Source organism: Haliotis cracherodii, unplaced genomic scaffold (genome assembly GCF_022045235.1).
Source record: "Haliotis cracherodii isolate W230 unplaced genomic scaffold, xgHalCrac1.p SCAF_3, whole genome shotgun sequence".
Classification (NCBI taxonomy): domain Eukaryota; kingdom Metazoa; phylum Mollusca; class Gastropoda; order Lepetellida; family Haliotidae; genus Haliotis; species Haliotis cracherodii.
In genome coordinates, this window is record NW_027266286.1 from 46,664,139 (window position 1) to 46,787,048 (window position 122,910).

The following is a 122,910-nucleotide window of genomic DNA, read 5'->3' on the forward strand; positions in this document are numbered from 1 at the left end:
GAGGGCCATTCAATATATAACCAGCCTAACCTATTTGCTACTGCTCCTCACTTCTTTTTTTTCCACATAACCACCATTGAGGTCTATGCACTTTGTCCAGCGATGTGTGAGAGCTAAAAGCCCGTTGTGATAGAAACCATGGGGTTGTTCGTGTAACCACCCCTCCACTGCTGTCGTGAGTTCATCATCGGACCGGAAATGACGTCCACGCAGTTCTTTCTTCAAGTTTGGGAAGAGAAAGTAGTCGCTTGGTGCCAGGTCTGGTGAGTAAGGTGGATGAGGCAATACTTTGAACCCGTTCCGCTTCACTGCGACAACCGCAAGTCGACAGGTGTGCACTCTGGCATTATCATGTTGGAGCAGCACACCTTTTGTGATCTTTCCACGACGTTTGGCAAGAATAGCAGTCCGCAAACGGTCGAGGAGATCGGAGTAGTACTCTCCAGTAATAGCCTGGCCACGTAGCAAGTAGTCAATGAGCAAGACCCCTTTGGTATCCCAAAACATGGTTGCCATGACTTTGCCAGCCGATGGTTGAGTCTTAAACTTTTTGGGACGGGGTGAAGCAAAGCCAGTCCACTGCTTATTCTGCTCTTTGGTTTCTGGGTCATAGTGGTGTACCCAGGTTTCATCACCAGTAACAATTCTCTCCAAAAAGTTGTCTGCATCCCGACTGCATTGCGTCAAAAGTGCCTGACACATTGACGCACGTACAGCCTTCTGATCATCACTCAGACAATTCGGGACCCATCGGGCAGACAGCTTCCTCATACCCAGACGATCATGCTAAATCCTCTGAAATGTCAATGGCCTTGGCCATTTCTGACACTTTCATTCGCCTGTCTTTGACAACCAGTTGTCTCACAGCTTCACTGGTTTGGTCATTGGTCACCTCTACAGGCCTGCCAGTGCGTGGCTCATCTTCCAGGTTCACCCGATCCCTCTTAAATTCTGCAACCCAGAATATGACCTGTGCATACGAAGGTGCACTGTCACCTTAAACATCTGACAATTCATCATGTATCTCCTTTCCGGGTTTCCCTTTTAAGTAGAGGTACCTAATAACAGCCCTATATTCAACCTTTGACGAACATTTGGCAGAATCTACCCTTGTCATCTTTATAGATCACGTGTGTGACTTCAAATACAATTTCCTTAGTGAAATTTTGTCTATGCACGTGACATACATTGGTGCACAGCACGTGACAAACATGCAACCGTTAAGATCTGATAAATAGCTTAGGCTGGTTATATATTGAATGGCCCTCGTATCGTATATGCCAAGACACATATTTATGGTACAGGACACATACCAAATGACCAATGACACCTACCACTGAGCACATAATGCACCTCACATATCACATGACACATAACACATATCATACACCACATGAAACATAATACATATCACATGTCGCATCCATATTACATATCGAACCATTTATTCATATCACACATACACAATATCTCTCACACACATACACAATATCTCTCTCACACACTGGCGCATGACACGTGACACATATCACACGTTGAAAATGCTGTTTTCATTACTACGTACAATGTACAAAAGAAGGAAGAAGGCAACATTTTTTCTTTGTTTCAAACTGATAATTGTACATTCATGACACATCATTTAACCAATGTCTGACATAAATCAATGAATGTAAAGCATTTTTGAAACATTTGACTCATGGGTCAACAATTGTTTCTATACTCAAAACTCTTTTCTTGATTTGACACAAAGTTGTAACTACAAATTGCATCAAACGTAATTTAATTTTCCAAATTAAAATGTAATTGGAACTTAATAACAGTTACAAGACACGTTTATTAGTTAACCATAAACTGTTATGCAAGCGTGTGATCCTACAAACCTTCTGTTGGATATTTATAGCCAGTCAGACGTGTGACTGGAGGTGAAGCAGTCAAGGAGGGAAGGCCACTTCATCTATTATTATAGGAGTGAGTCTCGGGCACTGCTGCAACATCGGATGTACTTTACATGCGCATAAGCCGCCATCTTACAAGTCTGCGTTTTCTAAAATATGATCCCTCCACAATTATTAATTAGTATTGATAAAAGAAGACACAACAGGCCATTTACGTGTCAGAAACCCTGAAATTTGATTTCTATGTATCTGCAACAGTTTTTTACTCACTTCACCGTCACTTATTTAAATTTCACAATGATGTATCTTTGTCGGCGTTCATCCTTACCCTTGTTTTAATAAATGCCATTTTTCACACATCAATACAATTCTCAAATTAGATTATTTCAACGTGTAAATATGAATAAATAACATGGACTATTCTTCTTAAATGATGTGATGTTGTTGTGTTTACTGTGTTGTAAAATGTTAATGAATGTATTCCTAAATCCTCTATAAATCCACACATCTGTAAACCATGCATAGCTTAACAATGACTGCAAACATACTGTGAAGGCACGGAACACGGCTGGAAACTATTTCCGTCGCCATCCTATGGAACATAATTTGAATAAATGAAAACAAAAACTAAATCCCGGAGTACATTGAACAAAATGCATTTAATACTAAAACATCTTGATGCATCTTGATTGAAATACTTTGTTAAAAGATACATGACCTTTCAACATTGGACAAATATATTAGAAACTCCGATTGTTATAGTCTGTGTACGTACCTTAAGGGGTTAAGTAAGTATGAATTTATTATTCCCCTTCGAGGGTATACGACCACGTCATTCAAAATACCACTGTTTTAACAGTAGAATATAATCTGTAGCTCATCTTGTCAACAAGCGCCATCGACTAAAGGGATGGTGTGAATCCTGAAGGGGAGACATGAAAACAGCAGAAAACTCTCATTGAACGGCAGTTTCCATCGATAACATCAATGTAAAACCTGTTTAATAACGATATGGCTGAACTACCGGCGATGTGAATCTAAATATTTATTCAATCACTCACATGGTAATATTACATGGTACATATCACATGCCCCATTAAATGACGTATCACATGACACATGACACATGACACAAATCACATATGACATCATACATATAAGCACATTACATGACACATGACACATGCTATTCCACATAGTACATATCACATAACATACATTACACAGAACATATTACATATATCATGACACATATGACTGACGAATTACATAAATATATTAATATATTAATATATTAATGACTCAAAAACATATCTTCTTCCTGCTTCAGTTTCAGATTTACAAACCACGGTCACACCCTGAAGGCATAAGAAATTCAAAAGACCTCCAGAGGCAAAGATTGCCAAGAACAAATTCGTTGGAAAGTAACTGCCCGAAGATTCCCCGAAAGCACCACGGACCACCAAGAGACTCCCCAGGACCGCTCGTCTCCCCCTTGAATACCACTGGAGGCAAATGACTACCAAGCAAGAAGAGGCCCAAGAAGACGTCTCGAGGTAATGATGTTCAAAATGACATTTGGTGGCAAGTGACTGCCAGGATTAACACCCGGAGGCACAAGGTGGATCCAGATGACTCCCAAGTACCAGCGATTCCCACTAGGACGTTCCTTTTGAAAACGATACTTCTATTTTTGTAGAATTATTGGTAATTCTTAGTCCTAGGGAGTCCCTTGTGAATGTGGGTGGTATAGTTGCCAGTCCCTTTACAGCAAATGTCCTTTTTCCAAGAAGAAATTAAGTGGCAAATGTCAAGAAGACACCCTCGAGCTGAAGACAGCTAAAAAGATCCCGGGTGGCTACAAATACTCAAGAGATATTCAGTGGCAAATAGCTGTCACGTGGACTCACTTGAGGCAGAAGAGAACAAGAAGACCTGTGTAAGTTTCCAATTGCAAGACGATATTCAGTGGCAATGTACTTTTCACGAGGGAAACCTGGGGGCAGAAGAGTGCCAAGAAATCTCTAGCTGCTTCCAATGCCAAGAAGATATTCAGTAGCAATTGACTGTCACGAAGACACCAATGGAGGCAGAACAATGTCAAGAAGACATCTAAAATATTCAAATGCCAAGAAAATGATCAGTGGCAAGTGATTGTCAGAAGAAATTCTGAGAGCGCCTTAAACGACTGGACCACCCGTGCCCCATGAAGAGTGCTAAGAAGTTATTCAATGGCAATTCTATGTAAGAATCACGAAGGCACACTAGAGGCAAGAAGAGCCTCGGAGGCCTTCAATGCTAAGACGATATTCATTGCTAACAAGGCAGGCAGAAGAGGGCCAAAAACACCCATGGGAGCTTCCAATGCCAAGACGATTTTCAGTGGCAATTCACGAAGAATACACCCTGGATGTAAAAGTGAGTGAGTTGTGTTTAACGCCACTTTCTAGATGTAGAAGAGTGCCAAGAAGACCTCTGGCGGCTTCCAATGCCAAGAAGATATTCATGGGCAAATGACTGTCTCGAAAACATCCTGGAGTCAGGGGAGCGCCAAGAAGACATCCAATTTCCCAGAAGAAATTCAGTAGCAATTCATTGTCACTAAGACACCCTCGAAGCTGAAGAGTGCCAAGACGACCTCTGGACGATTCAAATGCGAAAAGGATATTCAGTTGCTCTTGACTGTCACGAAGATACCCTGGAGGAAGAAATGTCCAAAACTGAGGTCTGAAAGCTTTTTAATATCAAGAACACTTTCAGTGGCATTTCATTGACACCATGGGGGCAGAAGAGTACCAAGAAGACCTCTTCTGGCTTTCAATGCCAAGAAGATATCCTAAAGGCAGAAGACCCATGGAAGATTCAAGGAGATATTCACTCATAATTCATTGTCATAATGGCACACTGGAACCAGAAGAGTGCTAGACTTCTGTTAGCTTCCAATGCAAAGAAAATAGTCAGTGTCAAATCACCGCTAGAATGGCAACTCGTGTGCAGAGGGTATCGCCAGGACACTTCCTAGGACGACGAATTCCCCATAAAGACCTCCGGAGTCCTCAGGCAAGGGTGATAGTGTATGCTTCGAAGGTCATGTTAGGTTTAGTGACTTAACAACGCACTAACCTGTATTAACCCGCAATAACAACCTGCACGTAGGCACGTTCATTTTAAACATGACACTTTTAAATTCTGTAGAGTTTAGACTAAACTCTGGGTATTTAGTTTGGATGGGCAAGTGTCAGCCCCTTTCAATCTCCCTTGAAGCATATCAAACCACACTTGGTCGAATACTCCAGAGTTCTTCATTGAGAATTCGTCGTCGTTCGAAGGCTCCTGACAGATCACTTGTGATCCCTGGTGGTCTTCTAGCTAATCACTTTGCTGCGAATATCTCCTTCAAAGAATTCCAAGAAGTCATTCAGTGGCAAATTAATGTCACGAAGAAGAGTGCCAAGAAGACCTCTGGTGGCTTTCAATACCAGGAAGATGTTCAGTAGCAGACTTGTGCCAAGAATACACCTGTGGTGGTTTCAAATGATTGTCACGAATAATACCTTGAAGTCAGAAAGCTTCAAGAAGACATCTGGAGGCTTCAAATGCAAAGATGATATTCAGTGGCATTTCAGTCAAGAAGACACAAGTTAAGGCAGTATAGGGCCAAAAAGAACTCTGGAGGTTTCCAATGCCAAGTAAATGTTCAAATGACTATTCACTGTCACGAAGACACCATAGAGGCAAGAGAGTGCCAAGAAGACCCCTTGAGGCTTCAAATGCCAAGAAGATATATAATGGTATGTCACGGTCACGAAGACACCAATTAGGGCAGTAGAGGGGCAAAAAGAACTCTGAAGGCTTCAAAAGCCAAGAAGATATTCAGTGGCATTTCACAGTCACGAAGACACCAATTAAGGCAGGAGAGGGCCAAGAAGACATCTGGAGTTTTCCAATGCCAAGGAAATATTCAATAACAATACACTTCCATGAAGCCACCCTGGCAGCAAGAAGACTTCTGGAGGCTTCAAATGCCAGAAAGATATTCAATAATAATTCATTGTCACGAACACTCCCTGGAGCCAAAAAGAACTCGGGAAGCTTCAAATGCCAAGAAGATATTCAATAACAATTCAATGTCATTGTGACGAAGATAACCTAGAGCCAAGAAGACAGTAGAGGGTCAAAAATAACTCTGGAGGTTTTCAATGCCAAGTAAATTTTTAAAGGGCAATTCACTGTCACGAAGACACAATGGAGCCAAGTAGACGTCTGGACGATTCATAGGCCAAGAAGATATTCGATAACAATTCATTGTCACAAGGACACCAATTAAGGCAGTAGAGGGCGGAGAAGACCTTTGGATGTTTCAAATGCCAAGAAGATATTCAACGAGAATTCACTGTCACGAGGACCCCCTGGAGACAAGAGACCGCCAAGATGACTTCTGGAGCCTTCAAATTCAAAGAATATATTCAGTGGCAATTCACAGTCACGAAGACAGGGTGGAGGCAGAGTGCCAAAAAGACCTCTAGAGACTTCAAGTACAAAGAAGATATTCAATGACAATTCACGGTCACGAAGACACCATCTTAGGCAGTAGAGAGCCAAGAAGACTACTGTAGGCTTCAAATGCCAAGAAGATAATCTGTGGCATTTCAGGATCACGAAGACACCATATAAGGCAGTAGAGTGCCAAGGCGACCTCTGGAGAATGCATATGCCAAGAAGATATTCAATAACAATTCACTGTCACGAAAACACAATGGAGACAAGAAGATTTCTGGAGGATTCAAGAAGATATTCCTTACCAATTCATGGTCATGAGGACACACATCAAGGCAGTAGAGGGCCAAGAAGACCTCTGGCGTTTTCCAATGCCAAGAAGATATTCAATGACAATTCATTGTCACGAAGACACACTAGAGGTAAGAAGACTTCTGGAGGCTTCAAATGCCAAGAAGATATTCAATAACAGTTCATTGTCCAAAGGACACAAATAGAGGCAATAGATGGCCCAGCAGACCTCTCAAGGATTCACATGCCAAGATGATATTCTGTGGCATTTCAGAATAACGAAGACACCATATAAGGCAGTAGAGTGCCAAGGCGACTTCTGGAGAATATGCCATAAAAGGCAGTAAAGTGTCAAGAAGACTTCTGGAGGAGTCATATGCCAAGAAGATATTCAATAACAATTCACTGTCACGAGGACACCAATTGAGACAGTAGAAGGCCAAAAAGAACTCTAAAGGTTTTCAATGTCAAGTAAATTTTCAAATGACAATTCACTTTCACGAAGACACGATGGAGCCAAGGAAATCTGGATGATTCATATGCCAAGAAGATATTCCATAACAATTCACTGTCACGAGGACACCATTTAAAGCAGCAGAGAGCCAAGAAGACCTCTTGCGTTTTCTAATGCCAAGAAGGTATTCAATGACAATTCATTGTCACGAAGGCACACTGGAGGCAAGACGACTTCTGGAGGCTTCAATTGCCAAGAAGATATTCAATAACAGTTCATTGACACAAGGACACCAATTGAGGCAGTAGATGACCAAGCACACTCCTGAAGGCTTCAAATGCTAAGAAGATATTCTGTTGTATTTCAGGATCATGAAGACACCATATAAGGCAGTAGAGTGCCAAGAACACCTCTGAAGGATTCAAGTACAAAGAAGATATTCAGTAACATTTCACGGTCACTAAGACACCAGCTCAGGCAGTAGAGTGCCAAAAAGACTTCTGGAAAGACTTCAAATATCACGAAGATATTCAATAATAATTCATTGTCAGAAGGACACCAATTAAGGCAGTAGAGGGCCAAGCTGACTTCTGGAGGTTTCAAATGCCAAGAAGGTATTCAGTGACAATTAATTGTCTCGAAGACACACTGGAGGCAAGAAGGCTTCTGGAGGCTTCAATTGCCAAGAAGATATTCAATAACGGTTCATCGTCACAAGGACACCAATTGAGGCAGTCGAGGGCCAAGCAGACTTCTGAACTCTTCAAAATGCTACGAAGATAATCTGATGCTTTTCAGGATCAGAAAAACATCATATAGCGCAGTAGCGTGTCAAGAAGAATTCTTGAGACTTCAAATTCAAAGAATATATTCAATGACAATTCACGGTCACGAAGACACCAGCTCAGGCAGTAGAGTACCAAAAAGACTTCTGGAAGCTTCAAATGCAAAGAGAATATTCGAAAAATAAGTCATTGTTACAAGGACACCAGTAAAAGGCAGTAGAGGGCCAAGCAGATTTCTGAAGGCTCCAAATGCTAGGAAGATATTCTGTGGCATTTCATGATCAGGATCACGAATACACCATATCAGGCAGTAGAGTGTCAAGGAAATTTCTAGAGGATTCATATGCCAAGAAGATATTCCATAACAATTCATTGTCATAAGGACACAGATTAAGACAGTAGAGGGTCAAGAAGACCTCTCGCGTTTTCCAATGCCAAGAAGAAATTCAATGACAATTCATTGTCACGAAGACACACTGGAGGTAAGAAGACTTCTGGAGGCTTCAAATGCCAAGAAGATATTCAATAACAGTTCATTGTCACAAGGACACAAAAAGAGTCAATATATGGCCAAGCAGACTTCTGAAGGCTTTAAATGCCAAGAAGATATTCAATGACAATTCACGGTCACGAAGACACCAGCTCAGGCAGTAGAGCGCCAGAAAGACTTCTGGAAGCTTCAAATGCCAAGAAGATATTCAATAATAATTCATTCTCACAAGGACACCAGTAAAAGGCAGTAGAGGGAAAAGCAGACTTCTGAAGGCTTTAAATGCCAAGAAGATATTCATGGGGATTTCAGGATCACGAAGACACCATATAAGGCAGTAGAATGTCAAGGCGACTTCTGTAGGATTCATATGCCAAGAAGATATTCAATAACAATTCACTGTTACGAGGACACCCTGGATACAAGAGAGCGTCAAGAAGACTTCTTGAGACTTCAAATTCAAAGAAGATATTCAATGACAATTCACGATCACGAAGACACCAGCTCAGGCAGTAGAGTACCAAAAAGACTTCTGGAAGCTTCAAATACAAAGACAATATTGAAAAATAAGTCATTGTTACGAGGACACCAATTAAGGCAGTAGAGGGCCGAGCAGGTTTCTGAAGGCTTCAAATGCTAGGAAGATATTCTGTGGCATTTCAGGATCAAGAAGACACCATATAAGGCAGTAGAGGGGCAAGAAGACTTCTGGAGGATTCAAATGGAAAGAAGATATTCAATAACAATTCACTGTCACGACGACACCAATTAAGACAGTAGAAGGCCAAAAAAGAACTCTGAAGTTTTTCAATGCCAATTAGATTTTCGTATGACAATTCACTGTCAGGAAGACATTATGGAGCCAAGAAAACTTCTGGAGTATTCATATGCCAAGAATATATTCCACAGCAATTCATTGTCAGGAGGACACACTGGAGGTAAGACGACTTCTGGGGGCTTCAAATGCCAAGAAGATATTCAATAACAGTTCATTGTCACAAGGACACCAATTGAGGCAGTAGAGGGCCAAGCATACTCCTGAAGGCTTCAAATGCCAAGACTATATTCAGTGGCATTTCAGGGACACGAAGACACCAAATAAGACAGTAGAAGGCCAAAAAGAACTCTGAAGGTTTTCAATGCCAAGGGCCAAGAAGACCTCTGGAGGTTTCAAATGCCAAGAAGATATTCATTGATATTTCACTGTCATGAGGACTCCCTGGAGAGAAGAGCGCGTCAAGAAGACTTCTTGAGACTTCAAATTCAAAGAATATATTCAGTGGCAATTCACAGTCACGAAGACAGGGTGGAGGCTGTGTGCCAAGAAGACTTCTAGAGGCTTCAAGTACAAAGAAGATATTCAGTGACATTTCACGGTCACGAAGACACCAGCTCAGGCAGTAGAGTGCCAAAAAGACTTCCGGAAGCTTCAAATGCCAAGAAGATATTCAATGATAATTCATTGTCACAAAGACACCAATTAAGGCAGGAGAGGGCCAAGCTGACTTCTGGACGCTTCAAATTCCAAGAAGATATTCAGTGGCATTTCAGGATCACGAAGACACCATATAAGGCAGTAGAGTACCAAGACGACTTCTGGAGGATTCATATGCCAAGAAGATATTCAATAACAGTTCACTGTCACGAGGACACCAATTATGACAGTAGAGGGCCAAGAACACCTCTGGCGTTTTCTCATGCCAAAAAGACATTCAATGACAATTCATTGTCACGAAGACACATTGGAGGTAAGACGACTTCTGGAGGATTCATATGCCAAGAAGATATTCCATAACAATTCATTGTCATGAGGACACAGATTAAGACAGTAGAGGGCCAAGAAGACCTCTCGTGTTTTCCAATGCCAAGAAGATATTCAATGACAATTCATTGTCACGAAGACACACTGGAGGTAAGAAGACTTCTGGAGGCTTCAAATGCCAAAAAGATATTCAATAACAGTTCATTGTCACAAGGACACCAATTGAGGCAGTAGATGGCCAAGCATACTCCTGAAGGCTTCAAATGCCAAGACTATATTCAGTGGCATTTCAGGGTCACGAAGACACCATATAAGGCAGCAGAGTGCGAAACAGACTTCTGGAGGATTCATATGTCAAGAAGATATTCAATAACTAGTCACTGTCACGACGACACCAATTAAGGCAGTAGAGGGCCAAGAAGACCTCTGGAGGTTTCAAAGACATTCAATGACAATTCACTGTCACGAGTACTCCATGGATACAAGAGAGCGTCGAGAAGAATTTTTGAGACTTCAAATTCAAGGAATATATCCAGTGGCAATTCACGGTCACGAAGACAGGGTGGATCCGGATTGCCGAGAAGACCTCTAGAGGTTTCGAGTACAAAGAAGATATTCAATGACAATTCACGGTCACGAAGACACCAGTTCAGGCAGTAGAGTGCCAAAAAGACTTCTGGAGGATTCAAATGAGACGAAGATATTCGATCACAATTGATTGTCATGAGGACACAGATTAAGGCAGTAGAGGGCCAATACCTCTTGGGTTTTCCAATGCCAATAAATATTCAATGACAATTCACTTCCACGAAGACATCATTGAGGCAAGGAGACTCCAGGAGACTTCAAATGCGAAGAAGATTTTCAATAACATTTCAGTGTCACGAAGACACCCTGGAGCCAAGAACACTTCTTGACGCTTGAGGCAAAAAATATTCAGCGACGACCTTCACGAGAACCCTTTGGGAAAAGAGTGTCAAGAAGCCCTATTGAGACTTCAAATTCAAAGAATACACTCAATGGCAATTCACAGTCACGAAGACAGGGTGGAGACAGCGTGCGAAGAAGACTTCTAGAGTTTTTAAATGCCAAGAAGATATTCAATGACAATTCACAGTCACGAAGACAGCAATTTAATCAGTACAGGGCCAAAAGGAATCCTGGATGTTTCCAAAACCAAGTAAATGTTCAAACGACTATTCACTATCACAAGTACACCATGGAGACAAGAGAGTGCCATGAAGACCTCTTGATGCTTCAAATGCCAAGAACATATTCAGAGGCATTTCACGGTCACAAAGACACCAATTAAGGCAGCAGAGGGTCAAGAAGACCTCTGAAAGCTTCAAATGCCAAGAAGATATTAAATGGCTCTTCAGGGTCACGACGACACCATATAAGACAGAAAGAGAACCAAGAAGACACCTGCAGGCTTCAAATGCCAAGAAGATGTTCAGTAACATTCCACTGTCACGAAGACACCCTGGAAGCAAGAAGACTTCATTGTCACGAGGACACCAATTAAGGCAAAAGAGGGCCAAGACCTTTTCAGGCTTCAAATGCCAAGAAGATATTCATTGGCATTTCACGGTCATGAAGACATCAATTAAGACAGTCGAGGGCAAAAAAGAACTCTGGGGGCTTCCAATGCCAGTAAATTTTCAATTGTGAATTCACTGTCACAGATACACCCTGGGGGCAGAAGACTGTCAAGAAGTCCCCTGGAGGCATCCAATGGTATTCAGTGGCAATCGTTTGTTACTGAGACACTTTGGAGGCGGAGGAGTGTAAAGAAGACATGTAGAAGATTCAGATGAGAAGACAATATTTAGTAGGAATTCACTATCACTAAAACACCCCGTAGTCAGAGGAGTGCCACGAAGACCTCTTGTGTCTATCATTGCCAAGAAGATATTCAGTTGCAATTCATTGTCACGAAGACACTCTAAAGGCAGAAGAGTGCCAAAAAGTGCGAGAAAGATTCAAATGCCAAGAAAATATTCACCCATAATTCATTGTCATGATGGCCCGCTGGAAGCAGAAGAGTGCTAGACTTCTGGTAGCTTCCAATGCAAAGAAGATGTTCAGTGTCAAATGATTGCTAAAAAGACAACTCGGGTGCAGAGGGTATCGCCAGGACACTTCCTAGGGCGACGAATTCCCCATAAAGACCTCCGGAGTCCTCAGTCAAGGAGGGTAGTGTATGCTTCTAAGGTCATGTTAGGTTTAGTGACTTAACACCGCACTAACCTGTATTAACCCGCAATAACAACCCGCACATAGGCACGTTCATTTTAAACATGACACTTTGAAATTCTGTAGAGTTTAGACCAAACACTGGGAATTGAGGTTGGATGGGTAAGTGTCAGCCCATTTCCATCTCCCTTGAAGCATATTAAACCACACTTGGTCGAATACTCCGGAGTTCTTCATGGGGAATTCGTCGTCGTTCGAAGCCTCCTGACAGATCACTTGTGAACACTGGCTGTCTTCTAGCTTATCACTTTGCTGCGAATATCTACTTCAAAGAATTTCAAGAAGTTATTCAGTGGCAAATTAGTGTCATGAAGAAGAGTGCCAAGAAGACCTCTGGTGGCTTTCAATACCAGGAAGATGTTCAGTAGCAGAAGTGTGCCAAGAATACACCTGTGGTGGTTTCAAATGTAAAGAAGGTATCAAGTTTCAAATGATTATCACGAAGTCACCCTGAAGTCAGAAAGCGTCAAGAAGACATCTGGAGGCTTCAAATGCAAAGAAGATATTCATTGGGATCTCACAGTCACAAAGACGCTAGTAAAGGTGGTAGAGGGCCAAAAAGAACCCTGGAGGTTTCCAATGCCAGGTAAATGTTCAAATGCCTATTCATTGTCACGAAGAAATCAGGGAGGCAAGAGAGAGCAAAGAAGAGCAAAGAAGACTTCTTGAAAATATTCAATGGCATTTCACGGTCACGAAGACACCAATTAAGGAAGTAGAGGATCAAGAAGACACCTGGAGGCTTCAAATGCCTAGAAGATGAAAATGACAATTCAGTCATTGTGACGAAGACAACCTCGAGCCAAGAAGACTTCTGGAGGATTTATATTCCAAGAAGATATTCAATAACAATTCACTGTCACAAGGACACCAATTAAGACAGTAGAGGGTCAAAAATAACTCTGGAGGTTTTCAATGCCAAGTAATGTTTCAAATGACAATTCACTGTCAAGAAAACACAATGGAGCCAAGTGGACTTCTGGAGGATTCATATGCCAAGAAGATATTCCATAACAATTCATTGTCACGAGTACACCAATTAAGGCAGTAGAGGGCCAAGAAGACCTATGGATGTTTCAAATGCCAAGAAGATATTCAACGATAATTCACTGTCATGAGGGCACCCTGGAGACAAGAGAGCATCAAGAAGACTTATTGAGACTTCAAATTCAAAGAATATATTCATTGGCAATTCACAGTAACGAAGACAGGGTGATGGCAGAGTGCCAGGAAGACCTCTGGAAGCCTCAAGTACAAAGAAGATATTCAATGACAATTCACGGTCACGAAAACACCAGCTCAGGCAGTAGAGTGCCAAAAAGACTTGTGTCAAGAAGACCTCTAGAGGCTTCAAGTACAAAGAAGATATTCAATGACATTTCACAGTAACGAAGACACCAGCTCAGGCAGTAAAGTGCCAAAAAGACTTCTGGAGACTTCAAATGCCAAGAAGTTATTCAATAATAATTCATTGTTACGAGGACAACAATTAAGGCAGTAGAGGGCAAAGCAGATTTCTGAAGGCTTCAAATGCCAAGTGGATATTCAGTGGCATTTTAGGGTAAGGATGACACCATATCAGGCAGTAGAGTGCTAAGAAGACTTCTGGAAGATTCATATGCCAAGAAGATATTCAATAACAATTCACTGTCACGGGTATACCAATTAAGGCAGTAGATGGCGAAGAAGACTTCTGGAGGTTTCAAATGCCAAGAAGATATTCAATGAGAATTCACTGTCACGAAGCAAGAGACAAGAGAGCGTCAAGAAGACGTCTTGTGACTTAAAATTCAAAGAATATATTCAGTGGCAATTCACAGTCACGAAGACAGGGTGGAGGCAGAGTGTCAAGAAGACCTCTAGAGGCTTCAAGTACAAAGAAGATATTCAATGACAATTCACGGTCACGAAGACACCAATTAAGGCAGTAGAGGGACAAGCAAAGTTCTGAAGGCTTCAAATCCCAAGAAGATATTATGTGGCATTTCAGGATCACGAAGACGCCATATAGGGCAGAAGAGTGTCAAGAAGACGTATGTAGGCTTCATATGCCAAGAAAATATTCAATAACAATTCACTGTTACGAGGACACCCTGGATACAAGAGAGCGTCAAGAAGACTTCTTGAGACTTCAAATTCAAAGAATATATTCAGTGGCGATTCACAGTCACAAAGACAGGGTGGATGCTGACTGCCAAGAAGACCTCTAGAGGTTTCAAGTACAAAGAAGATATTCAATGACATTTCACGGTCACGAAGACAGCAGCTCAGGCAGTAGAGCGCCAGAAAGACTTCTGGAAGCTTCAAATGCCAAGAAGATATTCAATAATAATTCATTCTCACAAGGACACCAATAAAAGAAAATAGAGAGACAAGAAAACTTCTAAAGGCTTTAAATGCCAAGAAGATATTCATTGGCATTTCAGGATCACGAAGGCACCATATAAGGCAGTAGAGTGTCAAGAAGACTTCTGGAGGATTCAAATGCCAAGAAGATATTCAATAACAATTAACTGTTACGACGACACCAATTAAGGCAGTAGAGGGCCAAGCAGACTTCTGAAGGCTTCAAATGCCAAGAAGATATTCTGTGGCATTTCAGGATCACAAAGACGCCATATAAGACAGAAGAGTGTCAAGAAGACTTCTGGAGGCTTCAAATGCCATGAGGATATTCAATAACAGTTCATTGACACAAGGACACTAATTAAGGCAGTAGAGGGCCAGGGAGACTCCTGAAGGCTTCAAATGCCAAGAAGATATTCTGTGGCATTTCAGGATCACGAAGGCACCATATAAGGCAGTAGAGTGTCAAGAAGACTTCTGGAGGAGTCATTTGCCAAGAAGATATTCAATAGAAATTCACTCTCACGAGAACACTAATTGAGACAGTAGAAAGCCAAAAAGAACTCTGGAGGATTCAAATGCCAAGAAGATATTCAATAACAATTCACTGTCACGAGGACACCCTGGAAAGAAAAGAGCGTCAAGAAGACTTCGTGAGACTTCAAATTCAAAGTATATATTCAGTGGCAATTCACAGTAACGAAGACAGGGTGGAGGCTGAGTGTCAAGAAGACCTCTAGATGCTTCAAGTACAAAGAAGATATTCAATGACATTTCACGGTCACGAAGACACCAACTCAGGCAGTAGAGTGCCAAAAAAACTTCTGGAAGCTTCAATTGCCACGATGATATTCAATAATAATTCATTGTCACAAGAACACCAATTAAGGCAGTAGAGGGCCAAGGAAACTCTGAAGACCATGATGTTTCAAATGCCAAGAAGATATTCAACGATAATTCACTGTCATGAGGGCACCCCGGATACAAGAGAGCATCAAGAAGATTTATTGAGACCTCTGAAGGCTTCAAATGCCAAGAAGATATTTAACGACAATTCACTGTCACGAGGACACCCTGGATACAAGAGAGCTTCAAGAAGATTTCTTGAGACTTCAATTTCAAAGAATATATTCAGTTGCAATTCATTATTACGGTGACAGGGTGGAGGCAGAGTGTCAAGTAGACCTCTAGAGGCTTCAAGTACAAAGAAGATATTCAATGACATTTCACAGTCACGAAGACACCAGCTCAGGCAGTAGAGTGCCAAAAAGACTTCTAGAGACTTCAAATGCCAAGAAGATATTCAATAATAATTCATTGTTACGAGGACAACAATTAAGGCAGTAGAGGGCAAAGCAGACTTCTGAAGGCTTCAAATGCCAAGTGGATATTCAGTGGCATTTCAGGGTAAGGAAGACACCATATCAGGCAGTAGAGTGCTAAGAAGACTTCTGGAAGATTCATATGCCAAGAAGATATTCAATAACAATTCACTGTCACGGGTATACCAATTAAGGAGTAGATGGCGAAAAATACTTCTAGAGGTTTCAAATGCCAAGAAGATATTTAACGACAATTCACTCTCACGAGGACTCCCTGGAGACAAGAGAGCATCAAGAAGACCTCTTGAGACTTCAAGTACAAAGAAGATATTCAACGACAATTCTCTGTCACGAGGACACCCTGGATACAAGAGAGCTTCAAGAAGATTTCTTGAGACTTCAATTTCAAAGAATATATTCAGTTGCAATTCATTATTACGAAGACAGGGTGGAGGCAGAGTGTCAAGTAGACCTCTAGAGGCTTCAAGTACAAAGAAGATATTCAATGACATTTCACAGTCACGAAGACACCAGCTCAGGCAGTAGAGTGCCAAAAAGACTTCTGGAGACTTCAAATGCCAAGAAGATATTCAATAATAATTCATTGTTACGAGGACAACAATTAAGGCAGTAGAGGGCAAAGCAGACTTCTGAAGGCTTCAAATGCCAAGTGGATATTCAGTGGCATTTCAGGGTAAGGAAGACACCATATCAGGCAGTAGAGTGCTAAGAAGACTTCTGGAAGATTCATATGCCAAGAAGATATTCAATAACAATTCACTGTCACGGGTATACCAATTAAGGCAGTAGATGGCGAAGAATACTTCTAGAGGTTTCAAATGCCAAGAAGATATTCAACGAGAATTCACCATCACGAGGACACCCTGGATACAAAAGAGGGTCAAGAAGACTTCTTGAGACTTCAAATTCAAAGAATATATTCAGTGGCAATTCATAGTCACGAAGACAGTGTGGAGGGAGAGTGCCAAGAAGACCTCTAGATGCTTCAAGTACAAAGAAGATATTCAATGACAAATCACGGTCACGAAGACACCAATTAAGACAGTAGAGAGCCAAGAATACTACTGTAGGCTTCAAATACCAAGAAGATATTCAATAACAATTTATTGTCACGAAGACACACTCGAGGCAAGAAGACTTCTAGAGGCTTCAAATGCCAACTAGATATTCAATAACACTTCACTGTTACGAGGACACCAATTAAGACAGTAAAAGGCCAAAAAGAACTCTGAAGGTTTTCAATGCCACGTAAATTTTCAAATAACGATTCACTGTCACGAGGACACGATGGAGCCAAAAAGATTTCTTGAGGATTCATATGCCAAGAAGATATTCAATAACAATTCACTGTCACGAGGACACCCTGGATACAAGAGAGATTCAAAAAGACTTCTTGAGACTTCAAATTCAAAGAATATATTCAGTTGCAATTCATTATTACGAAGACAGGGTGGAGGCAGAGTGTCAAGTAGACCTCTAGAGGCTTCAAGTACAAAGAAGATATTCAATGACAATTCACGGTCACAAAGACACCTGCTCAGGCAGTAGAGTGCCAAATTTAAAAGACTCCTGGAAGATTCAAATGCCAAGAAGATATTCAATAATAATTCATTGTCACAAGGACACCAATTAAGGCAGAAGAGTGCCAAGAAGACTTCTGGAGGATTCATATTCCAAGAAGAAATTCAATAACACTTCACTGTTACGAGGACACCAATTAAGACAGTAGAAGGCCAAAAGAACTTTGAAAGTTTTCAATGCCAAGTAAATTCTCAAATAACAAATCACTGTCACGAAGACACGATGGAGCCAAGAAGATTTCTGGAGGATTCATATGCCGAGAAGGTATTCAATTACAATTCACTGTCATATTGACACCCTGGAAGCAATAAGACTTCATTGTCACGAGGACACTAATTTAGGCAGAAGAGGGCAAAACAGATCTCTGGGGGCTTCAAATGCCAAGTAAATTTTCAAATGTGAATTCACTGTCACAGAGACATACTGGGGGCAGAAGACTGCCAAGAAGTCCCCTGGAGGCATCCAATGGTATTCAGTGGCAATCGTTTGTTACTAAGACACTCTGGAGGGAGAGGAGTGTAAAGAAGACATGTAGAAGATTCAGATGAGAAGACAATATTTAGTAGGAATTCACTATCACTAAAACACTCTGTAGTCAGATGAGTGCCATGCAGGCTTACTGTGTCTTTCAATGCCAAGAAGATATTCAGTTGCAATTCATTGTCACGAAGACACCCTAAAGGCAGAAGAGTGCCAAAAAGATGTGGAAGATTCAAATGCCAAGAAGATATTCACTCATAATTCATTGGCATGATGGCCCGCTGGAAGCAGAAGAGTGCTAGACTTCTGGTAGCTTCCAATGCAAAGAAAATAGTCAGTGCCAAATGATTGCTAAAAAGACAACTCGGGTGCAGAGGGTATCGCCAGGACACTTCCTAGGGCGACGAATTCCCCATAAAGATCTCCGGAGTCCTCAATCAAGGGTGGTAGTGTATGCTTCGAAGGTCATGTTAGGTTTAGTGACTTAACACCGCACTAACCTGTATTAACCCGCAATAACAACCCGCACGTAGGCACGCTCATTTTAAACATGACACTTTCTAATTCTGTAGAGTTTAGACCAAACACTGGGAATTGAGGTTGGATGGGTAAGTGTCAGCCCATTTCCATCTCCCTTGAAGCATATCAAACCACACTTGGTCGAATACTCCGGAGTTCTTCATGGGGAATTCGTCGTCGTTCGAAGCCTCCTGACAGATCACTTGTGAACACTGGCTGTCTTCTAGCTTATCACTTTGCTGCGAATATCTCCTTCAAAGAATGTCAAGAAGTTATTCAGTGGCAGATTAGTGTCATGAAGAAGTGTGCCAAGAAGACCTCTGGTGTCTTTCAATACCAGGAAGATGTTCTGTAGCAGAAGTGTGCCAAGAATACACCTGTGGTGGTTTCAAATGTAAAGAATTTGTTCAATGACAATTCAGTCATTGTGATGAAGACAGCCTCGAGCCAAGAAGACTTCTGGAGGATTCATATGCTAAGAAGATATTCGATAACAATTCACTGTCACGAGGACACCAATTAAGGCAGTAGAGGGCCAAGCAGACTTCTGAAGGCTTCATATGCCAAGAAGATATTCAATAACAATTCACTGTCACGAGGACACCAATTAAGGCAGCAGAGGGCCAAGAAGACCTCTGGCTGTTTCAAATGCCAAGATGATATTCAACAACAATTCATTGTCACGAAGACACACTGGATACAAGACAGCGTCGAGAATACTTCTTGAGAGACTTCAAATTCAAAAAAATATATTCAGTGGCAATTCACAGTCACGAAGACAGGCTGGAGGCAGAAAGGCAAGAAGGCAGTAGAGGGCGAAGCAGACTTCTGAAAGCTTCATATGCCAAGAAGATATTTAATCACAATTCACTGTCACGAAGACACCAATTAAGACAATAGAAGGCCAAAACGAATTCAGAAGGTTTTCAATGCCAAGTAAATTTTCAGATGACAATTCACTGTCAGGAAGACACGATTGAGCGAAGATGACTTCTGTAGGATTCATATGCCAAGAACATATTCGATAACAATTTATTGTCATGAGGACTCAGAGTAATGCAGTAGAGGGCCAAGAAGACATCAGGAGTTTTCCAATGCCAAGAAAGTATTCAATGACAATTCACTGTCACGAAGACACACTGGAGGCAAGAAGACTTTTGGATGATTCAAATGCCAAGAAGATATGCAAAAACAGTTCATTGTCACAAAGACACCAATTAAGGCAGTAGAGGTGAGGTGAAATGGAGTTTAACGTCGCGTTCACGATTATTGCACTTATATAGCGACGTGCATGTACGTGTGTGTGTTTGTGTTGCTGCTTGTACTAGTCCGGACTGATGCCGATTTATAGTGCTAGCCCACTGAGATACCACGCCGCAGTTTAACATGAATACCCCACTCAGACACAGAATACTGACTCCGAATCCACCAGTCCTTGTTTTAGCCCCTTAATGCCGAGCGCCGTAACAACAAGTACCATATTTTAACGTCTTTTGGTATGACGCGGGCGGACGCTCTACCACTAGACCACGGAGTCGGTCCTTAGGCAGTAGAGGGCCAAGAAGACCTCTGAAAACTTCAAATGCCAAGAAAGTATTCAATAACAATTCATTGTCACGAAGACACACTCGAGGCAAGAAGACTTCTAGAGGCTTCAAATACCAAGAAGATATTCAATAACAGTTCATTGTCACAAGGACACCAATTGAAGCAGTAGAGGGCCAAGCATACCCCTGAAGGCTTCAAATGCCAAGAAGATATTTAGTGGCATTTCAGGGTCACGAAGACACCATATATGGAAGTAGAGTGCCAAGAAGACTTCTAGAGGCTTGAAATGCCAAGAAGATTTTCAATAACAATTCACTGTCACGGGGACATCAATTAAGGCAGAAGGACGCCAAGAAGGCCTCTGGAGGTTTTAAATGCCAAGAAGATATTCAACGACAATTCACCATCACGAGGACTCCCTGGAGACAAGAGAGCGTCAAGAAGACCTCTTCAGACTTCAGGTATAAAGAAGATATTCAACGACAATTCACTGTCACGAGGACACCCTGGATACAAGAGACCTTTAAGAGACTTTTTAAGTCTTCAAATTCAAAGAATATCTTCAGTGCCAATTCACTGTCACGAGGACACCCTGGATACAAGAGAGCGTCAAGAAGACTTCTTGAGACTTCAAATTCAAAGACTATATTCAGTGGCAATTCACAGTCACGAAGACAGGGTGGAGACATAGTGCCAAGAAGACATCTAGAGGGTTCAAGTACAAAGAAGATATTCAATGACAAATCACGGTCACGAAGACACCAATTAAGGCAGTAGAGGGCCAAGAAGACCTCTGGAGGTTTCAAATGCCAAGAAGATATTCAACGACAATTCACCATCACGAGGACTACCTGGAGACAAGAGAGCGTCAAGAAGACCTCTTCAGACTTCAGGTATAAAGAAGATATTCAACGACAATTCACTGTCACGAGGACACCCTGGATACAAGAGAGCTTCAAGAAGACTTCTTGAGACTTCAAATTCAAAGAATATCTTCAGTGCCAATTCACTGTCACGAGGACACCCTGGATACAAGAGAGCGTCAAGAAGACTTCTTGAGACTTCAAATTCAAAGAATATATTCTGTGGCAATTCACAGTCACGAAGACGGGGTGGAGGCAGAGTGCCAAGAAGACATCTAGAAGGTTCAAGTACAAAGAAGATATTCAATGACAATTCACGGTCAAAAAGACACCTGCTCAGGCAGTAGAGTGCTAAGAAGACTTCTCGAGGATTCATATGCCAAAAAGATATTCAATAACAATTCACTGTCACGACGACACCAATTAAGGCAGTAGAGGGCCAAGAAGACATCTGGAGGTTTCCAAAGCCTAAGAGGATATTCAACGACAATTCACCATCACGAGGACTCCCTGGAGACAAGAGAGCGTCAAGAAGACCTCTTGAGACTTCAGGTATAAAGAAGATATTCAACGACAATTCACTGTCACGAGGACAACCTGGATACAAGAGAGCTTCAAGAAGACTTCTTGAGACTTCAAATTCAAAGAATATATTCAGTGGCAATTCACCATCACGAAGACGGGGTGGAGGCAGAGTGCCAAGAAGACATCTAGAAGGTTCAAGTACAAAGAAGATATTCAACGACAATTCACTGTCACGAGGACACCCTGGATACAAGAGACCTTTAAGAGACTTTTTAAGTCTTCAAATTCAAAGAATATCTTCAGTGCCAATTCACTGTCACGAGGACACCCTGGATACAAGAGAGCGTCAAGAAGACTTCTTGAGACTTCAAATTCAAAGACTATATTCAGTGGCAATTCATAGTCACGAAGACAGGGTGGAGGCATAGTGCCAAGAAGACCTCTAGAAGGTTCAAGTACAAAGAAGATATTCAATGACAAATCACGATCACGAAGACACCAGCTCAGGCAGTAGAGTGCCAAAAAGACTACTGTAGGCTTCAAATGCCAAGAATATATTCAATAACAATTCATTGTCACAAGACACGCTGGAGGCAAGAAGACTTCTAGAGGCTTCAAATGCCAAGAAGATATTCAATAACAGTTCATTGTCATAATGACACCAATTGAGGCAGTAGATGGCCAAGCATACTCCTGAAGGCTTCAAATCCCAAGAAGATATTTAGTGGCATTTCAGGGTCACGAAGACACCATATATGGCAGTAGAGTGCTAAGAAGACTTCTGGAGGATTCATATGCCAAAAAGATATTCAATAACAATTCACTGTCACGACGACACCAGTTAAGGCAGTAGAGGGCCAAGAAGACCTCTGGAGGTTTCCAAAGCTTAAGAAGATATTCAACGACAGTTCACCATCACGAGGACTCTCTGGAGACAAGAGAGCGTCAAGAAGACCTCTTGAGACTTCAGGTATAAAGAAGATATTCAACGACAATTCACTGTCACGAGGACACCCTGGATACAAGAGAGCTTCAAGAAGACTTCTTGAGACTTCAAATTCAAAGAATATCTTCAGTGCCAATTCACTGTCACGAGGACACCCTGGATACAAGAGAGCGTCAAGAAGACTTCTTGAGACTTCAAATTCAAAGAATATATTCTGTGGCAATTCACAGTCACGAAGACGGGGTGGAGGCAGAGTGCCAAGAAGACATCTAGAAGGTTCAAGTACAAAGAAGATATTCAATGACAATTCACGGTCAAAAAGACACCTGCTCAGGCAGTAGAGTGCTAAGAAGACTTCTCGAGGATTCATATGCCAAAAAGATATTCAATAACAATTCACTGTCACGACGACACCAATTAAGGCAGTAGAGGGCCAAGAAGACATCTGGAGGTTTCCAAAGCCTAAGAGGATATTCAACGACAATTCACCATCACGAGGACTCCCTGGAGACAAGAGAGCGTCAAGAAGACCTCTTGAGACTTCAGGTATAAAGAAGATATTCAACGACAATTCACTGTCACGAGGACAACCTGGATACAAGAGAGCTTCAAGAAGACTTCTTGAGACTTCAAATTCAAAGAATATATTCAGTGGCAATTCACAGTCACGAAGACGGGGTGGAGGCAGAGTGCCAAGAAGACATCTAGAAGGTTCAAGTACAAAGAAGATATTCAATGACAATTCACGGTCACAAAGACACCTGCTCAGGCAGTAGAGTACCAAATTTAAAAGACTCCTGGAAGATTCAAATGCCAAGAAGATATTCAATAATAATTCATTGTCACAAGGACACCAATTGAGGCAGAAGAGTGCCAAGAAGTCTTCTGGAGGATTCATATTCCAAGAAGAAATTCAATAACACTTCACTGTTACGAGGACACCAATTAAGACAGTAGAAGGCCAAAATGAACTTTTAAGGTTTTCAATGCCAAGTTGATTTTCAAATAACAATTCACTGTCACGAAGACACGATGGTAAGTGTCAGCCCATTTCCATCTCCCTTGAAGCATATCAAACCACACTTGGTCGAATACTCCGGAGTTCTTCATGGGGAATTCGTCGTCGTTCGAAGCCTCCTGACAGATCACTTGTGAACACTGGCTGTCTTCTAGCTTATCACTTTGCTGCGAATATCTACTTCAAAGAATGTCAAGAAGTTATTCAGTGGCAGATTAGTGTCATGAAGAAGAGTGCCAAGAAGACCTCTGGTGTCTTTCAATACCAGGAAGATGTTCAGTAGCAGAAGTGTGCCAAGAATACACCTGTGGTGGTTTCAAATGTAAAGAATTTGTTCAATGACAATTCAGTCATTGTGATGAAGACAGCCTCGAGCCAAGAAGACTTCTGGAGGATTCATATGCTAAGAAGATATTCGATAACAATTCACTGTCACGAGGACACCAATTAAGGCAGTAGAGGGCCAAGCAGACTTCTGAAGGCTTCATATGCCAAGAAGATATTCAATAACAATTCACTGTCACGAGGACAACAATTAAGGCAGCAGAGGGCCAAGAAGACCTCTGGCTGTTTCAAATGCCAAGAAGATATTCAACAACAATTCATTGTCACGAAGACACACTGGATACAAGACAGCGTCGAGAAGACTTCTTGAGAGACTTCAAATTCAAAAACATATTTTCAGTGGCAATTCACAGTCACGAAGACAGTCTGGAGGCAGAAAGGCAAGAAGGCAGTAGAGGGAGAAGCAGACTTCTGAAAGCTTCATATGCCAAGAAGATATTCAATCACAATTCACTGTCACGAAGACACCAATTAAGACAATAGAAGGCCAAAACGAATTCAGAAGGTTTCCAATGCCAAGTAAATTTTCAGATGACAATTCACTGTCAGGAAGACACGATTGAGCGAAGATGACTTCTGTAGGATTCATATGCCAAGAACATATTCGATAACAATTTATTGTCATGAGGACTCAGAGTAATGCAGTAGAGGGCCAAGAAGACATCAGGAGTTTTCCAATGCCAAGAAAGTATTCAATGACAATTCACTGTCACGAAGACACACTGGAGGCAAGAAGACTTTTGGATGATTCAAATGCCAAGAAGATATGCAAAAACAGTTCATTGTCACAAAGACACCAATTAAGGCAGTAGAGGTGAGGTGAAATGGGGTTTAACGTCGCGTTCACGATTATTGCACTTATATAGCGACGTGCATGTACGTGTGTGTGTTTGTGTTGCTGCTTGTACTAGTCCGGACTGATGCCGATTTATAGTGCTAGCCCACTGAGATACCACGCCGCAGTTTAACATGAATACCCCACTCAGACACAGAATACTGACTCCGAATCCACCAGTCCTTGTTTTAGCCCCTTAATGCCGAGCGCCGTAACAACAAGTACCATATTTTAACGTCTTTTGGTATGACGCGGGCGGACGCTCTACCACTAGACCACGGAGTTGGTTGGCAGTAGAGGGCCAAGAAGACCTCTGAAAACTTCAAATGCCGAGAAAGTATTCAATAACAATTCACTGCCATGGAGACACCCTGGAGGCAAGAACTCTGAAGGATTCAAGTGCCAAGAAAATATTCAATCACAATTCATTGTCAGGAAGACAACCTGGATGTAAGAAGACTTTTGGAGGATTTAAATGCCAAGAAGATAGTCAATAACAATTCACTGTCACGAGGACACCCTGGAGGCAAGAAGAATTCTGGAGACTTTAAATGCCAAGAAGATATTCAGTGGCAATTCAGGGTCATGAAGACACCATAAAAGGCAGTAGAGGGCCAAGAAGACACCTGGTGGCTTCAAATGCAAAGAAGATTGTCAATAACAGTTCACTGTCATGAAGACACTTTGGAAGCAAGAAGACTTCGGGAGGCTTCACATGCCAATAAGATAGTCAATATCAGTTCATTCATTGTCACGAAGACACCAATTAAGGCAGTAGAGGGCCAAGCAGACTTCTGAAGGCTTCAAATGGCAAGAAAATATTCAAAAACAATTCACTACCACGAAGACACCCTGGAGGCAAGAACTCTGGAGGATTCAAATGCCAGTAAAATATTCAATAACAATTCATTGTCAGGAAAACAGCCTTGAGATAAGAAGACTTTTGGAGGATTCAAATGCCAAGACAATAGTCAATGACATTTGACAGCCACGAAGACACCATGGATGCAAGAAGACTTTTGGAGGCTTCAAATGTCAAGAAGATCTTCAATAACAATTCATTGTCACGAAGACGCCCTGGAGCCAAGAACACTTCTTGAGGCTGGAGGCGGCCAAGAAGATATTCAGTGCCATTGCACGGTCACAAAGACACCAATTCGCGCAGTAGAGGGCCAAAAAAGGCTTCAAATGCCAAGAAGATGTTCAAATGACAATTCACTGTCAGGATGACACGATGGAGGCAAGAGTGTGCCAAGAAGACCTTCAATGACAGTTCACGGTCACGAAGACACCAAATAGGGCAGTAGAGTGCAAAGAAGACCCCTGGAGTTTTCAAATGCCAAGAAAATATTCAATAATAGTTCACTGCAACGAAGACACCGTGGAGGCTAGCAGACTTCTTGAATCTTCAAATGCCAAGAAGATCTTTAATGACAATTCATTGTCACAAAGACATCCTGGAACCAGGAAGGCCTCTGGAGGCTTCAAATGCCAAGAACATATTCAATAACAATTCACTGCCACGAAGACACCCTGGAGGCAAGAAGACTTCTGGAGGATTCAAATGCCAAGAAGATATTCAGTGTCAAATGATTGCTAAAAAGACAACTCGGGTGCAGAGGGTATCGCCAGGACACTTCCTAGGGCGACGAATTCCCCATAAAGACCTCCGGAGTCCTCAATCAAGGGTGGTAGTGTATGCTTCTAAGGTCATGTTAGGTTTAGTGACTTAACACTGCACTAACATGTATTAACCCTGCAATAACAACCCGCTGGTAGGCAAGTTCATTTTAAACATGACACTTCCAAATTCTGTAGAGTGTTGACCACAATCTGTCAATTCAGGTTGTCTGGGCAAGTGTCAGCCGCTTTCTATCTGCCTGAAGCATACCCAAGCACACTTTGTCGAAGACTCTGGGATTCTTCTTGGGGAATTCCTCGTCCTCGGAAGTCTCCTGGCGATCACTTGTGAACCCGAAGGATTACCAAGAACATATTCAGTGGCAAATGAGTGTCACAAAAACGTCTTGAGTGCCAAGAAGATTTCTTGACGCTTCCAATGCCTAAAGATATGCAATGACAATTCATTGTCACGAAGACTCAGAAGAGGCAGAAGAGGGCCCCAAAAAACTCTGGTTTCTTCCAATGCTAAATAAATATTCAGTGGCAATTCACTGTCACAAAAACACCCATGGGGCTAGAAGACTGCCGAGAGATACATTACTTTAAAAAAAACAAAACACTTTCAAATTATGTTCAGTTAGGTCCAAAATCTAGGAATGTTTGGTTCTATGTGGCAATGTCAACCTATTTATTCCGCCCCAAGCATACCTGACCAATGTATCATCACGAGGCAATCCCATCGACTATTCTTCACCTGCAGAAGTAGGAGTACTGTCTATGGTTTTGACATACACTGCCAACACAACACAACGTCATCCTGTTGTTGCAATATTGTGATCTTAAAACGTCAACTACTTGTACAGCAGAAATAAGAATGGATGCTAAATTAGCCACAAGCATCAAGCAATTTTAAGAACAAAAACTTAACACCACATGCACAAACACCCAGTGACAAGACACAATCACGCTTAATCAGGCACGTAAGTCTGGCAAGAAGACATGGTTAAAAGTAACAATCATACTACACCTGTACAAGATCTCTAAAACAGACACATACATATACATATACAATACCGCTTATCACATTCATAATATATCCGACATAGACGCTAAGAGAGATGACACAATAAGGCCAAATCAGGCCAATATGTCTGTCAAGTCGTACGAGACACAATCACACGAAATTAAGCACAGGCGTGTAGTAAACAATCACGATCTTGCCAAATCAGGTACAGATGTCTCGTCAGAGGACACGCCAAATCGGGTATACACGTCTGGTAATATTCAGAAGACCGGGACACGACGTCTAGTGGGAATTTCGAAGCCACATTTACGATAGTACAGCCACATACGTCAAGTAATGTTTTGAAAACATAATCACGCTAAATCAGGCACAGACCTGTAGTAAGAAGACGCAATCACGATAAATCAGACACAGATTTCTAATTAGAAGACACAATCATGCTAAATCAGATACAAATCTCAAGAACAGTTAGGAAGACAAAATCAGACTAAATCAGGCAAACAAGTCTATTTGACACATGACATATTTCACATAATAAATAACCCATATCACATGGTGAACGACACATATCGCATTACAAATATTACAAATATGACATGTCATCTGACATATGGCACATATTATATACAACTTGATCCATCACACGTCCCATGACACATATCACATGTCAAATATCACATAAAACATGGCACATCTATTACCCGTCGCCTATCACATGACACATATGCCATGACGCATATTAGATCGTAACATATCACATATATATCACATATTGCAGGGCACCTATCGCATGTGACATATACCATGATGCATATCACATTATAAATTACACATGAGGAACGGCACAAAAAGCACATAATACTTGACACATGGCAAAATATCACATCACGTATCACGCAATCACAAATAAGAATTCGCAATCACACATTACATATCACATGACACATGAAACATAACACATCACATACATGTAGATACATGTATATCACATATTGCCCGTCACCTATCACATGCCACATATACCATGACGCATGACATATATTACACTACACATGACAAAATAGCATGTCACATGCATCACCCATCACATGATACATTAAACATGACAAATGTCATGACACATGACAAATAGCAGATGACATGACACATGAAACAAATCACATGACACGTGACACGTGACAAGTTACACGGGACAAATAACACATGAGATTTATCCCTTATTTCATATCAACCCACGAAATATTTCAGATGACACATATCACAGGACATACCATATGGTACATTGAACGCGACACACGTCACATATATCATATATCACCTATCACATGACAGATGACAAAAGAGGAAGACTCTTCACATATTACATGACACATAACAAACACCACTCGCAACTCACACCTATCACATCATTTATATCACATATTAGATAACAAATACCACATGATGCACATCTCATGTCACATGGCATATCAAATACCACATATCCCATGACACAGGACACACTGACATCTATCACATGATGTTCGCCACATGTTGCATAACACATCACATATCATATCATACATGAGTGAGTGAGTGAGTGGGTGAGTATGGTTTTACGCCGCTTTTAGCAATATTCAAGCAATATCACGGCGGGGGACACCAGAAATTGGCTTCACACATTGTACCCATATCGGGAATCGAACCCGGGTCTTCGGCGTGACGAGCGAACGCTTTAACAACTAGGCTACCCGATCGCCCCTATCATACATGACATCAAATGACACATGACATAAATAACATATCGCTTGAAACCAATAACACATCACATGACACACATCACATGATAATGTAACATTTCATATATCACAAGACACATTTAACAGTGTACATATCACATATCACAAGACAAATGACACATCATATTTCAGATGACAATGACGAACAACCACTCTGTGTTTATACTGATGGATAAAGAAATATGCTACGTCTACTTACTCAGCAATTGATTTATCAGTTACAGTAATCAATATACTTTAATGGTCGGTCCATGCAGACCTCTGAGGTTGTAAATAATGTTCTACCATTTTAGAACCCGTGACTCCTTCAGATACTCACTCTTCAATAACATGGACCTCCACTAATGCCAGCCCGCCAATGCCCAAATAAAATCCAACAAATGGACACTTGATCTGTTTATTAACGTTACTGACCCTATACAGTTATTTTGTTTGTGAACTGAACAAAACATAGGATAAGTGTCTTCCTAAATCCTCTTCAAAACACCATAACCGTAACGAATGGTTCAATAAAGATTGCAAGCAAGCTAGGAAGGCAAGGGAACAGGTTTTAAACTATCTTAAATAATTTGAATAAATAAAAAAAACAATAAACATTCTAAAGCCGGCGTGATTTAAATTTTGGCAAAATTATGTTTCCAAAATACACTAACCTACGCCCATGTCCAAAGTATGGAACATGATCCAGAATATTAAACGTAAGGGTCTTACTCTCGCTTCTTAAGAATGCGATTGAACTATTCACGTGTAAATTGGATATTGAAAAAAAAAACTTACCTAAACATTGGTAAAACTTTCTTCCTCATAAGAGGAGGACCACGAAATAACTGCTAAGAAGATAAACAGTGGCAGTTTGACTGTTACACAGAGACCCTGGATTCAGAAGAGGGCAAAGAGGACCAGAGGAGGCAATGATTGCCAAGAAGGTATTCAATTGACTCTCACAAGTTGTTATTTAACGCTGCACTCAGCAATACTTCAGCTATGTGACGGCGGTCGGTAAATAATTGGGTCTGAACCAAACAATCCAGTGATTGACGTAATGAGTCGCGATCCACGCAATTGGAATACGATGACTTGCATCAACCAAGTTAGCGAGCCCGACCACCCGATCCCGTTAGTCGCCTTTTACGACAAGCATGGTCGCTTTTTTAATGCTGAAGACCTCTTCTCCCCCTGATCGACAGTCACAAAGACACAAAGAAGTAAAAAAAAGTGCTAAGAAAGCCTTTGGATGAAATGATTGCCACGTGGATCACATTCGCGCAACCGACAGTAGTTTCTTTTACTGGGACATTGAATATATTTTCGTGGTGTTTTGAGGTTTCATGATCAGTTTTGGTCAGATAAGCTCAGTTTGACGGGAGATCTGACTGAGTCACATGTTATTCGTTGGCATTGTCTCGAACAGGAAGACTGACTTTTGTTCATTTAACGTGTTCCCATGCAATGATGTCTTTGGCTATGTCCACAAATGCACACACGTTGACGTAATAATAATAATAATAATAATAATAATAATAGTAGTAGTAGTAGTATGAAGTGCTGATCCTTAGCAAAGTTTGAGTAGGATAAACATTTAAATACAACACTGTGACAAACTACTTGTTTTAGTGTCCTTCATCGATAGATTCAATATTTCTAAATATATATTTCATCATTGTATCATCCCTAAATCGTTGCAATATTGCTGATGCGATGTAAAATTATTACTCACTCACTATCATCCATATTATGCATTTTTCATTGTCTTAAAATAATTGTATATGTCTTAAATAAATTAAAAATATGTCGCAGTCAGTTCAGCCATTTACTGAATGTAAACAAACTCACGTGTGTGGATGTAAATATCTTCCTGTGGGTGTAGAGTATACACCGGACAATGGCGGACATGTAGATACATTGGTCTTTGTTTATGGCTGTTTTGTTTCATCTATTGTATGTATTCTTGAAATTTTTACTTTTTCCAGTCATATATATTATGGAGATTTGTGATTAGTCGCCATGCAATATCGTTGCTAAGATTCTTAATGAGGTGTTTAGAGAGGTAAGATTTCACATCAAATTTGGCAACGCAGGCCCTGTGGTCTTGGGGCGTGATTTATTTGTCTCCACGTGCGAACTCAAACACACATACAACATAGAGTTTTGGGCAGCACACACTGGGTGGGACATTTACCATTGGCATGTAGGAGGTTACTACATGTCTTCTCTGAGGTGCAGGTCACTTCTATGATGACTGTTTGCGTGAGGAGTCTGCTGATCTGAAGACTGGTGGGTACAGAAACGTAGATGACAATTATGACATTTACAATGAACAAATGGACCTGAGCAAATTTTCCCCACTAGTAAAATCTTATGACGGAATACAAGTCGAGTGAGTGAGTGAGTGAGTGAGTTGGGTTTAACACCGATTTTAACAGTATTCCAGTTATATCACAGCGTGTCAGCTTAATGTGTGAGGGAAGCCCGAAGTGATGCAAATCTGAGACGTTTACCACTTCGGTGAAACCCACGAGCACGGGTATGGTGCCGACGACAAATACAAGTGGAAGTCTTTTTCTTACATATACTATAATTTCTATATGTTAAGGGTGGGAAAGATCCCGATAATGTGGTCAAAAGGCCTCATGAATCCCGTACCGAAAAGCTCCATTGAAGACCCAAGGGATCCCATGTCACATAGAGAGGCTTCACTGTGGCAAGTTCCTGTTATGCTTTGTGCTGTGGTGTATTGAATAATCGATAAGGTAACCATGCTGAACCTTCTGTCAAACTGAAAGTATTATGTTTTGTTTGTTTGTTTGTTTGTTTGTTTGTTTGTTTGTTTGTTATTTAACGCCTTCTTGAAAAAGTGAAGTTAATGTCTCACATGCTTGGTTGGCATTACAATGATCATTGGGATAATTATTTAACTAGTTCTCCAAAAGATGCATATTTGAACGAGGTAACCAGGCATTTCATGAGGAAACCTTCACAGAAAAGTTTATTTGTCAGCAGAATGTGTCTTTCAATGAATGCTCTAAAGTATTTGTTTGTTTGCTTGTTTGTTGTTTAACGTCGCACTGATCAGCAATATTCCAGCTATATGACGGGGGTCTGTAAATATTAGAGTCTGAACCAGACAACCCAGTGATTGACATCATGCTTATCGATCCACGTAATTGGGATACGATGACATGCTTCACCAAGTCAGCGAGTCAGACCGCCCGATTCCGTTAATCGCCTCTTACGACAAGCACAGTCGCCTTTTACGACAGACATGGGTTACTGAAGAACGTTTCTACCCCGGATCTTTACGGGTCCAAAGAAAATGTACAAACGATAAAGCAAATATATGGGTTAACCTTACATGACTATCTACGACATGTCTGTCAAAGTGCCTGCTTAGGTTGATGTCAATGTTGACCCTGTCAAGAAAAATAATGTAATTTAACATTTAGAATGAAAGATGTGACTTCATTGTCTTCGTTTCTACAAATAGTTGTGTTACGTGTTTTCTATCTAAAAATGATACAACGATGTTCCTTATGATAGTAATAAATATAATATTATAAATAAGAAATTACACGTACACTGTATTATGCTAAGCGTTATCTTTATTATGGGATTGGGTAAATTCAACCAAAGATGCTTTCATCTGTTATCCTGAAACAACAAATATATTTTGTCAATAGCAATGGAAAATGAAATATAAGTGAAGTTAAACTGATTGGCTTTAGATAGTATACACTTGGAAATTGTATTTGCCCACACATTTACAAACGTCATCATAACGTTACGAGGCTGACAACAGTCGTCGAAACACTGCAAACCAAAGGTCCAAACCACACCTATGACACCCGTACCAGCGAATATCCATTTTTTGTTTGTACGAAGTTTTGTCACTATCAAACATGAGCGTTATAATTAACTTCTTTTGCCGAGTAAATTTAGTTGAGTGAGCGAGTTAGGTTTAAAGCCGCTTTGAACGATATTCCAGTTATATCACGGCAGTTTGCTTAATGTGAAAGGCAAGCCCGAATTGATGCAGGTCTCAGACGTTTACAACTTCGGTGAAACCCACGAGCACGGGTCATATGGTACCAAACCTATCACTGGTTTCCAGCATGGCCAAGGGACGCCACAGCGATTTCCGGCACCATAGATGACTGGACAACCCGTGCTCCCCAATTTAGTTGAGAATTATGATTATACAGAGTACTGTTGTGAGATGAATTGTTCATTCTCAGTTTAACATGAAGAACATGACACTGTTTCGTCCCTGACTGTATTAATATCTTAATGAAATACAGTCTTACTGTTTTTCGCAGAGGAAACTGCGTTGCAAGTGACAAGGAACATCTCCCCATCGATAGTTGTGATTTGGCCACGACCATATCTCAAGACAGTCTCCAGAATTGGGCCCTGTACCATCTGGTTCTCCCGGTCCCCAATCGGTGAAGTCCACGGTTTGTCAACTCGGGGACCACTTCCATATGCCTTCTACATCCATATCATTACCACCGATCCACGTCGTAAGATCTGCACCGAGTTCTATATATATGCATACAGAGAGTGAAGTAAGCGGAAGATACATTTCACCAAAATGCAACAAAAGAAGAGATTTTTTTATCTCGCACTCGGCCATTCAATACCTTGAGATCATCTTGAACAAAATAATTTGTGCCCAACATAATGCTAAAAAATAAGTTTGTCCTTTGGTTTTACCAAACATAATCCCATCATCGTACATGCTTTGGAAAAGAAATGTGTGATGAAGAAGAATTGGATCATAGACTGTATCTGTATCCGATCAAAGTGAAACAGATGTAGCTCAGCCGCCTGAGACGCAGTCATTCAATGTGCAGAATTGCGTCCATTTGAAACCTACACCCAATGCGATATTCATAGTATAAGGTTTCGTTCTGGTAGGTTTCACAAACGTGGCAATTATCGGCATCACGACAAGCATACATTCTGTAATATAACTGAAGTACTATTGAGGGAGGTGTTAAATCATAATCACTCACTAACACGACGTTTGATATGCTACAGTGTTGATACATACTATGTTCTGTATGATGAAATGAAATGATGCTTTACCTGTTGTTTGTGAATATACATGTAAACATTAAATTGTACTTACCGCCAAACACCTGCATGTAGCCACGTATGAATGCATTTTCCTGGGCAGTTTCCAGAGCTGCAAGTGCAGCACCATGCGCTGCACATAATTGCTAAAATGCAGTGCAAATGTATATTTCAAGATTGGATGATTACATTTTTGGGGTTTGGTTTGGTTTGTTGTTTAACGCCGCAGATATGCATACCTCGTCATAGTGATTGTTGTGAATTCCTCAAAGTTTTGTTTGTTTGTTAGTTGTATAACGCCGCACTTAGCAATATTCCAGCTATATGACGGCGGTCTGTAAATAATCGAGTGTGGACCAGACAATCCAGTGATTAACATCATGAGCATCGGTCCACGCAATTGGGATCGATGACATGCATCAACCAAGTCAGCAAGCCTGACCACCCGATCCCGTTTGTCGCCTTTTACGAGAATCATAGTCACCTTTTACGGCAAGCATGGGTTGCTGAAGACCTATTCTACCCCGGAATCTTCACGGGTCGAATGATTACTTATCTACCCAGTGTTGTGTCAAAAAACTGTCTCCTGAAGTATGTGAAAGCTGGAGTTAAATATTAAATAATGGAACAAATACCCCAAATCAACTCTCGCAATTGGGAAAGCCTTCATATATTTGCATCGATATCACTGTCGTCTTCAAGAAAAGATACTTCAACAGTTGGAATGTATACTATTCAAAACAAAAAACGCAACAATGCTATTTTGGCCATAAAAGCAGACTTAGCGGACCAAGAGGTGCAAAATGAAGAGGATTAATGTTATAGTGTCAGTGACAAATGTTCCGGATCAAAATAAACACAACAAGGACATGCAAACCATTACGAATAACAAATAGCATCAGTGGCAAAAATTATGTCCGACGCAGTTCCCTATGTTGACTTCTAGTTTACAATTGCCTTTGCATGTGTTTGTGAGGGGGACCATTGATTGGACAGGATACGCTCACCTTTTCGCTAACACCTGGTATTATCACTAGTTGACAGTGACTCATAACCACATTTTCCTTAACATTGTGGTGTACAAAGTTGAATATCAAATGTTTTGATGTAATGGAACTTGGTTCTTTCTGAGATGGCACAAAACATTTTGAGAATCCACATGGTATTAATACCACTTAATTCCAACCCCACTCAAATGATTTCTGTGAATATGAAGATTATCCCTCCTTCATTGCATTAAGGATTATGGCTATTAAATCTTTGAGACAAGGATTAGACGGAACATTTGATGGACTCGGCAATATATCACTTCGTGCAAATATCTATGGAACTTTGGAATCCAGTACAAAGGCGGAATGGACTTCTGATTGTATCGTTAAGCGCACAGTTTATAGTACTGTTGCGTTGTGTTTGACAGATTTGTTCCTCAGTTAACATACTGGCCAGATATGTCACACTTATACCAATTTATTTAATCAAACGATTAACGTCGTGATGCTTAAATTATCTAAAATGGTTAAGTTATGTTTATTATCATAGTCGAACAAGTTTTGTAATTTTGTTTTGCCACATACAAATAATGCACGGACATCGGTCCGAAAGTAAACGTTCTCCAACTTTACTGAACATTTTTAGTGATGTAAGTAAATGGACTTTTGTTGTTGAAATACATGTTGCCTTCGAACATATTGTACATAGGTTGTACATAGGAGTTCATGATATCCCGCAAGACCACCTTAGGACGGCAGTCTACATACTGGGGAAATTTTACTGTCTTGCTCCAAACACTTTCTCTTTTTTTCTGTTTAACATTTTCAGTAAAATGCTGCAAAACTAGTGCTATGTCTTGGGATCCAGATGATCACCAGCAGACAAAACAACTTAATCCATGTAAATATAAGCAATCCATAATCATACGACATTTCTGCCTAATGCAGATTCTAGGCTAAATGATTGTTTTCAATCATATAAATAATATGATATAACGTGTTACACGACATTCATAGTATGCATAGGAACATTAAACAGCGTCATCACCGGATTTGGGGCATTGCTGTTTATGTCCAATGAATCTAGTACCAGGTCTAATATATGTTTTGTCTGGTCCAGAGTCAATATATTATTAAGAGACGGCCGAATATAGCTGGAATATTGCGGTAAAAAGCATCAAAGCATTAAAAGAAATGTATTCTCCTATTTCTAAAGTTTATTCAGTTAGCTAGGCCAGCAACAGTACGTCTAGGCAGATGTGATAAAATATCTTTTCTTGACCTTTTTGACCTTCACTTATGCTTGTCACACTATTTTGTGTCAGTTTAACTAGGACAAATATCTAAAAGTATTCATTCCATTATTATTCTTTTTAGAACTAAAAGCATCTCATCAATGATACGATTGGAGAAATCCATACAAAGGATTTCTAATTTTAAGTTTAGGACATCCGGGTGTATATGTTAATAACACTTAAATAAATCTGTGTTGTTTTTTTTAATACTGTGGTCATATGCATGTACTCACGTGCATAACTATTGTAATACCGATACTCACAGATGCCTCCATCCATGTCGCCTTTGTACCAACAAACAAGTAGCAGGAATTACTGAACCGGATCCATGCATCTGGGCAGCAGTTGCCTAGAAACCAAGCATATAAAATATGAATAGACTTATGCTATCCACCTCTCGTTACTCTGAAAAGAACAGGAGGCACGCCAGAAACCTATGACTGTGGGTTCGAAACCGGTTCGCCCCGATAACGTTTCTAGGTTTGTCAGCACCATACCCGTGATCGTGGGTTTCACCGAAGTGATAAACGTCTATGACCTGCATCACTTCGGGCTTTCCTCCCATATTAAGCCGACACGCCGTGATATAACTGGAATAATGTTAAAAGCGGTGTTAAACCCAACTCACTCACTCATTCTTAAAAGAACATGGAATTTGTCATCAGGTGGGGTGAGTATTTAATCTGAAGCATACCACACAGTGGATTATAGCATGAGCAACGTTCCACCACCTCGGCGTGTGCTTGCACTCAGAAAGGCGTGTCATATAATCATACACAGTGCATAACCTCGTTTCAAACTGTACAAACAAATTGCTATCCACTGCTCCATACATATCAAACAGAAATGTGCCTTAGACAAAACTAGAATCAATAAGCTATACTGAAATAATCTGTTTTTTAATTTATTTTCAACTTTCACTGAGGAAAATGAAACCCTCATTCCTAATTTGGCCAAAAGTACCCAGGTCATAATCCAATACTTATCCATTGCGACTTGAAAATAAATATGTAGAGATGTAAGGAACAATGATGAAAATATATAGTTTGAATCATGGACGTCCTAGACATATTATATTGTGTAAATGTTACACAATAGCCCCATGCCTGTCTTGAAAGGTGACTGACTGGAATTGGATTGGGTGGTCTGGGTCTGTGATTTAGCTTATGGCGTCACAAGTCACAAGTCTCAAACACTGGTTTGTTTGATCCTGACTCGACCTTCGACAGACCACCGAGGTATTGGTGGGCTATTGCAAACTGTGACATAAAGCACAATTGTCTCACCCATTCGCTAGGAGACCCCCTTACAACCGAACGACCGCACACAACTCTACGTTACTGCGAACATCATAATGTGAACTGCAATTTCAGCTACCTCATGTCATCCCTTAAACACACTTATCTTTAACATCTTTGCATTAGCACAATATAAGTTTGCAATATGTGGTACAGCAAGTAAAATAAATTGATGTTTCAATGTAATGGCCGACCACAATCACATTAAAGCATATACATTCAAATACGCATTCCAAGAATACTTCTAGATTATATAACCCGGTACATTATCTCACACTAACTTTCGAAAGGCATAAAAATGTATGTAACGTAACACATGGCATGACCGCCAAATGAACACACATTTATGACCAGTACACTTCATGCTTCGTGGGTTTTTGGTGGTGCATGACCTTTTTAAATGACCGCCTCCGTAGTCTCGTGAATAGAGCGTCTGCACAGAGAGTGAAATGTCAGTGGTTCAATGCCCAAGAGACGTTAAATGATGGCATGTGTTCCTGTCCTAACTGGTGTTCGGCAAATCAATGTATGGTTATGACATTCGGATGATTAGTGTTGATATCATACATATGTACCTTCGATATCAACTGTCTGCAGTAAGAACAGGAGAACAAGCAGCAACATCTCGTTACGTCGGCAAACACCAGTGAAATAAGGTCCCTATCTTGCTTCAGTATGACGTCGTTTTATATGTAGGTTATCGCAGCTGCATGTATATCTTATATGATTTGTCTATTGTACAGGTTAATTGTATCCTGTGTGTCGTAACGTGTAATACGTAGTTCGTCGCTTTGTCATATCTGATCTTATTAATAACTGTGGTAAAAATGACCATTATCATATGATAATGAAATAAGAATAAAACTGCCTTGCTGGTAAAGTACACATGAAAACATGTTATTTGGATCTTGAAAGCATAAATTATACAGATGTTTACGCAAACAACAGATGACAAGATATAACGCTCCACCTATCTTACTGTGACGTTTGAGTACATCACATAGTACCATACGAGAGGTCAAGCAGGTGTTGACATACACATTTAGGGTAATAATAGCATGACGTTGTTGTTTTCCTAAATATTCTATAAACTATATTATGTCTTCGAATGGTAAGTGACGAAGTAGCAGCAGCAAAAAAAACATATCGTTCATGGGACGATGCCCCTGTCTTGCCAGTATGACATCTCATTGTAAGTCACAGACATGTACATATGTATGTGTGATATTTGGTCAATCCTGTGTCTTGTGGCAGACATAATGTGTGTCCACACTGATGTTACCATCCTTTCGTCTTTATCACACACGTGTATGCTCTTTTATCAGATAGTCGAACGGACTGGTGATTCGAAAACAATGTGTCGCTAAAATACATCACCATGAATCCACGCAGCAGATTTTTAAAGTAGTATGGAGGTGCTTTCCTTCGAATCTCACATTCTGACTCCAGATATGTTATAACAATATCTGACTGACACAATTATGTTAATGCTGGTGGACAGAGTTTAACACTCTTCAGTGCGAATGCGCTGGACCGAAAGCAGCTTTGAATAATATTTCCATTACATTAGGGCGTGTCAGTCTAAAAATGGGAGAAGGTGTTACTGGCCCTTTGTTCAAATGATCCTGTCACTTCGGAAATTTGCCTCAGACAACAGTGCCACCCTGCAAACTGTCTGCAAACATTTCACTATTTCAAGGACAGCATTGTCATTTATCAGCAACTAAGTGTTACTTGTATGTAGTTATATTGGTTATGAAACGAACAGCAGCATGGATTTGGATTTGTGTACTGCAGTCAGCGTGATCTAATACGCTAGATCAAGTGTATATTTAAAACAGCATTGTCATGTATATTGTATTATGTTTAAAGAATGTATTTTGAACAAACAAGATTTGATCTGTGTTGTAATTTGAATTTGCAATCAGTCCCCCGTCTAAGAAATATTAAGTGTGACAGCAACGTGAAATATACAGTTTGCGTTCATAAATGTTTGGGACGATTTGTGTTCATGTAAAAATATTTCAGGTCAATTAAGAATGAATTGTCTCAATGGTAGCTAGTACTATTTTCAGAGCTGGGTGTAACTGCTTAATTGGCATGCATTAATAATTTAAATTAATATATTTTATCATAATTGTAGTGTTGGCATTGAATATACACACACATATCTTGATATTACCTTACAATAATCTGCGCATCTACATTGTATATGTGGAACTTGCAAAGCCCCGTTGCGCGAATTTTTCCCTGTACACGTACATGTTATTCATGAATCTCAAGCATTTAGCTGTGCTCTGAGACATTCGCGAGGATAATAGGTTGTCTAATCTATATTTATCACTGCAATTTGATGCTAATTAATTGAAGGAAGATTGCAAGTAGCGAATCGCAAAGCATTTTCTATAGAATATAACACGTTACATTAGTGAGACGGGATTAACAACATCCCTGAAGACACCTGTCACGTGTATGCACAAAGCATCATCATCAAATGGCGCACTAACGTATCTCAATGTCCCCGCGTTGATCTGACTGATCAACAATGGCGTGTGGCAGCTTGGGATATTGAGTGATTTCTGAAGGATAAATGCCACACTCATCTGAATAGCATCATCATATGTTCCGCACCATACGACTGTGTGTCAGTAGTGTCACCATTAATTATTCATAGTGACTGATTGCTGTACACATATTCTCCGAGATGGTGATAATGACTCACTAATATGTGTCAAGGGGCAACAATTATAACCTAACAGATCAAGAATGTAATTCTTCTTCAAAACTGGATAACATAACTTTTATGAGGATGGTACTTTACGCTGCTACTATACTTATCATCTAATGAAATATTCAATAATAATATTAACATAGGCTGCGTGTAGAGGGGACAAGCGCGCTGAGCTGATGAGCCTTACCATCCTGGCTGTGCCAGGATCCCCCAAACCTTCTTTGCTGCATTTATTCATTTTAATCCGCACTACTACTACTACTACTACTACTACTACTACTGCTGCTACTACTACTACTACAACTACTTCTAATAATAATAATAATAATAATGAAAATTGTTCTCGTTGCCTTAGGTTTGGTACCACCCAATCTGTTGATAGACATTGGGAGAGCACAAGGAATACAGCCCTTCTGACAATCTGCGTAATTAATGCAGAACGCTGCAGTGTTGGAGAGTCTAGATCTTCACTTTCTCCGAAAAGTTCTGGCTGGATTTAACAAGGTGGCGCTTCCTGGGAGAAGTCCCATTCGCTGTCTTGGCTGAGTATAGAGGGGGCAAGAGGACCTGAGCTGATGATATGAGCCTTACCAGCCTGACTGTGCCAGGATCACCCAAACCCTCTTTGCTGCATTTTTTATTTTAATCTGTACATAATAATAATAATATTAATAATAATAATAATAATAATGATGATGATGATGATGATGATGATGAAGATTGGGCTTCTGATACTGTTGCACAATATCGTGACATCACTGGTAAAACATGGTGGATGCATCTGCATATATCTGTACACAGTTTCTTATATGTTGCGCTGAAATTCATTTGAACATTCACACGGAACGCCTAGGGTAGAATAGCATCTTTCAAGTCATAATGGTTTCTCTATTAGCCAGTAGTTGCATATATTGCTGGGAAATTTATGATAACGAGGAATCAATAAAGTTTATACTTGCGATAATTGTAAGTCGATACTGTGCAATTCTTAGGACGCTTTATCGTGTAAATAACAATAAAGTTGATCCAAGTTGATATTGTTATATGTGATATAACAATGTCAGAATGTAACTGTGTCTGTCTCCGACAACAACAGAAAAGATGTCACACGTGGGTTTCATGGAGGCGATTGGCATACACCGCAATAGTAAATTTGAAGCTTACCATAGGAAAGTCTACTCGGAAGTCACATGTTATCCCCACTAGCATCATCTAAATTAAGTGGATTTTAAAACAGGATTAATTTTCGCACGTACACGTTTTAAGGAGTTCCTACACACACGACTCATCCGGGATGGATACAGGGCTTAAGACTGCGCTTTTGTTGTGTTTATTGTTGTCACACTGCTTCGTCATACAAGGTAAGGAAATTGTATGTTGAAATGAGAAAAGAAAACCATTAACTTGAGACACAAAACTGTAGCACGTATGCACTATGACCTTAACATGAATATATTCATCCAAATATCAAGTTTGAGAGAATACACGGTAAACGTTTTTTCACGTTAGTGGGACATGTACCCCTGCCTTCAGCAGTGTTGATTTATATATCTATAATATGATATCATATAAGTGTGTCTTCACCCTGTTTTCAGCAGTGTTGATTTATATATCTATAATATGATATCATATAAGTGTGGCTTCACCCTGTTTTCAGCAGTGTTGATTCATATATTTATGATATGATATCATATAAGTGTGTCTTCACCCTGTCAACGGCAGTGTTGATTCATATATTTATGATTTGATATAATGTGAGTGGGACTTAACGCTGTTTTCAGCAGTGTTGATTCCTATATCTATAATATGATATCATATAAGTGTGTCTTAACCCTGTCTTCAGTGTTGATTCATATATTTCTAATGTGATATCATGTGAGTGGGACTGAACCCTGTGTTCAGCACTGTTGATTCATATATTTCTAATATGATATCATATAAGTGTGACTAAACCTGTCTTCAGCAGTGTTGATTCATATATTTATGGTATGATATAACTTGAGTGGGACTAAACCCTGTCTTCAGCAGTGTTCATTCAAATATTTCTAATATGATATCATGTGATGTGATGCAGGTTTCGGACCTTTATCTCTTTGGTGATACCCGCGAGCATGGGTATGATGCTACACAAAAGAATTTAGATAATAATCAGGGCCACGCCTAAAAGTGTTGTTTTCGTGCATATTCCGTTTGACGATTAATCCCAAGTCTACGGAGCAAAGCGATTCACATTGTTATTGTCATCACATTTAAAGCATGTATGTAAAATTGGTATTCATTTGTAGTAGACAAGTACTGGTAGCGTTAATTCGTTATGATGGAATATTATCCTCTTCTGTTTGTGTAGGACAGGTTTGCCGATCTGACCCGGGTGATAAAGGTAATTTTTTATCAATACGTGACCTTGCCTTTAAAAAATGGTATATTGTGTTTAATGTATCACACAGTCTAGCCGGAATAACGGCTGCTCTAAATCATATTGTCTTTCCTTTTTTTTGCTGAAAAAATATATATAATGGACCAGACAATTACAATTAACTGCTACAACTCTCTTTAAGACAGTGTACAAATAGTATTATCGATCGATGCAGGAAGACACTAACTTCATTTGGACGGGTAATTAACTAGGACTTGTATTGTGTCATGTCCTAGTTAACAATCGGTGCTGTTGGTTTGTTGCTCTGTTATAAATGCTACAATCGGCAATATGTCAGCTATATGATGACCGTCTTAACGTAATCCAGATACTGACAGTAAGAATATTAAAACACGCAGTTGGGATAAGATGGCATACAATCAATCACGTCACCGAGCCTTGCCACCCTATCCATTTAGTCGCCTCCTACGAACCACATATATTGCACCGCTAATATCAATTCCACGTTATTCTTATCCCGAATCCCTACTGGGGATATTGGAACATATAGGACATTCCATGATTTACCGTTTTGCAAACACCTCATTATCATGTACTATAATTCGTGAGTATTAGACGTTTTGATTTCCTCCCTTAAAGACATCCGAACATAACTACTCCTACAGCATTCAATTTTGTCAATTTGAATATTAATACATATCCAAAGTAGAAAAACGTGTCAAAGAATGTGTTTTTTCTAATTCTTTATGTATTTCTTTTTACAGTTATCAACATGTGCGAGAACTCCTTCAGTAACGGTAACTCCCTCTATCTGGACACGGCAAGAGCTGTCAATTATCAAGGCAGCTGTACATGTGGACTCAAGGCGCAAGGTGGCTCTGTTGAACTCCTGTTATCCGTGCGGGGAAATGAAACTGACTGTGATTCTACCCTGTTGATATCACCGCACATTGAGTACTCGTTTAGATGTGTCGGTAAAGAGCCGATAACTGCCACAGGGAAAATAGAGCCTGGCCAGGTCGTCTACATTACTCTCACAAAATCATCCACTGACGCTAAAGCGGCGTTGTGCGTGCACATAGGGCAACTATCGTTTGGAGGTGAGTGAGAGAGTAAATGTTTATGACGCCGAAAACATACATATTCCAGGTATGTCAGGGCGGTATGTAAACAATCCAGTTCGGGAAGGCGCACCAGTGACTGAAAAAAGAATGTATGAATACCTATTTGCGTCTGTGTATGAACAAAAATATGCGTTAGTTCATGAACAACTATATGCGTCAGTGTATGAACGACTACATGCGGTAATATTTGGACATCTATATGCTAAATTGTTTGATAAGCATTACTTAGAAGTTGACGGATGACAAGGTAGACACAATTTTTATGGATAACAACGTCTTAGAAGTTGACGGATGACCATTCTTGTATCTATGCCCAATAGAGTGTGGACATCTATACACCGTAGAGTGTAGACATCTATACCCAGTAGTGTGTAGACATCTATACCCAGTGTTGTGTGGACATCTATACCCAGTAGAGTATAGACATCTATACCAAATAGTGTGTAGACATATATACCCAGTGTTGTGTGGACATCTATACCCTGTAGAGTATAGACATCTATACCCAATAGTGTGTGGACATTTATACCGAGTAGAGTGCAAACGTCTATACCTAATAGAGCGTGGACATCTATACCCTAGTAGTGTGTAGACATCTATACCCAGTAGTGTGTAGACATCTATACCCAGTAGAGTATAGACATCTATACCCAATAGAGTGTGGACATCTATACCCAGTGTTGTATGGATATCTATACTCAGTAGTGTGTAGACATCTATACCCAGTGTTGTGTGGACATCTATACCCAGTGTTGTATGGACATCTATACCCAGTAGTGTGTAGACATCTATACCCAGTGTTGTGTGGACATCTATACCCAGTGTTGTATTGACATCTATACCCAGTAGTGTGTAGACATCTATACCCAGTGTTGTGTGTGTATCTATACCCAGTAGAGTATAAACATCTACATTGTATACCCAATAGAGTGTGGACATCTATACCAAGTAGAGCGTGGACATCTGTACCCATTGTTGTATGGGCATTCTTTCTCAGTAGAGTGTAGACATCTATACCCAGCGTTGTATGGACATCCATATCCATGCAGTGTGTGGACATCTACACCAAGTAGTGTGTGGAGCATCCATTTCTGAGCATGTCTCTTGTGATGATATACAGAGGTTAATTGATAACATGATTACAGAGATGGTGTAACGTGACATATCCTTCCCCGGTGAAACAAATATAGTATGTGTACAAGTAATTTATAATATAGGTACTGTTTTTTTTCTGGAAATTCAAATAGGAACTGTAAGTTCCCATGATCCCCAGTATGGTAGCCTAGCTTTGTTTGCTGGTGCCCTTTATCAACAGATATTTCACAATAAGTACATCGTTTTCATCGCTATGTGGCTGCAATATTGTGGATGCGGATTTTACTAGCTCACTCTGGAAACTTCTGAATGACCATCAAAATGTACGTCTATTTATTATTTCATCTTTGGTCTGTTTGCAGGATCTCTCAGTTTGAACTGCTATGCGGGGACCTTGAAACCATCAACAACCACTTCTGTGCCAGTAACTACGCCGACGCCGACGCCGACGCCGACGCCGACTCCGCCTCCAACTACAAGGCCTAGTACACAAACTGTCAGCAAGGGTCTGGTGCCTCCTAATACAGGTATGCATCTTCAAGTCCATTGCCATATTATCACAAAGACTCGTTGCCTCTTTAATAACGTTAACCCCCTCGTATTCATAACCATTTGGTTTGAAACAGGGATTGAACACTTTCCAATCCAAACCATTAAGCTTTACCGAAACATAAAAGACAGCCGTTGATCTTCCTTCTCATGACTGATAAGCATTTTGTTATAACGATATGTACAATTACATGCATAATTGTGATTTCAACAGCATATGTGAAGCACCACTTTATGGTCCGAAACACAACAGAAATCGACAAACTGAGTGACTGTATGAAACGTTAAGGGACAACAGATTATTTGTTTGTTTGTTTGTTGTTTAACGCCGCACTCAGCAATATTCCAGCTATATGACGGCGGTCTGTAAATGATCGAGTCTGGACCAGACAATTCACTGATTGACAACATGAGCATCCATCCATGCAATTTGGATCGATGACATGTATCAACCAAGTCAGCGAGCCTGACCACCCGATCCCGTTATTTGCCTTTTACGACAAGCATAGTCGCCTTTTACGGCAAGTATGGGTTGCTGAAGACCTATTCTACCCCGGAATCTTTACGGGTCAGAGTATTTGTAATTTGTCGCTTTCTATATCCGACAGGGACATCGTGCAATGCAGAACTTAACTTTGCTTCAGGCGCTGTCAGTGCCTGTCATATATGTGTGTAAAGTATGATGAAGCGCCACATTTTGCTTAAAACATAGTTTCCCGGTTCCATGTTCAATTCAGCGCGTATGCGTCTTCAGGTCACCTACATGTTGAGATCTACATTGAAAATAAATTTTCATCACCTGAGCAGACGCACGAAAATGACTGAAATAAAGCTTTGAAACATAAAATAGAACATTACAGCCTGTCAGCAAATCGGCCAGTTCTGAACCAGTGTGAATGTTAAATAATGTTGTATACAGGAAACATCTGTTTCAGCCAACATCTGCTCAGAGGACCCCAATGACAAAGGTATGTAGATGCAACCTCCTCATCCAGACGTTTTGTTTGTTAGTGTGTTGTAAAACGACAAAAATAGCAATATTCCCGCGATATAACGGCGGACTGTAGATAATTTGATCAGTACCAAACAATCCATTGATTGACGTCATGAGTATCGAACTATGCATTTGAGATACGATGACATGCATCAACCAAGTTAGCGAGTCTGATCACCCGATTCCGTTAGACGCCTCTAACGACAAGCATAGCCGCCTCTTAAGGCAATCATGGGTTGCTGAAGACATATTCTATGTCGGATTATTATGTAAGTTCAGAAGCACTCCGGTGTATATACGTACATCATTGTCCTATCATGTTATTCCAGACCTCGTGTGATATACTGGTGATAATCTTTTCATAATGTTGGTCATGGGCGACTGAGTGGTTTAGGGCACCGCATTTCCACGTGATCCCTTATCTGCAACGTTGTTTTAACGTTGTGAAATAACGTTGCACGTTCACGTGATAATAACGTTGTGACAATGTTATATCACGACGTTACCAATCCACAACCTTTCCCCAAAGCTGTGACAACGTCGTGTGTTAGCTGGGTTACATGCACCATTTCGATTCCGTTGTTGGAATGACTTGTATCATTTCATTTTCACAACGGGACAGCCCAACTCATTGGTTGGGTAAAACTCTGTAACCAGGCCACATTGGGTAATGATCGAATGCTGGTGTGATGGTAATGAAACGTATGCCTTCTAGATATCAGACAGTTAGCACTGAGAATGTTGAGTGCCTAAAGAGGTTTAAGATTACCATTTTGTGTCATGGTAGCAGTAATACAAACATATGTAATCTATGCAACGTAGATACAATGGCTTGCATCAAATTTATATTTCAGTCATCAACATGTGTGAGCGCGACTTTGGCAGCGGTAATTCTATCTATATGGATACGACAAAAGCTGTGAACTACCAAGGCAACTGCGTGTGTCAACTCAGGGCGCAAGGTGGAGCTGTTAATCTCGAGTTATCAGTGAAGGGTGTCCACGCCGATTGCAACGCCACCCTGTATCTAGCTCCTTTCATTGACTATACCTTTAATTGTGTACAACTGGAATCTGCTTCGACCACAGGGAAGATCGAAGTGGGCCAAACCGTTTTCGTTACCCTGTCCAAGGCATCTCCTGACGCTGTAGCCGATTTGTGTGTGCACATAGTGCAAACATCGTCTGGAGGTATGTCAGCAGGAAATGATGAATGAGTGCATTACATTTTACGCTGCTTTGAACAGTATTTAGGTAATACAACGGCATTTAAACGTAAACTTTACGTAACGAAAACTGATATTTCCATGTGACACAGGTCTTTTACGCTTGCCACTTTGGTAAAATGAATTTGCTGTGCACGGTGCCAGGAACTAAGAATCATTATCCGTGAGATTTTGGCTTCTAAGCTCCAATCAGCGGGTCCTGGTACGGGAACACCGTATACCAATTTAACTCCCATATCCCAGAAGACAAAATGATGCTCGTGGTGTGTGGTTGATGTAGATGAATAGATAGATATTATTAAGTAGCAATACAAATTGGAATTAAAAACGTGATGAATAATGAAGCCATCATCATAAGCTAAATTATCGATATGGCTTCAAGAGTAACGATATAAGGCTCCGATATCAATATCCTTATAAAGCTTCAAAAACTCTTATGAAAGGAAGGGGCGGTCGGGTAGCCTAGTGGTTAAAGCGTTCGCTCGTCACGCCGAAGGCTCGGGTTCGATTCCCGACATGGGTACAATGTGTGAAGCCCATTACTGGTGTCCCCCGCTGTGATATTGCTGGAATATTGCTAAAAGCGGCGTAAAACCATACTCACTCACTCACTCACTTATGAAAGGACGCAATTCCATTGGTGACTTGTACTGTTTTATGCGTTTCTGTGTTTGTTCAGGTGAACATTTAACATGCCTTTGCATGTGTTTGTGACGGGTGCCACCGGTGGCACATGATACTCTCACCTTTTCGTAAACACCGAAATTCATTCACAATGTACTACATTTCAAAAGTCACTTCCCCTGTATTTTGCTATACGTTCGCGATAGTGCCGTGAAAGTATTGCGAAAGTTACTCGAAAGTCGCGCGATAATACCGCGTAGTGGCTAGAAAATGCCGCGAAAGTTGCGCGCCAATGCCGCGAAGTTTCGCGTAAGTGGCGCAAAAGTGCCGTGATAGTGCCGCGATAGTGCTGTGAAAGTGGTGCGATTGTGCCGCGATATTGCCGTGAAAGTTGCGCGATAGTGCCGCAAAAGTCGGTAATAGTGCCGAGAAAGTGGCGCCATATTGGTACACTGCATGCACACTTCAGAAATGCTGTCGTGCGTTACTTCCACATGTATTACGGATGTATGTTCAATCTAACCTGGAGCTACATGTATATAAGCCTGTTGCTCGTGTTATGTTTCAAGAGGTGTAGGTGTATGTTAACAGTATAAAGCTTTACATGGATATGTTCTTAAACTGTCAGTGTATTTTTGTCCTCAGTTCATCTGATTCATACACAATAAGGACTTGCGTTCGTCCGTAAATGCCTGAAATGCTGAGTGTTGACAGCGGCCATCACAGTCTCTGTTTAGCATTTAGCATTCAGGATTAAATATATGAAAATACATTTCGGTTTTGATGTGCTCATGAAAACGGAATAACTTTCCTCAAAACGAAGTAGAAACCAGGTTATACACGGATGATACATACATGTAAGGAAGAGAATTTATGGATGGTAACTTTATTATGAGGAACACGATGTTTTGAAGTAATATTTACTCCTTCATCAGGTGAAGGAGTAAGAATTCACTCCGAAACATTGTGTTCCCCAAATCAAAGATGTCTTCCTTATGTGTTGAACTTGTAAATGATTTTCAAAGACATGATACATAGACGGTTTTAAAATGATAGGTCAAATACTGTGTTGTTTATCTGTTCCACATAGTGGTAAGTTGTAAGATGAGTTTCTGCTTGTTAATCAGACAAACTACTGCTACACTTGGTTTGTGCAAAAGTTGGTGCACGTATACACATGTCGAGTGTCTCAGATACGTGGGGTCTGCTTACTTACTTAAATTGGGACTTTAACGTGCGCTTTCTGACACATGCGTAATTCGCGCACGGGCCCGCCAGGCCATTTAGTGTTTGGTCGAAAAGGGTATGTCCGAGAAGGCGGGGCAACCTGGGGGCTTTTAGGGTTGTTTACTTAATTTGAATAACAAATTTGGAATTTTGAAATATGCCATGCAAAAGGTTGAGGGGGGACTAAATGTAGTTTTAGCAGTTGTAGTTCTAAGTATGTTTTTGTAAGTTTCGAATTTTAAGGTTTATTGGCAGCTTTTTGTTGTACTTTGTTAGATGCGGCTGAGTAGGCCTGTTTTGATTAGATATATGCTTAGTGCTTTAATGGTTTGTAAGTCATATAGGGTGTTTAGTACCGTTGCTAGTGTCATTTGATTGTTGCAGTTTAGTGTGGATTGGAGTTTTGTTCTTTGTTGCTGGTACTGAGTGCAATATAGGATTTTCTATGGGGTTTCTATAAGTTGCAGTGGGGACATTTCCAGGATTGGTGTTTTTCTAATTTGGTGTAGGTGGGAGTTTAACTTAGTGTGGCCTGTTACTTTGCCACTTTTGTATTACTTTTAATTTAATTTTTTTACATTGGTAGGTTGTTGCTTACTTCTTCTAATTTTAATGCTGATTTTGCTGCTTTGTCTGCGTGTTCGTTGCCAAACACTCAAACGTGGGCAGGGATCCGTACTATGTCTATGTCTTTACCTAGTTTACGTAGATTGTTGGCGCTTTTAATTTTCGGTTGTTTTAGTTTTGGGCGTTTTTTTTTGTGTTTTAGATTTTTTAAAGCCTGGAGCCCACTTAATGAATCTGAAAGGAATAGGGTTTTTGGTGGCGGGGTCTGCAGATATAGTTGTGATTTGATGAATTCTTTATTATCTAGACATTTGAGAGCGAACCAGACTGCAGCATTATTCACAATGAATATACTCAGAATATCTACTCCAATAAAAAAAGCACCCCACAGTTTATTATGTAACTTATAGCGAGACAACTCGGATAGTTAATTACATTGTCTACTCACAATGCTAAGCAGGTGCACGAAATAACAGGAAGAGTCATGCGTTATATAACATCATAAACGTGGAGGGTGAAATCCACCTTCCAGCAAATTGTATTCATTAGGAGTAGGGTAGATTCAGCTGTGCAGACAATTGAATAGTAGCGTTAACCAGTGGCATTTAAGACGTTTTTACATTTATAACATATGTAATACTCATGGTCATTAGGACGGAAGCGCAACAGATATGAACGATGTCGATAGATTTGTGCGAGGATCAAGGATGACCATCTATTTGCGACACAAGATCTATACTGTATTTTTCCGTGAGTGTTTGTACGTGGGCCTATGGCCTTTATACTGAAAAATAAAGAATTGAATTGAAATAAAGAATTGAATTGACACAAGATCATATTTCTTCGTCAGCAACATCTCACATATCCTGTGGTATCGTGTTTGCTTAGAATATAGAACAGTGACTTCAAACACATTACACTATGCAGTCATTTTGTCGTCTTGTTCTTAACATTCCTTCGCTGAAATAGGATTGCTACGCAGTATTTAATGAACTTGTTACGTTGGATTCGAGACCAGAAAACATGTTATGTATCGATACCGGTTGTTTATTAAAGTTCACTAAAGGAGGGAGGGCTACAATTGACAAGGACCTCTTGGCTACAGGTCATGTAAATATGTTTCTCATGTCGTTGTGTTTAGTTATACGTGTGCGCCTTCACCAATGAAGTAAGTGAATGTTAAGAAGACAAGATAACATGTACCTGTATCATCCATCACTCAAAACAATGTAGGTATGGTTTGACACTGTTTTATAACGTTTGTAGAACGGATAGGACAGCACAAGCCAGTGCTGGCTTCTGTTGCTGCCTCTCCGAAGATCTGAATAAAAAGGTTATCATACACATTGCCACATATTACTTTCTAGATAGGAACATTTACAACGCGGGATTGTTGGCTCATTTTTTATGTACCACACCATATATTTAAGGAGTGTAGGACATTTCCCCCAAAATGACAGTCCCCTACTCGGACAATATCCCGTTCTGACATTTCCTCACATTGAATATATTAATAATTTATATTACAGTTTCATTTACAGTTTGACAAACTATTGTAATATAAACATGAAAAGTCATCATCACATGTTAAGTTCACTACATGTCACTAGCTGGAAGTGACATGGGAAATAGATTTTACTCTTTGTTCAGTTGTCCTTCATTTACAGACACATTTGACAAAAAAATGCACGAACTGGTCGAGTGACCTCCTTTCATCAGGTTGAAAGGATTACCCACAGAGAAAGAAAGGATTAGAAATCGATATGCTACTATGTATTTACTACCAACTTCCTCTAATATTAAACTGATACCCTTGGTATCCCCTAATGAGATCATGTATACTTGTCACACCCGGTAATTGTTAAGATCACAAATCCTATCTACAGCCAGGCAGTCCATACATGTTTCCAATATCCTGTTATAATTAGTGATGAATGCTAGAAAACACATCCTGAAAGATATCCTGAGACGCCTCCAAATGTCCACTTCATAATTCTTACAAAAAGTGATATTCTACAGTAATAACAGTTGAAGGCTAATCCACAAATACCATCGCATCAATTGTTACGGAGTGGTGACCATCATTCGTAAATGCAAAAAATTGCAAAAATCAAACTGCTGGGGATAGAATGCACTTTAAAGCGAGCTGCAATCTTCTTTCGGATATTAGATATTCGTTATGGAGATATTCATAATAATAAAACTTATAATCGAAATAAATCAACTAAATTATCATTTTTAAACTCATAAATATTCTAGATTATGTCCCTACCTTACGTTTAGCATCCGACAGTAATAGTTATAATTCACCCAATACGCTGCTGATAAAACAATAATATTTGAATGAGTCTCGGATTTAATCGGAGCATATGTTAACGTTGTATAGAGGTCTGACGTAAATTGACTATCGCCTGTCTGTAAAGTGTGACCCTCATGACGCCCTTATTTATTGTCACTGTCTTACTTAAAACATTCGAGTGACTCCGTTTTTCATTTCGTGTGACGGTGAGGCATTAAAACATTCTTACACCCCTCACGTACTTTGATTCGTCTCGATAAACGCATCAATACAAAGCTTATGTAATCGGTAACGATGTAGTCTCACTAACAGAACTAACAGACGGGCGCGAAGCTTTAGTGACAATACCCTAATTACTTCATGATATACATGACGATGAATGAGCGGCGACAGTCGGTTCAAATGTGTGCATTTGTTGTCTATGCCTACGCTTATAGTACCTGGTCGTGTTTAAAGAAAGTTAACATTTTAGATATAATGGAGGGTTTACTACCGCTACGCCCGAACGTAACGGTTGTCACAAGCATGATGATCATGTCAAGGATACATAACCTATTATTCAAATACGAATGTACATGTGTTCTAAATAAGCACATTTACATTTACAAGCAAACATAATTTGACACAGTGTCATGATATTGCTGAATGGTTGCGTGGCCACCCATAGTAGGTGTTGTGTGGTCTGCAGGGCGTTATCAGGCGCCCTATTTTTTCTTCTACAGTGTCAGGCGACCCCCGGCATTCAGCTGCATGACCAGGGTTTCTGTAGCTTTTTGTTCCGTCTATAAATGCGTGTCTGGTCTGACTGACTGACTGACTGATATATAAGATTTAACGTGCGCTTTCCGACTACAGCGTATTTCGCACACGGGCCTGGCCGGACCATTTAGTGTATTCCGAGAAGGGTGAAAGTGGTGTGTGCAACCCAAGAGGGGGCTTTTAGGGGTTGCTTATATTGATTTTTTGAAATTTTTAAATTTTGAATAAATGCCGAGGTGGGTGGAGGAGGGAACTAAGGGAGCCGGGTGAGGTGGGTGTTTGTATGTTTATTGGATTTTGGATTGGTAGATTAATTAATTTTTAGATGCGCTTAATTAGGTCTGTTTTGATTAGGAATACGTCTAGGGCCTTGAAGTTTTCTAGTTTATTTTGAGGGTTTAGTATTTCATCTAGAGTAGGAACCTTATTTATATTGAGGGTGGTTTGTAGTGTGGTTCTGTGTGTTTGATAGTGGGTGCAGTGAATGAGTGCGTGTTCTTTGGTTTCGGGTTGTTTGCAGTGGGGGCAGTTGCCTGTGGTGTGTCTTTTAAGTTGTTTTAGGTGGTTATTTAGGTTAGTGTGTCCTGTTTGGAGTTTTGTAATTAATCTGTCAATTTTTTTAGAGGGGTGTAGGATTTTAGGTTTGGCTAGTGGTTTTCTGAGCACTTTTTTGATTTGGCTATTTGAGTTTTGATATTGATTATGCCATTTTTTGGTTATTTTTTGTTTGTTTACACTTTTAATTTCTGATTTTGAGATGGGTAGGTTTAGGCTTATTTCTGGTATTTTGAGAGATAATTTAGCTGCTTTATCGGCGCTTTCGTTGCCGTAAATTCCTACGTGGGCGGGGATCCACAAGAAGGTTATTTGTTTGCCTGCTTTTGTTAGGTCGTTGGAGCTTTTAAGTATTTGGTTTATTAATTTAGGTCGTTTTTTTGTATTTTTGTTTTGGAGGGCTTGTAGTCCACTAAGGGAGTCAGTGAGAATTAGGATTTTTTTGTTATTTTTAGATTGTTGGTTATGCAGGGCTGAGGCCATGCCCATAAGTTCGGCCGTGAATATAGATTGGTTGTTAGGGAGTCGGTAAGATTGTGTGGATATAACTGGTTGTGTGGTATGGACTCCGAAGCCTGTGTGGTTGGAGATCGGGTCTGAAGATCCGTCAGTGTATATGTGACACCAATTTGGCCAATTTTCGTGTATGTATGCAAGTGTGGTGGTTTTAGCTATGTTTGGGTCGGTTTGTTTATTTATTTGGTTAGCTAGCGTTGTGTCTATTTGGGGTATTTTGAGTTTAGGGGTGAAGATATTTGATTTTTTGCAGTTTTGTTTAAGATTTTGAGTTTGGTGTTCATTGAGGTAGTTGGTTATTCTTTGGGATATTGGGGTGAGTAAGGGGTGTTTGCGAGCTAGAGCTTGGTTTCTTGGGCTAATGTTTTGGTTAATTAGGTTTTGGATGAGAGGGTTTGTTTGGGACGCGGCCCAGAAATTAAGGCTTAGATGTTCCCTGCGTAGATTTAGTGGCATTTCTCCTGTAAGGGCCTGAAGTGAGGTGTAGGAGGTGCCATGTTGGGTGCGTGTAATTAGTTTGAGAGCCTGATATTGTATTGAGTCAAGTTTTTTAGAAAGAGAGTTGTTTAGGGTATTGTATATGGCACAGCCGTAGTCTAGTTTTGATCTAATTAGTGTTGTATATAGTGAGAGGAGGGTATCTTTGGAGGCTCCCCAGTTAGAGCCGGTGAGACATCTTAATGTGTTAAGGTCTTTGCTACATCTAGTTTTTAGGTTTTGGACGTGAGCCTCCCAGGTGAGGTGTTGATAGAAAATAAGTCCTAAGAATTTTGTTTGTTTTTGGAATTTGATTGTTTGGTTGTTTAGCTGGAGGATTGGGTAGGCAGGTTTCATGTTTTTATGTTTGAATACTACTCCTGTTGTTTTATCTGAGTTAAGGGAGAAGCCCCATTTGTCTGCCCATTGTTGTATTTTATTTAGAGATTTTTGGATTAAGTTTTCTGCCATTTTAATGCTTTTAGTGCGGATCCATAGGGCTCCGTCATCCGCGAATTTTGAAGTGTTTAGTTTAGGGGATAAGCCCTCGAATAGATCATTTATCATTATATTGAAGAGGGTTGGGCTGAGGATGCTGCCCTGGGGAGTGCCATTTTCTAGGGGACACTGGTCCGATAGTGTATGGTCTATACCCACGGTAATTTTGCGATTGTTTAGCAAATCTTGGATGAAGTTTATTATTTGACCTTTTAGTCCTATTTTTTTTAGTTTTTGTATTAGCCCGTGGTGCCATACCATATCGAAAGCTTTAGAGAAGTCGAGGAATATGCCTATGGTGTATTGCTTGTTTAGCTGTCCTGTTTTTATATCCTGTTCTAGTCGGGCAAGGTTATCGAGAGTTGATCGGCCAGGAGTGAAGCCGCTTTGGTCGGGGTTTATGATGTTGTTTTGGTCTAGGTAGTGCTGTAGCCTATTTTTAGTCATAAGTTCCATTATTTTGCAGAGATTTGAGGTTAGGGAGATGGGCCTATAGGAGTTTGCCTGATCTGCTGGTTTATTTGGTTTAGGTATTGGGATTACTAGAGCTTCCTTCCATGAGGATGGGACCTGTCCGTTTAGGTAGACTAGGTTGTATAGTTTAAGTAAAGTTTGGAGTAGTTTGGTAGGTAAGTGTTTGATTATTTGGTAAGAGGTGAGGTCTAGGCCAGGGGCTGTTCCTTTTTTTCTGTTGTTTAGTATGTGATTTAGTTCTTCTATGGTGTAAGGTTGATTTATTTCTAGGTTGTCTTGTCTGTTTTCTTTGGAGAATTTGGTTTCTTTATTTAGTTTATCTTGGAATTTCTTACTGAAGTTACTGTTGCTGCTAACTTTAGAGAAGTGTTTGGCTAGGTTGTTGGCCTTTTGGGTGGGGTTAGTTGAGTTGTTTATATTGGGGCTTTTTTTGTGCCGTTTGATGCCTCGGATGGCGTGAATTTTGCGCCACACCTTCCTAGCGTCGGTGTGGTGGTTTAGCTCCTCACAGAATATTTTCCAGTTTTTGGTTTTAGCAGTTTTAACTAGGTATTGCACTTGGTGGTTAAGTTCATGAGCTGTTTTGAGATGAGAGGGGTCTCGTTTAGCTCTGTTGAAAGCTGATTTGCGTTTTAGTCTAGTTAGCTCTATTTCCTCATTCCACCAAGGGACAGTGGGTTTTCCTGGGTTGGATGATTTGAAGGGGATTGCGGATTTGGCTGCGTTGATTATGAAGTTAGTTAGGTTTTGACAGAATGTTTCGGGGTCTGTTGTTTCTAAATCGTTTAGATTAGCTTCGTTGCATAATTCTTGGAATTGGTCCCAGTTGGCGTTTTTGTACTGAAATTTAGGTTCCTGTTTAGGGGATTGATTTGGTATTTTTATATTTCCTAGGGTTATATTTATGGGAAAGTGGTCGCTGCCTAGAGGTACTGGGTGGACGTCCCACATCAGACTTTGTGCTAAGTCTGGCGTACATATTGTTAAGTCGATAGCCGACATGGTGTGGTGGGTTTTGTCGTAACTAGTTGGTTGGTTATTGTTTAATAGTATTAGGTCATTTTTTTCGATCCACTCTGATATTAGTTGTCCATGGTAGTCTAGTTTATCTGCAATGCCCCAGGTAGGATGATGGCCATTGAAGTCTCCTAGGAAGATGGTTGATTTATTTCCTAATTGGTAAAGGATATCTAGGTCTGTATCTTTAATTGGTTTTAGTGTTGAGTGATAGATGTTAATGATTTTTTATTTTTTGGTTATTGATGGTGACTTGGATTCCGTTAGCTTCTAGATTAGGAGTGTTTACTTTAACTTCCTCGTAGTTAATATCCTCTCTAACGTAGATGATTAGACCTCCTCCTGTTCTGCCTGGCATGGTTTTGGACCTGTCGGTTCTCACTGCGTTATAATTTGGTAGGTTTAATTTAGTTTTATGTGAGAATTTGGTTTCTTGAATACAAGCTACATGGGGACCTTTATCTATTTTGAATTTAGCTTTGAGTTCAGAACCATGGCGGGCGAGGCCATTGGCATTCCATTGAAAAATGTTTAGGCCTTCCATTGGGAAACTGGGTGGATTTATGTTTGGTTTAGGCTTGGTTTAGGTATTTACTTTAGTAGGTTATTAAGGTTGCTGCTGAAACGGTCGAAAGAGGTGCTGACGAGTTTTAGTTTATGTGCTACACCAAAGAAGGCTTTTGAGCTGGCTTCTGGATTAGACTGCTTTAACACGTAAGCTAGTAGGAGGACTAAGTTGTTTAGATTTTTGCTTGATACGTTTTGGGTGAGTTTTTTTCTATAGCTTTTGGTTTTTGGGGCTGACAAGGTAAGATCGTTTATTTCCTCTGAGGATGTGTACTCGTCTTCTTCGGTTAAGTTGTCTTTAGTTTGGTCAATCTGTTCGGTGGTGGGTTGCATGCTGGGTTTGGGTGCGAGAGTCTGAGTGGTTTCTGTAGTTTCCCTGTTGACTGGGTGTTCGGGGGTTGCCTGTAGGTTTGGGAGTGTTGTTGCCCTTGTGGCTGTGATGGCTTGTGTTGGTGCTGGTTGTGTGGTGGTCGTTGTGCGTTGGGTTTTGCTTGCGGGTGTAGATGTGGTAATTGTAGGGTGAGAGGCGGGGAGGGTGAGAGTGTGAGTTTGTGGGATGTGTGGGGTGTTTGTTTCATTTGCGATGTATGCGTCTCGCTGATTTTGGTCCCATACGGAGACTGGGTATACTGTTTTGCGTGCGTGAGTGTTGTTGTTTGGGGGTGGTCTGGTCGGACCCCGCTTACTTTTATTAGAATGCCAGCCTTCGACCTGGCTGGTTGTTTGAGATCCTGTGGAGCTGAAGCCTCTGCTCACCATCGTGAGCTTCGCTCACTTGCCTGTGAGACGGCCCTATAATCCTCTATTGTTTTACCAATCAACACGCTTCATTGGCTATCGTTTTACAAAAAAGCTTTTCGCAATAGAGTGATTTGGTTTACTTTTGACACTGTTTCTTGTAAATATTCCCTGGATAGAGAAGATATTGGCGACGTGGGTTCCATGCATCTTTTGATATTTGTAAACAATTCAGTTCATTAATTTGAGCTCGAACATATGTTTAAGAAAGTAAGAGAGATTACTCGCGAGTGTGTTATCGGATATGTCCAATTGGCTTGTTATAAGCTATATTTCAAGCGTCTATACTGACATGTACTAACACCCGCCAACAATGTTAGTGAAATATTTAATATGCTACAGTTTCATAATAAAAGCGACACAATCCTTTCCATATTCAAAAGAAAATCTCTGCTAAAAGCATATCCGACTCTATCGTGAGCATGTGTTTATAAATCACTGTCAAATAGTGATGGTATCGGGCGTTCGTGAAATGTTAATTCCATGTAAGGGGAAAATAATACAACATAATCGTCTTGCCACCTACCATCCCAGATAATATTTCCCCCGGGAATGTTCTTTTAAACACATACATGCGTATCTAAAGAAAGAAGTCTGTGTATTGCTTTAATAATAATATTGCATATATTTAAGGCAAAGCCCGTACGTTATATGCCTACATTAAATTGACACTTTTGCTACTTACACGTTTCACAAAATGAACCCGTTAGACCACTTCAGAAATTGATCTATGAAATTGTGAAATGTCCGCGTCCAACGGGTCGATGCGTATGTGAACCAACTATTTAATTATCTGTTTTAGAACATTGAAATGTTTCTAACACTGACAAGAGGTATAATACGTGAATAGTTAGAAGGGGCACTACTTATCAGAAAGAATCACTGAAATCAGTGAGTGAGTTGGGTTTAATGCCGCTAATCTCTAGCTTCTTCTCGGCAGTCTGACATTGGCCGCTTGGGCACACTAGCTGCCGTGAGTCGATTTTCCTCGCTAACGCAACTGAGCGTGACGAGAGACTGGGCTACCGTCTGCAAGGATAGCTAAATAAACTTGGAGGCAATATTTGTTTTACGCATTTTTCAACACTGATGGGTTACCCGGGATCTATGAAGATTTGGACAAAGGGCGCATGATAATACATTTTTCAGCCTAGATAAACAGAAAAAAAGAACGACGAAAACTCATCGGATGTTGTTATTTGGAAATACCCCTGGTGGTTATAGTTTATAATAAGAAAAGTATCCCTGCAGTGAAAGCATTTTCGGATTTCGGATTGCGTGGGTAAACTACTCCCTTGTTGTCATCCATGTTTTCTGGTATAACACTACACTTGTGTATTTGTCGTCATTCAATTGATGCTTAGTTAATTTATTACAGGTATAATTACTGGAGGCACCACTCAGATTACCCGATAAAGGTTCCCATTTGGCATTTCGTGTGTCTGGGGTATTTATTCAATTCAAATCCAGGTTTAAACCGCCAAAAACCACAAAAAAATCCTAATACTTACCGACTCCCTAAGTGGACTGCAAGCCCTCCAAAACAAAAATACCAAAAACCGACCTAAATTAATAAATCAAATACTTAAAAGCTCCAACGACCTAACTAAGGCAGGCAAACAAATAACCTTCTTGTGGATACCCGCCCACGTAGGCAATATACGGTAATGAAAACGCCGATAAAGCAGCTAAACTATCCCTCAAAATCCCAGAAATAAGCTTAAACTTACCCATCTCAAAATCAGAAATTAAAAGTGTAAACAAGCAAAAAATCACAAAAATGGCATAACCTATATCTAAACTCAAATAGCCAAATCAAAAAAGTGCTCAGCAAACCACTAACCAAACCAAAAATTCCTCATCCATCAAAAAACATCGACAGAGTAATCACTAAACTCCAAACAGGACACACCAATCTAAATAACCACCTAAAATTTTTTAAAAAACACACTACAGGTAACTGCCCACACTGCAAACAACTAGAAACCCCAGAACACGCACTCATCCACTGCACACACTACCTCACACATCGAACCGCATTACAAACTACCCTCAATCTAAACACTCTAGAAGCAATACTAAACCCACAAAATAAACTAGAAAACTTCAAGGCCTTAGGCGTATTCTTAATCAAAACGGAACTAATAAAACGCATCTAAAAACATAATAACCTACCAAATCAAAATCACATAAACAAACAAACATCCACCATACCCAGGTCCCTTAGTTCTCCTCCCCAACCCCATCGGCATCTATTCCAAATCTCAAAATTCCCAAATTATATATAAGCAGCCCCTAAAGCCCCCTCTTGGGTTGCACAGACCACCTTCGCCCCTTTCGGAAACACATTAAATGGCCTGGCCGGGCCCGTGTGCGAAATACGCATCTGTCGGAAAGCGCACGTTAATCCTCCAAAGTAAGTAAGTAAGTAAGGTTTAAACCGAATCTCGGTTTGAGTGAGTGAGTGAGTGAGTGAAAGTTTAACGTCACATCGGCAATATTTCAGCCATATCGTGACGAAACAAAATTTGACATTAACAATATATTTTAAACTGTATAAAATTCTACCAACGAAGGGCAGTAGAATAACTAGAATATCACAGATTTTCATAAAACTAGTCAGAGAGCATGTAAAAATATATTAACAGGTGACAATACAACATAAAAACAGGCTATAGATCGCCAACGACTGAAGGTAGATCACCACGCAAGGGTCCATGGGGACTTACAATCTCGGTTTGAAGTGAGGGGAAATGTATGTTATATAATATGCACGTTTCAGCCCAGCAAGAGGAGTGATCACCATCATTCCTCGCCATCAAAGGGTCAGCAGAAATTACGTTGATTGAATAATCACTGTTATTTTGTACAGTGGATTTGTCAAAAGTAAGCAAATATCTGGGCGTGAAGTGCCGATGTGAAAACAACATACTTTGTTCAAAACCGATATAACGGTGATTGATTGCTCATTGTTATCTAATTCAATGGATCTTTTTAAAGAACCGTTGACATTATGAAAAAAGTTGTCACGTGGGCTTTCTCAGCTGACCTTTGAGACTTGACACCTATGTGAAACAACTGAAACAAACTAAGTGATCAGTTGTGAAACCAAACACGGGCTATAATATCCCGAAATGATAAATATATTTTTGAAATATTTGATGGTTACAGAGACACGTGACATCCTATAAGTTTCTTTGTACAGCTGCAGATATGTGGAATATTGTTCCTTTATGTGAATATTTACGGTTTCATTCCTCGAACAAGGCAGCTGACTAAAAATATACATATAACTTTGGTAGGTTGTAATTATGATATTTGCATTTTGTTTTCATTCATTTGCTGTAGCATTGAACAGAATCATTCTTGTTCCTCTACGTCTTGGTTAGGAGGTTCTTCGATGCGCGATTGACGTTTTCACAAGTCTTTTCCTTTGTATGCGTGTATATGTTATAGTCAATGTGTAAAATATGATTGACTCAGGCAATCTATAGAATGTCTAAAAAGTTCAGGCGATTGACTGAAAAATCTGTTCATTTATTTAACAGATTGACTAAAAATGACTAAGACGGTCAAAAGGGCCTAAAAACACCACAATAGATTAATTATGCTGGGATTAGAATCCAAACAATATAGAAATGTACTTTTAATATCCTTACATTTTCAGTCACTTGGTGATGATATTAAACATACAAATGTTTTTGATTCGTCATCATAATAATACAGATGGGCATATTTTTGAAATAACTGAATATTTAGGCGTTTAATAAATTTCCTAAGTAAAACTTCTGCACATTTTGACTGTAAAAATATAAACACCATAAAATAAGCAATGGGCAGGTGAAATATTTTCTTTGTGTTGCAAGTCAAAATAGTGTAAACGAAAATCACACAATTACCAAGCAAGTGACTTATCAAAACACCGTCACCATTAATGATGCTACCCACAAAGATACCTACATTTCCTTATTATTTCAAAAACTGTATTTCGTTTTGTTCATAAATGTGACAATACGACCTTATACTGTCAATAAAAGTGACAACTGCGCTTATTAATGGCGCAGCACAGGTCGCGAACTAGTCTAGATCTCTGCTATATCATCCGGGTACTCACGGGGAAAAACAATAACAAAGGCAACAACTCTCGGGGAATTGCCCATTTAACAGTATTCGGCCAGTTATATCGCGGCGTGTCAGCTTAATGTCGGAGGAAAGCCCGAAGTGATGCAGGTCTCAGACGTTTATAAATTTACCATTTCGGTGAAACCCACGAGCACGGGTATGGTGCTGACAAACCTAGAAACTTAATCGGGGCGAACCGGGTTTCGAACCCATAATCATAGGTTTCTGGCGTGCCCAAGAGACGCAACTATGCACAGCGAATCGCGGCGCCTAATACGACTAGGCCACCCGTGCCCCCAGCTGAAATCAAAATAGGGGCACCATGTTATAAATCCCGAAGACGCTCAAATAGAAGTTCATGGAAGATTTACATCTACTCATCAATTCTAAGAAAAGTACGTCTAATTGATTAAAATGTCTCAATCAAATCTAGTTATAATCAGACTGATAAGTCTATGCAAATACATACATGTATATTCTAGTGTCTTCCTCTAAAACACGAAACCAGCTCTTCCCAAAGTATATTTCAGAAGCTTCGTACAGAGTTGTGTTATTTCAATGTGGTAACTGTACATGTATGTCTTTGACTTGCAAATACCTGACTTGCATTTGCATGTGTTTGTGGTAGATACGCTTTAAACCTGATTCATGAGTATGATTCATTAACACATGCTTATGATATAGTCGGAATGGAAAAGAAGTAAATTATGGAAATGGTTTGTTTATTTTGTTTCCAATAAAAGCGTATTCTTTTACAATGTTAATAATCGTCCACACATCAAGAACAAGTCACTGTGTAATACAAATACCTAACGACGTAATAATTGTGAAGGACTTCGTGTATCATAGGAAATCTTTAATAACCAAACGATTTTGTCCAGACTATTTCACATTATATTCAGAATGAAACTTATCACGAAACATTATGGGATACTAGACATGCACAAAACATTAGTTGGTTATGAGGTTTCCTGACGGTCATTTTGGCCGACACATGATTGTGTTTGATTCTGTTCTATCTTTTTTGTTGCCGTGAAAATCACCTCAGCTAATGTGTGTAGGAGTATTTGTGATTGGAGTCATGACCACAAGATCACCTTACATTTGCAGTCAAAATAAAGTATAGATAGCGGTATTTGTAAAAGGAAAAGAAGCTTTACTCTATGATCTTAAATAATGCAGACTAGCATGCCATGGAACATGTAACTCAAAATCAGTCCAGGAAAAGATATATTGTACCGTACATTTAGCACAACTGTCACATGATAGGTGACTATTCTGTCTCGAAAGTGTCGCAATAGTGGCGTGAAAGTGGCGCGATAGTGCCGTGAAAGTGTCGCGAAAGTGCCGTGATCTTGCAAAATGTTTTCGCGAAAATGTCTCGAAAGTGTCTCGAAAGTGGCGCAATAGTTTCGCGTTAATGGCTCAAAAGTGGCGCGATAATAATGCGTTAGTGCCGCAATAGTGGCGAGAAAATTTCGCGCAATTTTCGAGAAAGTAGGGGAAGTTACTTATGAAATGTAGTGTATAGTGATTCATAAAGACACACTCGTGAAAAAGTCCGAATGTACAATTGATATTTTTAGCGACAATGTCTCGTGATTATGGAATTGGGTTTGACGATATCTTAAACTTAAATACGTCTAATGACATCAACAACATTGGCATATGTTATCCGTTAATGCACAAATATAACTGATATGAGTGTGGTATAACTTCATTCCAGCTGGATCTCTGAGTTTAACCTGCAGTGAAGGCACACCGAAACCTACCACAAATCCCCGTAGGCTTGTTACAACCAGCCAACCTGCCAACAGTACAGGAAGCGGAGTGAGTATTGCGAACATCACCACCCCTGTTAAACCGGGTGGATCTGGTGAACCGCGCACAAATGATACAACTGCGACAACGGTTTCTGTTCAAAAGCCACGGGTAACAGGTGAGTAAACAATGTAAGACAAAATAAGCTTCTTTTCACTCATGTGTCCAAAATGTATTAATAAATATCAACTTTTCTACGTCATTTAATTTGACTACAAATTGTATTTCTCTACAGAAATCTGTTACCTATTTTAAGTTCATAGTGAATTCTGCAAGCTACATTCTGATATGCACAAAGCTATTAGTAATTCCGTATATTGCGATGTTTCGTTTCATTCCCATGTTAATTTTTACTATTATTGATGAATATTATGGAAATGAGCATCATGAAAACAAACCCGTACACTTTCTTAATCAGAAACAAAAGTATATAGTAATTAGTTGAGACAAAATTATGTGGAGTCCAAACTTGTTGTTCATGTTGGTTGCAGAACCTACTTGTCAAACAACACCTGGAGATAAAGGTATGTTTGTCTGATGTACTATATTCTTATCATTTCACAATATTTCAAGACTCACTAAATATTCATGGCACAATCAATTAAATTAAATCCAATTAAATTTAAACCAATTAAATCCCATCTGTTTAAAATAAAGCTTTTCGACTGAAACATTAATTGGACATAATCAAAGAGGATTACCGAAAGACCAGAAAACTAAAGCTTCTTCCAAAGCGATACAAATAATGAAGATACATTGTTAATTATCTTCTACTGTATGTTCGTAACATACATCGATATTCATACCTTTTCAGTTGTGAATATGTGCGAGAGAAGCTTTGGTAGCGGAACTGCCATCTATCTTGACACTGCCAAGGCTGTCAACTACCAAGGCAGATGTGTGTGTGCAATGAGAGCACAGGGGGGTGATGTCGATCTTCAGGTAACAGTGCTGGGAGCCCACGCAGACTGTGACGCTACCCTGTATTTCTCACCGTACATCGATCACACCTATAATTGTGCAGACAAGACATCCTCAAATACTACAGGACGGATCGAGTCAGGAAGGATGGTTTTCCTTACTCTCACCAAAGGCTCTGATGCTGTTGCAGATTTTTGTGTTCGCTTAGTTCAAGTATCATCAGGAGGTAATACCTTATCATAATTACATATAACTGTTTATTACTCGCCCCTGAAGAGATCACCCGTTTAGTAACAATAAGCCGGCATTAAACAGTGTGGAATATCAAAGCGCATGCTTATGAAACTGCGGGAAGTTTCACTTATAAATATTGAAACCTCTCTATATCCCTTAGCTAGTTCAATGACATTGCCTGTAAAAATGATAGATCACTGAGATGAGCTTATGAACACTCGATGACCCTAGTGACCCTTTGTTGGGCTGACATCACATGGCGTTGTTTCGCCGGTCTGTCCTGCAACCAAATTTCACAAATAACGTTACAGGGTATTGTGACCTGCTTGAAACTTTGTGGTGCAGAATCCCGTTCCACAAGCCGATCGTAGTGCAACGGCATTCGTAAGTCTATGTTAAAGTATTGGAGTTACGATCACCTTATCACACTGCGGTAACTTTGCGGAGCGCCCTCCTTAATTCTAAAGGTGGGCTGTGGTATTAAATTGTGAAATTGTGATATGTTTGAAGTATTATTCTGTTACAATCATTTGGGTTATGCTGTGGATCGCGTAGATGTCTGCCTATTCAGATACAACAGTGAAACTTCAGAAAATGACATAAACGGCACGTAATAAATAAAATACTAAAGTCGTGAATAGTTCTGGCATCTGACGAGCAAAAGCGAGTCAGATACCAGAACTCTTCAATCGTTTCATAAAATTTAGATTACACGGGAGCTGTTTTCTATAGTATTCTATATTATTAAAACACGTCATACTTTTATATTTTCTGTAAATTATTTATTCTATTGTTCACAATGACATATTTATATTTTTCAGTAACAACATATGGGGTATGTCACTGCTTAGACAATATTGTGTTGATGGGTCAACTTGTAATTGATTCAACAACATTTCAAAACCCGAAGTCCATTCGATAACCATAACAATTACTTATTGTGCAAATAGAGAATATTGTGCATTGTTTCTACCAAATCTGCCTCATGTCCATGCCCACCACATGTCCCAAAGATGATTCAACATAAAGAGATGTCATATTCATAATGATATTTATAAAAGCGACAAAAACCTTTCCATACCAGAGAGACTTCTCTGTTTTGTATCAGAATCAATTGTACGATTCGAACTATATCATGTGTATGTTCTTTGAACTGTATTTAAGTTATGCAAGGGCGTGTCAAGGTAATGATGATGGTATTCCTATGTGACACACGTCCTTGGACGATTTCCCACGTTGGTAATATTGATTTGCTGGGTATGGTGCTAAGAAACTAAGAATCATAGTCGGTTAGAATATACAATTCCAATCTCCCATCAGCGGATCCTGGCACGGCGAGTTGGAACGTTATATACGAAAGGGGTCACCAGTGTCCCACACGACATATGGAGAACGTGATAGCATGGCTGATGCAGATGAATACATATATATTATTTAGTATTAATACCAATTGCGAATGAAAAAAACGTGATGAATAATGAAGCCATAAGCACATGTGTTTGTAAAGTTATCAATAGGGTTTCAAGGCTATCAATATAGGGCTTTGAATTAAAACAAGTTTTATGGCAGGTATGTAGAGGACGCATTCCATATTGTAACTTGTATGATATGTTCCTGAGTTTGTTCGGGCGAACGTTTGACTTTCCTTTGCGTGTGTTTGTAAAGAGTGCTTATCGCAAACACCTGGTATCATCATCATTACTTGATAGTGACTCATAAACACATGTTCGTGATATAGTCGGGATTGTACAACGGACTTCTCCACTGAGAGATACTTCTTGTTTTTATCGAAACGGTTTTCTTTGCCACTTTGTATGTTAAATTGCATCTGACCAACAAGAGTGGCACAAAAGTATGTAATACGTTAATACACAGACTTAATTGAAATAATTGTGTTATGGCTACGTTTCTTCTGAATCATTCCAGCTGGATCTCTGAGTTTAACCTGCAGTGAAGGCACACCGAAACCTACCACAAATCCCCGTAGGCCTGTTACAACCAGCCAACCTGCCAACAGTACAGGAAGCGGAGTGAGTATTGCGAACATCACCACCCCTGTTAAACCGGGTGGATCTGGTGAACCGCGCACAAATGATACAACTGCGACAACGGTTTCTGTTCAAAAGCCACGGGTAACAGGTGAGTAAACAATGTAAGACAAAATAAGCTTCTTTTCACTCATGTGTCCAAAATGTATTAATAAATATCAACTTTTCTACGTCATTTAATTTGACTACAAATTGTATTTCTCTACAGAAATCTGTTACCTATTTTAAGTTCATAGTGAATTCTGCAAGCTACATTCTGATATGCACAAAGCTATTAGTAATTCCGTATATTGCGATGTTTCGTTTCATTCCCATGTTAATTTTTACTATTATTGATGAATATTATGGAAATGAGCATCATGAAAACAAACCCGTACACTTTCTTAATCAGAAACAAAAGTATATAGTAATTAGTTGAGACAAAATTATGTGGAGTCCAAACTTGTTGTTCATGTTGGTTGCAGAACCTACTTGTCAAACAACACCTGGAGATAAAGGTATGTTTGTCTGATGTACTATATTCTTATCATTTCACAATATTTCAAGACTCACTAAATATTCATGGCACAATCAATTAAATTAAATCCAATTAAATTTAAACCAATTAAATCCCATCTGTTTAAAATAAAGCTTTTCGACTGAAACATTAATTGGACATAATCAAAGAGGATTACCGAAAGACCAGAAAACTAAAGCTTCTTCCAAAGCGATACAAATAATGAAGATACATTGTTAATTATCTTCTACTGTATGTTCGTAACATACATCGATATTCATACCTTTTCAGTTGTGAATATGTGCGAGAGAAGCTTTGGTAGCGGAACTGCCATCTATCTTGACACTGCCAAGGCTGTCAACTACCAAGGCAGATGTGTGTGTGCAATGAGAGCACAGGGGGGTGATGTCGATCTTCAGGTAACAGTGCTGGGAGCCCACGCAGACTGTGACGCTACCCTGTATTTCTCACCGTACATCGATCACACCTATAATTGTGCAGACAAGACATCCTCAAATACTACAGGACGGATCGAGTCAGGAAGGATGGTTTTCCTTACTCTCACCAAAGGCTCTGATGCTGTTGCAGATTTCTGTGTTCGCTTAGTTCAAGTATCATCAGGAGGTAATACCTTATCATAATTACATATAACTGTTTATTACTCGCCCCTGAAGAGATCACCCGTTTAGTAACAATAAGCCGGCATTAAACAGTGTGGAATATCAAAGCGCATGCTTATGAAACTGCGGGAAGTTTCACTTATAAATATTGAAACCTCTCTATATCCCTTAGCTAGTTCAATGACATTGCCTGTAAAAATGATAGATCACTGAGATGAGCTTATGAACACTCGATGACCCTAGTGACCCTTTGTTGGGTTGACATCACATGGCGTTGTTTCGCCGGTCTGTCCTGCAACCAAATTTCACAAATAACGTTACAGGGTATTGTGACCTGCTTGAAACTTTGTGGTGCAGAATCCCGTTCCACAAGCCGATCGTAGTGCAACGGCATTCGTAAGTCTATGTTAAAGTATTGGAGTTACGATCACCTTATCACACTGCGGTAACTTTGCGGAGCGCCCTCCTTAATTCTAAAGGTGGGCTGTGGTATTAAATTGTGAAATTGTGATATGTTTGAAGTATTATTCTGTTACAATCATTTGGGTTATGCTGTGGATCGCGTAGATGTCTGCCTATTCAGATACAACAGTGAAACTTCAGAAAATGACATAAACGGCACGTAATAAATAAAATACTAAAGTCGTGAATAGTTCTGGCATCTGACGAGCAAAAGCGAGTCAGATACCAGAACTCTTCAATCGTTTCATAAAATTTAGATTACACGGGAGCTGTTTTCTATAGTATTCTATATTATTAAAACACGTCATACTTTTATATTTTCTGTAAATTATTTATTCTATTGTTCACAATGACATATTTATATTTTTCAGTAACAACATATGGGGTATGTCACTGCTTAGACAATATTGTGTTGATGGGTCAACTTGTAATTGATTCAACAACATTTCAAAACCCGAAGTCCATTCGATAACCATAACAATTACTTATTGTGCAAATAGAGAATATTGTGCATTGTTTCTACCAAATCTGCCTCATGTCCATGCCCACCACATGTCCCAAAGATGATTCAACATAAAGAGATGTCATATTCATAATGATATTTATAAAAGCGACAAAAACCTTTCCATACCAGAGAGACTTCTCTGTTTTGTATCAGAATCAATTGTACGATTCGAACTATATCATGTGTATGTTCTTTGAACTGTATTTAAGTTATGCAAGGGCGTGTCAAGGTAATGATGATGGTATTCCTATGTGACACACGTCCTTGGACGATTTCCCACGTTGGTAATATTGATTTGCTGGGTATGGTGCTAAGAAACTAAGAATCATAGTCGGTTAGAATATACAATTCCAATCTCCCATCAGCGGATCCTGGCACGGCGAGTTGGAACGTTATATACGAAAGGGGTCACCAGTGTCCCACACGACATATGGAGAACGTGATAGCATGGCTGATGCAGATGAATACATATATATTATTTAGTATTAATACCAATTGCGAATGAAAAAAACGTGATGAATAATGAAGCCATAAGCACATGTGTTTGTAAAGTTATCAATAGGGTTTCAAGGCTATCAATATAGGGCTTTGAATTAAAACAAGTTTTATGGCAGGTATGTAGAGGACGCATTCCATATTGTAACTTGTATGATATGTTCCTGAGTTTGTTCGGGCGAACGTTTGACTTTCCTTTGCGTGTGTTTGTAAAGAGTGCTTATCGCAAACACCTGGTATCATCATCATTACTTGATAGTGACTCATAAACACATGTTCGTGATATAGTCGGGATTGTACAACGGACTTCTCCACTGAGAGATACTTCTTGTTTTTATCGAAACGGTTTTCTTTGCCACTTTGTATGTTAAATTGCATCTGACCAACAAGAGTGGCACAAAAGTATGTAATACGTTAATACACAGACTTAATTGAAATAATTGTGTTATGGCTACGTTTCTTCTGAATCATTCCAGCTGGATCTCTGAGTTTAACCTGCAGTGAAGGCACACCGAAACCTACCACAAATCCCCGTAGGCCTGTTACAACCAGCCAACCTGCCAACAGTACAGGAAGCGGAGTGAGTATTGCGAACATCACCACCCCTGTTAAACCGGGTGGATCTGGTGAACCGCGCACAAATGATACAACTGCGACAACGGTTCCTGTTCAAAAGCCACGGGTAACAGGTGAGTAAACAATGTAAGACAAAATAAGCTTCTTTTCACTCATGTGTCCAAAATGTATTAATAAATATCAACTTTTCTACGTCATTTAATTTGACTACAAATTGTATTTCTCTACAGAAATCTGTTACCTATTTTAAGTTCATAGTGAATTCTGCAAGCTACATTCTGATATGCACAAAGCTATTAGTAATTCCGTATATTGCGATGTTTCGTTTCATTCCCATGTTAATTTTTACTATTATTGATGAATATTATGGAAATGAGCATCATGAAAACAAACCCGTACACTTTCTTAATCAGAAACAAAAGTATATAGTAATTAGTTGAGACAAAATTATGTGGAGTCCAAACTTGTTGTTCATGTTGGTTGCAGAACCTACTTGTCAAACAACACCTGGAGATAAAGGTATGTTTGTCTGATGTACTATATTCTTATCATTTCACAATATTTCAAGACTCACTAAATATTCATGGCACAATCAATTAAATTAAATCCAATTAAATTTAAACCAATTAAATCCCATCTGTTTAAAATAAAGCTTTTCGACTGAAACATTAATTGGACATAATCAAAGAGGATTACCGAAAGACCAGAAAACTAAAGCTTCTTCCAAAGCGATACAAATAATGAAGATACATTGTTAATTATCTTCTACTGTATGTTCGTAACATACATCGATATTCATACCTTTTCAGTTGTGAATATGTGCGAGAGAAGCTTTGGTAGCGGAACTGCCATCTATCTTGACACTGCCAAGGCTGTCAACTACCAAGGCAGATGTGTGTGTGCAATGAGAGCACAGGGGGGTGATGTCGATCTTCAGGTAACAGTGCTGGGAGCCCACGCAGACTGTGACGCTACCCTGTATTTCTCACCGTACATCGATCACACCTATAATTGTGCAGACAAGACATCCTCAAATACTACAGGACGGATCGAGTCAGGAAGGATGGTTTTCCTTACTCTCACCAAAGGCTCTGATGCTGTTGCAGATTTCTGTGTTCGCTTAGTTCAAGTATCATCAGGAGGTAATACCTTATCATAATTACATATAACTGTTTATTACTCGCCCCTGAAGAGATCACCCGTTTAGTAACAATAAGCCGGCATTAAACAGTGTGGAATATCAAAGCGCATGCTTATGAAACTGCGGGAAGTTTCACTTATAAATATTGAAACCTCTCTATATCCCTTAGCTAGTTCAATGACATTGCCTGTAAAAATGATAGATCACTGAGATGAGCTTATGAACACTCGATGACCCTAGTGACCCTTTGTTGGGCTGACATCACATGGCGTTGTTTCGCCGGTCTGTCCTGCAACCAAATTTCACAAATAACGTTACAGGGTATTGTGACCTGCTTGAAACTTTGTGGTGCAGAATCCCGTTCCACAAGCCGATCGTAGTGCAACGGCATTCGTAAGTCTATGTTAAAGTATTGGAGTTACGATCACCTTATCACACTGCGGTAACTTTGCGGAGCGCCCTCCTTAATTCTAAAGGTGGGCTGTGGTATTAAATTGTGAAATTGTGATATGTTTGAAGTATTATTCTGTTACAATCATTTGGGTTATGCTGTGGATCGCGTAGATGTCTGCCTATTCAGATACAACAGTGAAACTTCAGAAAATGACATAAACGGCACGTAATAAATAAAATACTAAAGTCGTGAATAGTTCTGGCATCTGACGAGCAAAAGCGAGTCAGATACCAGAACTCTTCAATCGTTTCATAAAATTTAGATTACACGGGAGCTGTTTTCTATAGTATTCTATATTATTAAAACACGTCATACTTTTATATTTTCTGTAAATTATTTATTCTATTGTTCACAATGACATATTTATATTTTTCAGTAACAACATATGGGGTATGTCACTGCTTAGACAATATTGTGTTGATGGGTCAACTTGTAATTGATTCAACAACATTTCAAAACCCGAAGTCCATTCGATAACCATAACAATTACTTATTGTGCAAATAGAGAATATTGTGCATTGTTTCTACCAAATCTGCCTCATGTCCATGCCCACCACATGTCCCAAAGATGATTCAACATAAAGAGATGTCATATTCATAATGATATTTATAAAAGCGACAAAAACCTTTCCATACCAGAGAGACTTCTCTGTTTTGTATCAGAATCAATTGTACGATTCGAACTATATCATGTGTATGTTCTTTGAACTGTATTTAAGTTATGCAAGGGCGTGTCAAGGTAATGATGATGGTATTCCTATGTGACACACGTCCTTGGACGATTTCCCACGTTGGTAATATTGATTTGCTGGGTATGGTGCTAAGAAACTAAGAATCATAGTCGGTTAGAATATACAATTCCAATCTCCCATCAGCGGATCCTGGCACGGCGAGTTGGAACGTTATATACGAAAGGGGTCACCAGTGTCCCACACGACATATGGAGAACGTGATAGCATGGCTGATGCAGATGAATACATATATATTATTTAGTATTAATACCAATTGCGAATGAAAAAAACGTGATGAATAATGAAGCCATAAGCACATGTGTTTGTAAAGTTATCAATAGGGTTTCAAGGCTATCAATATAGGGCTTTGAATTAAAACAAGTTTTATGGCAGGTATGTAGAGGACGCATTCCATATTGTAACTTGTATGATATGTTCCTGAGTTTGTTCGGGCGAACGTTTGACTTTCCTTTGCGTGTGTTTGTAAAGAGTGCTTATCGCAAACACCTGGTATCATCATCATTACTTGATAGTGACTCATAAACACATGTTCGTGATATAGTCGGGATTGTACAACGGACTTCTCCACTGAGAGATACTTCTTGTTTTTATCGAAACGGTTTTCTTTGCCACTTTGTATGTTAAATTGCATCTGACCAACAAGAGTGGCACAAAAGTATGTAATACGTTAATACACAGACTTAATTGAAATAATTGTGTTATGGCTACGTTTCTTCTGAATCATTCCAGCTGGATCTCTGAGTTTAACCTGCAGTGAAGGCACACCGAAACCTACCACAAATCCCCGTAGGCCTGTTACAACCAGCCAACCTGCCAACAGTACAGGAAGCGGAGTGAGTATTGCGAACATCACCACCCCTGTTAAACCGGGTGGATCTGGTGAACCGCGCACAAATGATACAACTGCGACAACGGTTCCTGTTCAAAAGCCACGGGTAACAGGTGAGTAAACAATGTAAGACAAAATAAGCTTCTTTTCACTCATGTGTCCAAAATGTATTAATAAATATCAACTTTTCTACGTCATTTAATTTGACTACAAATTGTATTTCTCTACAGAAATCTGTTACCTATTTTAAGTTCATAGTGAATTCTGCAAGCTACATTCTGATATGCACAAAGCTATTAGTAATTCCGTATATTGCGATGTTTCGTTTCATTCCCATGTTAATTTTTATTATTATTGATGAATATTATGGAAATGAGCATCATGAAAACAAACCCGTACACTTTCTTAATCAGAAACAAAAGTATATAGTAATTAGTTGAGACAAAATTATGTGGAGTCCAAACTTGTTGTTCATGTTGGTTGCAGAACCTACTTGTCAAACAACACCTGGAGATAAAGGTATGTTTGTCTGATGTACTATATTCTTATCATTTCACAATATTTCAAGACTCACTAAATATTCATGGCACAATCAATTAAATTAAATCCAATTAAATTTAAACCAATTAAATCCCATCTGTTCAAATTAAAGCTTTTCGACTGAAACATTAATTGGACATAATCAAAGAGGATTACCGAAAGACCAGAAAACTAAAGCTTCTTCCAAAGCGATACAAATAATGAAGATACATTGTTAATTATCTTCTACTGTATGTTCGTAACATACATCGATATTCATACCTTTTCAGTTGTGAATATGTGCGAGAGAAGCTTTGATAGCGGAGCTGCCATCTATCTTGACACTGCCAAGGCTGTCAACTACCAAGGTAGATGTGTGTGTGCAATGAGAGCACAGGGGGGTGATGTCGATCTTCAGATAACAGTGCTGGGAGCCCACGCAGACTGTGACGCTACCCTGTATTTCTCACCGTACATCGATCACACCTATAATTGTGCAGACAAGACATCCTCAAATACTACAGGACGGATCGAGTCAGGAAGGATGGTTTTCCTTACTCTCACCAAAGGCTCTGATGCTGTTGCAGATTTCTGTGTTCGCTTAGTTCAAGCATCATCAGGAGGTAATACCTTATCATAATTACATATAACTGTTTATTACTCGCCCCTGAAGAGATCACCCGTTTAGTAACAATAAGCCGACATTAAACAGTGTGGAATATCAAAGCGCATGCTTATGAAACTGCGGGAAGTTTCACCTACAAATATTGAAACCTCTCAATATCCCTTAGCTAGTTCAATGACATTGCCTGTAAAAATGATAGATCACTGAGATGAGCTTATGAACACTCGATGACCCTAGTGACCCTTTGTTGGGCTGACATCACATGGCGTTGTTTCGCCGGTCTGTCCTGCAACCAAATTTCACAAATAACGTTACAGGGTATTGTGACCTGCTTGAAACTTTGTGGTGCAGAATCCCGTTCCACAAGCCGATCGTAGTGCAACGGCAGTCGTAAGTCTATGTTAAAGTGTCTGAGTTACGATCACCTTAGCACTGTGGTAACTTTGTGGAACGCCCTCCTTAATTCTAAAGGTGGGCTGTCGTATTCAATAAATACATGTTTGATATGTTTGAAGTATTATTCTGTTACACTCATTTTGGGTTATGCTGTGGATCGCGTAGATGTCTGCCTATTCAGACACAACAGTGAAATTTTAGAAAATGACATAAACGGCACGTAATAAATAAAATACTAAAGTCGTGAATAGTTCTGACATCTGACGAGCAAAAGCGAGTCAGATACCAGAACTCTTCAATCGTTTCATAGAATTGAGATTACACGGGAGCTTTTTTCTATAGTATTCTATATTTTTAAAACACGTCATACTTTCATGTTTTCTGTATATTATCTTTTTTATTGTTCACAATGACATATTTATATTTTTCGGTAATGGCATATCCGTACGTCACTGCTTAGACAATATTGTGTTGATGGGTCAACTTGTAATTGATTAACATCATTTCAAAATCCGAGTGTCAATCACTAATTGTACAAATAGAAAATATTGTGCATTGTTTCTACGAAAACTACCTCATGTCCATGCCCGTCACATGTCCCAAAGATGATTCAAAAAAGAAAGATTACATTTTCATAATGATATTAATAAAAGCGACAAAACCCTTTCCATACCAGAGATATTTCTCTGTTTTGTAGCAGAATCAATTGTACGATTCGAACTATATCATGTGTATGTTCTTTGAACTGTATTTAAGTTATGCAAGGGTGTGTCAACGTACTGATGGTGTTATGCCTGTGACACACGTATTGGACGTCTTCCCATGTTGGTAACATTGATTTGCTGGGTATGGTGCTGAGAAACTAAGAATCATAGTCGGTGGGAATATACAATTCCAATATCCAATCAGAGGATCCTGGCACGGCTAGTTGAAACGTTACCTACGAAATGGGTCATCTGTGTCCCAGAAGACATATGATGCACGTGATAGCATGGTTGATGCAGATGCAGATACTGACACGCAAAAGAAACGCAAGTGGTTTTAAGCAAATAGGTAACAAACACGGAAACATAAATTGATACGAGATTTAGTGAAGCCTGATGGTGTTATCAATATTTGTGTTTGCATTTTGGAAGCCCCGAGTAAAAACGCAACATAAAAAACGAAACACTAAAACGCACCATTTCAATGAATATGTGGGAATCATGAACCCATTTCTCGCGAAATTGAAAATGCACGAACTGTTATGAACTGTAGTAGGTATAAAACTGTGGCCGATTCTTGGACCTACCACTCCTTGGTCAACAATGCCACGCCTAAATCAAATTCAGAGAAACCAGGCTATCGGATGTTTGGAAGCTGGAGAGTCTGTCCAAGATGTTGCCCGTCATTTCAACGTTAACATAACCACAATTTACCGTTTCCTGCATCGATACAGTGCTACACAGACCACAGATGACCTTCCTCGGAGCTGCCGTCCTAGGTTCACCACATTTCGACAAGATCGGCGGATTACCCGTCAACACCAGCGACATCCGTTCCTAACTGCAAGTGAAAGTGCTCGACAGACCATAGGAACACATAATCGACACATTAGCCGGGACACTGTGATAAGACATCTCCGTTCCAACAACCTCAAATGTCGCCGACTAGCAAGTGGTCCTGTTCTCCAACCACAGCATCGACAAGCATGACTTCAGTGGGCACAGGGTCATCACAATTGGCGTCATCGTGAGTGGAGGCGTGTCTTTTTCTCTGATGAAAGTCGCTTTGTGTCTCCAATGCAGACAGAAGAGTCAGAATTTGGCGGCATCGAGGTGATCGTTTCGCTGACAGAAACGTTGTGGAAAGGGATCTGTTGGGTGGACCTAGCGTCATGATATGGGCAGGGATTGGACTTGGACTTGGACCCATGTGCTTTCTGAACGTTGGTCAAGGTCTGGGACCCAGCGTCAGTGCTCAGCGGTATATCGACCAAGTGATCAGACCCCACGTTGTTTCATTTTTTGCACAACATCAATATCATATTTTCCAGCAGGGACAACGCTCGTCCCCATGTTGCTAGAGCTACCATGGCCTTTCGGCAACAACACAACATCCGTGTTCTACCATGGTCAGCCCTCAACCCTGATCTGAACCCCATCGAACACTTGTGGGATGAGGTTCAAAGGCGTCTGCACAATGTGCGCCCAGTGTCTACAACTGCCGATGAGCTACGCACAAATCGTCTGATCCACTCAATGGTCGTCACACCAGGTATTGACTGACATTTTGGGTATTGCCCGAAACTGTATAAGCCCTTAACATTTAAAAAACAAAACAATCATGGCATCTGCCTTTTAATTAATTAAACTGTCTTCAGTTACATTTTTGTCAATCTTGCCCTGTTTGTATTTTTTGTTTTTACTGTTGAAAATAAATAGCATGTATATTGCATACTCGACTTGCGTTTCTTTTGCGTGTGAGTATATATTATTTAGTATTAAAACCAATTGCGAATGAAAAAGCGTGATGAATAATGAAGCCATAAGCACATATGTTTGTAAAGTTATCATTAGGGTTTCAAGGCTATCAATATAAGGCTATGAATAAAAACAAGTTTTTATGGTAGCTACGTGTATGTGGAGGACGCATTCCATATTGAAACTTTTATGTTCCTGTGTTTGTCCAGGCGAACATTTGACTTGCCTTTGCCTGTGTTTGTGAAGAGTGCTATCGGTGGGACAGGTTACAATCACCTTATCGCAAAGAGCTGGTATCATCATCATTATGATAGTGACTCAAAAACACATGCTCGTGATATAGTTGGGATTGTACAACGGACCTTTTCACTAGCAGACTTCTTGTTATTATAGAAACGATTTTCTTTGTCAATTTGTATGTTAAATTGCATCTGACTAACAAGAGTGGCGCAAAAGTATGTAATTCGTAAATGCACAGACTTAATTGAAATGTTTGTGTTGTGACTTTGTTTCTTCTGAATCATTCCAGCTGGATCTCTGAGTTTGACCTGCAGTGAAGGCACACTGAAACCCACCACAACTCCCCAACCACCACCATCTACAACTAGCAAATTTGCCAACAGTACAGGAAGCGGAGTGACGGACAGTACTGCGAACATCACCACCTCTGCAGTTAATCCGGGTGGATCCGGTGAACCGAGCACAAATGATACAACTACGACAACTGTTTCTGTTCAAAAGCCACAGGTGATAGGTGAGTAAACAATTTTAGGACATTGAAGGACAAAATCACTTACTTCTTATACAAATTTATTTGCACAAAGTAAATACATAAATCCGTTTCGTATTCGATTTCGTTCTGTGGTCCTGCTAGGTTAATGTATTGATATATATTTTAGGATTGGACAATATGAAAAAAAAGAAACTTTATCGGTATCGAAACTAGTAGTAGTAGTATCTAAAAGCTGTGATGTATAACATATTGTTGATGTTGGTTGCAGAACCTGTTTGTCAATCCACATCTGGAGATAAAGGTATGTTTGTCTGATATTCTCTTTTCAATTAAAATTTCACATATATTTCTGAATATTTGAAAACTTGCTGAGATAGTCCTACAATAACCAAGTAAAATTAAACCAATTAAATAGCATATATTCAAACTAAAGCTTTTCGACTGAAGCATGGGACATAATCAAAGAGAATTACTGAAAGATCAGGAAACTAAAACTTCTCACCAAAGCGGCACAAATGGTGAAGATAGATGATTAATTATCGTCTACTTAACGTTCGGAACATTAAGTACATCGATAATCATCCCCTTTCAGTTGTGAATATGTGCGAGGGAAACTTTGGTAGTGGAGCTGCCATCTATCTGGACACTGCTAAGGCTGTCAACTACCAAGGCAGATGTGTGTGCCAACTGAGTGCCCGGGGTGGGGATGTCGATCTCCAGTTAACAGTGCAGGGAGTCAACGCGGAATGTGACGCCACCCTGTATTTCTCACCGTCCATCGACCACACCTATAACTGTGCAGACAAGATATCCTCAAATACTACAGGACGGATCGAGTCAGGAAGGATGGTTTTCCTTACTCTCACCAAACGCTCTGACGCTGCAGCAGATTTCTGTGTTCTCTTAGTTCAAACATCATCAGGAGGTAACACCATATTAAACGTAACCGTGTTTAAAAAATATTCTGTCATATATTCGTCTTTCAGTGACAGAACAGAAGTACGTCACAGCATAGACAATAGTGTGTTGATTGGTGAACATGTAATTTATTTACCACCATATAAGTACACGAGTGTCATACAATAATCATAGCAATAACATTCGAATTCCGTGCATATATAACATGTTGCATTGTTCCAATCTACCCCTATGCAAGCCACATGTTCCAAAGATGATTCAACGAAAAAAGAAGTCCCTGATCAGAAGTAAATCGTTTCTGAAAATATCGTCTAAATCGTGTATATCTACATCGTGTAAAACGATACATCCACCATTTCTGCATAGCAATGAATCGTGGCTATATGCAACATGAACTGTTTCTCTGTTGTTATGTTAAAATTTGTGCAAAATCTGTGTCAAATTATATGTAAACATGAGTTGATTATGTTAGGTACAGAGATATATTTCTGCATAACTCTAGTAAAGTTCTTTTCATTTATTGTGTATTTTTTTACAGTGATTTGACAACAACCATATAATCAGGAGATTGCATCTGATCTCCAGTAGGATAACCGTATTCATTTCCAGATATGTTTTATCTGTGCAACATACAATTGAGGTATCAATAACTACAATATTTTTGTTTGCATGAATATAATTGATCTCTCATTTCTGAAAATTCAACGAGTATATATTTTAGTCATGACTGCCATTAGAGACAATATCTCTATTCACACATTACACGATGAGATAATCATCATTCATCTATGTCAATGCACGGGTTTCTATCATAAAGCAAGTCATTATTGACACAGAATCTTTGGAGGCGCTTATTTCCTCTCATATTTCACTTTACACGATGTGTACTCTTTCTGTTTCCATGTATCTCAGGATCTCTAAGCCTAAGCTGTTCGGAAGGGACACCAAAAGGTGCACCTTCTGTCGTGCCCACTGCAAAGACCTCCACTTTTCCCAACAACACAGGCAGTGAGGTTACTAAAACCGGTACCACTGCAAAGACTAACAGCTCCTCTTTGCCGAAAAGCACTACCAGCCCCTCTGTACCGACAAACACCACCGATGGGGGAAACGGTACCACAAAGGATCCGCAACAGGCGTCCTTAGAACAATCTTCTGCCTATTCTACGATTTTTGGTAAGGATTCATAAGCATTTGTGAATGATCGTCATTGTCACCTTTGACAATTTGATTGGCTGCTTCACTGACAAATTTTCAATAGGCAGTCAATCCTCATGAACACTTATCAGGAAGTTTTTACCGCTGATATATAAATGGGTTATTGGTATTACATTAAATGTAATATAGGCATTGGTGTGTTGTTATGATAAGGTCTGGGTATTGGTAAGTTCCACACAGTATGTTTTTAATGTGAATCCAATAGTTTCAGATTTCGTGGAAGAATGTAAACTGCCATGCATCAGAAAGTATACACGCTTGTTTAATGGGGACTAAAATGGAACAAACAAGAAATTGTGATGTATTTGATACGAGTATCATGGTTGTGTTTTGAACCTTAAGTTTCCTCTATTTCGGCGACTGTTTTCAGCTCAGTAATGTTTTGACAACGTCTGTATGTTTTGGTTTAATCTAATTTTCCAGTGTATACTTTCTTTTGCCTCACATCCTATATTTCATGGCAACACACCGTTTGCATTATTTGTTAAATATCTCAGTTGCACGTCAATACTGATAATACCGCGTACGACGGGTGATTAAAAAGTGCTTACCCTCACACATAATATTGCCAAATATTGAAATCTTGTGTACTGGACATTACATGTCAAAAATGTATATCATCCATAAGAAATTGAGTCAAATGAGCTAATTGTTTCGCATTGACAAGTCAGTGTAACAAGCAGCGATCAGCTACGTTTCGAAAATGGACAAACTTAAGGAACGTGCAGTGCTTACAGAAAAAATGGTAGCACCAACAGCTATCCATGAATAGATGAGTACAACAGGAGGTAAGAATGCCCCTTCTGTGCCACTGTAAGAAGTTTAAGCCTCTCAGAGATCGCCTAAAAGACAACCCCCGTCCTGGAATATCTGTAACGTCAGCAACACATGAAAAGATCCAGAGAATCCACTGTTAGTGATGACCGACCGACGAATGAGTAAGCGCCATCTTGCCATATTGCCATATAAGGCAAAGACTGTGCTGTCAGCAAGACAGATTATGGCATCCGTGTTCTGGGATGCCGACGATGTCATCACGGTGGACTTTCTTCCCAAAGACCAGACAATAAACGGAGGACATAATATTGCACTGGAGGGCCAATTACGGGATGAAGTTAAGACTAACAGACCTGAGAAGCTGCGAAAAAGTGTACTCTTCCATAGGGACAATGCTCAAGCCTAAAATGCACGCGTGTCGCTTTGAAGATTAGTCATTCAGCAGCACCTCCTTTCCTTCAGACCATGTTCCAAAAACACGAGGAAAGCTCCAGCCGAAACCCATTTCGACTTGAAAGAAGACGTTATGCCAGATGTGGAGAACTTAGTGGAGAGCCAAGAGAAAGAATTCCACTAAACTTGGATAAAATCTCTTCAACATTGTTTGCAAGCGCGTACCAGTGTGCAAGTGGATTCTGTTAAAAAATAAATCATATTAGTGTCGCAGGTCAAGTATGTCTATGTGAGGCTCAGAACATATCAATCACCCCTCGTATCATGAATGTTAACGGATATAAACTTCAAGTGAAACATTAGAATGTAATACACAAACAAATTGCTATAGATGATATTCTCCCAAGATAAACTTCATATTGGTTTTTTTTCAGTGAGCATTATTGTGGTAACTATCTTTGGGATAGTTGCGCTGTTGATGATACTAATGGTCATTGTAAGGTAAGGTGTCAGGTAAGATATCTTGACTCAAACACATTGCAGCTTGAGATTACGCATGTATCTAAGGCCCCACATGATCAAGCGTTAGTCATATTGCATTTTCCACCTCTACTGGTACGATGATTCACTTTTGTAACTAATGTGCTAACATATAATATATGAGTGTAAACGGTATGTAAATATATAGCGTCAATAATCGAAACAGATTCCACTGGGCGTAAAATGTAGAATAGCGATGGAAATTATATGATTGAATCACTAAAAATCAGGATGAGAGAGTAAGCATGTCCTTCACTACCAGCAACAATCAACAATACTCAGGCTATATTACCATGGTCTGAAGACCCGCCAAACCAGAGACTGAAAGAGAACTGAGTAATTAACCAGTCTGTTGGAGTTACATGCCGGAAAGTCGGTCAAATTACAGCCTCACGAGTCGACTTGTTGTAAAAGGTGCATAAAACATCATTATGTTTATTTGCTCAATGCCTTTATCTTTCTTAGATAAAAGTCAAGTTCCACCCAGGTGACAGCTGCCCCAAGTTCTGCCAACGGTCTGATCAACGTCAACCTGTAACTGGACACAGGAACAAACAAGGACATGAACGCAACGTATTTCTGCAACGTGTCCTTCCCTGAATTGATGGGAAACCAAGAATCAAAACTAATTCATGGACCTGAACAGCTGGTAATTCATCATGATCAGCAACAAAGAGAAATGCTTGTCACACACTATGCGCAAAGATTATCAATAGTGACTGCTCTAGTAATTTGTGACAGTGTGATAAGCCAAATCAGAAGAACATTTCCAAAGTTCCTTGTATATTGCTGACAATGTTATCTCCGTGTAGTAGCGCCAAATGCTGTTCCTGTACATTGTGAACAAGGTTATCTGTATACAACTGGCTAGAGCATGTCCGTGTTGAAGCGTCTACGGAGGAACATATGCATGTTCGCTCTGCACTGCTGCCTGTGACCGTATCGCAGCTTCAAGGTTTGTTGTGTACTTTGTAAAACAGGTGCTCATTTAACTGCTGGTCATGATATATCAAACTCCTAGTTACAAGATTTGGAACTGTTGTCCATATGTACATTATTACTGTCATTTTAATATGCCACGATAGAAATGAGATTGCTAATGTTTTCGATGAAGGTGTTAAACTAACACTGCGTATTTCTATACTTTTCATTATTCATATGATATCTAATTTTCATTAGTTAAGCAATTTGTAGCCGTTACTTAATAGATGTATGTACATTTTGTTACTCACCAGTTATTACGATATATTTGTACGTTTTTCTATGTTTCAAATCATCTTCATGTATTGTGAAGAGGCTGTTGAGAGGTGGCCTTGTGGTCAAAAGCACCACAATTATATGTGTAGAGTTGTGCTTCTCTGCTACCAGTATCAGCTGATCGTTGATTTCATTCCGAGACTCACCTGAGTGGACTGCTAGCACCAAACCCGTGCAGGATGGTGTCACAGTTTCATAAAGATGGTAACCGGATAGAAGCACATCTCCCTATCTTTTCCCTCTCACTCGAGTCATTATTGTGTAAAATAGACCGTTAAGCTATATGAAGATATCGATATTTATGGTGTTAGTAAGCATATATAACATTATCACCATTGTGATAAGGGAAAACACTGAAAACATTGTGGATCTACACGTTTGTGCATTATGTTCAAGTGTTATTTTTGGGTAAAACGCTTTATAAAATGTCATTATTTTGTAAATCACAAGTATTTTCATATAGTTTCAGTTAGAATACAGTTCATCGTCATTATGAAAATAAACACTTCAGTATTTATATTTCATTTTTAATGCACGTCGTTCCTCGTCATGAGTCTCAAAGGTCAACAAGTTTTATGGTAGACATTTGGAGAACATTTCCAAATTTGAAGCATCAGTGACAAAAATTATGTCCGATGCAGTTCCCTATTTTGACGTCTATCCTGTGTTCCTGTGAGCTTTTTTCCAAGTTGAAAATTGCCTTTGCATGTGTTTGTGACGGGGACCATTGATGGGACTGTATACGCTCACCTTTCCACGAACATCTGGTATCATCACTAGTCGATCATGATCATGATATATTTGGAATCGTATAATCGTACACTCTTTTATCCTTAACATCGTGGTGTACAAAGTTGAAAAATCAAATGCTTTGATATAATTTAACTTGTTTTTTTCTGAGATTGCACAAAACGTTTTGAGAATCCACATGGTATTAATATTCATTCCAACACTTCATTCAACCCACACTTCATTCAACCCACACTCAAATTATTTCTGTGAATATAAAGATTACCCCTCCTTCGTTGCATTAAGGATTATGGCTATTAGATCTTTGAGACAAGTTATAGGTGGAACACTTGATGGCCTCGGTAACATATCACTTTGTGCGGTTATTTATGGAACTTTGGAATTCAGTACACAAGCGGAAATGACTTGTCTTCTGGTTTTAACGTTAAGCGCAAAGTTTATAGTACTGTTGCGTTGTTTTTGACAGATTTGTCCCCCAGTTAACATGTTGGCCTGATAAGTCACACTCAAACCGATTTATTTAATCAAACGATAAAAGTCGTGATACTTAAATTAACTGTGATGGTTAAGTTATGTTTATTATCTTAGTCGAACAAGTTTTGTAATTTTGTTGTGCCACACAAACACACGGACATGGGTCAGAAAGTAAACGTTCTCCAACTTTACTGAACATGTTTAATGATGTAAGTAAATGAAATTTTGTTGTTGAAATACAAGAACAGGAAACAGTGCCATCATCGGATATTGGGCTTTGCAGTTTATGTCCAATGAAGTTTTTTCCAGGTATAATATATGTATTGTCTGGTTCAGACTCAATATATTATCTAGAGGCGGCCGAATATAGCTGGAATATTGCGGCGAAAAGCATAAATCTTTTAAAAGCATCAAATAAATGTTTTCTCCTATTTCTAAAGATTATTCTGTGAATCAGTTGCTTAAATCGATAGCTTGGCCAGCAACATGTACAGTACGTCTAGACATTTGTGATAAGATATCTTTTCTTGACCTTCACTTCTATTGTGAACACTATTTTGTGACAGTTTAACTAGGACAAATATCTAAAAGTTGTCATTTCATTATTATTCTTTTTAGAACTAAAAGCATCTCACCAATGATACCATTGAACAAATCCATACAAATTATTTCTAATTTTAAGTTTAGGACATCGGGTGTGTATGTTTATAATATTGTTAACTATATGTACATGTACGCCTGATTATATCACTGTGTAATCTTTTAATGAATACAAACCACCCTTTCGTTCCAAAGTGAGGTGGTCGGATAGCCTAGTGGTTAAAGTGTTCGCTCGTCACGACGGAGACCCGGGTTCGATTCCCGACATTAGTACAGTGTGTGAAGTCCATTTCTGGAGTCTCCCGCCGTGATATAGCTGGAATATTGCTAAAAGCGGCTAAAACTATACTCACCCCCTCACTCACTTACCACAAACATTGCTGAGTACCAATTCTAGCCCGGGTCTTCACGGGTATGTATACATATGCATGTGTTAGATGCATATACTTACCTGGTGATTTTCGCGTGTATAAATATACACATAACGATAAATACATGTCATCTTGTCAAATGTATTAACATCAATACACAGTTGACACAGAGAGGGTCCCGAGTTGCAGTTCACAACGGCGCAGGGTATCGGTATCAGAAATACCGTAGCAAAGAACTCTAGATCAATGCATGTTTGTCAGTTGAGTCATGTATTAAAAGCTCATACGTAGATAATGTACTTCTACAAATGCACTTAAATACAACATCGCCGCACGAGTTTCACGTTCCTCGAGGTTACACACAAGCCAAGGCACAGATCATTCCGGGATTTGCGTGGAACTTGCCAAGTGCCGTTGCGCGAATTGTTCCCTGTACACGTAAATGTTATCCATGAATCTCGAGCATTTAGACTGTGATCTGAGACATTCGCGAGGATAATAGGTTGTCTATGTTCTATATTTATCATTGCAATTTGATCCTAATAAACTGAAGGAAGATTGCAAGTAGCGAATCGCAAAGCATTCTCTATAGAATATAACACGTTACATTATCGAGACGGGATTAACAACATCCCTGAAGACACCTGTCACGTGTATGCACAAAGCATCATCATCAAATGGCGCACTAACGTATCTCAATGTCCCCGCGTTGATCTGACTGATCAACAATGGCGTGCGGCAGCTTGGGATATTGAGTGATTTCTGAAGGATAAATGCCACACGCATCTGAATAGCATCATCATATGTTCCGCACCATACGACTGTGTGTCAGTAGTGTCACTATTAATTATTCATAGTGACTGATTGCTGTACACATATTCTCCGAGATGGTGATAATGACTCACTAATATGTGTCAAGGGGCAACAATTATAACCTAACAGATCAAGAATGTAATTCTTCGTCAAAACTGGATAACAGAACTTTTATGAGGATGGTACTTTACGCTGCTACTATACTTATTATCTAATGAAATATTCAATAATAATATCAACATAGGCTGCGTGTAGAGGGGACAAGGGCGCTGAGCTGATGAGCCTTCCCATCTCGACAGTGCCAGGATTCCCCAAACCTTCTTTGCTGCATTTATTCATTTTAATCCGCACTACTACTACTACTACTACTACTACTACTACTACTACTACTACTACTACTACTACTACTACTACTACTACAACAACAACAACTACTACTACTACTACTTCTACTACTACTGCTGCTACTACTACTACTACAACTACTTCTAATAATAACAATAATAATAATGATAATTGTTCTCGGTGCCTTAGGTTTGGTACCACCCAATCTGTTGATAGACATTGGGAGAGCACAAGGAATACAGCCCTTCTGACAATCTGCGTAATTAATGCAGAACGCTGCAGTGTTGGAGAGTCTAGATCTTCACTTTCTCCGAAAAGTTCTGGCTGGATTTAACAAGGTGGCGCTTCCTGGGAGAAGTCCCATTCGCTGTCTTGGCTGAGTATAGAGGGGGCAAGAGGACCTGAGCTGATGATATGAGCCTTACCAGCCTGACTGTGCCAGGATCACCCAAACCCTCTTTGCTGCATTTTTTATTTTAATCTGTAAATAATAATAATAATATTAATAATGATAATAATAATCATGATGATGATGATGATGATGATGATGATGAAGATTGGGCTTCTGATACTGTTGCACAATATCGTGACATCACTTGTAAAACATGGTGGATGCATCTGCATATATCTGTACACAGTTTCTTATATGCTGCGCTGAAAATCATTTGAACATTCACACGGAACGCCTAGGGAAGAATAGCATCTTTCAAGTCATAATGGTTTCTCTATTAGCCAGTAGTTGCATATATTGCTGGGAAATTTATGATAACGAGGAATCAATAAAGTTTATACTTGCGATAATTGTAAGTCGATACTGTGCAATTCTTAGGACGCTTTATCGTGTAAATAACAATAAAGTTGATCCAAGTTGATATTGTTATATGTGATATAACAATGTCAGAATGTAACTGTGTCTGTCTCCGACAACAACAGAAAAGATGTCACACGTGGGTTTCATGGAGGCGATTGGCATACACCGCAATAGTAAATTTGAAGCTTACCATAGGAAAGTCTACTCGGAAGTCACATGTTATCCCCACTAGCATCATCTAAATTAAGTGGATTTTAAAACAGGATTAATTTTCGCACGGACACATTTTAAGGAGTTCCTACACACACGACTCATCCGGGATGGATACAGGGCTTAAGACTGCGGTTTTGTTGTGTTTATTGTTGTCACACTGCTTCGTCATACAAGGTAAGGAAATTGTATGTTGAAATGAAAAAAGAAAACCATTAACTTGAGATACAAAACTGTAGCACGTATGCACTATGACCTTAACATGAATATATTCATCCAAATATCAAGTTTGAGAGAATACACGGTAGAACGTTTTTCACGTTATTGGGACATGTACCCCTGCCTTCAGGAGTGTTGATTTATATATCTATGATATGATATCAATGTGAGTGTTTCTTTACCCTGTCTTCAGCAGTGATGATTCATATATCTATTATATGATATCATATAAGTATGTCTTCACCCTGTCAACGGCAGTGTTGATTCATATATTTATGATATGAAAAAAAGTGAGTGGGACTTAACCCTGTCTTCAGCAGTGTTGATTCATATATTTCTAATATGATATCATATAAACGGGACTTAACCCTGCCTTCAGCAGTGTTGATTCTTACATTTCTAATATGATATCATGTGATGACATGCATGTTTCGGACCTTTATCTCTTTGGTGATACCCGCGAGCATGGATATATGATGCTCACAAACGAATTTAGGGTAATCATCAGGGCCACACCTAAAAGTGTTGTTTCCGTGTATATTACGTTTGACGAGTAATCCTAAGTCTACGGAGCAAAGCGATTCACATTGTTATTGTCATCACATTTAAAGCATGTATGTAAAATTGGTATTACTAATCATTTTTAGTAGACAAGTACTGGTAGCGTTAATTCGTTCAAATGGATTATTATCCTCTTCTGTTTGTGTAGGACAGGTGTGCCGATCTGACCCGGGTGAAAAAGGTAACTTTTGATCAATACGTGACCTTGCCTTTAAGACATGGTATATTGTGTTTAATGTATCACACAGTCTAGCCGGAATAACGGCTGCTCTAAATCATATTGTCTATCCTTATTTTTGCTAAAAAGATATATAATGGACCAGTCAATTCCAATTTACTGCTACAACTCTCTTTAAGACAGTGTACAAATACTGTTATCGACCGATGCAGGAAGACACTAACTTCATTTGGACGGGTAAATAAGTGTCTTGTCCTAGTTCACAATCGGTGCTGTTGGTTTGTTGCTCTGTTATAATGCTACAATCGGCAATATGTCAGCTATATGGCGACCTTCTTAACGTAATCCAGTGACTGACATCAACAACATTAATACACGCAGTTGGGATACGATGATATACAATCAACCACGTCACCGAGCCTTGCCACCCTATCCATTTAGTCGCCTCCTACGAACCACATATGCTGCACCGCTAATATTAATTCCATGTTATTCTTATCCCGAATCCCAACGGGTGATACTGGTACATATAGGACATTCCATGCTTTACCGTTTTGCAAACACCTCATTATCATGTACTATAATTCGTGAGTATTAGACGTTTTGATTTCCTCCCATAAAGACATCCAAACATAATTACCCCGACAGCATTCAATTTTGTCAATTTGAATATTAATACATATCCATAGTAGAAAAACGTGTCAAAGAATGTGTTTTTTTATAATTCTTTATGTTTTTCTTTTTTAAAGTTGTCAACATGTGCGAGAACTCCTTCAATAACGGTAACTCCCTCTATCTGGACACGGCAAGAGCTGTCAATTATCAAGGCAGCTGTACATGTGGGCTCAAGGCGCAAGGTGGCTCTGTTGAACTCCAGTTATCCGTGCGGGGAAATGAAACTGACTGTGATTCTACCCTGTTGTTATCACCATACATTGAGTACTCGTTTAGATGTGTCGGTAAAGAGCCGATTACTGCCACAGGGAAAATAGAGCCTGGCCAGGTCGTCTATATTACTCTCACAAAATCATCCACTGACGCTAAAGCGGCGTTGTGCGTGCACATAGGGCAAACATCGTTTGGAGGTGAGTGAGAGAGTAAATGTTTATGACGCCGAAAACATACATATTCCAGGTATGTCACGGCGGTATGTAAATATTCCAGTTCGGGAAGGCGCACCAGTGACTGAAAGAAGAATACATGAATACCTATATGCGTTTGTGTATGAACGAAAATATGCGTTAGTTCATGAACAACTATATACGGCAGTGTATGAACGCCTACATGCGGTAATATGTGGACATCTATATGCTAAATTGTTTGATAGGCATTACTTAGAAGTCATGGATGACAAGGTAGACACAATTTTATGGATAACAACGTCTTGCTTGACAACGGTATAAGGATCTATACCGAAACGTCGCTTTTTACAGTATTAAAGAAGTTGTTATCCATAAAATTGTGTCTTTTATACCTTGACTACTTTATGTGTTAGTGTATTGAAAAAGCAGATAGCATACGTACAAGTATATAACATAGTGTATGAACAATTGTATGCGGTAGTGTATGAACAACTATATGCGTTAATATATGAACACCTAAATCCGTTAATGTACGAACAACTATATGGGGTCGTGTATGAACAACCTTAAGTAGGAATTGATGAACACCCATACGCGGTTGTGTATGGACATCTATACCCAGTGTTGTAATGGCATCTATACCCAGTGTTGTGTGGACATCTATACCCATTGTCGTTTGGACATCTAGACCCATTGTCGTATGGACATCTTTACCCAGTGTTGTGTGGACATCTATACCCATTGTTGTATGGACATCTATACCCAGTGTAGTGTGGACATCTATACCCAGTAGAGTGAAGACATCTATACCCAATAGAGTGTGGACATCTATACCCATTGTTGTATGGACATCTATACCCAGTGTAGTGTGGACATCTATACCAAGTAGAGTGAAGACATCTATACCCAACAGAGTGTGGACATCTATACCCATTGTTGTATGGACATCTATACCCAGTAGAGCGTAGACATTTATATCCATTGTTGTATGTCTATCTATACCTAGTAGAGTGTAGACATCTATACCCAATAGAGTTTGGTCACCTATACCCATTGTTGTATGGACATCTATACCCAGTGTTGTGTGGACATCTATACCCAGCGTTGTATGAACATCTTTACCCAGTAGAGTGTAAAAATCTATACCCATTGTCGTATGGACATCTATACCCAGTGTAGTGTGGACATCTATACCCATTGTTATATGGGCATCTATACCCAGTAGATTGTAGACATCTATACCCAATAGAGTGTGGACATCTATACCCATTGTTGGGTGGACATCTATACCCAGTAGAGTATAGACATCTATACACAAAAGAGTAAACATTTATACCCTGTGTAGTGTGGACATATATACCCATTGTTATATGGGCATCTATACCCAATAGAGTGTGGACATCTATACCCATTGTTGTGTGGACATCTATATCCATGCAGTGTATGGACATCTACACCAAGTAGTGCGTGGAGCATCAATTGCTGAGCATGTCTATTGTGATTACATACAGAGGTTAAGTGATAACATGATTACAGAGATATATGTAACGTGAAATATCCCTCCACGGTGACACAAATATGGTATGTCTACAAGTTATTCATAATATAGGTACTGTTTTTTTTCTGGAAATTGCAATAGGAACTGTAAGTTCCCAAGATCCCCAATATGGCAGACTAGCTTTGTTTGCTGGTGCCCTTTATCAGCAGATATTTCACAATAAGCACATCGCCATGTGGCTGCAATATTGTGGATGCGGATTTTACTAGCTCACAGTGGAAACTTCTGAAAGACCATCAAAATGTACGTCTATTAATTATTTCATCTTTGGTCTGTTTGCAGGATTTCTCAGTTTGACTTGCTCTGAGGGGACCTTGAAACCATCAAAAACTACTTCTGTTCCAGTAACTACGCCGACACCGAGTCCGCCTCCAACACCAACTTCAACTACAAGGCCTCGTACACAAACTGTCAGCAGGGGTCTGGTGCCTGCTAATACAGGTATGCATCTTCAAGTCCAAGTCCATATTATCACAAAGGCTCGTTGCCTCTTTAATAACGTTAACCCCCTCGTATCCATAACCATTTGATTTTCCTTCAACCATTAAGCTTTACCGAAACGTAAAAGACACCACAGTCGTTGATCTTGTGAATGCCACTAGAATATGTCCATTCATGGTGATATACAACGTATTTGCATTCTACGTAGAACTCATGGTATCATGACTATTTGATAGTGATTCATAAACCCATTGGAATCGTACAATCGACTCTCCTTTCAACAAAGATTTCTTGTGACTATGGAATTGGGTTCTGCCGCTTTTCTCTCTATCATGAATTTGTAAAATGAAACAATACTCGATTCTTGTCGATCAAAAGGAGGTTTCAATTCACAACAAAATCACTGATTGCTACAGTTTTTTAACGGCCGCATCGCCACTGTAAATAGTAGTTCTTCCTTCTCATGACTGATAAGCATTTTGTTATAACGATATGTGCAATTACATGCATAATTGTGATTTCAACAACATGTGTGAAGCACCACTTTATGGTCCGAAACACAACAGCAATCGACAAACTGAGTGACTATATGAAACGTTAAGGGACAACAAAGTATTTGTTTGTTTGTTGTTTAACGCCGCACTCAGCAATATTCTAGCAATATGACGGCGGTCTGTAAATAATCGATTCTGGACCAGACAATCCAGTGATTGACAGCATGAGCATCGATCCACGCAATTGGGATCGATGACATGTATCAATCAAGTCAGCGAGCCTGACCACCCGATCCCGTTAGTCGCCTTTTACCACAAGCATAGTCTCCTTTTACGGCAAGTATGGGTTGCTGAAGACCTATTCTACCCCGGAATCTTCACGGGTCAGAGTATTTGAAATTTGTCGCTTTCTATATCCGACAGGGACATCGTGCAATGCAGAACTTAACTTTGGTCCGGCACTTTCATCGCCTGTCATATATGCGTGTAAAGTATGATAATATAAAGCGCCACATTTTGTTTAAAACATAGTTTTCCGGTTCCAAGTTCAATTCTGCGCCTATGCGTCTTCAGGTCACCTACATGTTGAGATCTACATTGAAAATAAATGTTCATCACCTGAGTAGGCGCATGAAAATGACTGAAATAATAGCTTTGAAACATAAAAGCGAAACATTGTCAGCAAATCGGCCAGTTCTGAACCAGTGTGAATGCTAAATAATGTTGTATACAGGAGACATCTGTTACAGCCAACATCTGCTCAGAGGACCCCAATGACAAAGGTATGTTGATGCAACCTCCTCATCCAGACGTTTTGTTTGTTTGTTTGTTTGTTTGTGTGTTGTAAAACGTCGAAAATAGCAATATTCCCGCGATATAACGGCGGTCTGTAGATAATTTGATCAGTACCAAACAATCCATTGATTGACGTCATGAGTATCGAACTACGCATTTGAGTGAGTGAGTGAGTTTGGTTTTACGCCGCTTTTAGCAATATTCCAGCAATATCACGGCGGGGGACACCAGAAATGGGCTTCACACATTGTACCCATGTCGGGAATCGAACCCGGGACTTCGGCGTGACGAGCGAACGCTTTAACCACTAGGCTACCCGACCGCCCCTACGCATTTGAGATACGATGACATGCATCAACCAAGTTAGCGAGCCTGACCACCCGATTCCGTTAGTCGCCTCTAACGACAAGCACAGTCGCCTCTTACGGCAAGCATGGGTTGCTGAAGACATATTCTATGTCGGATTATTATGTAAGTAATTCAGAAGCACTCCGGTGTATATACGTACATCATTGTCCTATCATGTTATTCCAGACCTCGTGTGATATACTGGTGATATTTTTTTCATAATGTTGGTCATGGACAACCGAGTGGTTTAGGGCACCACATTTCCACGTGATCCCTTATCTGAAACGTTGTGATAACGTTGTGAAATAACGTTGCACGTTCACGTTATAAAAACGTTGTGACAATGTTATATCACGACGTTACCAATCCACAACCTTTCCCCAACGCTGTGACAACGTCGTGTGTTAGCTGGGTTACACGCACCATTTCGATTCCGTTGTTGGAATGACTTGTATCATTTCATTTTCACAACATTAACATCGAATGTCATTCCATAAATGAAAACGGGGCAGCCCAACTCATTGGTTGGGTAAATTTCTGAAACCAAGCCAAATTTGGTAATGATCTGATGCTGGTGTGATGGTAATGAAACGTATGCCTTCTAGATATCAGACAGTTAGCACTGAGAATGTTGAGTGCCTAGAGAGGTTTAAGATTATCATCTTGTGTCATGGTAGCAGTAATACAAACATATGTAATCTATGCAACGTAGATACAATGGCTTGCATCAAATTTATATTTCAGTCATCAACATGTGTGAGCGCGACTTTGGCAGCGGTAATTCTATCTATATGGATACAACAAAAGCTGTGAACTACCAAGGCAACTGCATGTGTCAACTCAAGGCGCAAGGTGGAGCTGTTAATCTCGAGTTATCAGTGAAGGGTGTCCACGCCGATTGCAACGCCACCCTGTATCTAGCTCCCTTCATTGACTATACCTTTAATTGTGTACAACCGGAATCTGTTTCGACCACAGGGAAGATCGAAGTGGGCCAAACCGTTTTCGTTACCCTGTCCAAGGCATCTCCTGACGCTGTAGCCGATTTGTGTGTGCACATAGTGCAAACATCGTCTGGAGGTATGTCAGCAGAAAATGATGACTGAGTGCTTTACATTTTACGCCGCTTTGAATAGTATTTAAGTTATACAACGGCGATATAACGTAAACTTGACGTAACGAAAACTGATATTTCCATGTGACACAGGTCTTGCACGTTTGCCACTTTGGTAAAATGAATTTGCTGTGCACGGTGCCAGGAACTAAGAATCATTATCCTTGAGAATATAGCTTCTAAGCTCCAATCAGTGGATCCTGGTACGGCAACACCGTATACCAATTTAACTCCCATATCCAAGAAGACAAAATGGTGCACGTGATGTGTGGTTGATGTAGATGGACTGATAGATATTATTAAGTAGCAATACCAATTGGAATTAAAACGTGATGAATAATGAAGCCATAATCACAGGCTAAATTATCGATATGGCTTCAAGAGTAACGATATAAGTCTCCGGTATCAATATCCTTATAAAGCTTTAAAAACTCTTTTGAAATTCCATTTGTGACTTTTTCTATTTTATGCGTTTCTGTGTTTGTTCAGGTGAACATTTAACTTGCCTTTGCATGTGTTTGTGACAGGTGCCACCGGTGGCACATGATACTCTCACCTTTTCGCAAACACGGAAATTCATTCACAATGTATAGTGATTCATAAAGAGACACTCGTGATAAAGTCCGAATTGTACAATTGACTCTATTTTTAGCGACAATGTCTCTTGATTGTGGAATTGGTTTTGACGTGATTTTAAAATTGAATACGTCTAATGACATCACCAACATTGTCATATGTTGTCCGTTAATGCACAAATATAACTGAAAGGAGTGTGGTTTAACTTCGTTTCTTCTGAATCATTCCAGCTGGATCTCTGACTTTAACCTGCCAAGAAGTTACACCGAAACCTACCACAACTCCCCGTAGGCCTGTTACAACCAGCCAGCCTGTCAACAGTACAAGAAGTGGAGTGAGTACTGCGAACATCACCACCTCTGTTAAACCGGGTGGATCTGGTGAACCGCGCACAAATGATACAACTGCGACAACGGTTTCTGTTCAAAAGCCACGGGTAATAGGTGAGTAAACAATTTAATTCTTAACAATTTAAGACAAAATACGTTTCTTTTCACTCATGTGTCCAAAATGTATTCATAAATATCAACTTTTCTACGTCTTTTAATTTGACTATATATTGTATTTCTGTACAGAAATCTGATAAGTAAACTACTTTAAGTTCATATTGAATTCTGCAAGCTACATTCTTATATGCACAAAGCTATTAGTAATTCCGTATATTGCGAAGTTTCGTTTCATTCCCATGTTAATTTTTATTATTATTGATGAATATTATGGGAATGAGCATCATGAAAACAAACTCGTACACTTTCTTAATCAGAAACAAAACTATATCGTACGTAGTTCAGACAAAATGACGTGGAGTCTAAACTTGTTGTTAATGTTGGTTGCAGAACCTACTTGTCAAGCCACACCTGGAGATAAAGGTATGTTTGTCTGATGTACTATATTTTTATCATTTCACAATATTTCAAGACTCACTGGTTTTAATGGCTGATATTCATGCCAAAATCAATCAAATTAAAACCAAATATAACGCATCTATTCAAACTAAAGCTTTTCGACTGAAGCATTGGACATAATCAAAAGGGATTACCGAAAGACCAGAAAACTAAAGCTTCTCCCAGGGAGATACAAATGATGAAGCTACATTGGTAATTATCTTATACTGTATGTTCGGGACATACATCGATATTCATTCCCTTTCAGTTGTGAATATGTGTGAGAAAAGCTTTGATAGTGGAACTGCCATCTATCTGGACACGGCCAAGGCTGTCAAGTACCAAGGCAGATGTGTGTGTACATTGAGACCACAGGGGGGTGATGTCGATCTCCAGTTAACAGTGCAGGGAGCCCACGCAGACTGTGACGCTACCCTGTATTTCTCACCGTCCATCGATCACACCTATAACTGTGCAGACAAGATATCCTCAAATACTACAGGACGGATCGAGTCAGGAAGTATGGTTTTCCTTACTCTCACCAAAGGCTCTGATGCTGCAGCAGATTTCTGTGCTCTCTTAGCGCAAACATCATCAGGAGGTAACACCATACTATATGTAACTGTGTTTCAAATTTTTTTGGGTCAAATATGCGTTTTTCAGTGACAGAACAGAAGTTCGTCACAACATAGGAAAAAGTGTGTTGATTGGTCAACATGCAATTTATTTACCACCATATTAGTACACGAGCGTCATGCAATAATCATAGCAATCAGCTTTTGTGCACATATACCATGTTGCATTGTTCCGATCATTCCCAATGCCAAAGATGATTCCAAAGATGATTCCAAAGATGATTCAACAATGAAGTCCCTGATCAGAAGTAAATCGTTTCTGAAAATATCGGCTAAATCGTACACACCTATATCGTGTAAAACAATACATCCCCCACTTCTGAATAGCAATGAATCGTGGCTATATGCAACATGAACTATTCCTCTGGTGTTATGTTAAAATGTGCGCAAAATAAGTGTCAAATTACTTGTGTTTATGAGGTGAATATGTTAGGTACAGAGATATGATCCTGCAAAATTCTAGCAAAGTTCTTTTCATTTATTGTGATAAAGTGATTTGACAACAATCATAAAATTAGGAGATTGCGTCTGATCTCCAGCAGGATAACCGTATTCATTTCAAGATATTTTTTTCTGTCCAATATACAATTGAGATATCAATAAATACAATTTATCATTTAACTAAAGCATTTATCAATGACATAAGCTTATGACATAAAAACATGTATGTCATACCCCAATGACATAAGTATGCAAATTAGATATGCAAATTAGATAACCGGAAGTGGGACTTTTTTCGCCAGTGCACGTGAGTAGGTGTTTACAAACAACATGGATACCTTTGATGTTGGAGACATTATTTCAATTATTCTGCAAAAGTCTGTTCAAGTATTTTGTTTAAAATAATCAGAGGAACTTTTTTTCTCAGCGAAGGAATATGCCATAAAGGAGTTAAGAGGTTGTTTATTTTGGTTTACACGGCTATGGAAAACTACTGTATCACTACGCACGATCTATAAGTAAGATTTCCACAAGTTGCTGATGTTAATGTTTAATGCAATTATTCCTTAATTGGGAAGCAAAAATGCCAAAGGCTCGGCAAATACCGATTAACTAAGACTCGGTTGATATTTCCCATATTAAAAAACACTCGTGATGAATCCTCTATATCTGTGTGTGCATGAATATAATTGATCTCTCATTTCTGAAAATTCAACGAGTATATATTTTAGTCATGACTGCCATTAGAGACAATATCTCTATTCACACGTCACACGATGAGATAATCATCATTCATCCATGTCAATGGACGGGTTTCTATCATAAAGCAAGTCATTGTTGTCACATAATCTTTGGAGGCGCTATTTCCTCTCAAATTTCACTTTACACGATGTGTGCACTTTCTCTTTCCATGTATCTCAGGATCTCTAAGCCTAAGCTGTTCGGAAGGGACACCAAAAGTTACAACTACTGTCGTGCCCACTGCAAAGACCTCCACTTTGCCCAACATCACAGGCAGTGAGGTTACTAAAACCGGTACCACTGCAAAGACTAACAGCTCCTCTTTGCCGAAAAGCACTACCAGCCCCTCTGTACCGACAAACACCACCGATGGGGGAAACGGTACCACAAAGGATCCGCAACAGGCGCCCTTAGAACAATCTCCTGCCCATTCTACGATTGTTGGTAAGGATTCATAAGCATTTGTGAATGATCGTCATTGTCACATTTGACAATTTGATTGGCTGCGTCACTGACAAATTTTCAATAGCCAGTCAATCCTCATGAACGCTAATCAGGAAGTGTTTACCGCTGATATATAAATGGGTTATTGGTATTACATTAAATGTAATATAGTATGGGCATTTGAATGTTGTTATGATAAGGTTTTGGTATTGGTAAGTTCCACACAGTATGTTTTTAATGTGAATCGAATAGTTTCAGATTTCGTGGAAGAATGAAACTGCCATGTACCAGAAAGTATACACACTTGTTTAATGGGGACTAAAATGAAACAAACAAGAAATTGTGATGTATTTGATACGAGTATCATGGTTGTGTTTTGGACCTTATGTTTCCTCTATTTCGGCGACTGTTTTCAGCTCAGTAATGTTTTAACAACGTTTGTATTTATTGGTTAAATATAATTTTTCATTGTATACTTTCTTTGGCCTCACAGTTTATATTTCATGACAAAACACCGTTTGTATTGTTATATTTTTACATATCTCAGTTGCACATCAATACTGATATGAGTTGGCGTACGACGGGTGATTAAAAAGTGCTTACCCTCACACAGAATATTGCCGAATATTGAAATCTTGTCTACTGAACATTACATGGCGTCAAAAAGGTATATTATCCATAAGAAATTGAGTCTAGTGAGCTAATTGTTTCGCATTGACAAGTCAGTGTAATAAGCAGCGATCAGCTACTTTTCGAAAATGGACAAACTTGAGGAGCGTGCAGTGACCAAGTGCTTACTGAAAAAATGGCAAGCACCAACAGCTATCCATGAATATATGAGTACAACAGGAGGGAAGGATGCCCCTTCTGTGCCATTGTAAGAAGTTTAAGCCTGTCAGAGATCGCCTAAAAACGACGCCCGTCCTGGAATACTTGCCACGTCAGCAACACCTGAAAAGATCCAGAGAATCCACTGTATAGTGATGGCCGACCGGCGTCTGAGTAAGCGTCATATTGCCATATTGCCATATTGCCATATAAGGCAAAGACTGTCCTGTCAGCAAGACAGATTATGACATCCGTGTTCTGGGATGTCGACGATGTCATCACGGTGGACCATCTTCCTAAAGACCAGACATGAAACGTGCACAAATCATGATCAGCGATGGTCATAGTGTCTAAAATGCATGCGTGTCGCTTTGAAGATTAGTCATTCAGCAGCACCTCCTTTCCTTCAGACCATGTTCCCAAAACATGAGGAAAGCTCCAGCCGAAACCCATTTCGACATGACAGAAGACGTTATGCCAGATGTGGGGAACTTTGTGGAGAGCCAAGAGAATGAATTCCACTAAACTTGGATAAAATCTCTTCAACATTGTTGGCAAACGTGTCTGGAAGTGGATTGTGTTAAAAACGATTCATATTAATGTCGCAGGTCAAGTATGTCTATGCGAGGCTCAGGACAGATCAATCACCCCTTGTATCATAATTGTTAACGGATGAGCACTTTAAGTGAAACATTAGAATGTAATACACAAACAAATTGCTATAGATAATATTCTTATTCGATGTCCTGTAAAGTCAAGACCCCCAAGATAAACTTCATATAGTTTTTTTTTCAGTGAGCATTATTGTGGTAACTGTCTTTGGGATAGTTGTGCTGTTGACGATAATAATGGTCATTGCGAAACGTGTCAGGTAAGATATCTTGTCTCAAGCACAATGCAGCTTGCTTGAGATTACGCTTGTATGTAAGGCCCCACATGATCATGTGTTAGTCATATTGTATTTTCCATTTTTTTGTGATCTCTACCGGTACGATGATTTACATTTTTAACTAATGTGCAGACATATAATATATGAGTGATTGTGTAAACGGTATACAAATATATAACGTCAATAATCGAAACAGATTCCATTTGGCGTATAATGCAAAACAGCAATGGAAATTATATGAATGAATCACTAATAATCAGGGTAAGAGGGTAAGTATGTCCTGCACTTCCGGTAACAATCAGCAATACTAGGGCTACATTTCCATGGTCTAAAGACCAACGAAACCAGTGACTGAAAGAGAACTGAGTAATTAACCAGCCTGTTGGAGTTACATGCCGGAAAGTCGGCCAAATCACAGCCCAACGAGTCGACTTCTTGTAAAAGCTGCATAAAACATCATTATATTTATTTGCGCAATGCTTTTGTCTTTCTTAGGAAAAAGTCAAGTTCCAATCAAGTGGCAGCTGCCCCAAGTTCTGCCAACGGTCTGATCAACGTCAGCCTATAACTGGACACAGGAACAAACAAGGACATGAACGCAACGTATCTATGTAACGTGTCCTTCCCTGGATTGATGGGAAGCCAAGAATCAAAACCAATTCAAGGACCTGAACAGCTGGTAATTCATCATGATCACCAACAAAGAGAAAATACTTGCCAAACACTATGTACAAAGATTCTCAATACTGACTGCCCGTGTAATTTGTGAAAGTGTGATAAGCTAAATCAGAAGAACATTTCCAAGGTTCCTTGGGTATTGCTGACAATGTTATCTCCGTGTCGTAGCGCCAATGCTGTTCCTGTACAGTGTGAACAAGGTCATCTGTATAATACTGGCCAGAGCATGTCCGTGTTGAAACGTCATCGGAGGAACATATGCAATGATTTCCCTGTAATTTGTAAACAATGTTCGCTCTGCACTGCTGCCTGCGACCGTATCGCAGCTTCAAGGCCTTTTATGTACTTTGTAAAACAGATGCTCATTTAAATGCAGGTCATGATAAATCACAGTCCTAGTTACAAGGAGAATTGGAACTGTTGTCCATATGTACATTATTACTGTCATTTTATTATGCCACGATAAAAATTAGATTGTTAATGTTTTCGATGAAGGCGTTAAACTAACACTGCGTATTTCTATACTTTTCATTATTCATATGATATCTAATTTTCATTACTTAAGCAATTTGTAGCCGTTACTTAATAGATGTATGTCCATTATGTTATTACGATATGTTTGTACGGTTTTTTTATGTTTCAAATCATCATCATGTATTGTAAAGAGGCTGGTGAGAGGGGGCCTTGTGGTCAAAGCACCACGATTATATGTGTAGAGTTGTGCTTCTCTGCTACCAGTATCAGCTGATCGTTGATTTCATTCCGAGACTCACCTGAGTGGACTGCTAGCACCAAACCCGTGCAGGATGGTGTCACAGTGTCACAAAGATGGTAGCCGGATAGAAGCACATCTCCCAAACTATTCCCTCTCACTCGAGTCATTATTGTGTTAAATAGACCATTTTCACTGAAAACATTGTGGATGTACACGTTTGTACATTATGTTCCAATGTTATTTTATGGTAAAACGCTTTATGTCATTATTTTGTAAACCACAAGTATTTTTATATAGTCTCATCTAGAATACAGTTCATCGTCATTATGAAAATAAACACTTCAGTATTTATATTTCATTTTTAATGCACGTCGTTCCTCGTCATGAGTCTCAAGGGTCCATCAACTCAACAGTGAAAAGTAGCCAGTTTCAATTTAGAGAAGCAGTGTCATGCGCAGATATTTTACGACACTTTAAATGATCCTTTGATGACATGAATGATCTCCCTTATAACAGCTGTACGTCCAGTTTCAGTCCCACTGGGTGTACATTGTCATAGCCTGCTTTCGATTTAGAAACCCGGGACGACCCGATGAAAGCGCGATGACCGAGGTATTGACCTCCGTTAAGTTCACAGTACAATGATTCTGTTGACATGAGTTGCCCATCCATAATGAACCACTGGGTAGGGGTAAACTGGTCAAGAGCTCCCAAGTAACTTTTACCGTTCACGATAATTTAGTTGTATTGATGGATTCAAACATGAATAGAATCTTTTGAGTTTAAAGAGGCATGTGTTGAGGTAGACGTATTCTGATATGGGTCAGGACACTTATCTTTCGATATATTATAATTGTAAAGATCCGGGTTTTGAATTTGCCTTCAGCAACCCACATTTGTCGTGAGAGGCGACTTACGAGATTGGGTATGGGTGTAGAGTGGGTCACTCTAGCTGAAGTGGTTGATGAATGTCATTCTATCCCAATAGCAAATGTAATGTCAATTACTGAATTGTCTGGTCCAGACCCGAATATTTACAGACTGTCACTTTTTAGCTGACATATTATTGCTGAGTACCAACACCCACAAACCAACAGTTTTTATATTGTTTTATATATATATATATATATATATATATATATATATATATATATATATATATATATATATATATATATATATATACAAAAATGAGGTAAATGTTCACTCGGTGTACATGTAATTTTACAGCAAAGCGATAAAATGAAACAAGGACTGAATAAATTTAAAATTATAAAAAGTACAAGGCAACCAAAAAATCTCAAGCAAATTCTTTGTCCATCCAAATATTCTTGTACAGAGAGTGTACCATGTGTAAGTAGATGTAACACACCAAGATGCGGCACGTGTAACATCATAAGTGAAGGTACTACTTTCCTTTTTGCAAATGGCAAGGGTTTCAATGTGAAAGCCGACATGAACTGCCGCAGCAAAGATGTGGTGTATGTTATGAGATGTTCGGGATGCGGCGAAAACTACATCGGTGAAACCGGCATGGAATTAAAAGATAGAGTGACTGTACACAAACAGCAGATTAGAGACCCTAATGTTCGATGCTTAGGTGTCAGCAAACACATTGATGATTGCGGAAACGGGAAATTTACTATTTTTCCGTTTTATAAATTGTATACAAGTAACAAGCAGCTGAGACTGGAAAAAGAACAAATGTTTATCCAGTTGATGAAACCAAAATTGAACTCTAGAATGTATTAATAGATTTGTCATTTCAAACGTAAATGTTGCACTGTTACTTTACAAATACTGTATATTTAATTCAAATGTCTCCGTACAATTGTTAAATTACTTGGTGTCGTCGCTGGAGTGTGTAAATACATTATGACGTCACAGTTGTAATTTATGACGTAATCATAAGTATGACGTCATTATATGTCAATGTCAGTTACACTGAAGAGCTGTCATGAGACAGCGAAAGTACTATGTATGAAACTGATATAAAGAAGATGATGGACTAACGTGGACTTTATTATTTTATTATATATATATATATATATATATATATATATATATATATATTCCCGATGAAAAATATGAGAAACTCGCTATTTGGTAACACATAAGTTTTATTCACAATCTTCTCTCTTTGTTCAAACCGCTATTCCTATATTGTACAGTATTTTAGAAATGTTAACATTTACTCAAAGGAGTTAAGTGTGGTATTATTAATATCAGCTGAGATATGAATAACGCAAACTGGAATGTCAACAGTTAATCGCAGACCAGGTTTTAGCTTTTCAGGCGACACCTTGTCACGGAACACAATGCTTCTGCCGACACTCAAGGCTCATATGATCAATTCGTTCCAGAAAAAAGTATTTAATCCGTTACATCTCCGCTGAATAACCGTTGCTATCCGCAGATATTCCGCAATTGTTCTGCGTCGCCCCGCGAAGAAACTAAGAAATTCCACAAAAGGCGAAAGGCGAGTCAGAAATTCTGCAAAATCCCCTTCGTGGGAAATTTGTAAACTAAAGTAAAATACGTTTGCGTTGTCCAATGTAGTGTTGAAATGGAAAAAATGAACACAATTAAAATCAAGATAGAGAAGAGAGCTGACATAATTCCTCCGTTTGCTCGATTAGTAAATTAGTAAAGGGACTTTAAGTGACCTGATCATCAGAAAATATATAATTTGTAATAACGAGATGTCATTTGTAATTCCATTTGCTGCAGATTGTTGTGGAAACTTTTAAATCTATTTCGGCAGGTGGCATTTTAGTACCCGTATGATTGCATCATATATCATCATATATTTACATGTATTTGGAGATGCATTTTCAATCTATAATTATAAATCGATAACTCAAGTCACATAGTATATGATATCTAATACGCTATAAAATAGACAAGTATTCAATCAATCTTTATTTCAAGTACTGAAAAGGCCATAGGCCTATAGTACATATATACATACAGTAGCAATGGGTGCAATAGGAATTACATATATCGTAACAAAATATCACATCTATAATGCAGAGGATCTGATGTTCATTGCATGATATATATACATTGAAAGATATTTTGTGACTGTTTCATTTTGGGATGACATGAGGATATAAAATTTGTCTATTCTAGGATTCAGATAAAAATATTTATGTATGTATTCTTTTCTGATATTTGCATACAATGGACAGACTAGCAAAAAATGGTATTCATCTTCTATCTCTTTGCAAGTACAATATTTACACAATCTGTTTTCCCTTGGTATCGCTAAATGTCTACCTTTTTCTATGAGAAGGTCATGAGAACCACATCTGAAACGGGATAGTGCTGTTCGGAATTTCTTAACATTTATATCCAAAAGATATTTTTCGGTCAGAATGAATGATTTAAAACAGGTGTAATGCTTTAACTTATTATGTAAGTTTAGTGAAGAGTACCACTTTTGAAAATACATATCTTTTAGCCTTTGTCTTAAATTATATATGAAACGATCTGGTAGTGTTACATGTTGCTCTCTCCAAATGTACTCGTACCCGCAAGATTGGAATATCTTTTTGACACCCGAGGCCCAGTTATTTTTACCTCTGCTATCGTAAAGAATCATCATGTTACAGCATTTCTTTGGGAATCTGGTATTTGGCATTTTAAGCAATTTTATCCAATATTTTATTACTTTTATGTAACTGAATATATACATTGGGTATTACTACATATGAATCTTGCTTTTGCATACACTTACATTATTGCGCTGGTAAGCAAAGATGGCAATATTCAAACAAACACACACACACATGTAGATGCACCTTGCCCCTAAGGGGAATTAGCGCAAAAAGGCCTAGGTATTGTTCATTGTATTGTATATGTAGTTGACGTCTAGAGTACTGAAGCATTTTAAAATGCCAGTTTAATTCTAAACGTTAACGCCAGAGAATAATCAGCCTTGAATATGTGACGAAGCAGATTCCATGTGGCCATAAAGGCAAGACAGTGATGGAAACAGTATGAATGGATCACTGAAAAGGACACCAGGTGTTCAAGGGACAACGATGACCTGCATCCAGCAACACTCCATGGACACTGCGGCAGCCCGCAAAACAACCCAAAACCAGACCAGAAGTGATTGATAGCGTGAGCAATGAGTACCGTTGGGGCACGACGCCACACTATCAACCAAGCTACCGAGTCTGACCACCCGATCCATTAAAGTAAGTGCAAGTGGGTACAGGGATGTAAAAACGTCATGTTATGTTCATTGCATTTGTATGTGATTCCCGCATTAAGTTTACAAGCGACATGTCGTATTTAGTACCAGGCCTTTGATGGTGAAATCTTGATTGGAAAAAGCTTAGGTTGTGAGAAAAATGGGACTTTCCGCGACATTTGAATAAAATGTGTATACTCTCGGGTACCTCAGAGAATGTGAAATGCAGAATTCATACGCTAGAGCTGATGGTATTTGTTCAACGTGATCATGACGGTGACATCTGTTTCGAAAATCGAACCCTGCTCCTTGGTGAGGTGAAATTGGGTTTAACGTCGCGTCCAAGATTATTGCACTTATATAGCGACGTGCATGCACGTGTATGTGTGTGTGTGGCTGCTTGTACTAGTCCGGACTGATGCCGATTTATAGTGCTAGCTCACTGAGATACCATGCCGCAGTTTAACATGAATACCCCACTCAGACACAGTATACTGACTCCGAGCCGACCAGTCCTTGTTTTAGCCCTTTAATGCCGAGCGCCAGACAGGGTAACAACAAGTACAATCTTTTAACGTCTTTTTGTATGACGCGGCCCGGGATCGAACCCTGGACCTTCCGCTCTCCGGGCGGACTGCTCCTTGGTACAGAATTAGGTTGTCATCATTTTGAATTTCAATGTACAGAGCCAGAGGGGACACTGGATATGGTTTCTCAGCTATTGCTTTGATTTCCAGCTCTTGTGGATATATGAGATGAAGTGTGTGAGTGAGTGTGTTGGGTTTAACGGCTTTATGAATGGTATTCCAGTCATTTCACGGTCTGTTGGGGAGGAAAGACGAGGTTATGTAGGTCTAAGACGTTTCAAGCAACTCACCTGCTTGGGCATCTTATTAATATTATGAATCCCATATTGTCGCGTTATTTCTTCCAAGTGTGTGATTTTCTCATATGTGATGGTTGGGTAGCATGCTGTCAAAGCGTTCGCTCGTCTCGACGAAGGCCCGGGTTCGATTCCTCACGCGACTACAATGTGTGGAGCCAATTTCTGATGTCTCCCGACGTGTTATTGCTGGAATAGTGCTACAAGTAGCGAAAACCATACTCACTCACTCATTTACTCTGTCCTATGTGCTGTTTTGATTGTAGGTTTTCTTGTCAGAGTCATAGCTAAAATGGATATAATTTTCAATAAACCGTCCGCATTTTATCAGAAATCAGCGGGTCAGTACTGTAACTTGATAATGCCCTCATATGCCTTGACGACGGGCCATTTTCACGCCCGTTGTAAGGTGACGTCATAGGGTAGTGACGTCATGTTCAATAGTGATGTCATCAGGTTTGCTCTATGACGTTTCCATATTTGTACAAGTGGGTCAGTAACATTCGTGTTGATTGCAGTAAATGTTTCGAAACCGATATTGTTGTTTCTTTTTATTTCTTAACAAATTCCCATCCATTTTAGCTATAATAACGGAAACGCTATTTTCGGGGTATTATAATTTGCAGAAGCCCTAGGTGTTTTCAACTGCCCTCCTTCGTCGGGCGGTTAATGGAAGACCTCGAGCTTCTGCACATGATAATGCCCTGAAAATAGCGTTACCCTTATATTAGTTTCCTCTTTAATGTTGTAATCAGTACCTTACTTGTTTCCCCTTATTGCTGGTTTGCTTTTATCTGGTAAATGCAGTATACTTGTCCAGTATGCTATTTAGCAATGATGGCAACGTGCAAGGCACCGTAGAAATGCATCGTGACTAGTTTTCCTTTTACCGTTCCTTTAAATTCTTTCCAGGGTTATTTTTTTATTATGCTTATTTGTGTTTCCATTGTTGTTTTTTCTCTATTTATTGCTTCATTTGTATCCATTACTTTTTGTATCTTTTTTATTACCCTGAATTATATTATTTCCCATTATATGTAGCTTTTCACATTTTGTGGTATTACCCCTTTGTTGATTAAAACTATTTTTTTCTCTTGTTTAATTACCACAAAATAATTTTCCCTTCCTTTTGACTTTTTCTCCTCAATGGATTCCGCTGCGCTTTCCGCCAGCAGCTTAATGCATTGCGCTTTCACGATAGCTTATAATTATTTAGTTCCAAATCGGTGAACTGCCTCCCTGGTGAAGTGGATAGAACGTCGCCCGGAGAGAAGAAAGGTCGGTGGTTCGATACCATGTTTGGGAGCGTCATACGACAAATACTTGACATTAAGGCTTCCAGCATAAAGGATAAAAAACTAGGACCGGGGAGACGAGGTCAGTATGATGTGCCTGGTCCATCTGTGCTATCCTGTGGCATGGTATCACAGTGGCACTTGCACGCACGCTAGCATGCACGCACGCACGCACACACGCACGGACGCACGCACGCACGCACGCAAACGAGTCGCTATATACGTGAATTAATCAAAAATGTGCATTAAAACCCTATTTCACATCAACTCTAAATCAGTGCGAGATGCAGTAAAGTCAGATGTAACGATGGCAGTCGGTTATCACTGTGTCTTATGTCTTAGTATTGTCGTATATATTGCACTTTGTTTCAATACAATATTTAATTACACATGAAATAAATCATTCAATCCGGACGATACTTCAATTACATGCTGGCAAGTATATGATTTATGCGCATGTGAGTAATGCATCTCTCGGATTGGTATCTTTCCTCCAATCAATCTAGTTTTATCGCATCCATATGGATAAAAACAGCTGACAATGGCTCCCAATAAAATATGAGTGTTCGTCCTATATATAAATAGCAATACAAACCGACGTATGTGGGTGACACGAGTCACAGTTATTCTATAGTGAATACAGAAGCCTATGATACAGAATGATAATACTGTGTGTAAAGGTATCCCTTTGGATACTGCAATTAACATTTCGACCACCTGCAGTCCCAACTCTGAATGGGCAAATCGGATCCATCACCGATACTGACGGTGCATGATCAGTTATATCACTGATAACTGGTGGTCATTGCAACACCGATACCAGAGCAATGTTGAGGCAGCTTTAGTACTGGTGGCAATGAAAAAAAACATTATCGTAATGATTAGGCATCAATTAGCTATAGAATGTATTTGGTCGTCTCCAACGGTGTAATTATGGCGCTCATAATACGTCCATCATTATAACAGCTCGCCGATGTATGTCAGGGCTAAATGGTTTCCTAAGTGGACACATTCTCACTTTGACGACTGTGACTGAAGAAACACCATGTTGTTTATGGGTGGAACTTAAGAAAATACTGTACACTGATGGAATCTCCACAGACCACCAGGCCAGATGAATCTTGAGGACAATGAGGATCCTTTTAGGATGCCTTATTCTTGCACATTGCTGCACGCCAGTCGACGGTAAATATACCAGAATTAACTGTCAGTTCTCCATTTTGACACAACACCATATGTTTTCTATTTTCATACAATCGTGACACCGAACCATTGCAACATTCGTTCAGAATTGATGAATCTCCAACTCCAATTCCAATAAATATATGGATGTAGGTGTAATTGTATTTGAATTGTATTTAGTCATCAGCCAATGCCACCGTCCCAGGATCTGCACCCTTCTATAAAGTCCATACATGTTGAGAATGAAAATTACTCCCAAGGAGATGATATAGTCATTGGTCTCGCTTCTACTGAACACACATGAGTTGTATACATTTGTAATAAATATGATATGTAATTGTAGTAGATCTGGGCCCTGGCTGACGAGCAGCAGCCGGCTGGGCTGTTCCAGTGTAACATGTGGCTATCAGTACTGCCATTTTCTCTTCACACAAGAGATGAGGCGACATGATTCTCTATTGGTTGTCTCTGTTGATGTTTACTAACCTGCCATCCACACGTATGTTCATCTTATTATCTTCTTCCTGTTACGTTTATATTTAGGAACATGTACAATATTGCTTGTATTTATAATTACTGCAGTATATGTATGCTGTCGGTAAATCATTTAAAATAGAATATGGCTGAACTATCCGTACTATCCTCATTGTCTGTATGCTGCGTACTCATTCAATGGCGTGGTCTAGTTTCTGTGCACACCTGTGATGGATATTGACAAAACTATTTGTTTTTGTCATCTTCAGCTGTATTTCAAACTGTATTTTTTTATTCAAAAAAGATGTGTAGTGATTATCATATCGGCGTACGTATACCTGGCATAACTTGGACATGTATTCTTATTTTTCGCCCTATCATGGAACATTATCATGTGGGTTCTGTAAATATCCGAATGCTCATTTTCCGTTGTTATTTCTCACCCGCTATTTATTCATTTATTATCTATCTATGTATTTACCTTGCACAATGACATATGCATATGTTTGCTCCGTTTATGTATTAAATATAAGGTCCTGTTTACTGTGGTCAAGACCCACGTTCATTGTAAACTGGTGTAAAGAAATATAGGAATACATAGACAAAATGGAGTTATCAGTTTTCCATTAAAATATATGCCAACAAAATATGTCCTTGGTGAAATGTTTACAACAGGTGCAGCAATTACATAATATCCAGCCTACATTCACTTCCACGTGCAAAGTTCCGTGCCTCACATGTGTATACGCTTCCTTACAAAGCCATCTCGTCTGTCTTTCCATTATGTATAGATTGAATTGAATCGGAGTAAAGTTCAAGAGACGACATTTTATAAAACATAATACTATTTAGTTATGCAAATGAATGATGGCACAAACATATGTGCTTTTGTAGGAATGTAAATATAAACCACAATTGTGATGTTTTTGTCATGGTCGATGAGTCGATGTTTGTGCATTAACATGTATTAGTAATTCCAGTGACATATGATATTGATTTGTTTCATCGTACAATTGCAGGCGCAGCTTGTGCCAGCCTGGAATCAGGTCAGTGTCATTCTTCTATACATAATGCCAGACTAGGGACATTTGTCATTAGGGAAAGAAGTAGGTTACCATTGCACTGTTTGACCTCGTGATTTCACGAGGTTTTATCACAAGGTGCTTTGGTGTTGGAAGAGTGAATGAGTGTGAGTGAGTCAGTTGCAGTGTTATGATGTCATGACAGTCGCTTGACATATACTACACGTTTAAATACACTCCAAGGTGCATTGTATGCATTATCACTTCACGGTTGCTTATATTGTCTTACTTATTATACTGCGACTAAAACCTGAGGCCATTGCACGAATGCGACTATATCATAACCATGTGTATGTGTGTGTACGTGTGTGTGCGAGTGTGTGTGTGCGTGTGCGTGTGCGTGTGTGTGTGTGTGTGTGTGTGAAAATTAAATGGCTAATGATGATACCAGGATAACACATATAACACTATGCAAGATATATAACCAACGTAACTACCAACATAAAGTATATAATAGTAATTTCTAATATCAAACGAGGCAGGAACTTGGCTAGGCTGATAAGAAGGGGCATAAAAATGATCTTATAGCGTTCAATAATGGTCAAATCGCCATTTTCTTCCTATGATTTACGCACCTGAACTTGTAATAAATGAAACCAATGAAATCGCCTAATCTGTTTCATGTTTAGATATATGCATTCATATTCTGAGTAACAAAAATATCCACACGACTATGCGATGTGTCGAGGAAAATTCTAAATTTGATGCATCAGTGACCAAAACGATGTTGTATGCAATTCCCTATTTTGACTTCTGCCATATGTTCCCGTGTTTATTCAAATGTACGCCTGACTTGACTTTTCATGTGTATGTGACAGATGCCACCAGTGGGGTAGGATCAAGCTCACGTTTTCGCCAACACCCGGTATCATCACGATTTGATAGCTATTCATAGATACGCGATATACTCAGAATCGTACAACTGACGTCTTAATATTTCTTATGATTATGAAAAGTTTTTTTTATGATTACACCTTTTCACTTTGCATGATCAGAACAATGATATACGCAACACAATGTTTATCCTTACTATGGTTACAGCTGTTATGTTATTGTAGAATTGAATTGTTTATTAGCGTAGGTTTAACAAGCACAACACTCCAAATATTGATATTCAGCGAAGAGTATATTATAATTTAATTAGAAATCCTATCCCCGGAAAATTCATGTCGTGTGTTTAAGCAAGAGGTTTGTTATAATGTAACCCAGCGAAAAGGGGAAGCAGGCTTCTGAACGTTTTAAACACTCACAATCACATCGTGATACAATGGAAAACGTTTGGTTTGCCGTCGCTTTGAGCAAGGAAACGGTTAAATCAATCTGAAGAGATGCAGGTCTTAGTTTGTTCACACTTTGGTAAAAGCCATGAGCACGGATATGATGCTGTTATGTTGTCTGCCTGTCTGTAATAGTCCTGGACTAAAGGCGATTTTACAGTGCTATACAAAGGGTTTCATGCTGCAACTAAACATGGATACCGGACTCAGAAACAGTAAACTGACTCTATGTCGACCAGTCCTTGTTCCATCATCTTACATGAAATATCGAGCGTCAGGCAGGGTAACAACAAGTACCATTTTTTCTCGTCTGTTGGTAAGGACTTCATCAGCGGTCTAGTGGATAGAGCGCCATGACAGCCGCCTTATACCAAATGACGGCTGAAAGATTATACTTGTTGTTACCCTGATCATTACACGTTATTAAATCGTACCTTGCGGGTTTTATTGAAATAATTATCTGGAGTTTCTAAACAAAAACGGTTCAGTCCACTCCATGTGTACATAATTTAAACATCCGCTCAGGATGACAACTGACAACCAATCGTCCATTCCTAAACACTAATGGACTGTTTAAGCCATAGAACGACGTAACGGTTACAGATTTGTTTTGACGTACTTGTGCGTGTGTGCGTGGTATGGTGTGGGGTGGGTGTGTGTGTACCTACGTGTTTGTGTATGATTGTGTGCGTGACTTTATAAGTACTTTGGCGTGTGTGTGTGTGTGTGTGTGCGTGTGCGTGCGAGCGTGTGTGTTCATAACCTAACCTTAATTTTAAACATTGTGTTAGTATATGTCTTATTTTACCTCACCCAGATCATGGCGTTATAATTTGCTTTTATGTCTAAGTGTCTCGTAGACCATACCTGGTCGGATGTTATATTTTACTGTTCGTGTACGTGTTTTATATGTCTTATTTTACCTTACCCAGATCATGGCGTTATAATTTGCTTTTATGTCTAAGTGTCTCGTGGACTATACCTGGTCGGATGTTATATTTTACTGTTCGTGTACGTGTTTTATTATGAAGTGTATATAACATTTGACACTATAATAAACATTATTCTCTCTCTCTCTCTCTCTCTCTCTCTCTCTCTCTCTCTCTCTCTCTCTCTCTCTCTCTCTCTCTCTCTCTCTCTCTCTCTCTATGATATCCCTTTTCCCCTACGATTAACGCATGTCTCTAATGCCACTTTTCAGTAGTCCATGCATGTAACGACGAGATCGCTGTGGGCAGTGTTGTGTACATAGACACCTCTCTGACGTACGCCATGACAGGTTGCTGCAGTTGCACCTTGGATGTCAACCCTGCGCCAATGGTTGTAAACATCTCAGTGGAAAGTATTGCTGAACAATGTGAAAGTGTGCTGAACTTCCCCTCCATAGACTATAATGTCACATGTCGACAAAATCCTGGTTCGGTTGTTGCTAACCTCACGACGAATCTTAACATAACATGGACAAAAAAGAATGCATTTAAAAGCACGGATACCTGTGTCAGGATAGCAAAAAGTCAACAAAGCTCAGGTGAGTGCTTTTATTAATATATTCGAGATTTGTGTAATTTCAGAAGTATCCTCGATTCGACTTGGGGCGATGACATCATTTAAACATTGCTGTACGGGTGGGGTGAGGTGAAATGGGATTTAATGTCGCGTTCAAGATAATTGCGCATAGATGTAAATTATATAGCGACATGCATGGATTGTCTGTCTATATGTGTATGAGGCCCGTGAAGATTCCGGGGTAGAATAGGTCTTCAGGAACCCATACTTGCCGTGAAAGGTGACTATGCTTGTCGTAAAAGGCGACTAACGGGATCGGGTGGTCAGACTTGCTGACTTGGTTGATGCATGTCATCGATCTCAATTGCGTGAATGGATGCTCATGATATTAAAAAGACTCGATTATTTACAGACCGCCGTCATATAGCTGGAATATTGCTGAGTGCGGCGTTAAACAACAAACCAAACCAAAACCAAAACTATATGTGTATGTGACTGCTTGTACTAGTCCGGACGCATGCGTATTATATACAGCTAGCCCACTGACAAACTATGCCGCAGTTTTAACATGAATACCCTACTCGGACACAGTATACTGACTCTGAGCCGACCAGTGATTGTCTTAACCTCTTGTGTCCGAGCGCGCTACAGGGTACCAACACGTACCATCTTTTGGTGTCTCCATTCTGGTATGACACGGCCGGTGATCGGCCCCCGACCTTCCGCTCTTCTGACAGACGCTCTATCCACTACACCACGGAGGCAGTCCTGTTAGGATGACATGGACCCTAGAGCAAGTTCAGGAAACACGTTAGACGCCTGCAGGGCAAACGACGCAATATTTTTACACGCTATCCCCACACCTACATAAGGTCGTTCTGGGAGAAATAGGAATTTAGCACTCAATGATTGTCGTGAAAGTCGGAGAATGACGATTGGGTGGTTATTTCGTGTGATCATGGCCTGACTGTGTGTCATCCTGCTCCGAAGATCACACACACACACACACACACGCACGCACGCACGCACGCACGCACGCACGCACGCACGCACGCACGCACGCACACACACACGCACACACGTGGATGCACGTCGCTATATAAGTACAATAATCTTGGAAGCGACCTTAAACCCCATTTCACCTTACCTCATCACCCTTTCTTCGTTGTAAAGAAAGTCTAACGATTAAAAGGATTAAATTTCCTACATTACCTTTTTCATTTTGCTAAGTTGAATAGTTTCACTATTAAGAACTCATGACAAGACAATAAACTATAAATAAATACTGCATCCAACTGTTAAAATGCCAACAATATCAGCCATGCGTTTGTTAGAATTTAAGATGAACATTGCCATGCTGCCTCTGTATGAAATTTAGTCAACACAACACGTTTGTCAAATTAAGTCAACACAACACGTCTTTCTAAAATCTTAACTACTTTCAGCGGGCAACCTCAGTCTTCACTGCGAGAAAGGTGGTGATTTTGAAAAAACAACAGGTATGTCAGTTCCATTCCATATTGCTACACAATTCACTATATCAGTCTGTCCGTATTTGCTATTAATATCAACCTGGTAACACATGTGAGCCTTTATGCTATTGACAGACATAACAATAGCGCCGGGCACCAAACTATGTTCAACCCACGAATAACTACTAACGTGCATGTATCTTGACTGCATTTATATTTTATCAATATGCCTACCAGTAAGTACATACGCATGTAAGAGAATCGTGTGTCATGCTCAATATATTTGTATATATCCAGGTGACAGCCCCATCAAATCGCACTTCACTACTGCTGCACTAGAGGCCCCTCAAACTACTGTCTCGCCCGAGATGGCAAAAGCAAATCGAAAAAGATTTGGTAATTGTATTTCATTTAGGAGATAAACCTATTCTGTTTTTAGGTTTGACGTTCGGTTTCAAAATACATTTGGCAGTGTTTAATCAACAATGAGCCAGCTCAAAATATGAAACATAATATGTTTATCTCCATTTCACCATAACTAAATACGAGACTCTGTTTCTTACGCATGTATTCAGTGTAGTGATGCAGTCTGCAATGGTGATTGTTCATTAACCACTTCAAATTTAGGGAAATTAACCAACAAATTAGATCATCCTACCGTCTCATGGTCGAAGTTTATCGATCAGACATATCATGATTACTTAATATGCAATACAGACTCTTAGTGTTAAGCAATGATATCAATGATAAGCAATGCAGTTCATAGAATTCACCATTGCCCTGGTCATGGCTATGGAGTAATGCCCCTTTGTATAGCCATGGGAATAGCATTCGTCCATGGTATCGATGTTTCACTGTAAACTGTATGTGAAAGAGATAACTGTAATTAACCTGTGAGTATTTTATATTAGCACAAACTTATTTAAAGAAATAATACAGAAACATATAGCATATTGTAAATATAGGAAACATGATTAAATACTATTTCCACAAAATCATATTTCCATCAATGCTTGTCCAAATTACAGTGTTATAATATTGCTTTTTAATTGTCTTATGACTTTGGTTTGTCTCTGTATTATTTCATAATATTATTTTCCCAATTTCAGTGAGTAGTCTTACGGTTGGAATCCTGTCTGCCATTATCATCACACTATTTCTCCTCGGACTCGTTGTTCATTTCAGGTGAGATACATTTGAACATTTGTGTATCCCTTGTGTACATGTATCTAGGCATTAACGTTCAGCATATATACTCATGGCAAATGATCATCCACGTTATGCATGGTTTGGAGGGCACAGGTGACCAAGTCGTTTAGGCGAGTTTCGAGCCTTAGCCGAGGCGGAAACGTAGGATCGAGGGTCCAAAACCCAGAGTCGCACTGATTATGTTTCTCTCTTTATCAACACCATGTCTGTGTTCGTGGCTTTCACCAAGGTGATAATACTTGCATTACTTTGCGCTTTCCTCCTGTATAATGCGGTATAAATGAATACCGTGGTACAAATGAATACCGTTCAAAAGCAGCGTTGCACCCATCTATTCACTCAGTCAGATGATTCGGAATTAGACGTGTTTAATTTCGTCAAAATTAGTAAGAACATTGGAAAGTATTTGGATGGACCGTAATACTACATGCACGTTTACGTATTAAGCGTTATCATTGAAAGGTCAAACATGAACATTTGCCAACGAGCGCCAATGGTTCTGAGTTCACATGATCATGATTCTTGGGAGCTGGAAATGCTTGTGATCTCATATTTTTAGGTTCTAGGTTCTCTGGTCACGGTTCATCGTTCATATATATAAGTCTATACTTATTGCAGTGACAAGCGGCTGAAGGAGAGACTTCTTAGGGAGGAGGAAGAAGCAAGACTAAGAAGGATGGCTAAAATGAACGCCATACACCGGCTGTACCCACCCCGGAGGAAAGAGGTTGTAGAGACCACAATATAGATATTCCAATCCTCAACAAACTGTGATACCTAACAGGATAAAGTAAAGTGTTACAGAACCTCGTCCTCTTCAACACACGATACCTAGCTGGACAAAATTACCTTTGTTCCTCTGGTGAAGTGTTTCCTTACCTGTTCCTCTATGAACTGTGATCAAATTAACTCGTGTGTCCTGTTGAACTCTTCTTAACACCAGATGTTTATATGTATGTATATGTGTTATCAATGTCAAATAGAAATATGTTGTATATAGTTACTGATGAACCTGATGTGTTAAGAGGAATACTAATATATATATGCCTTAGTTCTATTCATATTCACAATATTCTGTACGTATATTGCTTGTTTCAGTGTTATGTCAATGAATCATAAGGTTTATTGGAATATATTGCATTATCGTATAACGGCATGTGTTATAGGTGCGATAAACCAATCAGATAAAACTGGCATTACTATCCGATAAATATGCAAATGGGATCGCCTAGCAGGAACTACTTTCAAGCTCCATACATCCATGCTATGTCCGTTTTGAATGACGTTCTCAATATGATAAAATTGAAGTTCCCCAAAGTGTCACCCCGTTTTTTTAGACAGTCATTTGGCACTGTTTGGTAAACTGGGTGGTTCAATCAAACATTAAATGGTTTCTGAAGCTACTTCAATGAGTGAAAATACGTCTAATACAATCACTAGTTTAAAAATTACATGATATGATAAAGATATTATTACGCTCACCTGTTTCAGTATCGCCGAATGCTCCCACAATACAGTTTGTATGACTAATATATGATATTTACTTTGAGAAAACACACTCGGCTAATACTCTCTATTTATCATCCTGTGTAAATTACTTATATTCCTTTGCTGTCCCCGTGATGCCATTATATATTATTGATAACTGAAAACGAACGGAGATGTCATAGCATGCTAACTACAGCAATGTACAGTGTCCTTGTCATACAAGGCCTCTGTGCGCTCTGTCCACTACACCATGAAGCGACTGGAGATCACGTGTTGACAATACTACAACGAGGTTGCACTGAATTGGATAATCCTAAGATAGATCTTTCCGTGTAATTACTTTATGTAAATTTGTGATATTTAACTCCAACATTTGCACGTTTTGTTTTCTACATTTATTATTGACTCATTGAGAATTAAAATCAAACTATTTCTTATTATAATATTTGTTGTTTGTGTTTTATACTATAAAATATATATTATTTATACAAATCTAACTAATGTATCAAATGCATCAAACTTACAACCTACATAACTCCATATTGCAGGCATTCATAGTCAAAGCCGGAGAATACTCAGTTTCGAGTACAATGCAAAATGATATCATGATATGTTAAATGAAGGGATCACTGAAAATCAGTGATGACACCAGGCGTCACATAAATGAGTTTGTGCAGAATGAACTTCAGTATTACAGAGTCTTTCACTTTTTGTGTGTGAACACCTCCATGGTGTTGTAGATAGGTAGAGTGATCGGAGAGCAGAAGGTCGGTGGTTCGATCCGTGGCCGTGGTATACCAAAAGAAGTTAAACGATGGTACTTGTTTTTACCTTGCATCGCTGGGCGCGTCATGTTGCCTGGTTTGTCAGTGGGCTACCACTATGAAACCGGCATAAATTCGGACTAATAAAAGGAGTCCCACACGCAGTCACGCATGTACGCAAGCATTCAAGCATGCACAAACACAAACACAAGCACACACATACACATCACCTCAATACTCTTCAATTCTTTTGTTGCTGGTTATTGATTGTTGAATGGACATATCAAAACTTTGTAAATACCATGTCCGACAAATTGACAAAATGACATCCATCAACACTTAATTAGCATGTATATTGAGAGAAAGCGCCACAGGTGGTCTGGTATTGATTATAGTTGTGTCACATCTTCATAAGGTCTTACTGACATTCTGTGTAGTACATATGTTGCAACAACATGTTGCTATCTGGCATACATGTACCTGTCAGTTGTTGGTACTCTAGTGCGTATGACCTCTATATGATCATAGGCCATAGCGGCGCCTCCGTGGTCTAGTGGTAGAGCGTCCCCCCGGAGAGAGGAAGGTCGGGGGTTCGATCCACACCGGCGTCAAAAAAGTCCTTAAAAGATGGTACTTGTTATCCTCCCTGACGCTTGGGGCTAAAACAAGTACTAATCGGCTCGGATTCAGTATACTGTGCCTGAGTGGTGTATTCATATTAAACTGTGAGGTGGACTCTTCGCTTATAGTAAGCTAGCACTATAAAATCTTATATAGGACCAGTGCAAGCACACACGCGCACGCGCGCGCGCACACGCACACGCACACGCACACAAGATTAACTGGCATATTATGTATGCCATTGGTAAATGAGTCCATTTGTCCTGCTCATCATACCAGTTCGGTGCTGCTCAATTATACTATATATACAAAACGATTAATTGTCTTGGTGACAGCGACTTAAAACTCAACAACATTTAATCATGAACTTCTTCAGTCACCACAAACCACGTTCCAATGTTCTTATGTATGTGTGAGTGAGTGAGTGAGTTTGGTTTAACGCCGACCAGAACTGTAGTTCAGCTTTGTCACGACCAGACACTGTTGCCTGTCGTACCTCTATGATTGTTAAGTCGTGAAGGTATACATAAACTATTAAAGTCCATCCTTTCAGTTTCCTTTTTTAATACCATGTTAAACACGTCTCATTCCGAATCATGTGAGTGAGTAATTGCGTTTGATGAAACGCCGCTTTGAACAATGTTTCAATTATGTTACATCGTGTTAGCCGTATATATGAGGTAAGTCCAGTTATGCGTTGAGCATTTACCAAACTGGTGAAACCAATGAGCACGGACATGGTGCTGACTGACACTGGAACCCCATCAAAGCGAACTGGGGTTCGAACAAGGATCACAGGTTTCTCTCACGCCGGAACGTACTTTTTGTTGACCATGAACGTCTAAACATACACATTACTTGCAATTGCATATACTAGTAGGCTTAGTTTTTGTCGTGGAACATATACTATGGAATAGGTCTAGAATCATTTCATAATTATACCCAAATCGGAATTGAATGAAACCTTCCGAAAAAGACCAAGGGTCCCCATGGCCAGTAATCTCAAGTGCATATTTGTGTCTTCCTATACAATGTCCCCTCCCTATTCGTTCCCTCAAATATCCCACAATTATTATATTTCGTTTGATAGTATCACCCCAGCCTTTGTTAGAAAAACATCAAAGTGTTGTTCTCAGGATGTCAGCACCGGTGGTACCAGCTGCCCCATGCGACGCTCTGATGTATTCTACAGACATTGGCTTTACTGCCCAGTGTGTGTCTTCACAAATACTTTTCATGCAAAGAAATGGTCGCATTAACATGCTTGATCTGTCTTTGTATCATGTTTGCAATCTGTCTACAATGTGTCTGTGCTTTATCATTTACCAAAAGCATTGTGCATATACGCTTAATAAATCGTACAGACATCCACATTATTCTTCAGCAACGTACATGAAAGAAACAGATAAACTTTATTTGTTTGCTTGTTCTCTCCTCAACAGGCCAAGCATGTCCCTCGGGTGATAATGGTAAGTATTATTCTGTTTTGGCTTGGGTTTAGCGCCGCTTTGAACGGTATTTCAGAACTAGCAGTATATCTTGATCGGCTCAGGATGAAAACTCACATTCATAATGATCTTGCTGGGGAATGATTGCAACTGAGAGCAGCCTTGGATTCGAACAAAAGATCAGCGGATCCTAGCCTGTTAGGAAACGCAACCCTGAACAGCAAGTATATGCTACCAACCGAATCCATGCCTGCCATTATTGTTACAATAAGCGAGGCGATAATGTTTAAAATATCGACACATTCTGTTTCCTTGGTATCATCCATTAAATATCATCTCCATTGTGTTAGTTGCAACGATGTAGCTTTAACTGTAACCGTTCGGTGTTACTATCAGGGCATTTACACAACATACCAAGTCTATCAAGCTGTTGTTAAGGTTTCCGTAAATGTATAGCCTGGTTTATTCATGCATTTCCACATAAACGATACAGCATGTCATTGCTTAAGTACATTATTTACACTTGCTTTTCTCATTTTCTTAAACATATAATACCATCAGTTATTATTATGTAAAAGAGAACAATTACCACTTAACATAGCATAACATGGCATAAATCTTATCAATGTCATTAGCAAGGTATGACATCAAATATATATGTATATTGCTCTCTGTACTATGTGAAAACATTGAAATACAAGTCGACAGGAGAAACTCATATTCGTTATAATGTTGGAGATAACAGAATAACACAAAGCAGATAACCAAAAAAATGGAAGAGACAAGCCAAGATATATTCTTAATTTACTTGAAATATGTTAAATGTTGTTTCAGTGGTCCATGTTTGTCAGCCTGAATCCAAAGAAGGTACATCCATACAGATAGATGGGTCCGCCGCCAAGGGTTTCCATGGACAGTGTGTTTGTAAGGTGCATGCTGTGGGTGGGACTGTTGTTGTCAGGATGTCAGCACCGGTGGTACCAGCTGCCCCATGCGGCGCTCTGGTGTATTCTACAGACATTGGCTTTACTGCCCACTGTGGTAATCCGGTGCCAACAGTTTCACGCAGTATAGGAAGTGAACAAAATGCCTTCCTCACTATTGCAACGGAAAGTGAGGACACGAATTCTGCCTATTGTGTTAAAGTGGAGAAAGAATCCGGAGGTAAGTTACGATTGTCATATGGTGATATCTCATCCGTATAACATAAAATGACTGTACTTTACCGATCATCACTTGCCCTTTTTGACCACATTTTGGTTTTAATTTACAGACGGACAAGTTAAAGTCACCTGTACGGAAATCGCCCATGCTGACCGCGCTAACAAAGCAACTACAGCCACTTCAGCAGCCACTACTTCTAAATCAGGAGACATTGCTTCTGGTACATATCGATATATATCGATATCGTTCCGTAGATTGAGACAAAGAGAGTGTCGATATTTGACCATAAGTATTATCGGCAGAGATTCCAACGGGACCCTTAAGCTACGTGCAAAGTCATTTACGCAGCATGGAGAACATTGTACAATCGTTAAGTCGCATATTCCAAAGGATATCATGTATTGACAAGTCAAACAAACATCCAAATGAAAACAATGGATGAAAATAAAGCTTTGATAGAATTTATTGGAATTGCTTTGAACACCAATTAAATCTATGCTCGCTTTATTTGAACTGCTTTGAACAATCATGGCACTTGTGTGTCTTCACAATTACTTTTCATGCAAAGAAATGGTCGCATTAACATGCTTGATCTGTCTTTTGTAACATGTTTGCAATCTGTCTAAAATGTTTCTGTGCTTTATCATTTACCAAAGCATTGTGCTATTACGCTAAATAAATCGTACAGACATCGACATTATTCTTCAGGATATTATACGATACTTTTTTTCCTCATAGGGTATGCACTAGATACAGCAACGTACATGAAAGAAACAGATCAACTTTAATTGTTTGCTTGTTCTCTCCTCAACAGGCCAAGCATGTCCTTCGGCTGATAATGGTAAGTATTATTCTGGATGGGCTTGGGTTTAGCGCCGCTTTGAACGGTAGTTCAGATCTCGCGAAATGTTGGCTCAGGATCGGCTCAGGATGAAAGCTCACATTCATAGTGATCTTGCTGGGGAATGATCACAACTGAGAGCAGCCTTGGATTCGAACACAAGATCAGCGGATCCTAGCCTGTACGGAAACGCAACCCTGAACAGCAAGTATATGCTACCAACCGAATCCATGCCTGCCATTATTGTTACAATAAGCGAGGCGATAATGTTTAAAATATCGACATATTCTGTTTCCTTGGTATCATCCATTAAATATCATCTCGATTGTGTTTGTTGCAACGATGTAGCTTTAACTGTAACC

The 122,910-nt window shown here is 39.5% G+C and overlaps 2 protein-coding genes across 3 annotated transcripts; both read left to right on the forward strand.

Annotated features, from left to right (window-relative positions):
* The first annotated feature begins 4,126 nt into the window (after positions 1–4,126).
* On the forward strand, positions 4,127–102,562 carry LOC139475479 (mucin-2-like). The gene is made up of 26 exons (XM_071258683.1): positions 4,127–4,313; positions 43,732–44,067; positions 45,549–45,713; positions 46,671–46,703; positions 47,584–47,919; positions 64,181–64,393; positions 64,767–64,799; positions 65,090–65,422; positions 67,357–67,569; positions 67,943–67,975; positions 68,266–68,598; positions 70,533–70,745; positions 71,119–71,151; positions 71,442–71,774; positions 73,709–73,921; positions 74,295–74,327; positions 74,618–74,950; positions 78,340–78,564; positions 78,812–78,844; positions 79,136–79,468; positions 95,617–95,829; positions 96,223–96,255; positions 96,539–96,871; positions 98,268–98,531; positions 100,155–100,230; positions 100,744–102,562. Exons 1-26 carry the CDS (start codon positions 4,127–4,129, stop codon positions 100,814–100,816), a joined length of 4,956 nt encoding a protein of 1,651 aa, XP_071114784.1. The 3' UTR covers positions 100,817–102,562.
* Positions 102,563–109,053: 6,491 nt separating this feature from the next.
* LOC139474798 (uncharacterized) lies at positions 109,054–118,083 on the forward strand. Of its 2 annotated transcripts, none has more exons than XM_071257921.1 (7): positions 109,054–109,205; positions 110,696–110,722; positions 113,237–113,563; positions 114,987–115,040; positions 115,311–115,409; positions 116,123–116,198; positions 116,841–118,083. In XM_071257921.1, the coding sequence occupies exons 1-7, from the start codon at positions 109,151–109,153 to the stop codon at positions 116,968–116,970; spliced, it is 768 nt and encodes a 255-aa protein (XP_071114022.1). In that variant the 5' UTR covers positions 109,054–109,150; the 3' UTR covers positions 116,971–118,083. The 2 variants fall into 2 exon arrangements, with proteins under 2 accessions (XP_071114022.1, XP_071114024.1); XM_071257923.1 differs by lacking the exon at positions 109,054–109,205 and adding an exon at positions 109,634–109,701.
* Positions 118,084–122,910: the final 4,827 nt, after the last annotated feature.

Coding starts and splice junctions, on each gene's coding strand:
- LOC139475479 (XM_071258683.1), top strand. CDS start 4,127: ATGGCAATTCTATGTAAGAATCACGAAGGCACACTAGAGGCAAGAAGA. Junction 65,423..67,356: donor AGTTCAAGTATCATCAGGAG/GTAATACCTTAT, acceptor GAATCATTCCAG/CTGGATCTCTGAGTTTAACC. Junction 70,746..71,118: donor TCAAAAGCCACGGGTAACAG/GTGAGTAAACAA, acceptor TGTTGGTTGCAG/AACCTACTTGTCAAACAACA.
- LOC139474798 (XM_071257921.1), top strand. CDS start 109,151: ATGAGGATCCTTTTAGGATGCCTTATTCTTGCACATTGCTGCACGCCA. Junction 113,564..114,986: donor AAAAAGTCAACAAAGCTCAG/GTGAGTGCTTTT, acceptor AACTACTTTCAG/CGGGCAACCTCAGTCTTCAC. Junction 115,041..115,310: donor TGATTTTGAAAAAACAACAG/GTATGTCAGTTC, acceptor GTATATATCCAG/GTGACAGCCCCATCAAATCG.